Here is a 127,160-nt window from a genome sequence, read left to right as displayed (position 1 = left end):
TGCTTTTGTTTCCCAGACAATCTGCGAGCGGCTCGGCGGTCCTAGTTTTGACACGTCAGCAAATATCGAAAATAAGTATTCCACGTGTAACTTACCATCATCGCCCACGTAATCGACATTTTTGGTTGGAGCTAATTAAAATCAAAATCTTTAGAGTTTGTCATGAGATGAGCTACACAATTGGAACTTAAGCAACGTGCAGTACCCAGAGGAGAATGGATAATGAAATTAAAAATAAATAAATAAAATATCAACAATATAAATTTCTGAAGGGAATTAGAATTTATAAAAAATATACCTTTATTTTTTTTAAATAACAAATATGTCATTTTTATTTTTCAAATATAATAAAACAATAAACTTTATTATCACCTAAAATAATAATAACTCCATAAATAATATATACCCAGGTAAATTATATCTGAACGATAATTTTGATGAAAAATGATTTTAAAAATTATGTTGATTTGAAAAACAATTGAGAATTTAGAAGAAAATATAAAACTCATCGTTTTAATATGTTGAACTGAATATTGCTTTCAACTATGTTACCGATATTTATATTTTTAAAAGAATTTTTGTATCATTTAAATATATTAGGTTTTCTTATAGTGTAATTCCAAATTCCAGGTGATGGGAACTTGTAAAATGATATCTACAATGAAATCATAAAATAAAACTTTTATAAACTAAAATGTTATGTGAAAATTTGATATGCAATAATATTTAATATGTCTTGAATGAAATAAAAAATTGCAATTATATATATATATATATATATATATATATATATATATATCCCTTTTAGATACATGATATTTACAAGCATACACAATAACATGTAAAAAAGTTATTGATGGAGACTAAAATTTTTTTTTTTTTTTTAACCTACTGATTAAATGGGCTCACATGACCATATTTTCAATAGAATTCCAATAATTTTTATTCTTATTCTTATTTTATAATTATTATTAATAATAACAAAATTATATTTTGGTATATATGGTCACCTCATGAATTGAGTGATCATATGTCTGTTATTTCACCCCTTTGTCTATGTTATAGTATCCAAGTAGACCGAGAAGAGGAAATTCAGGAATGAATCCTCATATCACATTAAATGCATGGTTGTTGATTTAAGTTTGATCGTTGGGCCCGAAAATCGAAATTTGCTGAAAGGATAAAAAATTTTTACACTTTACGACTCGAGATTTATCGATATAACTCAAACTCGAAATTTTTTATTTATATGAACGAGAAAACTAATCAAATCACAACAGATTGTCGAAATGAATGAATGAACATTATTGGAAAGGAAGCGAGGAATTGTTTAAGAAAACAATAGTTTACATTAATGAATTATTTGTGTTTATAGTACTATTGCACCTTTAACACAAGAACCACTTGTATTTGTCTCCTACTAACAAGGATATATATATATATATATATGCTCCTCTTTTATTTATTTTAAGCATATCTTCAGCACTGGCTAAAGGTATATATATATATATATATATATATATATATATATATATATATATATATATATATATATATATTAATTATGTGTATTATACTATAGTGATATTGGTATTTATGTTGGTAGGTAGCTAGCTTACCTATCTCCACCTAATTTTTTTTTTTTTAAAAATTGACCTAATTTTAAATAGTTTGAATTGTGTTATTTGCAAAGAAAGATTTAGATTTTTTTTTTTTTCATATCCTTGTCTCTTCACTTGGATTGAATGTGACATTGAAGTAAAATCATCATAATAACAGTGACTTTAAGTTTCAAACTCCTGAATTTATATTATAAATAAAGAAAAATCTAATCATGATTTCTTTTATAATGTATACATATTCAATCTCATTTTGCAAAGGAAGAGAAGTAGAAAAATTATCATTAATTTGATCATCTTTGATTATTCTATAATCTAATATCTAAGTATGCTTAATCTTAATGTAAGAGGTTAATGAAAGGACAATTAAAATTTGAACTCAAACCTTTTAATTAAAAACATTAAGTGATCATACAACCTAAATGATAATTTATATATGTTTATCATGTATAAATATGTAATACTAGGGATGGAAGTGGGACGGGTACCCGCAAAATTTAAGTTCCCTGTATCCATATCTATTTAAAATTTTACTATCTGTATCCATTTAAATACCCATATCCAAACCAGTTTAAATTTTTACTATTCGTACATGTCCAAAACCCCCGTTTAAAATACCCTTATACAAAAAGGGTACCCACGAATTTTAACTATCCTGAATCCAAACTTATTTAAAATATAATTTTTATTAATAGTGAATAGGATACTCGTGGGTATCCAATAGCAGGTAACAGATATCCAAAGATCTATATCCGTACTCTACCCGTATTTATTACGGCTAGTAATTTCACTATCCATATCCGTTCCAAACCCCTTTATAACTATCTATATCCTATTTAAACGGATGGAAGCAGGACGGGTACCCGCACCACTTCCATCCCTAACAATGATGTAATGTAGCTTTTGATGACCTAATTTTCAAGCAATATAACCTTAAGCATGTACACATACATACATATATGTTTATCTCTATACCTACAATGAGGATAGTATATATATATATATATAAATCTCTACGCTTTTAGAGACAAAAACCTTCCCTGCCTTCCTCCTTGGTGGGGCAGACATCACTCTTCCAAACGGAGCATAACGTTGAAGATATAAAAAAAACAAATAAATAAAAAATACTTTAATTTATAAATTAATATACCTAATTTATTTGGACTCGAGTGGTGATATAAGATAATATGAATCTTTTTTTTCTCAATTAGAAGATTTGAGTTCAAATTTTGGGTACGAAGTGCTTTTAAACACTTGAGAAGAAGTACTTTACGCCCTTTATGGGTTGTCTGGCGCGAATTTGAATTAATCGGATCAGTGAATTTCAGATACCGACGATTAAAACCAAAAACATATATATATATATATATATATATATTAGTTTATATATACGCACACATGATGAATCTAGTATTAATCCTAAAGTGTTTAGTGACGAATTAGATAATTATTGTGACCACCAAAGCCTAAAATAATTTAAAATCTTGGATTAACCAAGCTATAGAATTTGTCTTGGTGTGAATACAAGAAATTTCATATAGAAGTGGAACCAAAAAATAGTGTCGTGTCCACGTCACCATTATTTTGTTTAGTAATTAACTTTAATGATGTGGATAAGCATTCTTAGCTTAGGTGTTAAAAACCCTTTTGAAGCCCTTTTCAATAGGGAAGATGATGAACGAAGAATAAGGACAAACCAATCACTGTTTATTTATGTGTATTTGCCTGTCTATATGCATAATTATTCAACAAAGGGAGATTTCTTATACATAACTTTATTGCTTGACACCTGTCTTTTATTATGATATTAATTGAAAAAAAAAAAGAATTGCTTTAAGGTAATTAATTACTAATTAGAAGATGTTTAATAGCGACCCTTGCTTCCTTGAAGAGTTTATATTTATATTTATATACTTAGTATTTTGTTGTTAAAAGTAATTTTACAATGGAATGAAAGGTTGCGAAATGAAAGGCATACCTTGATCTTTTTTTTTTTTTAACTTTTAAGAAAAAATATAAAAATTTTATTAAATTGGAAAAAATAATGTATTTTAATAAGAAAATTAAAAATACACAAACATACATAAAAAAAAAAAATGTATTTGAATTTCTGCAAATAAACTCCTCTTGAGAGTCTTGTTGAAAGTCTACAATGTCCAAAAGGGACATGCTGTGGAATTCCCCACCAGCCCCTGAAACAAGGAATTAGAGGATATGCTTTAAATGAGTCTCTTCCAAACAAAGACTTGGTAAAGAAAGGCACCCATTATTATAATGTTTTTTTGTATTTAATACTGTTTTGTACTGTGAATGGTCATTTCTTTTATAATGTATGCCCCATGTGGAGACCAATGTGGTTGGTGTTCCTTGGCTGCCCTTAGCCTGCATATTATGGGGTAGACCCCACAACTTGAAAACCCCTTTGGCCTAGGATTTAGCACTTCTCTTGTGGGGTGGGGTACCCTACAGAAATTGATTAATTAACTTAAGAGGGGATGCAATTAAGGTTTAATTAATTTTAGGTGGATGCATCTCTTTGGAATGTAAAATATTTAAAAATGTGGCATTTTGGGTTGGAATCCATGTGAGAACAATCATATCTTATTCACGGATTATTTATTAATTATGAAAATGACTCTATTAGTGGACTTTGTACACTTCAATTGTTTCCACGTAAGCATATAATTAAGTCTTAAATCTATGTAAATTTGAAGGTAGGCTGAGTGGGATTTTGGTCCCCACCTTTCAACTACATTTTGACTCCCTTTTGAACTTATTTGAGGCTTTTCTAACCGTTGGATCTCATTACAAGGCCTTGATTACCTTTGGATGGTGGACTTCCTACTTCTTAGTCCAAAAAACTTGAAATCCACTGGACCCTTGTCTCATCATATCTTCTTTGCTGAAGATAGAAAAAGACATAAGATCTTGTGTGGCAATTGCTGTTTGATGGAAGGGTTCCTTGTTATGTTTTCCATAATTTATTCCATTTCTTATAAAAATAAGATTCTATTCCTTTTGCACACAAAGACATAGGATCTCATTGATAAAATTAATAATCGTGATTAACTTTTCATAAAATACTAAAAGTTAAATGTTACACATGAATTAACATTTTATTAACCTGTAAAAATTAATTTAAATGCTATGTTACCGAATACTATAAAAAACAGTATATCAAAACACTAAAAATTACTTAGAAAACTATTGCTGAACACAATCATAATCCGAAGATAATTACTTATACTATCTGATAATAGATTCAGATTTGAATCCCTTCTCCCTCGATACTTAAAACAAAGAAGAGTACATTCATCTTAAGATAGAGTTACCTTTATTAAATGTAATTATATAATTAATTTTTATTGAATTATCTTTGCAAGGTCAAAGGTTCGATATATATAAAAAATTTATATAAAAAAAGACAGTTATAAATATCGAAAAAAAATATGAGAATACTCGTGAAAAATCTAGAAAATATTTAGTTTTTACATATACTGGCCTTTATTAATTTTGTATTGAAAATAATAAAATTTAAAATAATAAAATTTAAAAAATAATGCATATATGATTGAGAAACAAAAACATATAAACAATTAGACTAACCAAGTCAAATTCCATCTTACTACAATCTAGTTAGTCAATATATGCCCTATTAGAATTGAATTTAGTGCTTAAAATAGGTCAATGGGACTACCTAAATTAGAGACAATGACTAAATTGCCATTCTATTTTGTGATAAGCTTTGTGCTATAACGGTGATTGGTGTCTATAATTTTTTACTGGTGTTAGCACAATAGGCCTGACCGTAGAAAAATTCTATCCTGGAATGGAAAAATTATCCACTAAATACAGTCAAGCTATTTGTTCTTTTTCCTTTCATTATTCTTTTTTAATACAAAAGTTTTATTTTCTTTTATTTTCTTTCAAATTAGAAAGTATTTTTAACAGTTGACTAAAATTAGGGAAAAAAATATGTAATTATAATAATATAAATAAATTTAATTATTAAATACGTTCATTAATAATAAATTAAGGCCTTAGTACCTACCAGCAATTTGAAGGTAAATATATTAATTATTAGTGGTTGAAACTTATTAATCAGGCTAAATTATGGTCAAATTTTGGTTGATTACAAAATATGACCCAAATGTGGATTAATTAAGTTCCAACCACCTACATTGCACTTGTAATTATGATGCTAATCACCTTAACTGCTTAACCGGCATTGCCGGTTTCCATTTTGCACGCGAGTGTCTAGCCACTACCTAGTGATTTTTATCAAGTGGTTAATTGACCATAGTTTCGATTAATTTTCTAATGTTTATGTGTGTATTTTTATAAAGTTCAATACATTTATGTCTTTGACCTTTTTTTTTTTAAAATTATATATTAATCTAAAAAATATTTTTAAATCCGCTACTGATTGCAGTCAATTTTAATATCGACCTGATAATTGTTATTGACTCCAAAAATTGCTATGAGAAATTAATATCCAATGAAATTTTCTTTGATATTTTATTTATTTATTTTTCTTGCCATTATGTGATCCTTAGTTAATTATAATAATTAAGTTGATATTATTTTGTGATAACATTTAAAATATGCGTATCTTAGCTAATATGATCCATCAACATGAAGATTTGAATCAAAAGAGAATATATTTAGAACAATAAATATTAGACAGTCTGCATCTCAATTGTTCCCAACTTGGAGTAGAAGGGAAGGAAGTAAGAAAAAGAGCTAAGTGAAAAATTTAAAAAAAAAAAAAAAAATTGCAAGTTGAACACATTTTTAAAACATTGCATAAGAATTTGGGTATCATAAAATGTGGTTGAAGATTCCCCAAAGGCATATTCCCATAACTAATCAAAGAATCATGCTTTAATCTCTCTTTAGCTAGGTTTAGTTAATTAATTAATTAATTTAAAAGCTAATGAAGCTTAGGCTTCAAGCATTCTACGAGACTAATTAAAACTATATGGGCTTTTAGGGTAACATAGGCATTCAATTCCAAGAGTACTTTAGATATCATAGCCTAATCTAATTCTTATTACAATAGCATTTTCATATAAAGTGGGGTTCACGAGACGATATACGAAGAAATGTGTTTTTTATGTTCGAAGGGTGAGATGAGATGATGGTTTTTTACTGTGAAAGGTGAGATGAGATGTTAAAGATTTATTATTTATTAACTAAATGTCTTGAGTTCGAGTCATGATTATAGAGTCCCTTTAAATATTCGGAAGAAAGTGTTTTACACCTTTTCATGAGTCTGTCTGATGTGAATTCGAATTAGTCGAGGTAATGGACTTCGGCTACGAGATGGTTAAAAACCAAAAAAAAAAAAAAGAAATGTGTCTTTAGATCAAATACAGAAATGTAAATTATGTTAAATAAGAATATACCTAACTATAGGTATATAAAAAAAAAAGACATAAGTTATTGTACATGTCGACATCAAAGCTACCCCACGTGGTGGTGATTCTTTTAATCCAGTGGCCAAAACAGTAATTAGCAACACACAAGTGGGATCACTAACTTTAAAGTGTCGGTGTCAAAGTTAATGTTATTTTAATTATATCTACAAATAGAGAAGCTAACTGTCCCCAGCCAGAAAATTTTCTTTACACTGATTCTTTGGACAAAATCTCTGTGATGTGCAACTTGCAAAAGCTTGGAATGTCATTACTTGATTATGCCCAGTTCTCCCTTTATCCTTACCATTTTTATTCTGCTTTTTCTTAGTGTTATCTTTTTGTCAATGGAAGAAGAAGAAGAGGAAGAAGTTGAGAGTGACAGATGCAATGACTCGTGATGACTCTTCCTAAATTGTGCACTTTTCCTCTAACATTTCAACTCATGATTAATGTTGCAACTTTTGAACATAAAGCCAACTTCTTTCTCATATCTGTTTCATCAAATTAAGGATCTCTCTTAAGCGTTACTGTTGGATTCACTTAATATCAAAATTAATGTCAAAGGTTCATGCCAGTAGAAGAGAAAAGAACAACAAAAAGGAAACAATGTCGATTCTTTTTATTTGCTTATTTAAGGAACACCAAATCCAATCTTATTACAAAAGAGTTACAAGGTATCAAATGAAAATGATCCGATTGTCTGCATAATCTGAATACTCATTACCGCAAAAATCAAGAATGCTTCTGATTTCCACTCTATTACCATTAAACTTGGTTCGTTTTGACATAATGGAAAGATGAAACAGAATTAATATTTGGGCTGAGTATTATCGAGTTAAGGAGTGAATGGAGCGAAAACAACCACAGAATTATGCCCTCCAAAGCCAAATGAATTTGAGATACCTGCAGCAAAAATTGATGAATTATTGAATTCATTTGTCAATCATTAAAACGTATATAACAGAGGAAAAGAAAGAAAGAAAGAAGAAAGAAAGACTAGATTATTGTCTATGCTCCCATAGTGCAAAAAATACATACCAACATTGACTTGATGCTGCTTCTTCAAATTGGGAACAGTGTCAATAGTGACATCAGGCTCCAAGTTCTACAGAAATCAATAATACATGGGTAGTGAAATTTGTTGGAAGTTACTATTGGAATAAATTAAAATGGAGCTTCAATAAGAGAAGTAAGTATTTTGGTACTTACATCTTGATTGATAGTTGGATGCAACCATCCTGTGGTGATTGCTTTTATGGTTGCTACGGCTTCAAGTCCACCAGCAGCACCAAGTCCATGTCCAATCATTGACTAAGTCGAAAAAAGAATAGAACGATTATGGTGTTTGATAACATCACTCAGTATTCAAAATTAAATATTTTCAATGTAAAAACAGGATAATATATCTTACCTTTGTTCCATTCATCTTAATCTCTGACGTGTCCTTAAAGACTTTCTTGATAGCATTAACCTCAGCCAAATCCCCTGCAAGCGTTGAAGTTGCATGAGCATTAATATAGTTCACCTGTAAATCATAAATTCAGCCAACTTCATGTTAGAATCCAGAATGGTGGGGATTGGGGAAGATCATTTTATTAAAGTTGGTGAAAATTTTCACAAGAAACCGGTAAGAGGTCTTACCTCCTCAGGGGAAACTTTGGCATCCTCTAAGCTCTTGGTTATGCAAGTTGAAACCCCTAGACCATCAGAGCGAGGATCTGTCATGTGATGAGCATCACAAGTTACAGCACCTCCTAAATACTCTGCAATTATATTGGCTCCTCTTTTCAATGCATGATCCAAGCTCTCCATTATCTGTTCTCACCGAACAAATTTTATGCCAATAAAATTATACCTCTTAAACAAGATGCTGATATGAATGAGCTAATTAAGTTAAACTGCCAATAGAATAAGATATCAAATAAAATGAGCTTGTGTTTACCAGCACACCAGCTCCTTCTCCCATGACAAAACCATCTCGATTCTTGTCCCAAGGTCTTGAAGCTCTCTTAGGATCATCGTTTCTTTGAGACAGTGCCCTGCAAGCTATAAAGCCACCAACACCAGTCGGCATAACAGCAGCCTCAGTGCCTCCAGCTACCATTATATCTGCTTCACCTCGTCTAATGTGATTAGCCGCTGCATAGAAGCAATAATTTGCAGTTGCACAAGCAGTTGAAATGGAGTAATTAGGTCCCATTAAGCCAGTATCAATAGCTAACAATGCTGAACCCATATTGGTTATGGAGTAAGGGATGAAAAATGGAGTTATCTTCTTATATCCCTTTTGAATAAGAGCTTCGACTCCATTGCTAAAGGCTGTTAAGCCTCCCATCCCAGTTCCGATCAGCACTCCAGTTCTAGTTCTGTCCATCTGGAGGACATACACACAAAAAATAAAAAAAAGTTATCGACCACTAATTTCTGGTTACATGTGAATCAGACTCAGCAACCAAGAGTTATATGACTTACATTGTCAAGGACTTCAGGGCCAAGGTTGGCATCTTCAAGAGCCCTCTTACCAGCAACTAAACAGTACCTCCAGCAATCATCAAGACGGCGATCATTTTTCCCATCAATGTATCCTTTAGACGAAAAGTCGCGAATCTGACCGGCAAATCTGACAGAGAATGAAGAAGCATCAAACCTATCTATTAGGCTGATCCCACTCTCTCCTTCAAGTAGTTTGTTATAGAATGCATCAACGTCATTACCAAAAACTGAGACTACTCCCATTCCTGTTATCACAACTCGTTTCTTGGGATCCTTTTCTCGTTTGGGAGCTGAAACATTTGGAGAAGCCATGGCTCTGATTGTTCTGGATTTTGGAACTGAATATAGAAAACTAAATTAGAGTTGAATCCCGGGGAAGATGCCAATAACTAACTGAGAATCAATGATTTGGCATTAGGATACCCTATCAATTCTTCTAAAGAATTAAGGAAATTTGGAATCAGCAAAAAACAAATCTAGAATCATACAAAAGATCCCAAGGGAAAACAATCTCAAAAAACAAATTAATAATCAATGTTTGAAAGGTGCAGGTATGGCAAAACTGTAGGTAACCATCAGTCTATCACCTAAAAAGGTTGTTGTTGATCCCAATTGTATGAGATGCAGTTAGATAGCAGATATGCCTGGTTATTATATACAAAATACCAACTACAATATGAAGAAGCTAAACTTCATTTATGAGGAGCACAAAGAATTAGAAAAGGAATCAAACAGACATGGTTTCCAATCATAATCACAAATAGGAAATTGGGATTCTTTTCAATGGATCACCGCATACATGTTAAATATGAAAACTTTTAGCTCTGTCTTCGTTTCTAGCTCTTTTGTTATGAATTGCAATGTAGAGAACCAACAAAATTATTTATAATGTGCAAGGTAAATGAAGGAAATAAAGGGAATAATTGATGAACTGAACTATTGCTTTGAGTTCAGGCAAGAAAAGGGAGATGTCTTTGACGTAAAAGAAATTCTCCACCAAAATGCATTATATAGATCAAAACTGGACAAAGAGAAGATGCAGAAGAAACCATACCTGAAGTAGAAAGGAACCCACTTGACTTAGTCCCAGCTGGAGCCATTTGCACAGTCTCCAGTGGTCTAAGCCCATTATATTGAGCCAGAGAAGCTCCATTGCTCCGGCTTCTAAACAGAACACTAGAAGAACAAGTACCGGCAACGGTTGCCATCTCTATCCGTTGGTTAATCTCTTTCCGAAAATTTCTTCTCTCCTCGTGAAAACGTCGAACGATTTTAAAAATGTTTCCAACTTTGGATTGTCAGTGGAAGAGAAGGAAAAAACAAAGAGAGATTTTTGTTCGCTGGTTTGATATTTGCTTTGGAGAATCCGCCACAGCTTTTTGCTTGGACAATGGACAGACGCTTTTTTTTCGGCGACAATTGCCAAAAAAAAAATAGACTCAAGTCTCGTCATTTGTTTTAGCCGTATCATATAACTACCCAAGATCCCAAGCTACCTCCAACACCAAGTTTCAATCTTTGAGTTGTCTTATAAATGCCCATCTGTTCTCGCGGCAATTAAAGGCGTGTAAAATTAGTTTGCAGACGACGGAAAAATTTCCCTCTCACTCACTGATGACGGGGGAATAATTTCTTGTATGCCCTCTTATTCATGGACGACAAGTCGTTCATAAGTAATGAAAAGGTGAGATTGGAAAAAGTTATTTCTCCCGCGTAAATAGAACAAATTCGGTATTCCATTCATCAATAAGTTTTTTCTTCACTTATTTTGTTTTAGTGTCTTAAATGCTAAAAAATTATGAAAAATATTTTTCAAAAAGTTATTCTTGAGAAATAATGAAATTTTAAATTAATTTGAAATTTTACTTTAACTCAATTTAAAGTTTCAACTTAATTTTGAATTTTATTTTAATTTGAATAGTAATTTTATTAAATTATAAATACATAAAAAGAATACAATAACATGCATCACACATGAAAATATATATATATATATATATATATATATATATATATATATATATATATATATATATATAGAAAAATATAAATTTTATAATATTCATTATAACACAAATATATTTTTTTTAATTTATCGAGAGACATAACCGGATATAATTTTTTTTTTTTTTTTTGAAAGAGAAGAATTATCATTAATTATCTCAAGGAAAAGTAATCCATCAAACATTCGGGCACTGAATCCCAAATATGAACACAATTAAAACGATAGGACTCTCTAGCTAAGCAATGAGCACCTATATTATCGTGTCTTCTAATCCAACGAACCTTGACTAATGGAATGGAGGCTAATAACAAAATGCAATCAGAAATAACAATACCCAACTCACTCATATCTCTAGTCTTTGATGAAAGAGCAGTAAAAATACTTTGAGAATCTATTAGAATAGTACCCGCACCATGAATATGCCGAGCTATAAATTGTAAAGTGAAGCGCAGAGCCAAACCTTCCGCCATAAGTGGAGATGGCTGACCTGCATAGAAGCTAGAAACAGCGCGCAAAAAATAACCTTCATTGTCTTCAAAAACAACCCCTATACCCGCCGATCGTATATTAGAAAAGATAGCAGCATCCACATGGCAAGTCTACTCTCCCAGATCGGTAATAGCAGGTGTTACTTGCGAAATTTGTACCTGAGGCATATGCATCTTTACCAAGGCATTTTTGAAGTCTTGAAAAAGAATAGAAGCTGTAGCACTAACATTGAAAGGAGTCCAAGCCATTTGTTGCCAAAGAAATTTGTTCCTAGCATCCCACACACTCCATGCGACATAAGATATAAAAGCTAACTTATCGGTATTATTTTGCTTCATAACCGGATATAATAATGTGCTATACAATAGCAAATATACATAATTATATATATAATATTATATATATATTATTTGATGGTATCTTCTTCTGTATCTTTTGTCGATTCAAAGCTGGGAAATGCAGTTATGATGTCCCTGCAACAGTAAAAATTTCAACACCTAATTGTTAATTCCTTCATATTTCATATTTGAAAAATAAAAATTATTATATATATAAATAAAGATTAGAAAGGACAAGAAGGGAATTACCTCAAATATGGAATGGTCATATACTTGATCAAGGATGGATTACGAGTCACGAATTGCTCCCACTCTTCTAAATCAATTTTGCCATCTCTTTTTGTATCAGCATCCTCAAATGTCTATATATGTAAAATTAAATGCTATTCATAATTAATTTTAATTAATAACTCAATTAAAATTATAATTATTTAGGGCCTCTTGATTATTATAATTATAATTATATATATATAAGAAAAAAAAAAGAAAACTAAAAACAAAAAGTATGAAATTCTCCTCCTTAATTATCTTTGAAGATATTATTAAATACCTTATCGATGATGCCTTCAATAATGTCGTCCGACAGAATCAAATCTGATTCTTCCAGAAGTGCCATGATCAGCTTCTTCACCTTTTTTTTTTTTTACCAAATTAATTTGTAAAATAAATTTTAATATACAAATGAAATTATTTTAATTATGAAATAATATAAAGAATTCATAATTCAATTGAAGATTTTTAATCTGCATATTATCGCCCAAAACCTATTTTAATTACCTCTTGGTGTTCAATGAAGCCTGTTTGCCTTATATCGTATAGTTGAAATGCAACTGCGATATTATACAGCAAACCTTTTTTAATATAACCTGCATGGAAACAACAATAGAAGAAAGGAGAAGAATTTCAGTTCATACAAGAAACTTTCTCTGCTTGAGGTGCTTCTGGGTGGAAGATAGACAGAGATCGAATGAACTCCTCGAATTCTATTACTCCATCTTGCTTGGAGTCAAACAACTGGAATATCTTCTTGTTTTAACAGAATTAAAGAGATAAAGAAGATCAGAAATGGGAAGCTTATAATATCAAATATTTAATGAAAAAAGCTTAATTACCCTATCTGAAAAGAGACTTTGCTTCTTGCTGTTCCTGAACAAGCCAAGCTGAAATTCTTCCTGAATATATATACTCAGAACTTTCAGAAACGTAGCTGTTAATTAAGAAACAAAAAGAATAATTTGAGTTATTAATTATAATTATGGTATGAGCTTTAGAAATTATTTGAAACTTACTTTGCTAATGAACTCATCATCTTCTAAAGAACTGCTTAGTTTCTTGAATAGCTTATATAAAGCTTCAACTTGAGATTCAGTGACTGCAAGATTATAATATATATACATGCACATGCAAATATTCATAATATATGTCTGAGAAGTATTAAATTATAAAAGAATTAATTAGATAATAAAACTTACAATACGTCGGAGAAGCAAGAACAGTTGGGTCTTTATGTTTAATTCGCTGCTTCGTGCAAAGGCATCCCATACGGTTCTTTTTTTTTCTTTTTTGAAATGTTTCAATTTGTACTATATATATATATATATATGAACAGAGATGAAAGTATATATGCAATTACTTTAATTCTTTACAATCTATGGCCTAGAATCAAATAAGGACCTTTGGAATTTCATTTTTGATTTTTCCTTTTTAAGGATGTACTTTCCAAGTTACGTTTTTCATTAATGTGGGAAGCATAGTCCTTCACGTTTGATTTAATTAATAATTTCATCCCTCTTGTCTGAAAAACAAATTAAATAGTTCTTCATATATTTATTAAAGTAGTACGTATGTTCAAAATATATGCTAATCAAAATAATTTTAGGTCAAAGAAAAAATATTTTCGTGAAAAAATTCAAAAGATTTATTAAGGGTTAATTCTTATATTTTTATTCAAAACATAAATAAATAAAAAGAAGAGATATAATGAGTTACATTGGCATTTAAATGATTTATAATAACCTTATTTTCTTAATAAATTTTCATATTCAATACTCAAACTTAAGAATTTTGGTTAAGAGAGAAGAGTATGAAACCACACCGGCTACAAATATTTTTTCTTTTCACCTCTGATAACTTTTTTTTTTTTCTATTATTATTTCTCTTCTTCTATACTTCCTATAGAAGGTCAGGCATGAGTCCGAACACCACTAGAAGAAACCTTAGCCATCCCGACGCCACCATACAAATTTTCTTTTATACGACACCAAATGGCCACTAACTCTTATGAGCTTTCATTCACTTAGGAGTTCCCTCAAACTTTTTCTCTCGTTAATTACCATTTACTAATTACAAAAATTAAATTATAAAAGAATTAAACAATATTTCAAAATTATTTTTTATGAATAATGGAAAATGCAATACCCACTAATTCACATTATTATCTGATTTATTTTTTATAATTTTAATTAATTTAATTTTTGGTTTGAATTGAATAATTTTATTTAATTTGGTAATGCATAAAAATGCATTTGATACACTAATAAATAGAAAGCGTCTAAGGCATAGTGGTGTTTATTGGGAAATGTATTTTGTTGGTGATAATTGATTAATTAAATCACGATAAGGATACCATTAAAAGCTAAATCATTTCAATCAAAATTATAATCCCACACGTAAATTAAATTAAATCACTGGAAATGAAACACTATTATTAATTTCTATTTGTAGATAGCTTTGGCAATCAGATTGATCAGTCCAACCTAAAAGTTAGAAGTTGAAGATTAAAAAAAAAAATAATAAAATAAAAAAAAAATATATATATATATATTAAAGAAGTCATTTCAATGTGATTATTGCTAATATGGATCATGGATTCAAAGTTTCTTTCTTTATTTCTTTCTTTTTTTTTCTTTTTTTTTTTGAAAAAAACAAACTAATTGGCTTTTTTTTTTTTTTTTTTTGAGAATTAAATATTAAAATTTCAGTTATGTGATTTCTTTTTTCTCTGCTCTATGTTCTTTGTACTCTCTTGATGTAACCAAACATATCACTTATGTTTGGTATAGAATTGATTTTCAGACAATTGGAAAAGCATATATCTTTGGAACAGATTCAATCGAGAGGGTTGTAATTATCTCATTAAATTGTTCCATTCTCACAAAAAGTTATTTCAGTGGTGATTATTGGTAATTGGAGCTAGTGGATAAGCAGCATTAAGGCAATCAAGAAATGCTCACAAACGTAGTCTAGTCACATGATGGCTATACGGAAGTTACAGTTCGAGCCCAAGAAACAGCCTCTTTGCAAAAAGCAAAAGGAAGGTTGCGTACAACCCTCCCCACAGTAGGGGGCGGGAGATTCTGTAACCGCAGGTCGCCCAGACCCAACTTAATGATGGCCGCGCATGAGATTGCACGAGACCACTTCGATTTTGAGTCGGGGAATGACTGCGTATATCAACACTCCCCGAAGTCCACTAATATAGAATACTTCGATGCAATGGGTCATAATATATTCTTTTTTGGTTCTATTTGATACAGTTTTTACCAAAATGTGCCTCAAATAGTAAAAGAATAATAACAAAATTATCAAAATACACAAATGATCAAAATTTAAAAACTTTGAATTGCAAGCTATAAAGTGATGTTGAAAGCATATAGACAATATTTACTTTGTCTTAATTCCTTGCACACTTTACTGTTAAGGCATCTGAGGAAATTCTTGGTTCTTCTTATTGATGTTTATGCTGCCTTTGGCTCAAAGTTTTCTCATTGAACACGAAAAGATACCATTATCTGCTATCTTATCTCTTTGACGCAAATTATTTCTATTCAACTTCAGTGTTCAGCACAAAGCTAGGAAATGCTAAAGTTACTTCCCTGTACAATTGGAATCAAACAGAAAATCAAAAAAACAAGGAAAAAGAGAAGTATAATAACTACAAAAAACACATATTTAGCTCAGTTGATAATGATAATTTCAGTTTCAGGATATGCTTAACGACTAATTCCACTAAAAAGAGTCGAGTTAGAGATCCTGAACCCACTTGAGATATGGCAGAGTCATGTTCTTTAAAATAGATGGATTCTTTGCTACAAATTCCCTCCATTCTTCTTGATCAATCTTTCCATCCCCGTTTAAATCTGCTTGAGTCATTGTCTGTAAAATCATAGTAATAATAAGAATGAATGTGTAGAAGGTTGAGTGAAGTTTAAAAATTATGCATTTTAGAAAACTTGACACCTTATCTACAATGGTTTCGATATCATCACTTGAAAGTATTGTATCTGATTCGGCCAAAACAGCCAATACCATCTCCTTCAACTTCCAGCATCACAGACATTTACAAAACGATTGAAAATTAGATTTGTGAATTAATCAAAAAATAAAAACGTCAAATAGTTATCATATAATAATGCAAGTTAAAACAACAAATAGACATTACTATCGCTAAGAAGCAGAACTGAACAGGGCAGAGTATAAGAGGGAGATGAACAAATGAGATGAAGTCCTTAGGCTATTTCTTAATTGGCAACTGCAAAGCTGGAGCTTTTTCTTCTTTTCTCCTCCTCAATAATTTAGGGAAGAACAATCTTTTAAAGCATTGAACAAGTTCTGTGATAATGATTCACAGCTAACATTTTTCTTTCCTACCTTCAATCCATTGATAGCTGAATTAACTGACCTAGCAATCACACTAGGGATCATTGCAGCAGGGGGGCCATAGGATATCAATGTTGTAAGCTGAACAGTCCTTTACATGATTAGAATGCTGGTAGTGGACACTCGATAATTAAAATCTGGAAAAAAAGTTCTTTTACCAAATGCTTTAGCCAAGTTGAAAGCCAACTGCAGACCACTAAGCTTTCGACTGCTGAACCAAGCTTGTTTGTCATATCTTTCACAATCGCCTCAACATTTTCTACTTAATCACATTGATTGAAGATAAACAATCTTGAAGTTCCAAGCAAAAATGGTCTATGAGCATCCAGTGTATGCCAAAGAATGATTCATATTGTGTTGTTAAGTGCATTTGTGATAACCTTGAAAATGTAAGGTCAGAGATTTGTTTTGTGGTTTTTACCTCTTCACGCTCAATATAGCCAGTGTCACGTAGGTCAAACAATCTAAATGCAACTGAAAGAAGATTTTAGACAGTTTAGCAGTCATAGACATGTTGCGTGCATAAAATTTCATATTATTATCCAAAGAACATATGGAAAAGAAGAAACCTATGCATAGGGTAACATACATGTAATTTTTTCTGCTTCAGAAGCATTCGGGTGGAAGATGCTTAATGAGCGAACAAACTCACCAAATTCAATTACCCCATTGCGCTTGACATCAAAAAGGTCAAATACCTGTAGTAGGTTGGTGTGACATGATATATTATCGTCTTGATGAAATTTGGCATAGCTAAGTAAGCAAATAAAAAGATGACGTTCAACAGAGAAGATCAGTTGCAAAATAATTCTCTACCATGTCTTAGATCGGACAAACATCTAATGACCAACATGTATTTATCCATTCCTTCATAAAATGCTATTTTACAATAATTTCAGAAAACTACAGTCGAGTATGTTCTGATATAATGATGGAGCCCTTTAATAATCTAAATATTGTATGATCTGTAATGATAGTGAAAACACGAGGCATGTCAATTATATTGTTAAAGTTTATGCGAACGTCTTATGCCTGTAGAAAATTAGTCAAAACTACAAATACGAAACCATAAATAAAGTAATAAGTTAGAGGAAGAGTGCATACCTTTTCTGCAAAAATATTATGCTTACTGCTGTTACTAAAAAGTGCAAGTCGGAATTCTTCCTGTTCGTAAAAGAAAGAAATCAGCACTTACTATAGTTAAATAAGAAAAACTAAAACCCCTATCCCACTGGCCTTCAGCTAGCTTAACCATAGCTTTCAGGATGCTCTCACAAGGAATAAATAGCATACTTGACAAGACCGAATGTAGGTACCTTGTGAATGAGGTTATCTTTAATTATGCTACTGCTCAGCTTCTTGAATAGATCATACAAAGCCTCTACCTCGTTGACACTGACTGAAATAATTAAAAGTATCAAACGTTAAACATGTAAGTTATAGAAATATGATGAACCATGAAGTACCGATGGATGGCAATAAATGTAAATCCCTGCATAACACATCCAACTTGTCAAGTAAGTTGCTCATTGGTTTGATAGGGGCACCATAAAGTGGCATTCCCTTCTATCTAAATAAGCACACCATATACATGAAGCAGAGAGGCAATATATTATCAACGTATCTAGGAAAGCAGAAAAACCTTGGCGCTCTAAAATTGGTGCCAAGTCCATAGCACAAAAGTGCACCAGGCATTAAAGCATGATGTGAAAGGCATGTCAAAATAATGTAACAGAAAGGTAGGAGAAGATATCTAATTGATGCTGGGCATAATTTCATGGAAATTCACAAGGCCATGGCAGGAATCACAAGCAGATTTGTGGAAAGATCATTTGAGTGCAAAGATACACCATAGCATTGGACTAGATAAGCACATGGCAAGACATGAGATGAATCCATCAAACATAAAAAGATGTAAGAATTGTGAAGCATCAAGAGATGATGATGCAACAAATTTTGCAGTGTATTTATAACACACCCTAAGAAACTACTAGCAAGCTTACACTGGGAGCTGGAGTACCAGGACTATATTCCTTCGGAATGTAGAATGCAATAAGCATTGAACTTCCTGCAGGCAGTTATCCATTCTGTTTCTGTTTCATTGGTCCGCTCATTCATTTATCTAAGATGTAAAAGGAGAATAATAAGAATAACTCTTTGAATTTCTACTCACATGGTGTCTCAGAAGCGAGTTTGATAGGATCCTCACGTCCAGATTTTCTGGATTGGCTCAAGCTAAAGCAGCCTTTAAAAGCACGCATTTTGACACAGTTGTCTGCAAAAGGAAGCGGAAGGTGTTTATGCAAACCTGGATTTCAAATAGATATCTGTCACATACAAGGCAGCAATAAATTGATGCAAGATATGCTTTTAAGTTAAGTAATTATTTCTTACGCTGCTGGCCAGAATGAAAAACAGAGTGTTAACTGAACATCCTGAAAAATCACTGAGATACTTCTTTCAAGATATTGTATGAATTAAGTACATTTGATTTTAGAACGCCTGGGAAAGATAGATCCCAACTTCTATTCCTAGGAAGTATTTCAGAATGGTAAGTGTTTTGTTTTCTAGGGAGCATGTAACAGACTCATTCTTCCTATGAGACTATGAGAGTAAAAGGTCCAAGCACTCTTGAAAATTTTGTACTTTGAATCGCTGCCTAAAGTATAAAAAAGAATTATAAGACACAGACAAATAGTGGCTATCTCTAGTAACGGTAACTGCTACTGCTACTGGTACTACAACCATTCTTATGGTTGATATTTAGTCCAAGTAACCATATCCCATATGCTACAGGCCATTGTATCCTTTGAACATCAGAGAAATCAAGAAACCTAGTAATTTCTGCCTCATCTTTAAACCGAAAAAAAAAAAAAAAAAAAGCTTTGGAATATGACGTTATCATATAAATTTCAATAATTGAGTCGGAAACTTTTGGAGTTCGTTGCCTTAACAAGAAACTTCTCAAATCCAAGAACATGCAGCCTTAACTATTTAGTCATCCTAATTGAAGGCGAAGTAGCCATCTGACGGACTGAGTGACTGTTGTTTTGAACAATTATTATGAATTAGCCTTTGGCCACCCTTGACATCAATAATCAACAATCCAAACAAATAATAAAGCACGAATCTTGATTTTTCAACAGTGAAGTGACCAATTACTGGCAAGAAGTTTTCTAAGATAACATCTCAAAACTTCCACTCAACGCGATCTAAGAATCAACTTGCAATTTTGGCTAATGTCAAAATAAAACGTCTCCAAAGAAAAACAAACTAGGTGAAGTTAACCCAAGACTAACAGTGCCCAACCAAAAAATTACTCTCATACTCAAAATAGCCAACACCCAGTAACCCAAGATGGACATTAATTACTTTTGACTTGTTAAGCTTATAAAGAAGAACTCAATTCAGCTAATAAGAATCTTTCTGCAACTGTAGTACGTAGGACCCATATACAAAAGATAAGCAAATTGCTAAAGAGGGCAGAAAAGTGTTAAAATCTCGTTCCCCACCAACTCCAGCCAAAAAGAAGCAACAGTAAAAGACATGAAAAAATGTCTCTCTTTGCCTGAAAAAGCATGATACAGAATCAGGTTGGCTAAAAGATACTTAGGCTTTACCTGGATAGTGTTCTTGTTCTTCCAGCTACGAAGAGCTCCTAATTTTCACTTTTCGTTCTCTTCTTTAGATCAGTAGCTGTATTTGCCTCATCCTGACATGTTAACTATATTTGTTTAAGCAGAAAAAGAGATTGATAATCTATCTGTTAATCACCAATCAAAAAGCATTTATCTTTAGTATAAATAAAAGAATTATTGGACGGTGTCGTGCATTCTAACCTCATCACCGATTGACTTGCTTCTTTCTCATTTGTTTATTGTTGGTGAACGGAGACAAGTCAGCCAACTTGTTTCAACTCTGACATATTGCAGCTTTTCCATTTACATTTTGGGCAATGAGGTTTGAATGGAGACAAATCCAAAGTTGGTTTTCTATGATTTACAATTGTTTTTTCATTTCTATATCTTTTTATTTTTGAATATATAAATAAGAATATACAAAAATAAAAAATAAAATATGAAGAACTATGATTATCTTGAATTTTTAATTTATGAATTGAATTAAATATATAGAACTATGATGAATTTTAAATATTTAAAAATAATTTTATGCTTTATATATATTAGTCTTATAACTTTTTTTTTAAAATTTCAATTTCCATCTTTTGAAAATGTAAATAATAAACTTTTATTTAGTTTAAAACAAAATATATAACTTAATTGTGCCAAAAATAAAAGAATTGTTACAATTTAACCCCAAGCTAAAAATTGAATTTAATTATGTTTTTAATTGAGAGCTCTCGAATCTGAAATTTTTCTATTTTTTAAGTTTTTCTACTGTAAAAAACCAATTGGACCAGTTAGGAAATGGAACAGTGTTTTTATTTTGAATAGTTCGGTATATTTGTTTTTGTCGTGGTCTTCGAACGACAACTTTAGAATGAAACTCGCGGTTTATTTTTATTGATAAGCCCTTGTTTGTGTGTCGTATTCAAGCTTTCTCTCTGTCGTCGAAAGACAGCTCTTTCTTTTGCAAGAAAATTTGTAATTCAATGTTAATGGAGGGGCTAAGATTAAACGCGAAATAAAATATCAAATTTCATTCTGTTATTAAATTAAATAAACAGAAACGAAGCAGACACGGTTTTTTCTTTTTTCATGAACAAAACCTGTTTTTCTCATAGAAACGCAACCAAACATCCAAAATTACGCACCTGCCATTTTCTTCTTCTCTTCAATGCTCAATCTGCGACACTTCCAGAGGTTGATACACCCACCGAAAAATGCTGATTTTCATCAACCGTGGCATAAGCTTCAGTTATAGGTATTCATTTCTCTGTTTGACCTAATTGCCTCTCTATATTCCTCTAATTTCTCCATCTTTCCCTTCAAAAAATCCTAGTTTATTTGCTCCAATCAGACTTACTCATTTCCAAATTAATCGAAGATGAAACTTTTTGTAACAGAGCTGAAGTTGCATAATCAAAGTTTCGTTAGCTTATTGTTTAAGTGTGCTTCGATTTTTTAATTTTTGGCTTTTGTTTCCCGTTTCGGTGGTGTAGATTTTAATCGAACAGTTTGGTTCAGTGTAAGATATGATAATGGAGGTGGATTTTGTTACGGGTGGCTTATTGGAAGAAGAGAGTATTGAAGTTGAGGAGAACAATGTAAGTTTCAAGTAATTGCATTCTCTCGTTTGATTTTAATTTTAATTTTTTTTTGGGTCTATTTCGCTGATGGCAAGCTGATCATTATTTTCGGTGAATTATATTTCTACTTAATGGAAACACGCATATTAAAAATTGAAACTTGTGTTTATTAGCTCTAGTGAACTGTATCTGTCAGTAGGCTAAAAAATGAGTTGGAGTATCAGGGGTTGCATGAGTGTTAAAAATTATGTCCATATTACGATATGGCTGCATGATCGATCCTCAAGAAACATCTATCACTGAGCATTAGCATTTTGGCAAATAAGTTAAAAGTTGCTGCTAACAGTTTATGATATGTTTTTAACTAAAAATTTTATTAAATATTATAATACGCAGGATAATTCTAATTTTGAGGGCGAAAGATGTGGGATATGTATGGACATTATCATTGACAGGGGGGTTCTTGATTGCTGCCAACACTGGTATATATCTTTCAGTTCTTTCTAGCTTTGTCTTTTTTCCTTACTTGAAGTGTATTTCACTGTGGGTCTACAAAATTAGAAGGGGATTACTGATTTAATTTAAAATGGCAAGTTTGATTGAGTTTATCCAAAGCAGGACATTGTCTATATTTCCATCAACTTATATTGTTCCTTGGATCAAATGCATACTAAAAGTGGTCAGTTGTACCATCCAATGTACCAGAAATAAGTAGTGACTTGGTTATTTTGTGAATTTCAGGTTCTGTTTTGGTTGCATTGACAATTGGGCAACAATTACAAACCTTTGCCCTCTTTGCCAGAATGAGTTTCAATTGATCACATGTGTTCCAGTGAGTGATTAAAAATTATTGAGCATCACCTTCTATCCTCATTTTACTGTAAACTTCTTTTTTCACCTCTTTGTCATTATTATTTGAGAACTTCTGTGGACTTACCATATCCTAGAGTACCACTCAAAAAATTATGTGGAAGCTAAAAGGTCATTTGGATTGATGGAATTTACATTCCATGGATTTGTCAGATTCTTTTATTTGGTTGAGAACAAAACAATCTGAGAAATCTTTTCAATGAAATTGATAAAATTCCACTGTGGTTTTTGGAAGCGAGAGAAATCCACCTCTCAATTCCATTGTTTTTTTCTTTAAAATGATGGAATCTAACCCACTTAATTTTATTCCCCAAAAATCCTTCAAAACCATGGATTTTTTCCCAACCAGATGATAGAATGTGAAATTCCATAGATTTTCAAATTCCATGGATTTCATGTTCCAAGATTTTGTGGAATCTATAGATTTAACATTCCATCAGTCCAAACGACCAATAAATTCATAAGATTGTGCAAAGTGACGGCTAAAATGTTTCCCTTTAATTATGAAGGTGTATGATATCATTGGAAACAATAAGGTTGATGATGATTCATTTTCCAGGTATTCTTTTCTTAACTTTGCAATTTCCATGTTACTGATAATTTCTTTTAGGAACTTGGAACCTTTCACATTTGTTTGCTTGGTTTATTAGTACCAATGGATTGGTTAACTTTTAAACACTAATAAACAAACTGTGATCATCCAGTTAGCAAATCCATAAAAGCTCTTTCAATCAAAGACTGAGTTAGAATATGGACTCATAGCTTAGATTGAAAGATGATTTTATTTAGAAGATATCAGTCTCTCAGATATATTATATTTTGTATTGTTTTTATATACATTTACGTTGCATCTTTTATTTTTGAACCATGATTGCGCTATTTGTGGTTTTATGTTTATTCTGTAGTGATCAAGGTCCTGAGTATTTTCCTCTATTTGGGGTTTTGATCAATGATTGATTTTCTTTTCCTTTATCTGTGCTGTAGGGATGATGAGTGGTGTATTGAAGGGAAGAATAACACTCTCTCTTTTCCATCATACTACATTGATGAAAATGTAAGTATAATCCATATATATCATTTGATGTCTTATGGCCAATTTACCAAATGTCTTTGAGGATTAAAGTTTCCAGCTTTTGTAACTACTCTGACCTCAGCCAAATACATTGACTAAGTAAACTTCACATATATCAGAAATCATGAAGTGTATTTCACTAGACAACTTTAATGACCTATGAGAGTTTTGAATGCTCCAACCTCGGAGTCGTTACCTAACGTTTCTAGCATTAAACTCTGGCAGTAATAGGCTTATGTGGGAATAGTTCATGCACTGGTACAAATGCAGCTCTACTCTTGTGGTTGAAAGTCCATCTTTTGCTCCTTGCTTCACATGCTATGGCATTTGGCCATTTGTATGTGTATCTGAGATTGTGTACAATATTCATTAAGAATTATTTAATTAATATTTTTAGCACATGGAAAGATCTCTTTCATGGCAGCTTGGATACTCGAATGTACAGAATTGAAACTTGAATGCCTTTTATCAAAATGAACTCCTCAGGGAAGTTAATGTATCTCAGAAACTAAGATAAAGCCTTTTATAGTTCAATGTTGTATTCTACTATATACTTCAAAAATATAGTAACCATGTGCTAATTCTTGCTTGCTTTTGTCATTTTGTAGGCAGTTATCTGCTTGGATGGAGATGGGTGCAAAATTCGAAGTGGATCAACAACAATTGAGGATGATTCTAATTTGGATACCTCAATTGCATGTGATTCTTGTGACATTTGGTAAATTTTTTGATCCCTTAAATTGGATTATAGAAGAATTTTACATGTAGATTAATGCAGGTTAAGCAAAGCTACTTCACTGTATAGTTTTTGGTGGAATTGTACTAAAATTAACTAAATCAACCAAACTGATTTAGTTCAACCAAACTGAAGCGAATAGAACTATGGTTTTGTCGCATCTACTATTGATTTCAGTTTGAAACCAAATTAAACTGAATTGATTTATTTGATTTTCAACTGACATATGAAAATGCAGCAAAACCAAACTAAATCAAAATTATAAGACAATATGTTATAAGTTTCTGCTTTTGGGTAGGGGAGTTGTCTAATTATTTTGGCATTTCTTATCTGGAATTGACACGCAAGATCGTGTTATGATGATATGTTAAGCTAGATTCTGTTTTATATTCTGTGCAGTTACTAAAACATATATTATTTGTCTTCTTGTCATATTTGGGAGTAGGTACCATGCCTTTTGTGTAGGCTTTGATCCTGAAAGTACATCCGAGGATACATGGCTATGCCCAAGGTAAATTACAAGAAATGATAATTTTGTCCTCCATGTTGGTTAAGCTAGGATGATTTCTATCCTCCATGTTGCAATCTTCTTTCTCATAGTTAAATATATTTGCTAGAAAAAGAAAAGGTGATTTTTTGGATAATGTCACGTTTATGGTTTCTTTCCTTTTTTCTTTGTGGTCCTGTGAATGTAGTCAGAGAATGCTTCTTCAATCTGCAGGACTTCTTTGTTTATATAAGTTAACATGGGAAGTTTGCCACTTATGGGTCTTCCCATCTTTTTTTTTTCCCTTTAGTTGGCTGCCTTGTACTTGCTTGTGGACAGCAAGCCGATAGGTTTAGATATCCCTTTTTAGTGTTCATTTGTTTAATTGGATGAAAACCAAATAAAGCAATATTCTTCTTAAAATAACTTTTAGAAATAAGAAATAACCATATAGATTTTTTTTTTAATGTCATGGTCTTGGTCTTTCTATGCCTGGACAATGTTATGTGGATTCCACATTCCTGCTTTTCCTCTTTCAGGCCTGAAAACCTAGCGTATACAACACCTTCTGGAAGCAAGTTCTTGCTTTTTGTCTTCAAGAAAAAAATAAATGAACCCAGGAAAAGTTTCTTCCTATATTTCTGAAATATTATTGGTTTTTGGTTTGCTGTAGATGTGTGGTTGGTGAAGTACCACATAAAACTGATGCAACTCCTATACAGAGGCCAAATAACCTATCTGGTCAAAGTTCTCATACTGACTGTTTGGCCAATGCTTCTTTTTCTGGGAAGCTGTCTGTGTCTGTTGCTGATGCCGGGGAGACTGCTGTTGTTGTCTCAATGGTGGAAGGAAATAAAAGGACAGAAGAGGAAGGTGAGAACTTTCACCCAGCCCCAGAAGTTGACAAGGATCTGAAAGTTGATGCAGCTGATTGCCATAGTATTAAGGCAGAAACACCTTCTGGTGAAAAGACTGATGGTCAACCAATCTTGGAGGGAAAGGGACTTGAACTGTCCTTATCATGTGATACTTCCTTCAGACTGCCTTCTACTTCCTTCGAGCTTTGTACAAGTGCTGATAGTATCAAGAATCAACCAAATAACTCTGATAGTGTTAAAGATTGTTTGAGCAAGTTGCTCAATGACCGCGATGCTGGAAATGATCTGTCCCAAAATGAAGGCAGTATAGGTCTTCATCTTGGTTTATCTGTCAGCTCTTTTCTGTCTGGTAATTCTGCCAATGTAATTGTTGTGTGTTTGGTTTTCATGGATAAATAGCACAGGAGTTATTTATATCTTTTGTATGTTTGGAAATGTGTAATTTTAATAGTATTTAATGTACTAACAGCTGATCATGCAAAGAGTGATGGAACTGAAGATCAAGGGACTGAGGATGTACATCAGCAAAGCCTTTCAGAAGATACTTCATTAAAAGGTACTGAAGGGACTAATGTAACCTATTCATCCATATGTAAAATAATCCAGGCCTTTATTAAGGCTCTGGAGATTAAATAAGTCTCTTATAGTCTTTTTTTATTTTGTCTAAGGCATTTGCATATACATTTCATCATGCAGCCTCATTGCTAATGTTTGCAGATGAGAAGATTCTACTTGATGCTAATGAGGAGGCTGTCAAAATGATTGGATTAAAAAGAAAGCCTACAAATTGCAGGTTACTTGCAATACTTTTATCAAATTTCCTCTTATAATTTGCGGAGGTTACTAGTCCGACATCAGAATATTACAGTGCCATCTAATTATAGATTGATGTCCAGAGGTTCAAGAAAAAGTATGGATATTTAATTATTGATTATAAGATGATATTATCATTTAGAATTTAATGGCATTAATTTAAAAACTAAAATATAATATAAATGTAGTTGATGTGTATATAGAGTGCCTATGTATGTTTAGTGTGTCAAAGATTTTGAGAAATGTGCCAATATAGCTCTTGCTAACCTTTCTCCCAAGCAGAAGGGATTGGCTTTAAGAACAAAATGCGAGCACATAAAATGCAACAATAAGCGACATTGTAGCCTATATCACTTATAACGGTCTTTTGCCTGTCAACAGGCATAGGCCTTTCAATAACTAGTTGTCCATTACTATTTCCAGGTGGAAAATCTCTGACTCAATTTTGCTTATCTTCCAGTGATGGTGCTCTTAAGACTGCTGTTGACGAGGAAGATGATGCTAAGAAGGAAATTTCAACTTTTGGAAAGAAATTTAGGACCAAGGGCAAGTTTCAAATGACTCCTCAGGATCAAACTGATGAATTTGTTCCCGATGATTCGGCTAGATGTCCTGTCCAGAGAGCAGTTTCCAAAGATGTCAAATCAAAGAAACCTTCAGATAAGGAAGATGTGCCTTCTGATATAATGAACATAGTTCAGGGGATTAGTCGTAGAACTTCTAAAGGGCTTGCAAACCAGAGCCAGGCTGATAAGTCTTCAAGAGAAAAAGAAAATGCAGCCGGCTTGAGAGTCAAAAAGATCATGAGGAGAGCTACAGAAGACAATGAATCATCTGTTGTTGTTCAAAAACTTAGAACAGAAATAAGAGAAGCTGTGCGTAATAATGCAGATATTGGGGAACACCTTTTTGATCCAAAGCTTCTTACTGCATTCCGTACTGCCGTAGCAGAACGTACAACTGAAGTTGTTGAGAAATTACCCCCTTCTGCTCTGAAGGCAAAGAAGTCTATACTGCAGAAAGGTAAAATTCGTGAGAATCTGACCAAGAAAATATATGGAAATTCTAATGGTAGGCGAAGACGTGCATGGGATCGGGACTGTGAAGTTGAATTTTGGAAGCATCGCTGCACAAAGCCCGAAAAGATTGCAACTTTGAAGTCAGTTCTTAACCTCCTGAGAAAGAACCCAGAAGGCTCAGAAATGGAGCATGTGTCCGAGAGTCGGGCAACAAATCCCATTCTCTCCAGATTGTATTTAGCAGATACATCTGTTTTTCCAAGAAAGGACAATATAAAACCTCTCTCAGCTCTTACAGTTACAAATAATTCTGAACAGAATAAAGGACAGCTCAATTCAATGGAAAAAGGTCAGAATCCATCTCTTGATGATTGTTCACATAAAAGAAAAGAAGCAAATAAAGTTTCTTCAAAGTTTGCTGTTCCTTCAGTTCATGATAATGGGTCTAAGGATAAAGTTCCAAATTCAAAGGGTAAAGCTGCTTCTAGCAAACCACATCCAAACAAAGCCCCACAGGGAAGCTTGCGGGCTTGTTTAGGTGGTTCTAAAGTCAATTCACATAAGGGAACAGATGTTCAATCTGATGATAAAAAAATTGACAAAAGAAAATGGGCTATGGAGGTACTTGCAAGAAAAAAGGCTGCTTCACTTACGAATACAATGCAAGGAGAACAAGAAGACAATGCTATACTTAAAGGAAATTACCCCTTACTAGTATGCATTTTACTTTCTCCTTAATAGATGTAGATGTTTGATTTAGTAAATACATTCTGCAAATTGATGTTAATACATGCTTTTTACCTTTTCCTGGCTTATGTGAGCAGGCTCAACTCCCAATAAACATGAGACCAGTATTGGCACCCAGTCGCCATAATAAAATTCCCATATCAGTTAGGCAGGTAAGTAATGCTTGTGCATGACCAGGCGTCGCCGATGATATGCATCCTTAAGTCATGCTTTACTGCTTTAGGTTGCTTTTTATGGAAAAAGGAAAAGTAGAGGGCCCAGAATAGCTGACCTTCTGCTTTAACTTAAAATAACAATTAGAAAGAGAGACCACATGTTAGTAGGCCACCTTATTCATTCACGAGTCTACTGTTGCTTAAACACCACCTACATCATCAGCAATGCCATGCTTATCCACAATTCTAGCTTTTCTATCACTAAGACTTGTGTTGCCACTGGTTGCTGACCGTTCCTCTCCCAATCTCTTTAATATTATCGAATTCAGATCAGGGATAGAATTGGCAAATTCTGAATAATTTGGTCATTACTTAAATTACTGGAGAATCAGGCTAACTCCTGCATATAACTTTTAAGCTCAATGGAAATAGTTTCCATACCCTTCCAGACTAAGTATGAACTTTTCATTGCTAACTAATTCTCGTTGTTGTGCAGACACAGCTTTATCGTCTGGCGGAGCACTTCTTGAGGAAAGTAAATCTGCCAGAGATTTGCAGAACAGCAGAAACGGAGTTGGCTGTTGCAGATGCAATTAATATTGAGAAAGAGGTTGCTGATAAGTCAAACAGCAAATTAGTATATTTGAACCTTTGTTCCCAGGAAATATTGCATCGATCAGATACCACAGAATCTAGTAGAGCCAAGGAGTCAAATTGTTCACCCATGTTAGTACAGCCTATTGATCAATCAGAACAAACTGGTGACAAACTTCCGACTGATCCTGAAGTTAGGGATGCATTGAAAAATGCTGGGCTTTTGTCTGATTCTCCTCCAAGTAGTCCATGCCATAACAAGGAGGCATTTACTGAAGTTGCTGATTCCCCAATGCAAAATGAAGAAGAAGGGCCAGATAACATATTTGAAATAGATTCTCACCCAGAGGTGGATATTTACGGCGATTTTGAATATGATTTGGAAGATGAAGACTATATTGGTGCTGCTGCTATGAAAGCCCCAAAGCTACCTCCAGAAGAAGGTGAATCAAGGGTGAAAGTTGTCTTCTCCACTCTTAAATCTGAAAGGTTGAACGAGGATCAAAATATGGTAAATCATAAAGAGTTGGCAGAAACCAAAGAATCCAAGCATTCTCCCTCCTTACTGAAGGGTCATAATGAAATGGGCACCATTAGTTCCCTGACAGAGGATGGAACTGATAAATCTTGTGCTCCTCCAGAGCTTGTGCCCAATGAAGAAGGTGAAGAACTTTCTCTCGCAGAGTGTGAAGAACTATATGGCCCAGACAAGGAACCACTAATACAAAAATTTTCAGAAGAGACCTCGGGAGAACTATATGGGTTGGTTGATCCTGAAGGTCAAGCTGAGACAAAAGTTCCAAGCCAAGTTAAGCATACAATTGTTACCTCCATTAGTCAAAACTCCTGTGATGGAGAAAATTCATCCAACCAATCCAGAACAAGTGAAAATATTCCAAAGAATGATAAATCTAAAATTGACAATAACCAACAGAGTAATGCTGTCAATTCTGTTTCAAAGAAGGTACTTTGTGACCTATCCACGATTCACTTCTCTGCTGCTATCATTATCTTTGCAGACTTCTAATTGACTAGCAATTCTCATTATGTGCAGGTTGAAACCTACATCAAAGAGCACATCAGGCCATTGTGTAAAAGTGGCATAATCACTGTTGAACAATACAGGTGGGCTGTTGCAAAAACTACTGATAAAGTTATGAAATACCATCTAAATGCAAAGAATGCAAATTTCCTAATCAAGGAAGGTGAGAAAGTGAAGAAACTTGCTGAACAGTACATAGAATCTGCACAGCAAAAGGAAAAAAGTGATCTGCTATGACTAGTAAATCAATCAGTCTCTAATTTGTTGTTTCCTTTGTCCTTCAAAGCTGCTGCTATGCTAAAATGATCACAGCATACAACCCGACTCATAAATTCTGCCACTGTACACATCCGAAATATGAAGTCTTGATCAAAACTTGATACCTGAGTCTTACCTCCATGTATATCATGTGATACGTCATTAGAAGCGATGGCCTTGCAACACGATGTATGCTGAGCTGCTTGTGTCTAGCCAGCAGAAGGAAAGGAAGTGTAATTTGTTTTAGTTGAACCCAGTAGAATCAACAGAATGAGATCTACTGGGTGTTATGAAACTGAGCGTGCATGAATGGATGTTTCCTTTGTATTTCTGATGGCTCCCATTGCAAGAACCTCGAAACCAAAGGAAGCCAATCTTGCATGTTACTAGCAGCAGAATGAAACAACAGTTACCATTAAAAACAAGCTGCAGAATTTAGACTCGAGAACAAATATGTACAGAAGAAAGGGCGAGTCATGTACCAATTTGAATCCAAATGAAGAGTAATTCGGATAGATGAGGATCCAGTAAAATAAAAATAGACCTCAGTTGCCTCTTGTTTTTCCCCTCCAAACTTAACGCTATTAGCAAATTCGTTTTCAAGTTAAATCACTATCATTCTCTTAATCATCAATTCATGACTAATCCAAGGCTTATAGGCGTTTGCATGAAACCAAGACAAAATGTAGAAAATGTCGGTAACATCTTTTCAGGTAATGTTTAGGGTATTATTTATATTGTTTGGTTTTCACAGGAGGAAGGTTGGGGATTATAGAATCGTTACGCCATTTAATCCATTGTGCCAATGCGGAAGAGACCTTAAAGAGGATTTACGTCATCTTAGAAGCAGGGTCGGGTACTAGTTGTTCTTGAACCGGGCAAGCGTAATTCAATTCCAACAAGAAAATCCAGTAACAAACGGCCTCTTGAACCCGACCCATGTTGTCACGAATCCGCTTAAAACCTAATCAGATTTTGGATAAACCCGGAAACAGTTTACTTGCAGTCTTACACAGTACACGCTCACTCGCTTCGACTTTCAATTCAATTCCTCAAAAACTCGAATTTGGGAAAATCTTGATGTGCAATTCTGCTAAAAGATGAGCTCAATTTACTGCAATTGTATCAATTTACATCGCAACGCCAGATTTGTTAGATGCTAGAAGTACAAATTTTAGCTAAGTAATGACCATCATTGGCAGTCTTTTGTCTGCTAGGGTTTATCTTCCCAAACCCTACCAGAAATCCTTGAAATGCACTCGGAAAATTCGGTCAAAGACGCTATTTCTTCACCAATCATTCACAGTTCTATGCGAGTTGAATTCAGGCTCCGCTCCACGGCCCAGTGACACTAAAAAAGATGATTTTGTCACGAGAATTTTGAAGGAAAACCCTAGCCAAATTGAGCCTACTTACCTAGTTGGCGACAAGTTCTACTCTTTGAAAGAGAGACAAAATTTGAGCAAGAGTCAGAACATGGATTTTTTTGAATTTTTAGCGAAGAGATTGAATATCAAAGCAAAATCTAAGAAAGAAAGAAATGAGAGTCAAAAAGAGGATGAGACTGTGTATTTGAAGGATATTTTGAGGGAATATAAAGGTAAGCTATATGTTCCTGAGCAGGTTTTCGGCGCAGATTTATCTGAGGAAGAGGAGTTTGATAGGAATTTGGAGGAGCTGCCCAAGATGAGCTTTGCGGAATTTAGGAAATCAATGAAGAGTGATAAGGTTAAGTTGTTGACTTCTAAGGAAGTTGCAGGCAGTACTTTAGGAAATGGTCACAGAGACTTCATTGTAGATCTGAAGGAAATTCCTGGCGAGAAGAGCTTACACAGAACCAAATGGTGAAATGTTAGGCACTGATAGTTTGATTTTAAGTTTGTATTTGCTAGGGATGTTTGTGATATACTTATGTTTGTAAATGTTTTATGCAGGGCAATGAGACTAAATGAGAATGAAGCTCAATTACTTCTGGAGGAGTACAAGGGTCCACGGTATGAAATAGAGAAGCACATGAAGGTGGCCAATTTTTCGACTCCTCTTCAATTGATTTTGTTAATATTTCTTTCTTTCAATTTAGTGCATTTAGTAGACTTTGTTGTGTGGGGAAGTCCATTTATCATTTTTAATCACGAAGGTATAAGGTCTCTTAAATATATACTTGATATCGTACTAACCAAGTCATCTAAGAACAAAATGTTCATGAAACATTGTGAATATGGCATGGACTTGGATGCATACTGTTCACAGATGTATGCCTTACTTACTGCTTTATCTTTTACTGCAGTCTTTAGTGGGAATATTGCCAGATTACCCTCATCCAATTGCATCTTCCATATCTAGCAGAATGGTGGTAGAGCTTGGAATGTTGTCAGCTGTGATAGCTGCTGCTGCAATTGTAGTTGGAGGGTTCCTGGCTTCTGCAGTATTTGCTGTTACCAGTTTCATCTTTGTGATGACTGTATATGTTGCGTGGCCTATAGCGAAGCCATTTTTTAAGCTTTTTCTTGGTATCATCTCTGGTATTTTTGAGGGAATTGCAGATTGTCTTGTTGATATTTTCAGTGATGGAGGAGTCTTCTCTAAATTGTATAAATTTTACACTTTTGGCGGTGTATCTGCCAGCATTGAGATGCTAAAGCCTATCATGCTTGTGCTTTTGACTATGGTTCTTCTAGTCCGTTTCACCCTTTCAAGGAGACCTAAAAACTTCAGGAAGTGGGTATGTGTTAATACTATCTACACTACTCTGCTATATATTGATATTGCTTGATTCTCTTTTGTTTGATCCCTGACCTGATTGTTGTAGTCATATAGTTTCTATATTTTGCAGGATTTATGGCAAGGAATTGACTTTTCACGTTCTAAAGCAGAAGCTCGAGTTGATGTCAGTTTCTAAGCATTTCATTGTTGACCTTTTCTTTAAACTTGACAAGTTATGCATGAATTTCTTTTTCCTTTTGGAATGTTGTTCCAGGGTTCAACAGGAGTTAAATTTAAGGATGTTGCAGGGATTGATGAAGCAGTAGAAGAACTCCAAGAGGTGTCTTGTTACCTATCTTGACATATTTCATTTATTGTCTTTCACATGCAACTGATGAATATCATGATTATGGAAGCTTTGTACCCATAAATATATACTGAACTAGCTCTATGAAGCCTTGAATACAAATCAGTTGGCGTCATTTCTTTGACTCTGCTCTGTCTAGAGCCTTTTCTTATACATGCGGGATATGGAAAAACATAAAGGTTTGAAGGTTTTGTCAAAATGCCGGGAAATTATCAATAATGCATTTTGTTTTTAATTGGTATTCAAATGCTTGAAGATTGAAGAATCATCCATAAACCACTATGAATGGTGAAATTTGTTCTTAACCGCTGCTTTCTTTTCCCAAAACGTTGAGCGCCTTTTTATTTTTATCAGTTTATAGTACATATTTTTTATCCATCATCTCTGCGTGCAAAATTCTTAAATTACATTGTCTTCCCCAGAAACTCTTATTATTTTTCTCGTTTTAGTTAATTGCTTTGGTAGTTGTTACATATTTTCTGCTTTTAAATTCCATGCTAACCAAGTAGTTCTGTTCAAAATATATGGAAGCTTACTTATTCGTTTCAATCCTTTGCTGATTAGTTGGTTAGGTACTTGAAGAATCCAGAACTGTTTGATAAAATGGGGATAAAGCCTCCGCATGGAGTACTTTTGGAGGGTCCTCCTGGATGTGGCAAGGTTTGTTATGCTTGTTGACCTTTTCTGTGAATTTTGTGATGAAATTTTCAGTCAAAATGTTTAATTCGTAAGTACTCTTCCAGACCTTGGTTGCCAAGGCCATAGCTGGTGAAGCTGGCGTTCCATTTTACCAAATGGCTGGGTCTGAATTTGTTGAAGTCTTAGTTGGTGTTGGTTCTGCTCGTATCAGGGATCTATTCAAGAGAGCCAAGGTAATTTGACTGCACATTTTGGAAATTTGTTGTATCCCAACTTCCTGTGTTTTCTGTTGTATTAGTCTAGATCAGTCTAGAACTTACTGTGCTAAAATATTGCTTCGGCACAAAATCACTACTTTAAGACATGTAGTCAGTTATGATGGAATCTTTAACTAAAGTTGTCTTTGTGAAGAGTATGCATTCTGTACAAGCACTATATATCATTGGTCTTCACATTGTGAGTGCATCTTTTCAGTGCTTGCTTTGAGGTAATTGTTTACAATGGAATGGTGTCTGCAGGTCAACAAACCATCAGTCATTTTCATTGATGAAATTGATGCATTGGCAACTAGGTATGAACATCATCATTGGTTCGTTGAAGTGAATATTCTTTTAATCTTGTGGAAATTCGATAGTCTTAAATGGCACCTATACCAACTTTCAAGCACAATACCATCTTGGGATCACTTGAATTGTCAATCTCATAACCTATTATCAGGGAATTCCCTTGATAGCATTAGAGCCTTTGGGATTTCTCTGTAGATATTTGAGATGAATCAGTTGGATTAGATGGATCCAGCCTTTGACATATGTTGTTTTTTGACCAATTTTTAGTCAGCATATTGAAGGGAAACATTAAATATTGGGTACATAATTAGCTATATTTTATTAGGAAAATTTCTAAATTTTAAACTGTGCAATACATATTTGAAAGATCTCAATTTTTTTCTTAACAGGCGTCAAGGGATTTTCAAGGAATCTACTGACCACCTTTATAATGCTGCCACTCAAGAAAGGGAAACTACACTGAACCAGCTCTTGATAGAGCTCGATGGGTTTGACACAGGCAAAGGTGTCATATTTTTAGCTGCTACGAATCGTAGAGACTTGTTAGATCCTGCTCTTCTTCGACCTGGTCGTTTTGATCGCAAGGTTTGTTTATGCCACTAGAAGAAGGGGTTTGGGAAAAGAAAACAAAAGAAAATCTTCACTTGATTTATTGCTGATTTTTTAAGCTTGGAACCATGCCTCGAATAGAATTATTGATGTTCATGATTGATGATAATCGTCATTGGAACTTACTGACTTGTTGTTTCAAGTTTGTATTCAACTTGTTTGCAATCTTCATTTTCCTGAAGTTCTAATTGTCTAATGGTTGTTCCTGCTCATTGTAATCCTGGCTTTTCTCTTGCAGATAAGAATTCGTCCTCCTAATGCTAAAGGGAGATTGGAAATTTTGAAAATCCATGCGAGCAAAGTGAAAATGTCAGAATCCGTTGATTTATCTACTTATGCAAAAAACTTACCAGGTATTTGTTGTATTTGGTGGGGTTCTGTTGAGTTTCTTGTTCAATTTTTATTTATATGTCCAATTATCAGGATGGACTGGAGCAAAGTTAGCTCAACTGGTACAAGAGGCTGCTCTTGTTGCTGTTCGGCAAGGGCATGGATCAATTATTCAGTCAGACATGGATGATGCTGTTGACCGGCTTACAGTAGGACCGAAGCGTGTTGGAATAGAGTTGGATTATCAGGGACAATGTCGTAGAGCGATTACTGAAGTTGGAATTGCTATGGTTTCTCATTTGCTTAGGCGATATGAAAATGCAGAAGTTGAATGCTGTGATCGCATTTCAATTATCCCTCGCGGTCAGGTTCTCCTTCTGTCCTTATTTACCTCTCTTTTCTTTTGATCCAAACACTTCTATTTCTTGCTCTTTAATCTTATGCGTTAAGGATATTACTGAACCTCTTCCCAAGCCGACTTTAAAAGCATATTTTAGTAGAGGAGCCTGAATATGAGTTAAACTACTGCAAACTGTGTATCATCAGAAGAAGAGCCTATTACTCTACAGTTCCACTGTTGGAGCATCAGATTTCTATATTTCTGATACAAAATGACATAAGGGAAATCTTTTCTAAAATTATTTTTAATTTATATTTTGTACCCGCCTGCTGACACCTTTACCTGACGTGTGCAATGACTTAATGTTGCCTCTTAGATTTGGCGTTTTGATATTTCATGTCACTTAATAACCATAGTAACATGTTCCAAATGATGTCTGTAGACATTATCACAAGTTGTCTTTCATCGGCTGGATGATGAATCATACATGTTTGAGCGTCGGCCTCAACTGCTGCATCGTCTTCAGGTGTGGACTTAAAGGTTGTCTAGTGTAATCCAACTAATTCTTTTTTAGATGGTGTCAGGTTGTTTTACTGTGTTTATTTCCATGTAAAGGTACTTCTTGGGGGGAGGGCAGCTGAAGAAGTAATTTATGGGCAGGATACATCAAGGGCATCAGTTGGCTACCTTGCAGATGCATCTTGGCTTGCTCGTAAAATTATAACCATGTTGGTCCTTGGTTCACTGATGCACTTGGTTTTTGTTTTGTTGTATCGGTCTTTAATAGCATGTCTTTCTTATTCTTCCAACAGATGGAACTTGGAGAATCCAATGGTTATACATGGAGAACCACCTCCTTGGAGAAAGAAAGAAAGATTCGTGGGCCCACGCTTGGACTTTGAAGGATCACTTTATGATGACTACGGCCTAATTGAACCTCCTGTAAACTTCAATTTGGATGATCAAGTTGCACAGAGAACTGAGGAGTTAATACAGGATATGTATGAAAAAACAGTTTCTTTACTAAGACAGCATCATGCAGCTTTGCTCAAAGCTGCTAAGGTAATACAACTGTTTGCACTATTTATTTATTGACTTCAGAGAAAAAATTATAATGCTTACCAAAACTGTTAATGTTACATTTTTTTTATTAAAAAAAAAGGAAAGGAAGAAAAAACAAGAGCAAAAGAGAAAAAGATATATAGACGTATTAGAATTACATCACTAATCTTTTTCTCTTTTGCTTTTCTTTTACTTCTCTGGAGTAAAAGATTGCATTGATGGACATTTATCCTTTACTTGCATCAGCATTTTTTAGATTTGAATTTGAATAGTTGCTCAAACATGTTTTGAAAATGAAACTTCTCTTATTTTGCATGGCAGGGTAATGCTAAAAGTGAGATAACTACTGATGATGGTTTTATGAACTAACTTGCAGGTTCTTCTTAATAAGAAGGAAGTTAGTGGAGAAGAAATTGATTATATTTTAGACAGTTACCCTCCTCAAACACACATAAGTCTTCTTTTACAGGAGGAAAATCCTGGAAGCCTACCATTCAGCAGAAAAGAACTAGAGGATGAACTTGATTATGCTCTGTTATCTCCATCAGAAGGGCAAACCCTATGAAACATATACAGCCACAGAAGGCAACGAATCAATTTTGTATCGAGACGGCCACAGATGCAGAACTCACTCAGTACACAAAAACATCAGCAGTAGAACCTTACATGCTCTTTGAGAGGATAAATGAGATTACACATGAAAATTATTGTCAATCAAAAAATGCTGATTGTAAATTATTCTGTAATCTATATACTTCTCTTTGCCCTTGTTGGCTGAATAAACTGAAGCTAACAAGAGAGAAAAGAAAAGGAAAACGAAAATAATTCTGCTAGTTGGTGCATTAATTTATAGAACTCTTTTTTGGTGCATTTTAATATCAAAATAGGCTAATTTTACAGTTTCAGAATTATTTGTATGTGTTAATGCTTTGTGCCAAAGTTCGATGGATTGCCAACAGGTCATTTAAGAGTGAAATTAATCATAATTATCTATGGTTTTCGAATGATTTTTTTTTTTTTTTTTTTGGTTATTTTTGACATAATTTGGAATTATGACACTTAAAAAAGGACAGGAGATAATATTATTTAAATTACAAAACTGCCCCTGAATGAGAACCTTAATATCAGTTAAATGATATTTTTGGTACATAGAAAGATCCGAATTAAGCGGCCTTCAAAAGGTAGAAATAGTTTTCTTCCGGAAGAGCAGGAGGGTAAATGAGCCACACAAGAAATCAGACCATCGGACACTAAAAAGTGAAAAAAGACAGGTGGGCTTTCTGATCTCTCACATGACGAAGGAACAAGACAACCATTGTTTTGCTCCCACCGTTCAGGAAACAGCAAGAACCACCCAAACATACATAGAGAGATACTTCTTTTCCTGTAAGGACGAGACATGAAGAAACCACCTCGAAATGGCTCCTTAATACTAAACGCTATTCGATGCCAAAGCATTCAAAACAGAAACAATGAAAATAGCTGCAAGAACAGCGCCAGTAACAATAACAAGAATAACAGGAGAAGCTTCTATGAGCTCTCTTTGTCCTTGATTCTCTTACTCTGGTCCCTTGTCTTGTTGTTTTACACTAGGCTTGGCCTCAGCCACGAAAATGAAGGTTAATCCTTTTTATCTTATTCTCTTTTCTTCAAGTCCCCTGTGCTCTTTTTGTTTTTTTTGTTTTTTTTTTTTTTTGGTACCCTCTGGCTTTATCTTTATACTGTCTTTTCTGTTACCCATTTTTTTAATTTTGGATCTTCTAGCAAACCCATTTCTTCTTCTTCTATATCGATACATATAATGTCCTGATTCTTGTTGGGATTGCCCATAACATTTGAGGGTTTTTTTTTTTTTAAGAAAGAAAGCAAGTGTGAATGGGAGAAGATGAAGCCATTAATTTCTCTGCAGTTTATAAGATAAAAGTTCTAAACTACTGGGCTAATCAATTGTTATATGACTAGGTGAATTAATCAAATAGTTATTGGAATCAATGATTGTTAAGAAATCATGAAGAATACGACATTCTGTGATCACCAATTATATGATCAATTTTCTTCTTTTCTTTTTTTCAACATTATTTTAGGTTAGCTTTTAAGGAGCTGAAAGGAACATTTTCAAAAAAAAAAAAAAAGGAGCTGAAAGGAACAAGCATCAACCTTTTGTGAAGGGTGTATGAAAATTGTTCATTTATTTTATGCTTGATATTGGGATTAAAATCATTGTACACTCTTTTTTTTTTTTTTCAGGGAATTTGGCTCTAAATAACAGAAGCATACCTTGCCCTGATGTTTTCAGAGATAAGCTTTGTAATGATACACACTCAAACATTGGAAACTCAAGCTCTGCCAATGCAAATGGATTGCTGCTACAGCTTAATTTGTCTTCTAGCTGTCACAATTCTACAGTTCATATTAACCTGGGGAATCAGAAGTTCTCAATTTCAGAGACTGACAGGCTAGAAGAAGTAATATGGAGTTTTTTAGGTTATAGATCTTTAGTTTGTAAAGCACAAAATCCAGAAGAATGGAATATTGGTAAACCAAAAGAGCTACCTGGTGGGAAAGGTAATCATCATTCCACCTATCTCAATTTGGATGAGTTTCGCAACATAACAAGGCAGGAGAAAGACCAAGAAATGCCCAGTCAGCTTGTGAACATAACCCATAAGCTTGAACCTGATGGTAAAGAGTACAATTTTGCATCTGCAATGAAGGGTGCTAAGGTGGTGGCACATAATAAAGAAGCAAAAGGGGCCGGTAACATATTGGGGAAAGATCAAGACAAGTATTTAAGAAATCCTTGTTCTGTAGGAGGGAAGTATATTGTGATTGAGCTCTCAGAGGAGATTTTGGTTGATGTTGTCAAAATTGCAAATTTTGAGCATTATTCTTCTAATTTCAAGGATTTTAACTTGTCTGGTAGTTTAAGTTATCCAACTGAAACTTGGAATCATTTGGGAAACTTTGTTGCTGCTAATGTCAAGCAGAGTCAAAGCTTCAAGCTGCCTGAACCCAAATGGGTAAGGTACTTGAAATTAGACCTACTCAGTCATTATGGATCAGAATTTTACTGCACACTGAGTGTTGTTGAGGTATATGGAGTTGATGCAATTGAGCGAATGCTTGAGGATCTCTTTGTGCCTTCTGATGAAGCTAGTTCCAATAAATTGCCAAAGCCTAATTCAACTGCAGCACCGCCTTTGAAGCCAGAATCAGATGCCATTGAGGATAAAAAGAATAGCAAAGTCCAAAATGAGGCTGATAATGCTGATATCAAGACAGAAAAAAATGATAATGAGCATTCTCGCTATGCAACTACGACAAAGAATCCTACGACTGTAAACAAGACTCCTGATCCAGCAACAGATGAAGTTAGACAACAGCCGGTTAGCAGAATACCTGGTGATGCTGTTCTAAAGATTTTGCTGCAGAAGGTGAGATCACTTGAGCTGAACTTATCTGTGCTGGAGGAGTATATTAAAGAAATGAATAGGAGACAAGGAGATATTTTGCCAGACCTTGAGAAAGAGCTATCTAGAATTTCAGTGCTTTTGGAGAAGAGCAAAACAGAAATTAATGACATAACGGAATGGAAGGAAAATACGGTACTTCCAAATTATAAATTTAATTTTCCAAGTGCAGAAATGTTATACAAAATGATTTCCTTACCCTCTAACCTATTGATTGGTCTCCTTTTTCATTTGCAGGATAAAGGACTCATGGACCTTGAGTCATGGAAAGCTATTGTCTCCTCCCATATGGATGCATTGACCAGAGAAAATATCATGTTGAGGTTTGAATACCCCATCTGTTTGTACAAGCATTTATACATGATATTTATTTAGTGAAACTCTCCTCATTATATTTGATGACAAGCTTCCCTCTTCTGTCTTCTGTCTTCTTTCTCGTTTCTTACTGCAGATTAGATATTGAAAAGGTTGTAAACGATCAAGCAAATCTAGAAAGCAAGGAGCTGGCTGTATTAGCAGTGAGTCTTTTTTTCGTGTGCTTTGCAACTATAAAGCTAGTTTCTGCAAGAGTTTTGAAATTCTTAGGAGCTTCTCAGTCAGATAAGATACGCCGGACGAGTAAAGGTTGGGTTATGATACTTGTTAGCAGCACCATGACAATATTCGTCACCCTTCTCTCTGGCTAGTCCTCTCTCTCTGTGTAACTTGAGAATTGTTAATAAGATTTTTTTTTCTTTTACACAGTGTTTTGGGATATCTAATTTAAGTCAGATATGTCAAAAGAATAGAATTTTAGCTAGCCCCCAACTTTTGTAGCCCTAGAAAATCAGAACTTTGTTCATTTCTGGCCATGGCCTTCCTTTACTTGCAGCTTTCATATTACTGTAGAAAAAAAATGTGGATATGGACTTACTTATAAACCAAGTCTCCTTTTTAAAATAAAAAAAGAAGAGCAGATAAGAGTAGTTTGTACTCTGAATATAAAATTTTTTAATAGAAAAGGAGGAAAAACAAAAAACACATGGGCTTATCTCCAAAATCATACCAATAAAAAATAAAAATAAATATATTTTTTAGTTTGTTGGAGGCCCAACGGTTTGAAATAACACTACCGGCTACACAACATATAGGTAGATTTTCCATAGATGCACTAAATTGGTGAAAAATGTTGATTTTAAAATTTATAACTAAAAGTTAGGTATAATAATTATATAATTCCTGTTTGAAAATTGTCAATTTTTGTACTTTATACTATGCTTCTTATAATCATAAATGAATACAAAATCTAGAATTATTTATAAATAAATTTCAAATAGAATTTATTTGTAAATGAATATTACATGTTTGAAATAAATTTAAAATTCAAAATTCATTTGTCCTGATTTTCTAAAATATCATTGACATAATAATTTTTTTGAAGGTTACGAGGACATATAATTTTGTCTTTAAATTTATGAAATTTGTGTGGAAATTCCACCTTTTTTTCTTATAGAATTTAATTTAGTTATATTTAAATCCATAGAATTGAATTCCTCCGATTGAATTCTTCATTTTTTTCGTACCAAATACAAATTTAGATCTATACATAAATTTTCCTTCATTAATTCCAAGAAAGGGTTAATGTGTAAACTTTATCTTTTAGCAATTAAGTATTTGAAGGAACAAATTTTTTTTCCAATGAAACGCTTTTGTAATTTGCTGAAAAAGTAAAATCGACAATTTCACTTAAGAAATGATATTAAAGGTGAAACACCTATTCAATTTATTCATCTTCTTTTATTTTTTAAATCTTTTTTTTTTATTTGAAAGAAACTTCAAAATTTTCTTTTAATTTCTAAAAGAAAATAAAAAATAAGAAAAAAAAAAGGAAACTAACATCTATAAAAAAATATAATAAAAGATGAGGTAAATTAATTTGTTTTGAGTATTCCGTGATGAATTATAGCTAAATATATTTAATTATAAAAATTTATTAGTTTAAACACTTGATTTATTTGAAAAAATAAATTTAAAGTTAAAACTCTAAAATAGTAGAAAAATAATATTCCTTATAAAAAGAATATACTATTGAAATAAATATTCAAATCTTTAGATATAGAAATATCATAAAAGTTCTTATATTTTTTTTTTTCCAAATCAAACACGAAATCACAAATATTTCTTTTTTTAAACTAGATTTAAATGCAATACATAAATAGGTTATTGCTCTTAAAAAATTAGGAGGAAAATATATAAAAAAAGAAAGTAAAACGACATCATCTTGTTAATTTATGGAGTTTCTGAACAATTTTAGGTAGAGCCAGAGGCGCACGGGCACACGTTCGGATTTCTTCTCCAGTCAGTTACGAGTCACGAGTTACAAGCCCCACCTTCTCTCTCCCTCTGCAACCGTAATTCGACTCGACTCTTCTTCTCCACCATTGTCTATTAGGGTTCCCTTAATCAACAAAACTAATTAACACTTTGAACTTTTCAAAAAAAAAAAAAAAAAAGGGAGATTCTAATTAGGGTTTCATGTTCTTCTGCGTAGCTTTAATGTCTTATGAATGGAGATTACTACCTCTACTCTCACTCTTGCTTTCTCTTCACAGCCTTTCCTTTTAGCCTCCTCTCTCACTCTTCTCTCTCTCCTACTCGCCGTCCTCACTATCCGATCAAAATCCCCCAAATCTCACTCTTCTCATGCCACGTCACCCAAGGTGACTAAAACCTGTAATTGTTGCTGTTCGTGTAACGGGACTTTAGAGAATTCGGATTCTTCATCGCCGGCGACTGGTACTGGGCACGTCAACGGTGGTGTCGCGGCGGCGGAGATGGTTGCGGCTGCTGCGTCGTTGACGGAGAAGACGGTGGAGAGGCAGACTGGGGCGTCAATGATGGAGCAATTGGTGCCTGAGATTACGACGCACGCGCTGAGTTATTTGGATTATCCAAGTCTCTGTAGATTGTCCATGACTAATTCGTTGATGCGAAAGGCTGCTAACGATGATAATGCCTGGAAAGCGCTTTATCACAAGGTATATTATATATATTACTTTTCCCTTATAGAATTATTAATCTTTCTTTTTTCTCTTCTTGTGCTTGGTGGGTTAAATTTGGGCTTTCATGGTGCTGCTTGTTGGAATTGGTTTGTTAATATGGAATTGCTGAGGCTATTTGAACAACTAGACATGGAAGGGTTTTAATCTGGAATTTCCTTACATAGGTGGCATTTAGTATCATTATATATGTTTTCCTTGATGTATAAATGTATATTTTTCTTTTTTATTTTGATTTGTGATTTCATTACTGAGGATTTTTTTTAGTTTGACAGAACTTTATGAGAATGGGATTTCTAGGTTGCAAAATTTGGTTTTTTAATTGTTTGCCCTTTCTTTTCTGCGGCTGCATAATTTTCTTTTCTTTTAATATTTCACCTTTCTTTCTTGTCTGTTAGGATTTTACATTGGAACAAGATACTGTCACACCTGTTAATGGTTGGAAGGCTTACTATGCGGCTACAAGAGCTATCGTAAATGCCAATGCAGAATTTTATAATATCATCAAAGAAAGGTCTCTTCCAGCAATGAGCCGTATTTGGCTTAATGCAGATTATGTGAAGTGCATTCATGCATCTGGTGAACTTTTCTCAGGGTATGCCATTATATTCTTTCCTAAACTGCAAAAACAATTCCATAATGTGTTGTCCTGCTGCCATAAATAAAAATTTCTGGCTTTGTTGGTTTCCTTTTAGGTTTGTAGTGTTTGAACTCTGTTTTTAAGATGAACTGTTAAATGGTTAGAGTATTAGTGGCATGGTCGTGTGCGATGCTTTTCTGTGTGTCATAACTTTAATGGGGAACTATATGGACTTCTTGTAGATAATTTAATCTATACTGCATTTGCATTTATAGGAGTTAGGACTTCAGTGTATAGTTTTAAATATTTTTTACTAGTTAGTTCATCTGGGTGCTAAGGTGAAGGATGTTTATAATGGATAGTTATGATGTAAGCAATCTCTTGAGTTGAGGAGAGTATGCATCTTTAAGATGCACACATAAGGTTGGTTTTGCTCTGAATTTCACATACTTATAATTGGCCTTGTTTGTGTAGAACTCTATTATAACATAATTTCTGGTTGCTTGCCCTGACACTTCTCTAGTTTTCTGTTCCATTGCATATTTTTTTTTTTATTTTATTTTATTTTATTTTATTTTATCTTTTTCCTGGTGGGGGAATGGGGGTTTGTATGTGGATGGGGGATGGAGGTAAGGAAGGAGAGTAGTGCCTTGGCTTTTGGAAAAATAGATGGGAGTTTGAGGTATGCTGGTCTCGTTGTTAAAATAAGCATGGGGTATTTGGTATTTTGGTATACAAAATTACATTAAGCTTTGGATACCTTAATTTGTCCTATACTGGTATATTATTTTTGATTCCTAAAAAACTCAATTTCATCTGTATGTTTCACTGATGAAGCATATCTGATGTTGCCCCTTAGGTCTTAGGTGGGCCTTTTTTCGTGCCTGAGTTTTTAATGCCCTAGCAATGGATTAATATGAACTATATATCATGTGATGGTCAGATGTTGCATGCAGATGAAATTGAAAAAAAAAAAATTGAAGTTTTAATAGGCAGGTCAAGTTTCTGAAAAAGGAATGCGTCAGATTTTCTTGGATAATCAAAAAAAAAATATTAGATGCTTGGTTCTAAGTTTTGGAAAATATCAAATCTTGGAATTTACCTTCGAGAAATATCAAATCTAAAATTGAGAATCATTCTAACATGGATTTGTCATTTTCTGCCTTTTTTTTTTATCCTGGGTCAAACATTAATCTTGTTTAGACAAGAAAGTGTTGATTATCAAAAAGGTTTGGTCTTCTCTTGAGAACTGTTAAATGCGGACTTTTTTGCTTGTGCCAATTTTATTGGGTGGTGCAGTCATTTTCTGCTGTATCAAGCTTCAGTTAATATGTTTCCTTTGAGGGATTTTGATTGAAGTCGAACTCTGAATGAGTCATATGTTGCCTATGCAGGTATAATGCTATAATGCAAAGTTGGCAGCTTGCATTTAATTGGGAGCAAGTGTTAGACATTCAGGTTCGAGATGTAAGAGCACGGGTGCTGACTGATATGGCTTGGGTTACCATGAAAACCTATTTTCATGTGGATTCCGGGCCGTTTAATGTAACTAATGTCTTTGAATTCCATAACAGTCGGTGGTACATGGTGCATCATCACAGCTCAGTGATGCTCATTGATGGAGATGTGGACCAACAAATTATGCATGGATAAAGGAAGAGAGAGAAGAAAATGATACCAATGATAACTTTAATACTAGTTGCAAAATAGTGGGTATTAATTAGTGGGAGGAAGTTTCTTGAATTTTCTCTATGAATTCTTCAGTGGAAATCCTTTCCAGTTTTTCCAACCTCAGTTTTGGTTGTTTTTGGGTAAAGAGGTCTCTCTTTCTCTCACTCTCTCACACATTCATCTTCTCTTTTTGAATTCCTCCCATCTCCTTTCTGTTGTAATTTTCTCTCTGTTTTTTCTTGCTCGATTCATTTTCATACTACCAGATATATGCAAATAGACAAAATGTGCGAAGTACTCCACTATTTTTAAGAAGCAAATTCAGGAGAAGTTGAGAAATTAAATGGGAAGTCGACATGGTTTTGATATGGAAAGATGGAGTAGATGGTCTGCTAATTGTGGAAGATTGTATTAAAACCAGCAAGATTAATGAATGAAAAACAATTTATTGATTGTGGTAGATCTTTATTTCTGCCCTATTTCTTTTTTTCCCTATAGTTTTAATGTATTCGCCAATTGCATTGCGCTACTCTCGTCACTCCTCACCTCTGTATTCAGAATTTAGCAATTTGACATGACAAGCCAAGCCAAGCCAAGCCAAAGATTTGTCTGCTGTTCCAGCAGTTTGGGCCCCCTCCCGAATCCCGATGCTAATTCATCCATTTCTTTGACCGGTACAGTGTTGATTAGATTACTACTTTCACGAGGTCCACGTCCAGTAAATTAATATATCAAACTAATTCAAGCGCGGTGGATGGCGTCATGGCTTTCTTCCAGAAAATCATTCACTAATACCATATGGTGTATCACTTTGACCAAAGGGTTCCATGGTCTAGTGGTCAGGACATTGGACTCTGAATCCAGTAACCCGAGTTCAAATCTCGGTGGAACCTTTACCTTTTTTTCCCCCTTCCTCCGGAAAAATATAATCCATCACTTGCTGTTGTGGTGTGGGACCAGGGATATGGTTGCAGTAGAAGCTACTGCTGCTATCCATTCATTCCTCTCCTTGCACTGCACAGATACACACGCAGAGAGAGAATGGCAATTACCGTTATCTCAGTTCCAACACCTCGTCAAACCATTTTCTCTCAGCGCCCTTATAGTAACACCAACACGTGCTTAAATGGCTCACCAACTATTATTAGATACCCATCTAAGTTCATTATTCCTCGTTCTTCTTCTTCTTCCTCCTCAACTCCCGTTGTAGATGATGGTCCTACGCCACCTTCACCAGATCCTCTTCCTGTCCAGTCAGAATCTGCTGCTGTAGATGCTGAGGAGTTTGCTATTGGGTACCTTCATATTTTGCCCTAAGATTAGATTTGATTCATCTAGATTTTACCTTTCTGTATTTTTCCTTTGTTTGGTTACTCAGAAAAGTAAATTTAAGGTAAGATATAATAATGAAATGCTCTTTCTTTCTTTCTAGTCCACACTATTCTAGCTCAATTCAGTAGGTGGTGAGATTTAGAAGTTCACCAGTTGATAAATTGTTGATTATTACCCTCTTTCACATGTTATCGACAAATATATTGTTGTCGATTAAATGTTTGATTACCAAGTTAAAATCCGGCAATGACTAAATTTTCCTGTAGTTAATGGGTGTCTGGAAAGCACAGGCATTATATAATATGTGAAATTCACCTTGAGATCTCTAAGTCAACATTTTCAACGAATTACTTCTCTCAACTGCAATTCCAAGTGTGATTTAGAAAGCTAAGTTGCTGCTTAGCAGGAGCTTGCCGAAAGTTTTGAATTTCTTGCTGTGGAAAGAAAGTTTGCAATCTTATTAGAACTTTGAAACTTAGATTTTGATTCTTAGCTTGCTGTTCTTCTATTGTTGTCCGTTATTAAATGAGGACCTATTTTTGGGCCAGTGCGTATAATATATATGCTACTTGTTGAGTTTTAAGCCTCAATGCTCAAACTATTTACTGAGAAATCATCAATATCTTCTCCTGGGGGAAAAGAGAATTAGGAAATGGTTCTTTGTGGTAGATTCCTAATTATGATCTATTGAACTTGCAAGACTTGACAAGAAGATGAATTATGTGAGTGACATTGGCTGCTATAGCCTAGACTATAGTGACCCATATCAAACTCCCTTTCCAAATGCCTTTTTTAGAAAAAAAAATGGCATTGTAGGGGATATGTTTAGTGATTATGTATGAATGGGAACAATGTTGAATGACCAATTTTTCTACAGGGGTTGTAAGGCCTGTGGAAGACCAGAACTTGAGAGGGGCTGCAATGGTGAGGGTAGGATTCAAGGTGGCATCGCAACAGTTCCAGGATTTGGTTGGTGGCCGATAAAGGCTTATAGGCCTTGTCCTGGATTTGTGGCAGCAGGTGGTAGGTATAGGCGACGAGGGCAAAGCATGGATGAAGTTGCCTTTGGGAGGGGGGAGAAAGGAGGGAGCAGCACTGAGGTTGAGTCCAGGTAAACTTATTTCTTGATTGTATCCAAGACTTAAAGACTGCTACTAAGCTTATGAAAATTATCAAGCAAATATTTATGCCTGTTTCTAGTTACTACTTCATGCTTCCTTCAGTCACGTAGTGTTTTGGCAATTTGCTTCAGCCACTGGACCTTTCTCGAGCTATCATCGAGTTTCTTGGAACTTTGAGTCTAATTACTTATAAATTTCATATATTTATGGTGGTAATCATGCAGCAAGAAGAGGCGAGATCCGACAACTTTTAAGAGGTAATGGAAGGAGCTGTTCTTCCCTCTAGCTCAATTGATACAAGCAAAGTTGAAGTTTCTTGTTAATGTAAGGATTCACTTATGTTGGTCCTTTTTTTGTTTTTTTTTTTTTTTTTCTTGACTTCATTATACATCATAGACTCATAGTTGAATGTTTTTTTCCTTTTCAAAATTTTGCTATCCAATGCTACTTCAATTATTTTTCACCTATTATACATAGAAAAAAGTGTCCAAATCAATTAAAACAATTACAAGCGGATTTACTAAATTCTCAGAGTTGTTCCAAATGATGAAAACGACCAGTTATTAATGGAATTCCTTGTGGGTTCTCTGTAAAAATATTCATTTGAACGATGGAATAAAATTCTAACAAGCTGAAACATAAATTCAATAATAAAATCAACGAAAACTCTTATGGATACAAGTTGAAAGGTGAAAATCTTTCATATTTACAGAGAAACAAATTCAAATCCAAACTGATTGCCTATCAAATTAAACCATTAAGACGCAAATAATGAAACCTTTATCACGTTGGGGGTTTATTGCCCAAGTGTGGGAGATAAGAACTCAAATATCTAACGGCTTATCGTTGAACTTCAAAAAGGAAAAGAACGACTCAGACTCCCTAACGGGGGGCTATTTATTTTTCATCCAGGTTCGTTGAACGACAACTCCTCTTGTCTGTGTGTGAACAATTTAAAAATTGTATGTCCACAAACGTCGTCGTTGGATGTCAAGACTACTAAAAACCCTTCTGTCCCTCAACTCCTGTGCTATGCAGCCGCTTCCCCTCTGTCTCCATTCGAAGCACAGAAGAAACAGTAGATAGCAAGAGAGATCAGATACGCTGTGGTCTCGACAAATCAGAGCTTTAGCTGATAGTAAAATGGAGCCAGAATTTGAAGAACGGAAAACGGAACCAGAACTGTCAAGAGAATTAGAGAAGAAAATATCGAAAACGGTCCGCAAGATATTGGAGGGGGAAAACTTGTACGAGATGACAGAGAACAAAGTACGAAAAATGGCATCGGACGAACTCGGGTTGAATCTCTCCGATGACCCCTACAAATCAGTCGTTAGCCGCGCCGTCCAAGATTTCCTTGAAAAAATAAAAAATCGAACTCAAAAGACTAGAGCTTGAGTTCAACAAGATTTTGTGGTCAGTTTTTGGCTATTATTTGCGCTTCAATTTTGAATTTCGGTTTCTGGGATCGTTTAATTTCGTTGTTTTTTTTTTTTTTTTAAACTTTTGATGGCGGTCTTTCTGAATAATGGTTAGGGTGTTGGGTAGAGCTTCAATCCTAATATGTTCAATTTGGTTATGAACAATAGTTTTATGCACAGCATACAGATTTGAGAAGCTTGACAGAATTTTCGGCCAGTGCCTTTGACTTGGTTGAGTCACTCTCAAAGGCAAGAACTTGACATTGATGCCAATATGTAACTTGCATGACCTACTACTATCTCCTTAACCTTGTTAATTCTCCATCTCAGAAAAGCTTTCTATGAGTTTGTATGGAGCAGCAATTTCAATCAGTTAAAATGCTTATTTGAATTAATTGAGCATGGTGTGCATTTTTCCCCCTTTAATGGACAGTTAACCATCATATTCAATACATGAATTCATTACATATGCTATTGGCCCAATTGTGTTTGATTCTTCTGTTTTCTGCATCTAAAGAATTCTGTTCAATTGAATTCTACAATATGTAATTTTGGAGGCTTAAATAGTGATATAGGAAGAGACCTTAATTTTCCTGCTATTTGTTTGTCAAGTGATTAGTGATTCCATAACAGCCCTACTGCCTTGCTTTCAGCTAAGTGATATTTAGAAGCTTGCAATGTGTGCATTCCGCATGACATATACTTGCTCAATTTTCTTACCATCTCATTTTGTGCTGAACTTGCTGCAGGAAAAGAAAACATACAACTAAATTCCAGTTGATTTGAGATGTATTTTTGTTGGAAAAACGATTTACTTTACTATAATGGTCAAAATAGCAAGCGCTGAGCTTTCCCTCCATTGGTGATGTTCTGCTGCAACCAAATGCCGTGGGCAACCAGCTGCTTTCCAGTGATACACTTCGAATGTGATCGCGGATTTATTTTTGGTAGGTTAGTCTTTCTGTATCTTAAGTACTAACTATTTTGGGAATGGCTAATTGTCTTGTATGTTGTTCATGGATTTATCTTAAAGTGTCCTCTTCCATATTAGTATTAGGTTATGAAGTAGAATTCACTGAGCTTTATACTATACTAGCCATGAATTGGACAATTGAGTCTGTAACCACTTGTATTTATGACTCTCATTTATTTTAAACAAGAACACTAAACCATCATTTTTGATTAACATCTTAATTTCAAATGAGGCACTTTTGTTGCGTCACTTTTATCACATCCCAATTTTAACAAGTTCGGAACCAGTTTCGCGTCATCACTACTTCCGGAACTTGTTGGACACAAGTACTTGTACATATTACTTTCCACTTCGTCCCCAAAGAATGGATGCACCGTGAATAAGCCAGTGATCTTTAAATCTTCTAATCCATTGACACCAGCTTTGACAGCAACGTACTGAGCTATATTTGCTCCGGCACTCTCACCCGCTAAGAAATCCCGTCCAAAATCAACATGCTTGTCAAGCCATGGTTCGGGTCCAAAGCCATTGGAACCCTACCCAACAATCGTCATACTCAATTGGTAAAGGATGGCTCTGTGGCTAATCTATAGTCGATTGAAATGGCATTGAAATTTGCCTGAGTAACCAAACCAGTAAGAAAGTTTTTAGTCAGACTATCAAATCGTGATCCGGTACAGAAACCTCCGCCATGGTAGTGGACAAGAAGAGGCAATTTTTCGATCTGGGTCATGGAGTTTTGGGATAAAGATACGAGCTTTGACACCGGTGTACATTAAGACAAACATCCCTGAATTGAGACAAAATGGCTTCATGCATGTAAAAATTCTTTGAAACCTTAACTTCCATTGGAAATGTTTTACTTCTTTAAAGAGAACTTTCACTGCATTGTGGATTTACAACACAAATGTATGAAATATTTCTACTTATATTTAGTTCCATTTAATTCAAAATGATGTATTGTTCAAGAAGTGAACTTTATAAATTACAATCAAATGTAAAACTAAATTGAAATCAAAAATCAAACAATTGAATTAAAAAAAACCAAAATAATTTGATTATTTTTTATTTTTTCCAAAATTTACTCGCTATGCATAAAGCTAAATCAAACACTATTCTATTTATGTTTCTAGTTAAAATTTGAGTAACTTATAAACGAAATGGAAACACCTTCCTTAACTTCCCAACAATTTTGAGTCTACTTTTGATTGTCCCTTAGTAAATTTTTTCTTTTTATCGTAAATTAAAGTAAAATCAAGATTATTACAAATAAAGTAAAAGATGACCGGGCCGCCAAAAAGGTTAAAATGTTATAGTGTGTTTGCGGGTACACGATAAACCTTCATTCGCCCTCCCAAAGAACTAACGTCACAATTTCCCCAAATTGGGCAGGCAAACACCGAATTTACCAGCGTCTCTCTCTAACCCTTCGCTTTAGGTTCTATTGCCAGCATCAGAGAATCAGAAACTGAAAATGGAACCCAGTTTGAAAATAAAAATCGAGCAAACGGTGAGGGAAATTCTACAAGAATCGGACATGGACTCCACGACTGAGTATCAGATTCGAAAGATAGCTTCCAAGAAACTCGGCTTGGACCTCAATGAATCCAAATACAAGGCCTTCGTGCGCCACGTCGTCAATAACTTCCTAGAAGAGCAGAGGCTCAAAGAGGAACAAGGAGACCAGAGCAAAGAGCCCGAGTATGATGACGACGGTGACCTTATCGTTTGCAGGGTCAGTTGCTTCTTTTTATTGTGATTTGTTTTGATTTTCTTTTAAAATTTATTTGTGTTTGGTGGATTTTTCAGCTGTCAGATAAGAGAAAGGTGACGATTCAGAACTTTAGAGGGACAACCTTGGTATCTATAAGGGAGTTCTACAAGAGAGATGGCAAAGAGCTTCCTACTTCTAAAGGTACCCTTCTCTCTCTCTCTCTCTCTCTTTTCTTGTATTTGTGTGTCTCTGAATTAACTACGGAAGAAAATTTGATAATGGTGTCCCATTGGGTTTTATGGGTTAGTTAGCATGGCTGAGAGGAGTGCTAAAAACTGCTGCTTGAGGACTTCCTTTGATTGCCCTGTCATTGTCATGGAGAAAAGCTTTGTGATATTTTGAATGCTTACTGATTATTGCTGATTGAGTGTTATATTGATGTTAGATTGACCCCATTCCCTTTTTTGTATCTGACCTAAACATCTGGTGTATCAGGTGTGACTTCCAATTTTCATAGCTTAAACTCAATGTGTTTGTCGTCCTTTATATGATGACTATGCTATTTCAATGGTTTAATTGAAAATTTTTTGGACCTAGCTAAGATTCTAATTTCTGTGAATGTGGATTTTTATTGCCATTGCTGCAAAACCAGTTTTATATTTTTGTGTATTTCGCTGCTTAAATCCTAGATATTTTGACTTTCTGACAATTTAGCTCTTTAAACTTCATTTACTTCAAATATTATGCATCAATATCCAACCTAAGAAGGTTCTCATATTGATCAGAATGAGCTTTGATAGTGTAAGTGAATTGCATATGCCCATTGATCAGAAGGAACTTTCATAATATAAGGTTTTGCATATGTAACGAATAGATTAATATAGATCAAGTAGTATTAGCAACATAACCATTAATCTAAACTAAATTACGTGTAAGGCTTGTGCTTTTATCTTGATATATGGAACCGTCTAAATGGTTTCAAAGAAGATGGACTTATAGTTTCAATGAGAAATGCAGGATGCCTATAAAATGTTATAAGATTGTCATACAAAGTTAAGCCTTTTGATTTGTAGTGTTCCTGGATTAAGGTTTACTCCTTTCAACAATGTTTGATGATACTCCTGGATTATTATATAAAACTGGATTCTGGAGGCTTCAAGTAGGAGAATTAAATTTTCTCATTTTGCGTTGTAGATACAACTCTGTTTTACTGTGTCGAAACATGCAGTTTGCATGTTTCAGTGTTGTGAACATGTTAGAATATGGGCCGGTTGATTAATCATTTTTGCATTTGTAAAATGGCGAGTTGAACATATTTTCCTTCATTACACAGACTGGTGGTGGCATTTGATGCTGTTTATGTAAAATGCCTATGACACTGAATTTCTGCTTTATGTTCAGGAATAAGTTTGAAAGAGGAGCAATGGTCAGCCTTGAAGAAAAACATACCTGCCATAGAAAGAGCTATAAGGGAGATGGAAGATCGGGTTTAATGACAGATGAGCAGTGCAGGTTATATGAGGAGCTTATTTTGGAGATTCAAATGTTGAACCCTTTTAGGGATGATACCATCTTTTGAGCCTTGATTTTGCTGGTACTTGTAAAGTGACGAGATGTGGTCAAGTGACATTTTACTGCTACCTTATCTGCTCTGTAATATTGCCTGGAAAACTTTATGCTGACATAAAATGCTACTTTATGTTAATGCAGTAAGTTATTAACTGGTGGTATATTCCTGATCAAATGGTCTCTAACAAACTAATCCTTTGATTTCATTTTTCTGTTCTCTTTTTCTTTTAATTACAAAAATTATCCAGGAATATATACAGTGTTATTCAGCATTTATTGCTTTAGTATCTGCTGTAACATAATAATATTGGACTAGAAAACCTAGCATTAGCATCAAAAGATTTTTCTTCTTTCTGATAGACGATGAACGAGATAAATCAAAACATAAAATAGAAGTACAAAAATGCTTGTTAGAAAAAAGAAAATTTTATAAAAGGCTTATAAGCATAAGCATATGGTTATTTGTTACAACTACCAGGTCGTTAATTTTCCATATTTACATGATAATATTACACTAGAAGATAACTCTATCTAGTTGGTATACTAGTATTAATTAGCTAATAGCTAGCTTTTATTTGGCTCCATCAATGGGAGAAACCTTGAACACATTAGAGAGACAAGGCTTCCAAGTGCTCTTGCTCCGCCTAGGTGCCAAACTTGCTGAATTTGCAGCAGCAGCCATTCTCATCTTTTCGATCAAAGCTTCAGTATTCTCTTCCTCTGATAAAATTTCCTCCAGTTGCTTTGGATTGATCACCAACTTCACTTTCCAAACTCCATTCCGTTGCGACGGTAACACTTGAAGAGCCGGACCTGGCATCGGCCCGTTCACCTTTTCCTTTCCAAGATCCAATCTTTTCCAGGACGACATCTCCGGTGACTCGGTCAAACCCACATTTTCTTTCTTTGCGAAGTCCATCTCACAAACTTGATCATTAGCAACGCCAGTATCACGTAACATTATCGGCATTCCTTCAAGAGGAAGAAGATAGTAAAATTGCCCACCAATTAAGTACTCGTACGTAGGCAAAGGAGACGACGTCGTCGCATTTCCCTGTCTAAAAATGCCAAAACCCGGAAACTCACTGAGGACATCTTTGGCTAGTTTAGGACCTTTGAGCTCTATGATGTCACCGGAACGTGTGAATAACCGGATTTTATTAGGAAAGTCTCCGGCCACCCCTTTTAGAGAGCAATTCCCCATTATCTAGCTAGCTTACACAAACTCTAATTTGCAGCTTATCAAGTTCAGGAATTATATAAACATGTAAATTTGGAATCTAATTAATAGAGGCAGAAACAAGAGGAGAGACAATGGAAGTGATGTCAGAAGAGACAATCCAGTCTGTGGCGTTTTTCAAAATCTTAATCGGCGCCATGTGATGTATACCGTTGTGGGAAATATTTAAATGTTTGAGGTGATCCAAGGCAAATGAATAGACTAGCGTGAGTTAAAAATAAAGTCAAATAAAGACTTTTTTGAGCCGCTAATTTTTGTTCACTTCGTTAACCTATAAAATGGACTGAAATAACATGGATCAAAATAACACAAACTATATATACTACATGGATAACTCTTTCACTGATTTATTAAATTGATGAAAGTTTTTATAGCTGAGCATAAATGATATAAATGAGTCGAGCCAGTTCGCAAATTATTCGAGCTTGACTCAAAAAGAGTTTGAAAAATCTCAATTCGAATTGAGCTCGAACTCGAGTCTAATGATATTCAATTCGACTTATCGAGCCTTATTAAACTTTATATTATATATGTATATAATATTATTTTATGTTACTTGAATTTAGAGTTTAAAATTTTTCAAGTTAAACTCTAGCCTCAAATCGAACTTGAATCTAAAATTTTCTAAGTTCGTTAATTTTCGAAGTGAGTTAAATTCAATCTAATTGAATTTTGAGCCTGGCAAATTGGAGTTCAGTTTGGCTTATTTACACTATTAATTATACTTAAATTCGAGACTTTCTACTTTTTGTACAAGTGAGAAGATTAACTAGAAAATATATAATTGTTTTTTTTTCTTTTTTTAGCTTCTAATTTCAAAATTGAGTGCAAGGGGCTTTGCATTTGGTGCTTTGATTCCTTTGTCTAGAATCTGCGACAAGAAATTATGGTTTGTCTATTCAGTAATTGCGGTAAAGTTAAGAAAGGACAAAAGCTACTTGTATCCCGTGACAAGGATTGACTGTTAGTTTAGTTTGTTCAATGTATTGGAATCTCTTTGGTAGTTAGTACTTTAATTTAGATTAGATTGGATTCTTCTAGTTCTAGGCTTCAAGTTATGCAAAGCTTGCTTTCTCTTATTCTCTAAGCCCAATTGGTTGGTTTAGCCCAAAGCCCAATAATATAGATGGACCCATAAAATGAGAGGATCAGAAAAATATATGTAAATTGTATCTTCTCATTTCTCTAATTTTTTCATTTCATTTCAACTAAACTTAAATATAAAAAGTTATTAAAATGAAAGGTATCTATCTCATAATATATATATATATATATATATATATACACACACCAAAGAAAATGACTTGTTTACCCTCTATCTATGACTCATGACTCGACCGATCGATTAAATCTATAAAAAATTTTTTTTGAGATAGAAAGTATTTTATACTATAAGCTGAGAGTAAAAGGAACAAAACAGTAATATTTAAAAAAAAAAAAAAAAAAAAAAAAAAAACTTTCTTCTATGGATGTGAGCAGCTAACACCGCGAAATTTGCTTTGTTTTGCATTATATATATACCCTACACGTACTGCAGGAGCAATGGACCTGTCAATGCAAGATAACCTCGCACAAGAAATCTTTCTAATTTGAACTGGACACCAAGTACTCTACATGTCGACCTGGCCAATTTAGCCACCACACACCAATCCTAAGGCTCAGACACAACATTTCCAACACAAATACACATTTGATTAGATTTAGAGTAGGGTATCGATAAAGAAAGCCACCACAAAAACATTCCTATTTCTCTCCCGCCTAAAACTCAACAATTTTACATGTGGCATTCTTCTTGTTCAGCTTCTTAACTTCAACACTCGAACAGAATTTCATTCATAATAAAAATGGGTTGCGGTTCCTCAAAAAGAATTGAGGCCACCATAGATGTCTACCGTCCACCACCTTCAAGCTTTGCCGTTTTCGATATCAACTCCATCCAAGAGCCATGGCTTTCTGTCGATAATACTGATCAAGAAAAACCAGAAAAGCCAACCCATGTCCCTGCTCCCTTACTCGAGAAGCTCAACAAGTTGGAAACTGATACTCCTCATCCTTGGGAGGAGGTTAGCAAAGCCCTAGAAGACCTCAAGCCCACCCTCACTAACAAAAATTCTATTTCTCCACCACCGGCGAAAGTCAGCAGTACCATCACCACCACGACTTCTGCCTTGGCCGCAGAAAAGAAACAACCTCCAGCACCAAGAAAGAGCTCCTCTTTTCATACCCTTGAAGAGCTGGACGCTAAACTCTCTTCAAAACCCAAGAAAGAAATAAGGAAAATTGAGTCCATGACCGAGTTGAGGAAAACAGAGGCCAGAATGACCGATTCGTCACAAGTTGTGATTAAGCCAGCAACCGAGTCCGGAAACATTATCAGGCCAGTTAAAGAGAATATATTCATACTCAGAGACAGGCAAGAGAAAGAAAAAGAAGGGAAAATGGCAAATTACGACAAAATTATAAGGAACCCACTAAGTGACTACCCAGAGAAGTGTCCCCCCAGTGGAGATGACTCGGTGGTCATTTACACAACATCGTTGCGTGGAGTACGTAAAACATACGAGGATTGCAACCGTGTACGCGTCTTAATGGAATTACACAGAGTAGTGTTCGACGAAAGAGACGTGTCGTTGCATGGAGAGTTCCTGAAGGAGCTAAGGGAGCTGTTAGGAGAAGAAACGAGTGTGCCTAGAGTTTTTGTGAAAGGAAGGTACATAGGAGGAGTAGATGAGGTAGTGGAACTCAACGAGTCGAGTCGACTCGGGAGGATACTGAATTGGGCACGTGTGGAGAGAGGATTAGGAAGACAAGCGTGCGAAGGGTGTGGGGGAGCCAGGTTTGTGCCGTGTTTGGATTGTGGTGGGAGTTGTAAGGTATTGGTGGATGGAATTAAAGAGAGGTGCGGTCAGTGTAATGAGAATGGTTTGGTTCTTTGTCCAGCTTGCCTTTAAGTGGATGAGATACGAGTGGCTACAAGTGGATCTTCTACATTAAGTTTGTGTTTATGGTTAATATATTTTCATGTTATGATTTTGAATTTGACATATTGACAAACTATTATGAAATAAATGTAAATTGTGAAATTATTTATGTTTCTATGATGTTATTTATCTTTATTTACTCAAAAATTTTAAGCTCTACATTTTAATTTTAATTTTTATTGATATTGATGGTATATTTTTAATTAGAGATCTCAAGTTCTAAATTTGGATATGGAATTCCTTTTTAGATAATGATTTAATCTTCGAAAATAATTTGCTAACTGTGAATTAAAATTCATCAAGCTAATAAATATTAAATATAAGATAATTTAAAAATAGTTATTTATACATAATTATTGAGATGTTATCATTGAACTTCATTTAATCATGTTGAAAAAAGAATTGAAATATGATCATTACGTAGACATTATCTCCTTTCCATCTACGTACACATCATATCACCAAGTTAAACGGAAATTGTTTTTTTCTCTTCTTTCTACTTATATTACGGTTAAAATTGCACGGGAAAGTATATGCCTGACCTATGACCTAATGATTAAATCAACCTAGAAAAATTTGCTTCAATTATTTCTGTATATTGACACAATCAAATATGAATCCTCATGTTCAAATTTAAGATCACGACCATTTCACTGTCCTGATTGATTTATAGTTAGAAAAATATGCATAGCAGGATGAGAGTCTCTTAATAAAAATTAGGGTTTATGGTTGAGAGAGTTCAGAATTTATGATTTAAGAGTTCAGGAGACTAATTTGCCCCAAAACCAATCAAAAGAATTGCCTTGCCACGTCTTAGTCAGCCACCAACTATAGCTGTGTTGTACTGATCTTTGGCAGTCAGCATCCGTGAATAGGTCATCAACTGCTCCGCTTATTAAACAATCACCTCACCGCCCCTTGAAGAAGAAGTCCATTCCCTATTCCTTTTTCATTTCTTTTTTATTCTTTTAGCAGGGAAGAACCAGTCCACATAATGCTAGCTAAGCTAGCTAGCACATTTACAATTTGGTGTTAGGTGTACAAGGCTGACAAAAATATGCAAAACCCATTCTTGGACTTTAAGTTTAATGGGTGACCTAACCATCCACTGAAACGATATTTTCTTTTCTTTAGAGTGTGGGATTAAAATTACCCAACAAACTACACATCCTTTTCCATTTCTGGATACGCTTCCATTTGTTTCTAGGTCTTAAAACTGGATTTGTATCTCTGTCTTCTGCAAAAGTCTAGCAGAAGTTTCATTCCCTCCCATTAGAAGAACCAGGAATTGCATTAGGAGGGTGTACCAATGTCTCCACTCTAAACAACCTGAAATCCTCAGAGATGCAAATGAATATTCTGTATAGCAAGTGCTAAGACACATTATTATAAATAAAGATTTCATTTTGTAATATTTTTAATTATTTATAGGACAAACAAGAGAGCAAAAGTCTAGCAGAAGTTTCATTCCCTCCCATTAGAAGAACCAGGAATTGCATTAGGAGGGTGTACCAATGTCTCCACTCTAAACAACCTGAAATCCTCAGAGATGCAAATGAATATTCTGTATAGCAAGTGCTAAGACACATTATTATAAATAAAGATTTCATTTTGTAATATTTTTAATTATTTATAGGACAAACAAGAGAGAATAAAAGGGACCATAAACAGCCTCCAAACAAAAATTATACATCAAACTAGGCTGTATATTTTCAGCCTCTTTCCCATTCCCATAGTATTCTTCCCCAAACTAACTTTATATATATGTTATATATTAAAGCTAAACAACTCTTTAATTTTATCTTCTGTTTCTTTGATCAACTCTTCTCTTCGCCTCGTGTGTGTGTATCTTTATGCCTGTATATGATAAAACTGTTCAAAGGTTTTGTTCATCAAATATGTCCAAAAGAGACAGAGCCTGAAAATCCAAAACAAAAAAAAGATCAGATCAGGGCATGTCAAATAATAAACATCAACAAATTAATACAATATATAAGAGATTGATCATGTTTACAGTTAAAAGGTAAATGAATTTACCTCAGGAATGTTGAGTTCAAGCCGGAACTTAGGGCCATCATAGTGGTGGAGAACTGGCCTGAAGGAATCCTCTTCAAGCGGCTCACAGATTTTCCTTGTAATAACTCTCACCTAAACACAAAATCAGAACCATTTAATCCCAAAAATCATTCAATACTTTAACAAACCATATAGTTCATATCCAAATCCTTAATATATGGATGTATATATACCTGAGCAGGAAAGCGCGACTCTCCAGGGCATTTCTTGTCCTCCCAGGCAGTCGGATCAATGTTTGTTCCACCAAAACTTGCAGCCTACAGAGAACATTAAGCAGATACCATAAGTTGATTTACCAGAAGTATTATAAAAATTAATTGGATCGTCCATCAAAATGGCCTAAAAACAAAGAAAAAACTACAAACCTCGAAAATTCCATGGAGTTGGTGGGTGGAGTAGTTATACAGGAAAAGGGGCAGGCCTGGAGTAATTGCCCTCACTGAGTCTCGGTAACGAGGAGGCAAACCTACAAAGTAGTAATTCAACAAGCTATTTAGAAAATTTGTATAGAATTCATCTAAAACAAAATATATCTGAAAAATAATTTCTTTCTAGAAAATAAAATTCACACCCTAATACAAAGCTAAGAACTTTTATGCATAGTGAGAGAGAAAAAAGAAAAAGAACATAGAATATTTGGCCGATTTACCAAAGAGCTGCCTCTTGAGATTCTCTTGCATAGTATCATTATTGCAGACGAAGATATAACCACCTACAGTTTCATTTCTAGGCAGAGACTCTGATGGTGGCAGTGTCTTAAATCTCTTATCAGCAGCACTTTTGTTGTCTTTACCGTCATTATTATTGTTATTATCACCACTGTTCTTCTTGTTAGTGTTTTTCTTGCCAGTTTTGATGACTCCATGATCATCGTCTCCCTTGTTCTTATTCCCTTTCACATTAACATTAAGATTGCTGTTGAGATTATAATTATTCTTTGAATATATCCCCTTGCTAAACCCGCCGTTGATCCCAACATTCTTTTGAGACCCACCGCCAATAACCTGACCAATTGGGCCAATAGGACCAAGACTGTAACTTTTAGCACCATATCCCAGTCCCATCTTCCAACTATCATTAAATCCATTCAAATCAGTAGAAGCAGAAGAAGGATTAGATCCTATCTTCCATCCATCATTAAAACCATTTAAATCAGACTCTTTTGGCTTAGAATTTACAACAGAATTCACTTCACCACCAACTCTTAAATCAAAATTCCTCCTTTCATCGGGCCTCTTTGACACATACGAATTGCTCCATATTGAGTCGTTGAGCGACAGATTAGCTAAGTTTGAAGCCTGCAACCTCAGCTGATCACTGAATTGATAGAAAGATTGGTTATTCTCCATCTCCAACACCAATTCCCTTCAAAGTATCAAAGATTCTAAAGATTTTATTATCTGAAATGAAAAAACAGAGGAAGCGTAGATGAGAGAGAGAGAAGAGTGGGTGAGAAATGAAGCTTTAAATAAGAGAAAATCGGAACAGGAGAAGGAAATTTCCAGGAAAGTGAAGGAATTTGAAGAGCTTAACGATTGCGTGTGGATTTGTCAAAGTGGAAAGATCCAAAGGATTGTGAATTTTAAAAATTACAAATGCTCTTTTTTCTTTTCTTGTTTTTGTTTTAGGAAACAATTAAATAATTAAATATACATTTACTCATTTTTGGTTGAGCGAATACGAATAAGTGATGATTGATGATGGCGGCAAAAACGCGGTGTTTAGCGGGGTATGGGTGGTGACGTGGCAAAAGGAGAGAAAGGCAGAGTGGAGGTTGTGGAGTTCATTATCATGTAACTTTCTAGAAGGTCTTCTAAGACTAGGGAGTTTGATTTAGAGAACGGATTCACACTTCGGATTTTCTTGAAAATTTCCTCTTTGCTTAATTGTTAAGTCTTGAGAGGGTAAGGATTAATTTTTCTTTTCATTCTTAGAGAGTGCAGTAATCAAAATAATATGATATTTAATTTTGAGAGATCGGTCTTGATCACTTTTTATATTGATAAAAACACAATTAAATTTTAAAATTTATTACTTTTTATATTAATGAAAAGCTTAATCAAATCAAATTTGATTAACAAGATAAAGAGTAATTTATTAAAGGATAAAGAATAATTATTTAATTTTTAAATTTTAATTAAAGTTATATTTATTAGTTAAATAAGAAAATGTACACAGTTTAATAATACAACACTTTAGGGATGAATTAGTAATTTTCTTAAATGGAAGAGCAACGTGATGAATTGAAGAATTAAATAATTAAATAATAGGGCGTTAAAGCAAAGACTGTAGAGCATGTGATTTGAGGGAGGCAGACACGTGAAGTGAGGCGATTTTACACGGGTGTCGGCAGGAAGGGTCACACGTAGTACTGTAGAAGGAGAAACGAGCCACAAAGGAAAGTGAACTCTTACCAAGTCTTAACTGTCCAAAAGATAAGATCCTATGTAAGCATCCTATGATCCATGAACCCGATAACCCATCCAGCCAATGTTCCATTCAAACCCAAAACCCAATAATTACAATGTTTATTTGTTTCAAGAATAAAGACTATTTTTATTTTTAATTTTTAAAAAATAAAAAAATTTAAATTTAAATTTAAATTTAAAATTAAGCCCAAGGAATAGGTTATTGTCTTGGTATACCAATCTAGAGAGGCCCACAATTAAGTCATGATTCAAGCAGAAAGCCCAAATACATTAGCAGTGGAAGCAAGCCCATAATGGAAACTTTTCCAACATGTATTATGTTCAAACACAATGATAAAGGAATCGCAATACTTCAATATTGAAAATGCATCAATTTACAATCTGGGTCTTTTATAGAAACACTGTTTAACACTCTAATCTTACAAAAATGGTCATAAAACTGTTGGTTCAAATCATTTAGCCTGAGTCTGGAGCAACAATGTCCTTGAGGTTCATTGGATAACACATTTTAGTGTGCAGGCCATTCCACACATTGTCTGCCAAAATAGCATTCACAGCATCAGTTGGATGGTATTGATCCCACCAGATATGATTTGAAGCATTATTACAAGCCATTTCTGGTGCAAGGCACATTATCCACCCTTTATACTTCCCTAACCCACAGCAAGCATCAGTAGTCACATTAAAACCTGTTCAAAAAACCACAGTTATATCTCAATTTCTGCACACACTTGATTATCAATGGCAAACAGAGTCTAATTTCTTTCTTACCATAACGTTCGTGATTCTTGATTATGTCCATTGAACCTTCATACATGTCACAGAAGATGAGTTTAGCATCAGGAAGTTCCTGACCAAGCTCCTCAATCATGAATCTCATAAAAAAGTTAAACTCCATAATCATGTCATTTATTTCTCTGATACACTCTCCATTCTTGCTATTGAACCTCCACAGGTAGTGAGGAGCACAACCTATAGGTGCTAGTCCCATTACCACCACTTTCCTTACACTCATATTGTACAAGTTCTGCAATACCACCACCATTAATCAATTAGGAAGTTCTTTTATCAGTAAAATGGGACTAATTAAGGATGTGATGCAGATTGCTCACCATGATTTCTTGCCTTAATTCTGATGCTAAGAACTGGCTGAAACTCCATGGAAGGTACAAATTTTGTACATTAGACACATTACGAAGATAGTAATGGATATAGTCATTGATTCCTATTGAGAGATAAAAGATGGAGTTGGAGATGAGATCATTTGCAGCATCCTCACCCATACTTAAAATAAATGACTGTAAGGTGTCTGTGAATTGCTGAATTTGTTGGGTGAGGGAGATTCGTTGACCCTGTATCAGGATAATACTATTATTACTAATGTAATGCTTATAATTTACTAAATTGAAATCCATATATGTAACTGAAATTGGGATATACCATTTCTGATCCACTTGAGAATATAATTCCAGCACCAGCAGATGCATAATTCACTCCGTGAATCATATCTTCAGTAGTTCCCATCTGTCCTAGATAACTTGGTATGAACGGAAGCCCAAGGCGCAATGCTGATTCAAGTATTACAGATTAATTAACTTAATTATAGATAATTCTTCTGTAACCAAGAACCCAGTTATCAAGAACAAAAACATAAACGAAGGTACAAGCTGCAAATTTTCAAATTTTACAGGCTTCATTAAAAGGGAATGGAAACAAGATGTATTTCAGTTATATCAAGAAATACCAATTTTATGTTTAGTTGGCAAGAAAGTAGGAAAATTCAGAAATAGAAATGATTTTTAATCAGAAAATTAAAAGAAACTCTCCACTACTCGGCCTTAAAAAACCAAATTTCTCAGAGGCCGAGTTTAGTTGATACCTTCATCCCATGAAAGACTGGTTTCTAGACAAAAAAAGATATATCGTTTTTCTGGCCAACTTCCCTACTTTCTAAGCAACCAAACAGAGGGAGTTCCCAGAAAGAAAATAAACATAAAATCATTCCCCCCCCCCCCCTTTTTGCTACCCAAAAAAGATTGAATCTTTTTTATTTAATCAAAGAAAACCTAATTTCATTTTCCTCTGTTTTCAAACCATCTTTCTCTGTAACCGAACAATTAAAATAGGGAAAAGAAGCATAAAAGAATCAAGAAAAGAAAAATTACCCAGATAATCAACAGGGATTCTTCCATTGGAGAACCTTCCAGTGGGCTTGTGGGTGTCGAAATCCCTACCGTAAGGAGGACGGTCAGCGCGAGCAAAGGTACCTAGATAATTGTTGGTGCCGCAATCAACAGAGGAGTCACCAATGATGAAGAAAGCGGGCACCAAAGTACCATTTGATGGATGATCGAACGGTGGCGATGGAGATATAGAAGTAGAAGGAGGCGATGCGGTGGGGTTGTTGAAAGGAATGAGATTTTGAGAGAAATCTCGGAGTTCTTGAGGAATTGCAAGACTTCTTGATTGTGTAATGATGGTGGAGATGAGAAAACAGAGAAAGAGAAGATGAAAACTTGTAGACATTGTTGCTTCTTTCGCAGAGAGAGAGAGAGAGAGAGAGAGAGAGAGAGAGAGGATCTTTCACAGAGAGAGTGTGAAGCGAGAGGGAGAGAGAATTGGCGGGTAAGAACTAAGAAGAGGAGATTTGAGTAGAAGAAAAGTCTAAAATAACCTCAGATATCAGTCTTTACACTAGTCGCCGCTTACTAGTGAGCTTGGGCTAACCCAAGGGCCGGATCCACTGGGCCCAGATATATCACCGGAAGCTTTGTTGGACCTCGACAGACAGTAAAAAAAAAAAGATGCAAGACAAGTACACGTGCGCAAGTGCAACTGCTTTGCCCACCATAACGGTAACAGAATCACTCATTATCTGCTGCGCCACTAACGGCTAAAAGAGCGGAGAGCGTCCTCTCCTCTTAGGATAACTGACACGTATGCAAGAAATTGAATAATACTACTTTCCAACTGTGCTATTTCTGATTGGGCGGTGATTTTTTTTCTTAATTTTTTTACTAATCTTATATTTGGGCCAACTTTTGCCATTAATGAACAATTATACCCATGGTTTAATCACAGTAACTTGAAGCTCAATCCTCAATCTGTTTACTATTTACTATGTTTTAATACTTGAACCCGAGATGTCCTACGCTTCACATTAATATAAAAATGTAATTTCTTAACCAAATCACACTTGATTAATTCATAATACAATTTACTTATTTCTTTGAAATCTTATAAATTAAAAAAAAAAAATGGAAACGTAAAAATGATGGGAAGATGTAATGTAAGTAATGATTTGTTCCCTGAAGGGAAAATTGCGGTAAGGAGTACGTTAGGTGTGGACACCAAAACCTAGGCTTTGAATATTATATGATTTGATGTATGGGTGCTTGCTCGTTTTGACAATGGCCATGTGAATCATAGAAGCTGCTCTAACTACATACACTAGGTCCCATAATTTAACAACTACTTATAATATTGTATTATATCCATCAATAATCTCAACTGATGCAACCACTAAATGTAAAAGCCACGTGTCCTTGTCTTTTTGTAAAAAAAAAAAAAAAAAAAAGGCAATCTCAAAGATTAAACATTTATTTATTTTTAATGTATATGAAATCAAAAAGTTTATAATAGTAATTGAAGATATTAACTTAAAATTTCAATATCAGTTGATTAAAATTCATTATAAAAGCTGGTGAAAAGACCACTTAGCCACTGTTTTTTTTTTTTTTTTTTTTTTTGAAATTTTCTCAAGTGCAAGGAATTTTCTTTTTACTAAATCCACTCACAAGTGTACCAAACCTGGAAATTCGTCGCTATGAATCAGCTGATAAACGGCCATTAGTTGGGGATTCCGTTAACGTCAGTAAGTACGTTAGTCGTCGCTGAAAATATCCAAATGCGCACTAATAATAATTCGTCCGTACCATGTGGGATGTTCCGCTTATGTTCAACGGATATATTTTGCTTTCTAAATGACTAAAATAGCCTTTACGAATGTTAAATTAATTATTTAATTTTTTTTTTTTGAGAGGATTATATAGCAATTAAAAAATCTAAATATTAACTACTCAAAATAGGATATGACTTTCAAATAATTATAAGTTTTTTAAACTAATACTTTGATATCAAATATTTTATTTTTTAAAAAGAAGTCAAAAATAATCTATTATAATATATATATATATATATATATATATTTTTTTTTTTTAATTTTACAAAATGTAAAAAATAAAAATAAATAAATAAGATAGTATCTCATATGGCAAGTAACTAGAATTTAGAAATAATGTCAAAAAAAAAAAAACTAGAATTTAGAAATAAAATTTTTATTCTCATTTTTTTTAAATGAAAGCTAAATTTTTTTCAAAAATAAAAATTTCTCTTAAAAAAATCAATTTACTTCAAAACTTCATGTTATGGTATAGTCTCAAATATTTATAGTTCTTTTTAATTTTTTCAAAATTGAAGGATATTCTTCACAATTCGCAAAATTTATTATTTTAATAATATGAAATTTAGTAAAAAAAAAAAGAAATATGTTGAGTTAATTATGTGAGTGAGTCTTCTTTTCTAATTTTAGATAAAAGAGATTTTTTTTTTTTGGCATAAATTTGAAAAACTAGAACGAGAGAAATTATGTGAACATTTTAGTAAAAGCAAACTATTAACAGTAACGAACTCCTGAACCATCATCCTAGGATTTAGCTAACAAAAACGGAGACATAACAGAGAAAATGAAAAGTTCAATCAATTTCGTAGTTAAAACAACATGGCTCCGTCATAGACGTTGGGTCAAAGTTCAAACTTTCTATAAAGCCAACGGCTACAATTTAGTTTATCTTCCCTCCCTCTCCATCTTTTTTACTCACTTTTCCTCTCTACTCAGTCATCGGAGACAAATTTATCATTTTCCGTTAGAAAAAATGGGCGAAAAAATTGCTTTCTATTGAGATCGATAATTCCAATCTAGGCAAACCGGAAAAAGATCGGCTCCTGCAACTAATCACCTATCTTCGGTTTCCTTTTGTTTTTTTAAGCTTCTGTTTTTGCCCGTTCAATTTGGTTCTTTCCTTTCGGTAAGAATCCACTCTCCTCTCTGCATTTCTTTATTTTATTTTATTTTTTTCCAATTCTAGACCCAGACTTTGAAAGCTTTTTTTTTAAATGACACAATCTGATAAACCCAGAAGCTGAAAAGAAATTTAGTTTTCTTTTCCGAGATTCAGCTTCTGGGTTTTTTTTTTTTCGGTTTTCCTCAAATTGATGAGAATTTCATTCTCTTCTACCTGCTTTTTTTTTAGATTCTAATTTTTGAGGCTGAAAGGAAAATTTGTTTCCTTTTGAGTTTCAATTTCTGAGTACAATTCCCTTTTGCTCAATTCGTTGTGAAATAGCTATTTCCTTCTCTTCTAGCTGAACTTTAGATCCAATTTTGAATAGATAGAAAAAGAGAGAAATAAAACAAAAAAAATGTCCGTCGTTGACGTTGCATTGAGTCCGATTCTCGCCGAATCGGCATATTTCCATGGTTACTGCAACAATAACCAACAGGGAACTACCCCTGAAGGTTCATCGATCCTAATTTATCTTAGTGTCGCTGGTTCCCTTATTCCCATGCGGGTTTTAGAGTCGGATTCTATAGCATCAGTAAAGTTAAGGATCCAGTCGTCGGAGGGGTATGTAGTGAAAAAACAGAAACTAGTTTTTGGGGGCAGAGAGTTGGCGAGAAATGATTCTCTTGTTAAAGACTATAGTGTCTCTAGTGGCAAAGTCTTGCACTTGGTTCTGAAGCTCTCTGATCTCTTGCTTATTACTGTGAGAACCACTTGTGGACGGGAATTTGAGTTACGCGTGGATCGATTTAGAAATGTTGCTTATTTAAAGCAGCGGATATTCAAAGAAGGTCAAGGCTTTGTTGATGTTGAGGAGCAGGAAATCTTTTATAATGGTGCGAAGCTTGATGACCAAAAGCTTATTGGTGACATAAGCAGGGATAGTGATGCTGCCATTCATTTGTTGGTCCAAAAATCTGTGCAAGTGAGGACTAAACCGTCGGAGAAAGATTTTGAGATTTCTGTTGTGGCGGAGAATTCCAATGAGAGAAGAGACAGTGTAGTAGAAGGAGGACATAATCACTCTGAAATTGTTCAGGTTCTAGCTAGGGAGCAACCCGGTAGATATTTTTGGTTGGAACCTGTTATCGTTAATCCTAAGATCAGATTGAGTTCAACCATGTGGAATATGATCAACTCTACATTTGATGGGCTGGAGAGAGGTAAGCCACCCATTCGATCAAGTGAAGGAACAGGAGGAACTTATTTTATGCAAGATCCATTTGGTCAGAAGTTTGTTTCCGTTTTTAAGCCTGTGGATGAGGAGCCAATGGCTGTTAATAACCCCCGCCAGCTACCTGTCTCATTGAATGGTGAAGGGCTGAAAAGAGGGACAAGGGTAGGAAGAGGAGCAGTAAGGGAAGTAGCAGCTTACATATTGGATCATCCAAAGAGTGGTCCAAGGGCATTAACTGGCGAGGTTATGGGTTTTGCTGGTGTGCCTCCTACTGTAGTTGTTCAGTGCTTGCATGAAGCATTTAACTATCCTGAAGGGTATGAATATTCATTGAAAAATGCCAAGGTTGGATCTTTACAGATGTTTATGAAGAATGAAGGTGGTTGTGATGAAGTGGGTCCAGGGATTTTCCCGGTGGAGGAGGTGCATAAGATCACTGTGTTAGATATAAGATTGGCCAATGCAGATAGACATGATGGAAATATATTGATGAGCAAAGGGAAGGATGGTCAGATGGTGCTGATTCCAATTGATCATGGATATTGCTTGCCTGAGAAAGTAAGTATTTCATTTATCACGCTAACTGCTGAATTGTGTTCTTTATCTCTAAGATCTTCTGGTAATATATGTGAGATTATGATTCAATATTCCACTTGCTGTTTTCTCCATCTTGGGAATACTGAGGCATAGTGGTGATGCACCCAATGATAAATTCCATTAATGAATTGGCTTATTCGAAAAAAAGCCTTGTTCTTTGGAAGATTGAGTGTAGTCTTTGAAGATTTTAACCTATAAACATTTCCTTTGCAGTTTGAAGATTGCACATTTGATTGGCTCTACTGGCCACAAGCCTGCCAGCCTTACTCACCTGAGACTATTGAGTACATAAATTCACTGGATGCTGAAAAGGATATTGCACTTCTGAAATATTTTGGGTGGAATATCCCTCGTTTGGCTGCCCGCACACTCCGTATCTCCACCATGCTTCTGAAGAAAGGGGTTGAGAGAGGTCTGACTCCTTTTGCCATTGGAAGTATCATGTGCAGAGAAACTCTGAATAAGGAATCCATGATTGAGGAAATTGTTCGTGAAGCTGAGGATTCCCTGCTCCCTGGCATGAGTGAAGCTGTGTTTCTTGAAACTGTCTCCCAAATCATGGATTCCCGGCTCAATCAACTCACAAATCAATCTTAATTTAGCTCAGGTCATGGATTCCTTGGCTTGATGAGCTCAGAAAGAAGTTTTCATATGGTATAATAATTATATGTATATATTTTGTATGTATCAATAGAGTCCATTTTTAGATGGACTGTTTGATGTATGAGAGTATGGATGGCTTATCTTGTTATGCATAAGCCTGAAACCTTCAATTTTCTTTCTGCTGTCTCCCAGCGCTTATGTCAGCCAGTTCTCGGGGTTGTACTGGGATGCTGACCAGATGAATAATATATGTTTCCCTAGATTATATATATATATATATATATATATATATATATATATATATATATATATATATCAGGAATCTCTGGTCTTTGTGTATATATATATCTGTGTATCCCAAATTCAAAAGACATGGCTGGGGAATTGAGATGGCATTTGCTGTCACTTTTGTCTGAGAGAAGTGTTCATGGTCAACTGAGAATAGGATATAGAGTTCAATGCTACCTAAAATTGTATTCTCCAATCCTTCTTTTTAAATAAAGTAAAAAAGGAAAACAAGGAGAGTGAAAGCAATGGTAAATTTCTTTTTATGACTTTCTCATTCATTGCAGAGCTCGAATTATGCATGATCTTTGTAAATTTGTTGGATTTTCTTGAATTAATATCAAATAAATTAAGATTTCCATAGTAGCTTTAACCCAGGGTCCACTTCACCTCAAAGGAACACAAAAGGAAACCTGGGATCAGAAACAACTTTATCCCTTTTCAGTTTTTCAAATTTAAGTTTGATAATAGAAAGAAAAGCAAGGTGACAGACTGACAGTGACATGGGAAGCTCAAAATGCCTTGTCCTTTAGACAGGTTTGATAACAAAGAGAAGGCTTCAAACAGTCCAAATCTCTTTCATATGTTAAGCTAAAACATTTATCACTAGGTTTAGTTCATTTCTCTTCAGGGTTATATACTCTCCTTCCTTCACTTTGCTGCTAATTAGAGATGTCATACATGGGGCATCACTTCCACCACTAGAAAGACCAGAACTAGTGCTACTTTAAGGGTTGCAGGCTGTAACCACTCGCTCAGCCTCCATTGTAGCCGTGATTGCAACAACAGCGTCAAATGACCAATTACTCCCTGCCCAATATGTCAGTTCCTTTCTGACTATATGCAAAATTATTCACTTCACTGTTATGTTGATGGTGACTTTGGTTGCCTTCTTGCTTGAGTTTCCCGCCATCTTCCATACATAGAGACAGAAGAAAGAAGTGAAAATAATTCCTATTGCAATATTGACAATAACAACACCAAATTAGACATTAGAGAAGGAATCTAAGCTTATCTTTCATTCTTTCCCTTGACTGAGGGAGTAAAAATTGAGGATTATGATTATGTTTAACTTGTACTGTTTTTGATGTATTAAAAAGCTAATCCAGATGAACTTTACCTACAAAATTAAGAATTCGAAACTTGAAATTATTATTATTAGAGAATTTTACCTAAATATATGAGAAAAAAAGAAAAAAAGCTAATATAGTTCTTTTTCTGGTTTCTTATTGTCTGTAAGTACAAAAGATGCTGCCCAACATAATACTAATTGTAGCCAAAAAAGTGGCAGTTTTATTATTTATAAATCAAGAGATCTCATCAAAGTTATATATTCTCAACCATTGATGTCTTCCAAAGTTTGTTCATTTCTTCCTCCTATCACAATTCACCAATTAAATGTTTTCTTTGAAGACCTAATTCTCTTAAAGTATTCTCAAGTGGACCAATCTATCTTCATCTTTCGGCTGTTAACAGGAAACCCTTTTGCACTTAAAGATCCATGTTTTATGTACGAATTTTACTTTCAAAATCACAAGTTTGAAACGCTGTTAAGAGAGTTTTACCATTCTTGAAAATATTACTCACTCCGAGCTTAGAAACACACGAACAAAAAAAAAATTTCAAAAGTAGGTATAGATCCTAGAAAATGAGAAAAGGAATTGAAAGAAAAAAGTGTTAGACCTCTGCAACAGTATAAATATCCGCAGAGGATAAAAACTTCAAAGGACATAAACAAGAAAAAAGAAAATTCTAAATTAACAAGGAAACAAAAACTGCTACAAGAAGACAGAAGACTTCATTTCACACTTCTCTTCAACTTTCACTTTCCCTTCTGTTTTCTCTTGCCTTATATTTTCTTATCTTACCACCAAACACACTCTCCATTTCTTCTGTGTTCTCTCTCCATCTCCATTTAGATTCTTAATTATCTTTCCTTTGGTTTCTCTCTTTAGAATTTTCAGATCAGAGCAAAAATGGCAAAGCCGCAAAGACCACCATCTGGCCGTACAAATCTCGCTTCTTGTATAGTTGCTACAATTTTCTTAATCTTTGTCATTATCATTATTCTTATAGTCTTCTTCACCGTTTTCAAGCCTAAAGATCCCAAAATCTCCGTCAACGCCGTTCAGCTACCTTCTTTCTCCGTTTCAAACAACACTGTCAACTTTACCTTCTCCCAGTACGTCTCCGTCAAGAACCCTAACAAAGCTTCCTTCTCTCACTATGACAGTACCCTTCAGCTCCTCTACTCTGGTTCCCAAGTTGGTTTCATGTTCATTCCCGCTGGCAAGATCGATGCCGGTCGGACCCAATACATGGCCGCAACTTTTGCTGTTCAATCCTTCCCGTTGTCCTCATCACCGGATGCGGCGGTGAATGTGGGTCCGACATTCGCGGGCGGTGTGTTACCTGGCGGTTATCCCAGTGTTAATGGTGGATACAGAGTAGGACCCACGATGGAGATTGAATCCAGGATTCATATGGCGGGTCGGGTTCGGGTGCTGCACATTTTCACGCATCATGTGGAAGCTAAGGCTGGGTGCAGAGTCGCCATTGCTGTGAGTGACGGATCTGTATTAGGGTTTCATTGCTAGTAATTCATTTTTTGTTTTTGTGTTTTAGATCTTATCAGAGTAGCCATTTTAGGTTTTTGGATGTTGAAGTAGCAAGCATATCCAATTTGTGGAAGTAAGTGTAAAAATTGAATTTTCTCGGTAGACTTTTGATCTGCATTTTCAAATATTTGAGCTTTTGTAATTAACCTAGTTCAGTTCGTTCCCAAGCTTGAATTTTTTTATCATTTTGGGCTGGTGGGGATTGAATTTTAAGTATCATTAATGATGAGGCTTATATTTTATTTACCTAAATTCTTATTTTTTATATCAAATTTAAATTAAATAATTATTCTGAAATTATAATTATTGGGATTAATTACACTGCAAGTAAAGGTTTGATACTATAATAATTATCATCATCATCATCATAATAAAGTTAGAGCGAGTGAGTCATGTGCTGTAAAGAAGCTTAAAATATGCTGCTTGTTTAACGTTTATGAAAAAGAAAACAAAAGAGGTTAAAAATTCTGTTTGTGGCTGGTAATAGATATTGATGGCAGTTGACGATGTCGTTTTATGGGGGTGTTGGGCTGTTGGCGACTGAGATAGCTTAGGTAAGTGAAACAGTGAATTTGGAGGGAAGTGGGGAAATTTACAGGAATTCATAGGTTTACAGGGCGCCAAGTGGGGCCCATCCAGTGGAGACTGCAGAGTGCAAACACAAGGATGATGATGGATGTTCCACTCTCTTGGGAATCGAGCTGTTGCTTTTTTGACTTAAAATATGAAAAAACAAACCGAAGCTGGTAAAAATCAACATCCACATTTATGGTGATTTAGGACCCTATAAATCCTCCTCCCTAAGATTAAAAATATTACTAATTTATTCCAAAGTAAATAGCCCACATTTGAAAAAACAAGGCGGTATCTGCAAGATCACTGAAGAACTATTGGCACTTGGAACAAATATGCATTAGACATTATGCTGAGAAGAAATCAGAGTACAAAATCACATAAGGAAACTATTTTCCACATCCAATCAAACATATACTAGATAAATAACTTGGTATAAGTTACATCAATTGCACCAAAGCTATTGATACCTGTATAGTTTGGACTGCACATCCAAATCAGGTCTCCACCACTGGTGAATTCCGTGGGCTTCCTTGAAATCTCTGGATGGAGTTAGATTGGTAGTCAGAATTGCTGAAGGAATGAGGTGCAGAGGCTCTGATTCCTTACCTATTGCACCCATAATAAGCCCACCGATCGAATTCTGGGTTGCCAGTCTCTCAATAGCTCCAATTCCAATGTCATCCATCTTCTTCCTGTGTTCAAAATAACCTATATATTCTGAGCAAATGTGATCGCCTGGATTCACAAAAATGGAGGGTATCCAGGCAGATAAAGCGGAAAATGGATCAACAGATCGACTGTTTTGATTGTTCTTCTTTACAGTTGCAGCAAAGGCGAGACCTGCTGTTATCACACTGCCTGCGATCCGTAACCCATGTTTCACCCGCTTATCTTTGATTCTCTCAATGGGGGCGGATAAGAATGGTGAATTAAAGAGAAAGGCTTGAATTAAGACGCCTGTCTTGGCCATTGTCTTTCCAGCTAGCATTGCCATTGCTGCCCCCAGGGAATGGCCTGCTAACCAGACATTAGATTCACCTACAGTAGCAACCACATTTCTAATTGCTTGGATACCAATTTCAAAGCGAGATGTTTCATGGAGTCCATTTCGGATTATATGAATGTCCAATTCAAGGTCCCGTGAGAAGGAATCTGGCTTGGTTACAGTGCCTCGGAATGCAATTACATAACGTGGACTTTTATCTAATGAATGGTTAGAGCAAGAGATTGGAGGTTTAAATTCATAAATGGCACCAAAAATGGAGGAATCAACATCATCCACAAGCTTACGTAGCAACCGGAAATGAAAGAACTCCCACCAAGGATTAGCAAGTGCTTCTGGACCCTGACGTTTTAGCTGGCGGTCACGCTCCAGAATGTAGACACCCTGAACCAAACTGGCAGCAACAGACCTGCGATGATGTGCATCTGTCCTGCATGAGATAGCACAAAGCACTGTAAAATCAGATGTTCAAATTCAAAAGGCAAAAAAAAAAAAAAAAATGAAAAATTTGCATCATTATGTTGCCAGAAATTTGCACAATAGCAGGACTTTTTTGTTCATTTTCTTTCAGTATTGGAAAATAATTAAAACAAAAAGGACCATTTTATATTGATTTTCTTTCGCCAAGGTCTAGCTAGCTACAAATAAATGATTGAACTACAGAGTTGAGTGAGAAAATGACATGTACAAGAACTTCAGACATCCTACAATATTTGGACCTTGAATTGAATATTTCTCTTATTTTTCTTTGCTCGCAGAAATAGGAGGGTGTCTTGAAGTGTAAGAACCTACCAATCAACCACAGTTAGGTGTAAAGGTCCTGAGAGGCTAAAATCTTCCCTCTCAGAGGCCATTACACAATATGTTCCTCCTGCTCTTACTTGATATCCTTGAAATCTCACTGCATTTCACAGACAAAAAAAAAGGTGAATGGTCAGTAGTTGACAACTTCACAGAGTTTCACAGAATACAACAGCATATGCAAAGAAGTTTAATCCATCTGATTGTTTTTACTAGGACAAACTCTGCATTGATTGCAAGGACCAAATGTCTCAAATTTGATGAACTACTTGATAAACCATCTACAGAAGGAAAATGCTAGCATATGTCCAACAATGTGGAATCTGTTGTCCTGGTTTATGTTGGGATGAGCTGCTCGTAAAGTTAGAATGCAAAATGAAGAAAGTTGATTTTGCGATGGATCTAATCAATTTATCCAACCAAAGGATATTTTCATGAAATATAATATTAATACAAAGACAGAAATATTCTTTTGGCATGTTAATGGAGCTATACTGAATTGCTAATGAGAATCGCCATACAAATAAAGTTCACAAGTACAACTACTCACATCAGGGGAATTCCATTGAAATTTTGAATGGCCAACACATTGACATAAATTACATGTATAAACCTGTCATTTTATTTCAAACTGCATCTTTCTACAAGTTCTACATAACCCTAAAAGTTCCACTTTTTAAGGTATATTCAAATTTACAAGACACAAAAACAAACATTTAAACCAAGGACACATTTCAAATTTCTAATTTTCCCATAAAAAAGAAATATAATATTGCATATCAGCCTGAATAGAAGACAGATCCGTGAATACTTTCACATTTAAAAAAAAAAAAAAAATCCAGGAGCCAATTTTACAATTCAACATTGTCTTGTTGCACTTTGTAATAATATAGTGCAGATAGATAACAAGATTGATCAAACAAAATAAGTATTATAAATAAATAACCATAGAATAAACAGGAAGTTTGAAATGTCTATTTTATAACCATAAATAAATAAATAACCATAAAATAAACTGCAATGAGGACTTCCGTGCACGGCTCACTATAGTCTCCAATATCCTTCATGTCATAAATCAAATGTCCCTTTCCTGTTATAATTCAATAAACAAGCTTTATGTTTCACCTGGTGATGGAGATTTCTTCAATTTAAAAACCAATGGTGCGAGAAACAATGATAGACGATAGTATCAGATTCAGAGAAGAGACGAGACATTCAAAAAGGAGAAGTAAGGCTCCCAGAAAAAGTAAAAAAAATGTAATGTGAGATTGATTGAGATCAATTGCAGGAGAAAATTACCTTGATAATTGAGGTGGAAGAACAGATCCGATGACGATCCTCGCTTCTTTTTTAATTTTTTTTCACCTTCCTTCTTTTTCTCTCGTCCCTTCTCTGTTTGTCTGCACTGTCGGTAACGGAAGATTGTTAATAACTTTATTAATAGGGTGCGTTAAACCGTAACATCAGGAGGAAGAGAAGCTCTTATACGGTGAAATTTTTCCATCTGGGAAGGCCCGCGGTTCAGTTTCCTTTCATAAAAGCAACCGAAACCTTGGCTTTGAAAAGAATGACGTTGACGCGCCGTCTAAGTAAGAATGTTCTGTATTTGAACGTCGTCGTTACGTATTGGATTGGGCTTCTGAGCTTAAAAACGGTTCAAGAGATTCCATGGTAGATTCTACTTTAACGTCGCATACTTTTAGTAAGTTCTGTTGCACTAAAAATAATCAATTTGTAGAGATTTTACTTCACGGAGAGAGGGGTTTAAAACTTTTTTTTTTTTTTTGAGAAATGAAAGGGGTTTAAATTTTAAAATAGGCTGGAAGTCCGGTTTTGTGGATGCCATCAATTTCCATAAACATCCCATAAAAGAAAATTAATAGAGAACATGATAATAAATGCTTAAAAACCACGACAAGTAGCAAATATAGGCAATGGTTTTAGAATTTTGTGGGTGAAAGAAAAAAAAAAGACGACAATAACAAGTAAAGGTTTTTGAATGACGGAAGAGTTTCCCTCTTATATAACAAGGAAAAAATTTTCTTTTTGTTCATAACCTCCTCCAAAACCGCCAATGTGCACAGGCTTTGTATACAAGTCTCGAATATTACATCAACCACCATGCACATAGCAAAGCATGGGAAATTGGAAATTTATATCCATTACATATATATGTGTATGTGGAACTGCAAAGGAAACAAATGAGACAGCCTAATGACATGTATATCTAATAACCCCTCAGTTAATTCATAGCATAGAAAATGCAACAAGATACTGCTTCCCTTCTTTCCAAATACACCAATTAAATGAAAGAATTGACACAGCCACCAAAGCCAAATTCCACATAAGAGATAGGGTTTAACTGCTGAGTATCTACTTGGACCAAGCAACAGTATCGATCTCTGCTTGAGCACTCCTATATAACTCCAGTCTCTTTGCAAGGGCTGCGCGGCGCTCCATGACTGCTGGATCTTCATTCAACAATGAAGATAAGTATTTTTGCTGCAAAAGTTATCTTACAGGTGAGTTGCATCCAGCATTAATGTTGCATACCTGATATTTCACCAGTAATTTATAAACAGAAGTAAAAAGAAGAATCCACTTCTCACCTCCATTTTACCCAACTCTGTAAAGAAATGATCAAGCAGGCTTCGCTTGGCCTCACGCACTTGACAATAAACAATGGACTTAGGGATGGAGTTACGAAGGGTTGCACAAACCATGTTGACATAAGACAAAACAGTTGTTCCTGTTCATACATTGTAAGAACTCATAATGTCAGCATGTGTGCAGTATCATTCAAAAATTTCTGCTATCAGAAAGATATATATGCGAAGTTCAGTGAAGACAATCTATGTAAAATCCCAACTTCAAACTTACCAATTCGTCTAAGATACGAATCATTGTATCTATCAAATATCGAATGTGTGGGATTGCCACCCTTGTCAACATCTTGGGGAAGCTTCCTGAAGAAATCAACTGTCAGGTAACTACACTCCATATCAACAAGCTTAAGTGTCGCTTTCCTGCTTTCCTCTTTCATTTTGTCAAGTGACTCAATAGCAGCATTTCCAACCTCTACCCTGAGAGCAGGATATTGCTTCAACTCCTGAGAATCAAGAAAACCAATGTTTATCCAGCAGTTTGAAAACAATAAAAAGAAATTCCAAGCTTGTTCAATCTTTATTCAAGTAGGCATGATTTCAGCCATATTAATTCACATGTGCCAGCACAAATCTGATGAGAGCAAGTGTAGTACGTGTTGCAAATAATGCTAAAACTAGGATCCAGACCTTGCTCTGACTTTCAAATGGAGTTTTACCAAACAGATTGTTTGATATTTTATTTATCAATGGCTATGTATTGAAGTTTTAAAGTTTTGAGACAGTTGAGAAGTCAAATTGCCTCTGCCTTTGTCTTTTCCTTCTGTTTTTTTTTAGGACCTTTTCAGCACTGTTATGATAGAGTGATATCAAACTATTCGCTACTGTTTCTTAAAAGCCAATGCCAAATCTCAACATCCCCGATGTTAGATGCTAATTAAAGACAATCCAACTTCCTACACATCAGAGTCTATTTGCTGCTGCCACAAAGAAGAAAAGCTTTTTATAAGATTAAGTTGTTATTAAACCATGCTGCACAACTGTACAATTGTCTGCAAATGCCACCAACATATTCAATACTAAATAACTAGTGAAACAGAAATTTCTGAACAGAGAACTTAGTGCAAGGACATAACAAAGAGCCATTAGTGTTGACAGGAACATACCGGAGTCTCACTGATAGCCTTGTGAACTAACTCTTTTAATAAAGCATGAACCTGGATTTGACACCAAACAAACAAGTATAAGCCCTGTGGTGCTGTAGAATTCAGAAATTGCAAATTGCATGTACAGAAAATCAGTTAATATAGTTTTACAAGGTCATACTTGAGTTTTCTACCTCAAATAAAAGTTGTTAAGCAGGCAGTTAAACTTTTCCCAAAAAATACATATGTATACCATCTTCACTGTGAAAAATTCAGAAGGCCAAAATAAAGTCCTAGAGTGCAGTCTGACACTTATCTAGTAGCAAGTGCAAATATTTGAGACCAACTCAAATAGAGGCAAAGATGTAGCAGAAAGAATAATATTAGTGCTCATGATAGATCACTAAACGGTTATCAAGTGCATAATCATGGATGTTGAGTAGAGAATTCAATTGTTTATAATATTCATGCATACCGCATCAACAGCTGCCTCAGCAGGACCTCTAATGGTAATTAAAGAAGATTCAATGAGACGACGGTATCCTTGTTCAGGAGCTATCAAATGAGGTTGATATCCATCAGCTTCAGCAATCAGTTTCCGAATATTTTCCATTGAAAGTTGCTTGTCAAACTGCAACCTTTTTAGAGCAGCAGGAAGTTGGTTATCAAAAACATTGTAGATTTTTTCACCACCAGGTCGCCTGTCAATAACAACGGGAGTACTTATATGAAATTGTTTCAAAAGGATAAACTTAAAAAAAAAAAAAAAAAAAAAAGAAGAACAGCAATACAAAATTAAGCCTATCACTTGTGATTGAGGAAGAAAAATGAAAACACAATACATACACTCCATCAAGATGCTCTTTGTATATTTGATCAAAAAGACGACATATCTCCATGATTGTGTACAACTTTCCCTGCAAGTCGTATGGCATGATCTTTAGAAATTCTTTCAGAAATGGAGAGAGAGAGAGAGAGAGCTTTGGCTGGTTAACCTCAAAAATAGCTACTAATTGAGAAATATGCCAAAACTGAGCAGAAAGAGTATACTTACCCCAGCATCAGCAGCAATAGGCTTTCCTAGACGACTCAATTCAGATTCCAGTTCAATAATTGTTTTGTTGATAAGGGACTGGATGCCTGGAATTCTGGATTTGATTACAGTTTCCAGATGCTGAGATATCAACCATTTAATTAGTTCTCATAATGAGGAACACACAAGAAAGACAAATTCCAGTCACAACTAAAAAAAGTACTCATCAGCCCACCTTTGATAGCATCTTTGCTAGATGCTCAGAACCCATTCTATGAGCAAGGTGCTTATACTCTGGGGAATTTGCAAAATACTCGCGCTCTCTACGCCTGGCAGCAATCATGTCAACATTCTTGTTAATATCAGCTTGTGAGCGATTCACAACACCAACCCAAGGAAACTTTAGCCGATAAGCTTTTCCTTCCAGTATCTAAGCAAGACAAAATGTGACTTAGAACATGATAATACAAAAGGAACAACGCTTTGAGAAGTAAAACAATTAAACCTCTAAAGCATGCACAACACAGCAATCAGTAAACATGTAAGTAAATGATGCATGCATCGGAAAAAGATTTTAATGGCAATCTGCAAGTGTTTTTCAGTTAGCAAACCATAGCGCATTTGCTGTATGGAGCTCGTCTGATCACAAACGAGCTCACGATGCTTAAAAAATTTAATAGAACTGAATCATGTCGTTTTTGGTCAAAGTTAATTTGAATCTGAGATTTTATTTGGTTAAGTTGCATCACCAATTATTTTACATCTTTTTGAGTCTCTCCAATTTACATGTTATTCAAATAGCACATAAAGACCATGTAATCACAGTGGTTTAAGCATATGCATATAGTAGTTAAAAATGTCAAGTTGCATATACTTATATGGTTATGTATCCCTTCTTCACCATTATCAAGCAAGAACACACTCCATTACCTTTTCTAACATGATTGAAGAAAGACACTCTATAAACCAACAATGAAGCATTAGCAACTTAATAGATATTATACTAGCAATAGAAACTAAGTAAACTTACATCAACTGCATCAGTACCCTTATCCATAAGATCAATCTTTGTCAAGACACCAAGAGTTCTCTCTCCTGAAAAATATAACATCACAGGCATCATATATGCTCATTGCCCAAAATTGAAAAACTAAATGAAGAAAATTTTTATCAATATACTTGCAAATTCGAGAAAACATAAATCTTAGGTATAAACAGGAAGACAAGCCTTTAGCATCTTGATGTACTAAATTTTCACAAGGTTACCTGTAGGGTCCACCTCACGAGAGATTTTAATTGCATCAGATGTTGCAAGATCTTGATTGGCGGGTGAAATTGCAAGAATTATACAGTTGGGCTGCACAAAAAATTTGATCAATAGAGCAAGATGGTATTGTAAAAATTCCGTCCTTGATAAACTATTTTAGAGCCTTGATTAGAATGCAAAAGAATATAGCTATTGACTTGAACAATAATAAAACATAAATAATAAATCACGATTATTCAATTTTTAAAGAACAACTTACCTCTCCAAAGAAAACAAGAAAAAAGGATTCAAACACATTTATTTCCATTGGAAATTTTTTCTTCCTTTCTAAATTACACAACTCGAGATGTATATTACCTTCTCGATGTAGGAGCGAACCATATTTTCAATATCCTGCACGATACTGTCCGGTTGACCCTCTGCATCGCACAATACACACAGATTCAGAAATAACAGAGAACCGGCTCATCTAAGTGATGCTATAAAACCATGAAAAAGAGAAGATGATAATTTTGAGGTATACATCTTAAGCAATTGATTCATAGAACAGTATATCAACAAAAATAACATAAATGAATTAACGGATCACTTAGGTTGAACTGATTAAGAGTAGTCTTGAGTGCTTCATTCTTCTTATAAGCTTTTCAGCAACCACTAATACAGTAAGTCAAGACCAAAAAGAAATACGTGACTTACCAACAGCGACTTTAGTGAGACCAGGAAGATCAATCAACGTCAAGTTGACAACTGTCAAAACATGTCATAAAATGAAAAAGGAAACAAAATATTTTATTATATTCAAACACCAGTAAGCATAAAAGAATTAATTTCTAAAATGTCCTTTTAGATGTCCAAGCTTACCATTGGGAGAGTATATACTCAAATGAATTGGAACACTAGAGATTTGTTTTGTGCGCCCAGTCTCTCGATCAGTCTCATCCTGAATCTCTTTCCGCACAGCAGCTAAACATACAAAATTAACATTAATAAATAGAACAAATAACAACATCTGCAGCTATAGTAGAGCACCAGTTAATAAATGCAAAACGTATACGATGTAACAAGCAGAAAATATTGTCAGATGAGAACAAGTCCACTTGCAAAATCTTTCTGATGAAATGATGAATTATAATATAAAGTGGTGCATATTATCATTACATAGCAATAATTAGGCAGTGAAAAAAAAAGTAGTAGTAGTAAAAGGAATGTACCAAAATCGGTGAACCTTTTCCTTGGGAGGTGAAGGAACTCTGCATATTCTCTGCTACCTTCATCACTCTTGTGAAGCTGCAACACAAGAGGCCGTCGTGTAACAATTCCTGCGAACATATTTTAAAAACAAGATATCTTAATCACAGGAAAAAAAAAATTACACAAACCAATATTGCCAAGAGTATCCATTGTTAATACCAGATCCACGAGGTAAAAAGTCCTTCCCAACAACGCTCTCCAACACTGAAGACTTTCCTGAACTCTGTAAGGAAATTAAAAAACATGAACATACACAACAATTTACTAGGCACGGTCCTTGGCAAGCTTATTTTTGCCTAATAGGTAGCTAAATGAATCTATATATAATATTAGAACTCTGGATTGAAGTGCTAAACCTCCAAACTCATCAAAACATTAAGCTTACAATCAAATCAGTACAAGCTTGTTAAACCTTATTTAAACTATTAGTTATCTAATAATCAGCTTTAGTCAAAGCTGATTCATGCTCGCTTGACTTGGAGGTCATCGAAACTGCATTAAGTTCAGACTAATTTCTGAATGAGAAGTAAACGGAAATCAAAGACTAGAACATATAAGTCAATCATAAATGGAGCAACAGGATTGGATCCCATAGCGACACTTATAGCTTGAACAACAAGCTTAAGCTCATAACAATGCTTTAAAATAAAATCAACAAAAAACAATCTGAAATGGAAAGAGATCTGAGGTTGACCTGGCCACCGACGACCGCAATAGCAGGCAAGGAGTCCCAGAGAGTAGGCAATGCGCTTGCTTCACCATGATCACCGAGAGCCGTACAAGCTCTCTGTATTTTATTAACCAGAGAAATCAAATTCTCCATATCTCAAAAAGACAGAAAATAATAAACAAAGACGGAGATCGGTGTCGGTAACCGCAGATGTCAGATACAGATAAACTGGATCTAACAACTTGGCCGGGCAACGGCACCGTTGAGAACAGAAATGGATCTGCGAGAAGGAATTGCCGACTATAGAGATAACGAAGAAGAAAATGAGCTTCGAAGAAGAGATGGCAAATGATTTAGAATTAGTAAGAGAAGCGCGTTTTTAACAGGGTTTAGAATTTAGTAGCGTTTTGATTTTTGGAAGGACGGAGAAGCTTAATAAATGGGACGAGGGGAAAAGGCCGGCTCGGGAATTTAGAAGCAGATACCGTCGCGAGAGTCAGGAGAAAGAGGAGAATCTTAACTCGCGAGATTTTCGTTGTCAGGTCATTTCTCATTTTGCTGTTTTTATATTACATGCCGAATTACCAATTACATCCTCCTTCTGGTACAATTTCTATTTTGCGCCTTTCTTTTACATTTACATAATGAAATTTATTTAAAATGGATTCTATTTATAAGTATAAAATTCATTTTATCATTTTTTTTGGAATATAAATTCATTTTACATTGCTATATAGTGACAAACTCATTTATTAACATATTGAGAATAAATAAGAACAAATGAGAAAAAATTTTACATTCTTTTTTTTAAATCTTTGTGCAAAACCACAGCAAAATGTACAAATTATTATCGTCATAATAAAAGTGATTTTAGAGATTAAATCTATTTTTTACTCCTGTGAAAATTAAGATTATTTACCACTTACTTACGTTGTAGAAGCCACAAAAATTAAAAAGTACTGGATTGAAATGCACGAGAAAATGATTTGAGACAGTCAAACGGGTGGTGTCTAAAAAATTTGAATCATCCCTTATTTTATTAGTATAAAATGGGGTCCACTATCATTTCAAATTAGAGATTTCCAAACGTTTACCTAACGGCACAAATTGCACAACCTGATGTTAGGCGAATTCCCAAAGGAGAATGCCTTATGAACTTTATTGGACTGTAGTTCTACGGTGCTGATGATTACATTAAAAAATCTAGTGGTTTGCTGAGGTGGATGGGTCATTCGAGTCAACATTCCATTCAAAATCCCCTCTCGCCCCTTACTAAGTTCTGTGATTAGCATTCAAATGTGATATTGATTACATTTTAAAATTACTATTAGATTTTTAATTAAAAAAAAAAAAAGAAAAACTTATTAGACATTTGCACTTCAAGCATGTTTGGTTGAACTGATAGCTGAGACTGGGAGTCGGGCAAATTAGTTAATAGCGTTAATAGCTGTTAGCTGTCTGTTAATAAACATTCAATACCACCGAACATTATAAATAAAGTCAAAACACTAAAAGCCACGTAAAATGATAGTTGCTCCAGTGACATAGGGCTAGCTTTGTCCTGCCGTTTAGATTAACAATGAAAGAGAAAAAGACTAAATATATCATATAAATCCCACAATATTAAAAAGACAAAGGAACACAGTCAAATGGCTTTGCACAAATGAGAAATTAAAGATATTTACTCAATTGAAAAAAAAGACTATATTAACGTTAAAGAATTTAGCCCTCCACAGACACCAAAACAGTGGTCGGTACGAGGGACACCTAATCGGACATTTACGAGTAGGCAACTTATTTGTGGATGACAACACCACAATGTTTATATCTATCATCAAACTTTAGGAATACCTAATCCCTTTACACCTAAGAGCATGAGAATATGAGTGCCAAAAAATATAACTAAGGTTTAAATATTTCACTTGGAATTCTCAGGAGATCCATATCCATAAGGATTCTTACTAGCCCAGTTCCATTGATCCCTGCACATTTCATCAATCCCATATTTTGCCCTGCACCGAAACTACATCTGTTAGAAGAAAGTAGAGTGCACATGATGAAATCAGAGCCCAACCAACATTTTACAATCTATAAAATAATTAGCTAATCACTCGTCGATTCAGTATTGTTTACCCATGTTCCACTTTATCCCCACTGGTACTTATTAGATTATAAGCAAAGAAATGCATGCATCTTCACACTTACTTCCAATTCAATTCACGTTCTGCCTTGTCCGTTGATGCATAGACAATTTCAGCATCACCAGGACGTCTTCCAGCCATTACAAGGGGAATTTTCTGTCAGAGTCGAAGTAAAAGTGTTAATAGAAGAAGTACCACGACAAAAGCATTAACACGGAAGGAAAAAAGGAAAAATGAATACAGGCAAAATTTTCTTTTAATAAGGCCCAAATTCATCATCATATAAATATCTTAAATTTTGAAAAATGTGTAATCAGAAATCTGGCCAAGTGAGTGGAAAAAGACGTGATACAAGCTACTGATGCCGCTTCTCTGTCCATCATGTATCTGATGGAAATTGCAAATCAGATCACTTATACCCATGATTACAAGCTCTGAAAGCCAAAATCTAGTTCTCCAACTCAATGAGAGTGCTAATTAAAAATTGTGCTTTAGAAATGAGATTTTAGCATTGACAGAAAAAACACCAACTTACCAAGCATCAAGCTAATTTGTTTCAAAACAAGTTCCCCTTCCGCAAAACATCTTAATGTACTAAAGTAGTTGAAGCAAATAAATATATTACGAGAGAACACATTCTCAACAGCATCGCTCAAACTATGCAAAATTTAAAAAGTACCTTTCCAGATGCTTTTTCGAATGCTGTAACCATCTCCAAAACAGATGTGCCTTTTCCTGTTCCCAAGTTGTACACCTCACAACCTGTGAAACACATTCATGTACTGGTACTGAGCATCAAAATACTTGTATAACAGAAATGTCAAGACAAAAGATTGATACCTACTGCAAAAAAATTTCCAAATCTGATCCTGCAAGCTAATTTAATCAAGAAACTCATGTTTTTGCAAAGGAAGTAGGTAGGTTATTAGGATCTGACTCATGAATCATGATCCCAAATTTTATCCAGGAACACTGAAAACTTGGGAATTGCAGTTGCAATCCATGGAATTACAACTACAAACTGGTAGCACAGGCAGACGACCTTCATAAACATTCTCACAGGTAATTTCAGTCATTAGACTACCAGTCATCAAATAAAATCTATCTAAGCAGGCTCGCGATTTACCAATATGAAAATAGTGTTGAGTTAATCAAAATTATCTAATTAAATATCATGCCTGGCCCCTTAGGATTCTCAAACACCTCATAATAGCTGACCCTTCTATAGCATCTAAGCAGTATTTTTAATAACAGAACAGGTTATCAAAAATCAACATAATGCAACCATCAACAAAACAACCATCCATTCAATATGATAATTAAGAAGCAAATTAAGAAAAACCATGAAAAAATAGAATAACAATTGTGATTAAAGTGCATACCTATTTTAGCATCAGAGAGCTTACGCAATGCAGCAATGTGACCATCCGCCAAGTCAATAACATGGATGTAGTCACGTACCTGAAAGAACAAAATCATCAAGATGAATAGATATTAAAAAACATGTACAAGCATTGCTGCCACCCCCACATATAACTCCAGATCCATGGACTTCATATATAAATTCACAAGGCAATCATACTAGCAGTGAAAGCATACCCCAGTACCATCCTTGGTAGAGTAATCATTTCCAAAGACTGTCAAATGAGGACGCCTGCCAACAGCAACCTGCTGCACATAGGGCATGAGATTGTTTGGGATTCCACGGGGATCCTCACCAATATGGCCACTAGGATGTGCACCAACTGGATTGAAGTACCTTAGCAGTATGATCTTCCACTCAGAATCTGACTTGTAGATATCACGACAGATCTCTTCAATGAAAAGCTGAAAGATCATAATCATCAGTTCTCTTTATTTTCCATACAAATGCAGCTACTAATCCTCTACAGTGAGCACTAGCATGCACCTATTGGTTGTAAAACAGATACCTTGGTTCTTCCATATGGGTTCATAGCACACAAGGGGAACTCTTCTGTACATGGAACCTCCTTTGGCCAGCCATAAACAGTAGCTGACGATGAAAATACAAGCTGAAAGTAAATCAAAACTGCCAGATTAGTTACCATCTGTTCTTCCCAGCTAAAGAAAGCTGTCTTGCGTAAAACAATCTAGAGAAAGTACCTTCTTGCATCCATGGGCTGCCATTACTTCCAGCAATGTAATTGTTCCAATAAGATTGTTGTCAAAATAGAGCAATGGTTTCTCCACACTCTCACCAACTGCTTTTAGCCCAGCAAAGTGTATGACAGCATCAAATCTACAGGGTAAAAAGGGAAGAAAAAGATAAAGCAGCCAAAATTATAAAGTGAGGAAGAGAAGCACATATATATATTATATTCATAATCTTCATATATATATATATATATATATATATATATATATATATATATATATATATATATATATATAAGCGCGAGAGACAGAGAGAGTAATTGGTGTTTGTATAACAGATTAACCAAACACAATTGTCCATCAGTTCTTTAAAAAAATTTCCCCTTCACATTCATATCATTGGCAAGTATAAAAATATGTAATAAGTGAACTTTGAAAAAAAAAAAAAAAAAAGATATATACAGATAGGCTCCGTTCATAAGCCGCGTGCCATAAATAATTTTAAAACAGTGAATCAAATAAAAAAGACAGATAGATCCCAGAGTGCAACCAGCGTCATGGGAAATGTTAATTTAATCGAATATAAATCGGAAACATCATCATACTTTGTGTGAGAGAAAATTTTTTCGAGAGCTGGCTTGTCCCGGAGGTCAACCTGGCAAGTAAAAGCAGAAATTTAGAATATTAAAGCTCACATGCAACCAATCATACAGAAACATGCTTTCATTCTCATTATAAGCTGCCGACAGAAAATTGACGGTGAAACAGAAACTAATGTGATACAATTAGCAAGCCTATATCAAGATATAAACTCATATCTCTATCAGTAATTTAGAAGGTCGTGATCTTAAAAAGCGCGTAATTATTTAATTAACTGATTAAAGTTTTCCAATCACAACAGCAACCTCGATATAACCAAAACGGTAAAATAAAATATAATTAAACGAAACCGAACTGAATTTTATAAAGAGAAAGAGAAATTCGAAACCTGGTGAAACGAAAGGTTCTTGCCGTGTTCGCCGGCGAGTTCCTTGACTCTATTGAGAGCAATCTCGGAGGAATTATCGAGATTATCAACGACGACGGCTGAGTAGCCGCCTAACAAAAGTTGAAGGACCGTGTGACTCCCAATGTAACCGGCACCACCGGTGACCAGAATATTCATAGCCATGATTAACAGCACGAAAACAATCAGATAGATAGAGAGAGACAGAGAGAGAGAGAGCTAATAGAGAGGAATAGAAGTTTGGTTTGTTCTGGAGAAATAGAAAATCACGGACTATATAAGCCTGCAACGCGGTGAGTTATTTATGGTAAGAGGGGAGAATTTAAGAAAAGGAAGGAAACGAAAAGTGGAAATAAACTTTTTTAAAAAAAATGAAAATAAAAAAAGAAAAAGAAAATAAAGGGAGAGAGAGAAGAGGAGCCGCCACGTGGTATGAGAGTTTGTCTGTTTCATTTTCCATATCTTCGAGTTCGAGAACCGGCTCTGCACAGAGAGAAAGTCCCGAGCTCATGGCTCAAGTTTTTGATTCTCTCCGTTGTGATGGGATGCTTTTTCTTTTTCCTTTTTTATTTTTTCTGATTTGACTAAGTTAGCCTTTCGCTGATTGTCTGTTTTGTTTTATTTTATTTTATTTTATTTTTATTTTTATATTCTATTTTTGGTTCGAGTTATATGCACTTGGAATGCTGTCATCGTTGAATCCAGAAATTTCGATGAAGATCCTGACCATTTATGGAGATTTAAAAATGTTATGTAATCCATATTTGACAATATGAGATTGCTTTCCGAGTTTAGCTAATTTTAAACTTCTAATCTTATAAATGTAATTTATTGTCATGTATTTAATTATTTATTATTAATAAATTACAAAACTTTTTTAAATATTACAACAAATATTTTCATTTATTTACCATTTATATTTTTTTTTACAATTCAATTTCTAACCTCTAATTACAAAATCCTGATTTATAATTACAAAATTATTAAAATTTTTTTTTACTCAGTTAAAAATTCAACGGATAAAAATAACCAAATTAGTAAAAACTATCGATGAAAAAGAAGTTTCGGATAAAAATAACCAAAGGCAACTGATCCAATGGCTTTTGTTGAAGCCAACTTTTTTATACCACTAGTCTTTTTTTTCGAGCAGTTGGGTTTGGGTAGTAGTTGTAACAATTCAAGTCCTACAAATATATATTAAAATTTTTTTTTTCTTATCCAAAATTTGACTTTAAAAAAAAAACACCAATCCAATGAGTTCATGTTTATCCCTTTATGAATATAAAAAAATGATTGCTGTATCAAAAATAAAAATGATTGATCTATCATTTTATAAAATCTTGAAGCAGTGATATAATTGTCTCCTTTTTGATAAACCGAAAAGGCAAAATAAAATTGAAATAATATTCCAACTCCAAAGTATCTTTTATCAATCAGAAGAAATGTGAAAATAATATATGTAGAAAATTATTTAATTTAATAATGTATTTTGAATAAAAAGCAAAGCATGGATTCTATTCTATAATCCACTTTATCTTTAAGAATAATTTCACTATTTTTTTCCATACGTGTCTATGATCAAAACGACCTTATCTGTGACATCTTTTATGTGGAACTGCTGTGCACGTAACTACCAAACCGCCAAAGCAATTTCCAAATTCCACATCAGCCTAGATAATGCCTCTGGTAACCTTGATTATGACACCCTACAGTGATTTCTCTTGGCTAATCAAAATAATTAAAAAGGTTAACAATATAATTTGTTTTACCAACTCCATATTAATCGGATTTAGGCTAATGGTGATCACAAAATCAGATCAAAGAAGAGAAGTTGATTATCAGATTAAACTTCCGAAATTTTCTTTTTTCGGTACAGGTCTTTAAGCTCGAGTCGGAATCCTCCCTGCAGCAATAATGTTATATTTCGAAACCCTTACGTTACAGGTAAAATTTGCCTAAAATGGAGTCAATTAGAAAGGACATTAAGACCCAAATCTTTGAATCTTCCTAGTCCACTCAATTTAGAGAGACTATTTAATGCACCTCATGGATGTGAAAGAAAAAAGAAATTACATAATAATCGAAGACTCTAGATTGCATGTTGCTACACTAAGCTTTCCCACTACCATCCAGCCTTTTCAATTCTAAAATAATCACTATACTTTTCATGCAAAAGAAGCTAAGGCTGATAAAGCTGAACCAAACTAATAAAAGATGAAGCTGAAGCCTTTTACCATATACAAAGAGATGTGAAGGAAAGAAGTCAGAACAAACGAAGACAAGCAAAGCTAATATATTAATGTTACTTGGACCAACAGCAAAGCTAATTAGGTGTGCTGCTTAAGTAGTTGATTGACTAAGAATGCAAATGGTTGAGTCACCGTGAATGAAGCCAGAGTGCCATCTATTTTTAAATTCCTATTACCAAATGGTCGGTAATGACTTAATAAGGGCAATCCAATTACAAGTCTATTAGGATATGAGTATTGAGAAGACCAAAATATGTGTGTGCTACCAAAAGAGAAAAGAGTGGCTGAAGCCAAGGACGAGAGAGATGGGCACAGTTTTTGAGTTTATTCTTTGTTTAATCTTGGTTAAGTTGTCCAGAATTGCTCTTAGGCAAATGTGGATTGGTTCCTGCTTCTTTCTGCAGAAATAATCAGAATTTCTCATGTACAATATACCAGAAATAGGAAAGTAGTGGAGCGATCCTCTATTTGTACAAACATTTTTCCTGCTCACACTATACGAACAGGCAAAGGTTATCAATTATCATGATTTTCAAAAAGAGAGAGAATGAGTAATATTAACCTATTAAACATAAAATCACCTAATACCTCGAGCCACTCGAATGACTTGCTGGAGTAGTTTCAAGCTGTAGCACATCTAAACACCTACCTTCTGATAGTCCATTTCCAGATGTGCATAGATTTCATTCCACATAACAGGAACTGTTGCCAGCTTTCAAAGATATTCAGCTGATGAAAGGTTTTCTGGAGCAGAAACATGAGATCCATAACACTGCAAAACTTGCAGACTTGAAACTGGTTAATGCAAGCTGATATCCAGTAAAAATGTCTAGACACTCTCTGAAGATATTGGCTGGTAACTGAGAAGTCTCTCAGCCTCATCATTTGCTTCAGCTTGTAGCCTCCATCTCTGCGTTAAATAAAAATGAAAAGGTAACGAGTCACTGTATGTCCCTTGTGAAATGCAGGATGCAAAGAAAGTAGAAAGAAACTCCAAGTGAAAAGAATTTTGCAGAGGAAAACAACTCAAAACAATGTAGAGAAAATTCAAATATACTAATTTACATAATTACACAAACTGTGTCAGAAGATTCAGAAGAAGAAAAGATTAAATGTACCTCTTCAAGGTTTTCTAGTTCCATTATTTGTTCTATCTGCTCCGCAATGCTTTCCTGCAAAAACAGAACTGCTACATCAAGTAACCTTATATAATTAAGAGACCAGGGATAAGGAAAGGGTACATAAACAAGTATCACCTACCGCATTGCTCACTGATTCAGCAGCAAGAACATCTGAGTCCATTTCCACCTCAATTTCAATCATTGAAGAAATCTGAAAATTGAATTTTTAGCATGAATTAGCAATCCAATTTGAGAAAAGCACAAAAAAGAAGGGGGTGAGGGTGGAGGTCTAGGTAGCAGATGAATGGTTTTTTACTCGTGCAGATCACATACTCTTGCATAGCTATCAATTAGTTCTATCCGTCCCTTGAGGGAATTTTCTAAGCTTTCTCGTACCCTTTTTACCCTCGTTCTCCGAGTCCTGAAAAGAAAGATACAGATCTTTCACATTAGTCAAGTTGAAGAGGAAACTAAACACATTTACACTGTAAGCAAAATAGTATGCACTTAGAAATTACTAGTAACATCAAGAGGGTTCTACCGATAGGAAGGTTCTCCAACAGCAAAGATTTTGTTCTCCAGCTGACACATCCGAGCCAACATCCAAACCTATATGTTCAACAAATTTATTTTACAAAGAATTTTAAGTATCATTTTTTAGTGTACTAAATAATGGCTTAAAAAAAAGGTGAACTTGCTTCCTTGTTTGTTAGAATTGGTCAACCTTAGACTATTTGTAGAACTTCAAATTAGATTCGAAGGGGCCCTGTTACAGGTAAGTGTGTCCAACAATTTTTTTCCGAGCTTGGGTTTCAAACAGAACAATGGGGTACTTCAGTTATCGAAATACAAAATTATCTTCCACATCTCACATGGCACAGCTCAAAAGAGCTAACAATAGAACTATGAAAATACTGAAATCACAACATGTGGGAGCGTACCTCTTTTTCGGCAGCTTCTTTTAGGTCCTTGATGCGAGACTGAAGTACATCATATTGAGATAATAGCTGCTGCTTGATAGCAAATGCATCCACTGATCTCTGAGGAAGCTGAAACAATCAAAGAATGACCATTCATGTTGTGTCCTCTTGGGAAGAATCCTGAACCATCTCTATATATGTAGTTAAACAAACAGATCATAGAAGTAAATAAAACCACCCATATTGCACAATGTGAAATTATTTTGACCAACTAATATTAGCAGTGAGCCGGAAGGTCCATAAATGCAGCAACCTAAATAAGTTGACTAGATAGAGTGTTCTACCAATTCTGTAAAACTGAGAATTTGGAGCTGATTTAGGGACCAGATGTATCAACAAACTAGTTTGAGGAGCATAGGTTTTGGGAGAAGTCACAGATTGCCCCCAAGTTTAAACTGAATCTGAAGAAAAAGGAGGGATAGAATCGTTCGTTCTTGTTGATCAACAATATATTAGATCAATATCCAATCTTCTCTTCCAGATACAGAGAATTGAAGACATGGAGAATGAAACAAATTCTGCCAATAGATGGCAGTCTTAAACAAGGAGATTGGGAGCTAGATGGAAAATCTTAAACAAGTGCTTGTAATCCTAAAGTGAGAATTTAACATAAAACGAAATGCCAAAGAAAAATTGTTTGAAGAAAACAGAAGAATCTAGCCCACCTGATTCAACTGAGGGAAAACCAGCGTATTCAATGTAGCTCCAACACCAAGAGATGCAATGGTAGCCACAGAAAGGAATTGAGGTAGGCTGGGATCAATAATTCCAGATGCAGCATCTCCAGTAGCAAGAACAGCAAGCAGTGGAATGAGGACTGTGGGGTTAAGTAAAGAAAGCTTTCCATCTTTTACGGGGGCTCTCAGTAAAATTGATTCCCTACCATTTTCATGGTTTGTCAGGCACATAGGTTCCCCAGGGTATGTCTTGGGGGGCTTTGGCCTAAATTTAAAGGGGCCCACATTTCTATAAACATTTGATGGAGCAGAAGCAATAGTTACTCTTTCTCCTTCTTGTGCTGGGAGATCAACTGTTTTGGTAGCAAACCTGTGTGTACGTGCTATTCCAGAAGGGGTCTGCACCTGAAAAGTGAAATGTGTACAAAAGGAAAAAGTTCACAAGTGAAAGAGGGCAGTAAGGTAAGGGCAGACTGATGGATCTAATTTGAAGACTGATCTCTTCATCAATACAAGGTTAGTTATTTATAGTTAAACTCTTGCAATTGACCAATAAAAGAATAAGGTAGACAACAGAAATTAGTAGGTATCAAATGCCTTATAAATCTTATAGTTCAAAGTTTTCTGAGTAAACGGAAATTCCTAATCAGAACTATAAGAAACATGAAATGTGCATTTAAGGTTAAAACCAAAACAAAAAATAACAATAACAATAAAAATAAAAATAAAAAACTGTACCACAATGGAATGAACAGCTGCAGGAATGGTTCGCTTCATTATCTGCAGAAACCTTAGCCCCTTTTCCCATACTGGAAGGTCCTTGCTGCGTTCGGCAGGAGGAGTTCCTTAGAAAAGTGAATATCCCAGGATCAACATCATACACAAATATATCATTTGATCACAAAAACACTGAAATATTGTAAGAGAATATATCAATTTTTGAATAATACATGTCCTTGTTGAACAGTAGATGCTTTAGATATGATATTGGCCATGGATTTCAAATAATTACAAGCAGAACGGAAAAGATACCACACTAATTCAACAGTATATCAGTTTACTTATTGAAACAATAAATACGGAAGTAAACCAACCTGATTTCCTCCGAGTTTATAGTAGTTATGTCTCCAGAAACAAGCTCATACTGATAACGGCACTTTGAACAAGATGCAATCTGCACCAAATAAAAAAATTATGTGAATAGTGAGAAGCAAGACCCTAGAAGCAGGATTATGTCTTGAATTGAGACCAAAGCCAAGCCATTAGGAAAGCTCGTGTCGATACCTGAATACCATGCTGAGGTTGTGCAACGGCAACAGCTATCATACAAGTTGGACATCTCACAACCTTCCCGAAAGGAACCTGAAAAATATCCAAAAAAAGATGTATTATCAAACAAAATGACCATAGAAATGAAAAGAAGGCCCGTCATTAGTTCTTACCTCTTCACCAGGAGATACTCCCACTCGACAAATATAATCAATCACCTTAAGTGCGTCTGAGACCTTCAATGATGAAGCAAGACACTGAACTAAAACTGTGTAAACACTCACATCTGGCCTCGACCACTTCCATCTTTCCAGCAGAGGGCCACTTTCACTAACACCTGAAACCACGCATCGCCCACATAAAAATTCTCCTCAATTTCAAAACCGTATTGAAATATCATAGAAGAAAAAGGAAATGTTAGAAACAGATGAACGGACCTTGATCAAAACTCGAACGCATGGCATAGAAGATAGATAAGGCCAGTTCAACATTGTTCCTATCAAGCGCGGCGGCTATAATGCGGCAACAATCGGAGACGCTAACTACGCCACTACTTATGTTAGAAATGTCGGCGATTATCTGGATCGCTTCATTAGCGTCTTTAGCAGCAGAGACTCGGCCAAGCAACTCCTCGTCATTCGATAACAGTACGTCCAGGGCAGAGTTTCCTTCGCTGAGTGAAGCTCTTGCTTTGAGAACTCTCGAAGAGGAAAAGATTGAATGGTTGAAGCCAGTAGCAGCTAGTAAGAGAGATAAGAGAGAGTAATTGGACTTTGGATAAGATTCAGAGAATTTAGGGAGAGGGAGGTGAGGAGGGTGAGAAAGGCGAGAGAGCCAAGGAGAGCCTAAGTTCAAAGTCATATTTTATGGGGAAGGCAGAGAATTTCTTTTTTTGGTTAACGGGAAAGGTCTCTGGTTACTATAAGTCTTTGCTCGTTGGTTTTGGGAAGAAGAAACAGATGAAGAGATTAGAAACGAGAGGCTGTTAGGACAGGCGGGGAGTGATGTGAAGTGTACGATTAGGAGTCGTAGATTATTTTCAGCCGTTCAGATTAAATTACATGCGGGAACGATTCTAATAGACTGATGAGAGTTTAAAAAACAAAAAATTGTTTGGAGCTGCGGAGAATCGAACTCCGTACCTCTCGCATGCGAAGCGAGCGCTCTACCATATGAGCTACAACCCCATGTTGATATCCTCTTAATTAAGTTAATTGATTTCACCTGCTTTATTAATTTGAACCACCGTCGTTAGTTGTCAAGTATAACTTTATTAATGGGAATTCGAATTCATAGGGTAAGGTCACTGCGAACAGCATGTCTGTTATATAGGTGTTTTCATTGAGTTTTGACCATCCTAAAATGTTGAAAGCAAAAATTTAAAAACAGTTCTTTCTACCTCCCATTCAAAAGTGTAAGATAATCGAGCCCAAATTAATCAATCACTGCATTAGTAACAATATTTTCTGCCAATTGAAACACCAACATAGACTTGGTACATGTTATCGGTCAAGATATCAAAAGAAGCTGCAGAAAGAGACAAAAGAACTTGCCCTTTCTCCCGTCATAACATCAGCAAATCCTCGTAATCACTAGCTAATCGACCAGGCTAAAAGAGTAACCATCTTCAACAAAGCCCAAATCAATTATGGACACGTTCTTAAACAGGACTTCTACTCTCCACTGTCAACACTCGAAGTGGCGTATGAGAACAACCATACGCAAAGCTATCAAAAAAAGCACGAACATTTAATATAAATGATCCTGTAATGATATACAATGCCGCCAAAGAAGCACCAAGGTGAAAGTTGTTCTTGAATATAACCATGCAAAACTGAATTTTAACAACTGAACAACCAACGGTTTTACATAGCCAACTCAGCTGGCCTAACCACCAACAAATAGCAATGCAGGAAGACGTGAGCACCTTTTGCTTTAGCACCAAGACTAAGACGTGCTTGAACAAGCACCAAAACATCCCGCTTCAATTGACACCTAGTAATCTAAGCATCAGTTGCCAAATCGACCTCTTGCCCATGGCACCCTTGGTCGACCACCAATGCCATTGCACTGTACACCATTGTTCCGCCTTGACAAGACTCTCATCCTTTCTTCCTTCATGTTGGCAAACCTTGAATCTAGCGTTTGAGGCCTTGGTTTAACACCTCCATCTCCTTGCTGCTGAAGCTGCTGTGGCGACTGCAAAGAAAAACAAACAAGGTCAACATCATCTTGCCACTCTCAGTGGCATTTTGCCATTGCTATTGCATACTAGTAGATCACAAAGAGTAAGACAAAAGTGCAATAGGATCCAATGTCCAGTCGAATTGTCTTTTATTGAGAAACCAATCAAATCAATCTAAAAGGCAGAGTAATGTAACTTCAGCAGAAATCCAAAAAATTTAACATAGATACATTACAACGGAACATCTCGGACAAAGTCCAAGAGAGTTATGAGATGGAAGAATACCTTTGCAGCAAAGCCCCCATTTCCAGCCTTCCTCTGAACCATAAAAGCTCCAGTCCTGCATGCAGAAATTAACAAAAATGACTCTAAAACAAATAATACTCAAGCACCCAGATTCCAAGATGAGAATAAAGTCCTTCCACACTTGACAATTTGCAGCGTAGTTAGTGTCATAAAACTCGTGCGGATACAATTTGATTTGGTTGAGACAAGAGTCTTACCATAATTATTAAAATTACATCCAACTAAGACAAACTAAGACAAACCATTTTAGGAAACAAATGTCAGTTGAATAAAAGTGAAGACAAAGCCAGTTCTCTGCACTTTTCATTTCTTGTAATCCCACGAAAATATTTGAAATTACAGATGATAATCTGGACTTCAAGTCTTGACTTGAATGCTTTGCTACCAAAATAGAGGACCACCACCATATAGCAACATGACTGAATGGGAACTACGCATTTGCAAGACTTCAAAACAGATCAATAAGCAGAAGAGTGCAACTTCCAGTACTAAGGTTGCAAATAGTACCACCACACAGAAGCCACAAAGCTTGTGCAGGAAAAAAAAAGATTTATGATCCCCATCCAATGCGTTAAATGAATGCTTGGAGCTTATCTCCACAAAGTTATTCCAAGTTAATCAACTGAAGCACATAAAATCCAAAACACAATGCTCCTTTTCTTTTAAGCCCAAAAGCAGCCATTTTCATAACCAATATCATTGTGTCAACTCCTTCACAGCACACCCCATCAAAAGATGACCCAGTCATGCAACAGGCAGGTGATAAAAAAAGGAAGACCGAGATGATTGAAGCATTAACTAAATAACTGAGGAAGTTCCATACTGCAGAAGTCTACTTATCACTAACTCCAGGCCATAAAGAACAAAGATCCCCAAAAGTAATCTTCCCCATTCATGAAAATAATGAAATTTTAGGGCGTCAAAAGGGAGAAACACAGGATAGGTGAACCACCAGAAAATCAACCTAAATGCTCAATGAAAAAGTGGGCATTCTAACCACAGAAAAGCAAAACACTAAGAAAAATCACCATCAGTGATGGCAACATGATTCATACCCTTCACAATAACAGAGAATAAAAAATAACACCAGGATCTAGAGATGAAGAATGGGTCCGAAAAGGTATCCACCAATTACCCACTTGTGCACAGTCCACCCAATGCATAAGACATATATCTCTTCACACGACATTTGTGCAAACATCACCTCAGCATATCAATTTTTGATGCATTTTCATAACCGCCACACCTTTACTCTGTTTAATGCAGCATTCATTTAAAGCATTTCATAAGCCAACGCCTTCAAATTAAATTTACTTCAATCATATAAAATCCATTACTTTCAAAGCCTACCAAAATGCTTAAGCATCAACTTCCAACATACCAAAATGACACAACATCCACTTCTAAACAACCATATCCATCAAACGAGAGATGCATTCACCATTCATCCTAATTGATAAACATCACACTGCAGGAATTCTACTTTGTATAATTTGCACAGATGCCATCAATAACTAGGACTCCAAAATAGGTCACTCGTCAAGTGTCAATAAACCAATAGCATATTTGAATTCCACAAAACTATGTGACCCAACAACAAATATTAACCAGAAGACCACATGGCAGATGTCATCATAGTTACCTGCAAGAAGCCCATGATAGACCATCACAATTAGATTAGCAACTCTGGTTGCCATGCTTCACCCAATTGTTCTAAAATCAAAGTTGAAATATATAATAATAACATGAAACTGAAAAGGCATAATACCTTGCTTTGTCTGAATTAGCCGCCACATTACGGTCAAAAGGCTTATTGCGAAAAGGAGCAACTGCAGCCTTCCTTGCAACCTCAGTTGTTAAATGAAATCGATTTCCCTGGAAATTCGACCTTCTTTGAGCTAAAGCCCCCTGATCAGCAAAATATGAATAAAATGGATAGAAAGCAATTATTGACTCATCAACCAGTCAAAATATGTGCAAAATTAGCATATATTAGCAGGAGTAGCTATATACCTGCCGAACGAAGGGTCTTGAGTCCATATAACGCCGCACCTTCAAAGCTTTCTCTCGTACAGGATTATTAAAAACTTTCTGACTTTTATTCTGCCAAAAAAGAGACTTCCAAGATCAATCACATGCAGAATATCTAGAACAAGGTATGAAGAGCGTGTTTCTATGGACAAGTTCCATACCGGAGCACTTCGCTGCTTCTTAGCTTTAATTGTTGTGTTTTTAGACATTTTGATGATGTCATCTAAACAACATAAACACAATATGTATAAGCAATAAGAAAACAACAATGAATAGGGAAAAAACTAGTCTAAGTCAATACTTTCAAACAAGCATACCTAATGGCATGTCCAATTTCTTCTCCGTGTTAGCAATTTCCTCACGTGTAAGTGGTTTGGTGGCCATCTGACACAGTAAAATTAAGTCGTGGCTGTAAACAAGCACGAAAAATACGACCATTAAAAATGGAGAGCGATATTTGATACCAAAGCAAGACATAGCAAACATGAAGAACAAGTTCTTCAAAGGGAGGAAGCAGGGGCAGTACAGCAAGCAAAACAAAAAAATTGCAGCACTATTAGAAACGAAAATATTCATAACCGATGAAGAGAAACCAGAAATCAAACTTACAAAAAAATTTCTGGAAATCAGCCGCAACTAATCGTAAAAAGAGAATTTAGAAATCAAAGCACTATCACAAACCCAATCTGGAATAAAAACACATCATAATCAAAATCTATAACCGATATCGTATATCGATTTACGATTTCTATTGCTTTGCTTAAAAACCAAAAGCAAGCTCAAGTATAATCTAAAAAGCGAATCGACTCATTAGAGCTGTCATTCTCAAAGGGAATCCACTTTATGTTGCTTACTATCAATCAAACAAAAGCATAGCACTTAATATTGATAATTAACACAAAACTTGTAGGAAAAACAAACAGAGAATAACCTTAGGGTTTCCAATTCAATGGCCCAAAAACAATTAAACAATCCAATCAACAAAATTACATCTATAAAAATAAAGAGAAGATACACGCATCGTCACATAGAGAAACTTACAGATTTTTAACGAGACTGTCGAAGTTGAAGGAGAAATTGAAAACGTTTTAGGGTTCGGGCTACCAAAAACTGTTTCGAAGTTTCGGGACAACGAAGAAGATGCTTCCCCGAGGGATGCCACAGGAGTAAATGAGTTTTGACGTAAGGCTAGACAATCGATTAATCGATTAATATATATTTATATGAAAAAACAATAGAGAAGAAATTGTTATGCAGGCAACGCTCGGCGGAATTCAATCGGGAATTGTTCAAGTAATGGTTAAAAGAGTCACAATTAGATTTCAAGTCCGCCCTGAAATACCGGAATTATTGCGTAACCTCATCTTTTTTTGACGCAATAATTGCCTTTGCATAATAATCTGGTGAGGATGCGTCCTGGAAAAACATTATTTTAGAGGTTATAACGTGTGTCATTATTGGTTTTAATTTGATAAATTAGGTTTTTTTTTTATTTGAGAGAACAAGTTAAATTATTAGTTTAAGACGGTGGTTGAATTAATTTAAGAAATAAATTTTTGATCCTTTTTCCTTTGTATTGGTCATAAAATGACTCGATCATATTTGGTCAATTTCAAGTTGCTTAAATTTTATTAGATTTCTATAAATTATCAAATTCGAACTACAATTAAAAGGAGAAAAAATTATGAATCTGTCACGCAATATAATTTATTTAAACCGTAAATAAATAAATAAATAAACTGTCATTTCACTTGAGCATAATGTATTCCAAAATAAACAATATGGAGACAAAAATTAGAATAGGTATTATCATTAAATCATTGATTGGAGTTCATGACAAAACAAAGGTGGAATAAATTATTGCTAAATTTCAATCTTCGCTTGTTGATCGTAGCGAAGGAATATTGTCACTCACCTTGGCAGAACCAATCTTATTCTACCAATTATGATTCTCCCCCACCCTATCGGTGGGACCTAAATTCCTGAATTAAATGTCAAAACAAATATCTCCATCAGTTTCCATAGATCCACTTCTCAGCATTGCTTGTGTACTTGACCAATTCCTCTGGTTTGAACCACAAGGCAATCTCATCCTTGGCTGTTTCTGGTCCGTCGCTTCCATGGATGATATTTCTATATGGCAAAACAATAATAATCTTAAAATGGTAATGTAAATGCACAACATTAAGCACATCAGGGAAGCAATAACACAATTGTCACTGAATGCCGATTGCTAGATGTAGTTTACACAAGACGCAAGCAGTGGCAAGTGCAATTTCTTATGAAAATCAAGAAATAGTGATGTTTTTTGACTAAATTCAAAATGATACCTGCCAACAATTACGGCTAGGTCACCTCTGATGGTTCCGGGTTCTGATTTCTGGGGATCAGTGGCTCCAATGAGTTTCCGCCCGTATCTGATCACCCCTTCTCCTTCCCAAACCTGCATAAGTTGAATCAGTTTGCAGGACTCAAAAATAGAGGTTGAAAAATATTAAGCGGAGGATTCAGGGTATTCATACCATGGCAACAACGGGGCCTGAGCTAAGGAAGTCACAGAGACCATTAAAGAATGGTCTTTCCTTCAGATCATGATAATGCTTCTGAGCAAAGTCCTTCGAGGGAACTACTATCTTAATTGCTACAAGCTTGAACCCTTTACGTTCAAATCGAGATATGACCTCTGCAATCTGCAAAAAAAGTTTAAATAACATGCCAAGCAGCAATAATCTACAAGAAACAAATACTAAAAGACATCTAAACAAGTAGCAAATACAATATAACATTATTAAAGTTTAGAGCTAAGGAAGGTAAAGGCCCGCTTGGTAGTAAACAAAAGTGAAATGCATGTCTTACCAGCCCTCTCTGCACTCCATCCGGCTTAATTGCAATGAAAGTGCGCTCCAGCTAAATATAGAATCAGAGATTGTATTATTTATCTTCTAACAAAATGAAGGAAAAAAAAAAGAAAGAACTAAGGGGATGTATATGGATAAAGAATGAAAAACTGATTAGAGTACCTCAGCAGCATGTGCCTCCTGTTCTTGGAGCATGTAAACTACAAAAAGAAAAGTTAAAAATCATAGATTAAGTAAACAGGGGGGAAAGAATGCAGTAACAGTATCATGCAACCAAAAGAATACACAGAACAGTGCTATTACAACGTCACTGCCCTCCACATTTTTTTTCTATCATTCTACTCAAAAGATTTAGAAAAGGTACTTTTAAATTTATGATTTTAATTATAAAATGATAAAAATTTAATTAAATATCACAGGAGAGCAAGTATGTGATGCAAATCCCACATCGCTTGAAATGAGGAGGTGCTCATGAGCTTATAAAAAGCTAAAGCCCTTCCCGTTCGTGTCATTATATTGTGGCTTTTATACCACGTTGTGGGCCTCACAGTTTATCGTTTCTTTTTCGCCACACAGTTTATCGTTTCTTTTTCTAAATAGTGGCTTGTTAGTATAAAATATTATAAGATGCATTATAAAAGTTCTACAATTGAGCTTGCGCTTGTCTGAAAATGTAATCAGCTCGTTCAGCCCAGCTTGAGTTAGCCTATTACAAGCTGACCTTAAAGCTTTGAGCTTTTATTGAGACAAGCGTGTGCTTAATTAAGCTCCTTAAATAGGTGAATAGACGAGTCTGAACTTCTCAAAACTTGGCTTGACTTAGACTCGTTTGCACCCCTATCTAGAACCAATTTCACAATGGATCCAGAAATTTTTACATTGGTGATAAAGAATTGAAAAAGAGGCAACTTATTAGATATGGATCTGAATGCATGCAGTATGTGTGAAGAATAAACAGAAAAGAGGGGATCTGCATAAATTTTGATCAGCTGAGAATTACAATGGTCGCCGACACACTTAGGGATTCAGGTGCAATGTATGGCAGAAATTTTGGAGAAACAGTCAAGTCTAAAATCCATCCCATGCCTAAAGTTTCACTCAATTCTTATATTATCTCTTTCTCCACCCAGATTCTTTACATTTAAGCCAGCATCTCCCTAGCTACCTCTCTTCACTCTCGCACACACAAAGTAGGAGAAATATGCACGTCAGTTTTATAAATTTCCAAATCAAATGTCTAGATAATGCTGAAAGAGACTGTAATTATAAAAAAAGTCCACATGTAAGTGGAGAAAGAAAACTTTTTCAATCCAAAACCTGCAGCAGGAATTGCAAGGACTCCAGAAATCCATTGTGCAGAAGCATTTGAGGAACCAGTCCTTCCAAAAGCGGAAGCTAAGAACGGCGCCTTTCCACTGAATGAAACCGCCGCAGCTGCAGCCACAGCTCGTCCTTCTACAAATAAAATAGATCAAGAAAAACAATAATATTAAAGAGATTTCATCAACACCAAAATAAACTCATATTTGATTTTTTAATTGCAGAATATCAAACTCTCATATAGGATATCAAAAACGGAAAAAAAATATTCAAAAATATAGGAATCTCAAAAAAATTGATATCAAAGATTAACCAGAAACAAATCAAGCACGAAAAGATTTATCATATGAGATTCCACATTACAATCATGTGAAAACAGATTTAAAAAATAAAAAACTCGATAAAACTAAAAATTAATAGATTGAAAAAAATGTAAAAGAGAGTGGATGTACCAGAGTAGAAGCGAGAGCCCTTAGAAGCTGAAACAAGAGACCTGGTGGCTCTAGAAGCAGATCTCAAAATCTGAGAACTCATGTTTTTTAGAATAAGAGACGTGAAGTAGAGGCACGAAGAGCAAACGAAATGAAGAACAGCTGATAGCCTGATAAGAGTGAGAGAGTGAAAGCTATGTGTGGATACAACATATAAGGTTTGATTTGGTTTGGTTTGGTTTTTGATATCGTCAGGTCAAACCCTACCCGAAATGTGAGATAATCCGTCAAATCTAACTAACGGCTTTAGATTTTGTTTGAGGGATTACTTAAGGTTTTTGAAAACCAAATTAAATAATTTGGAACATGATTGCAATTTGTACTTGGTAAGGTACTAAAAAAAGAAAATCAATTTAATTGCAACAAATAGTGGGAAAAAAAACATTGAGGAAATTCTCAAATTCACATATGAATAATCATTAGAGAATAATGTAATTTATTATATTAATATTACGATTTATTTTTAAAAAATACTTTACCTCTAAAAAAAATTTATCTTTAATTAGATAAATATTTTTATCGAGTAATTTTTTCTAGCACCTTTAAAAATTAGAAAAATCTAAAAACACTAGATATATTATTTTTCAAAAAAAAAAAAAAAAGATTTTAAAGCTCAACACATCCATATTATGTGGCATCGTTAAACGATAATTTAAAAGAGTTCATAATAAGAAAGGTAATGATTATACTTCCTCAAACATTGGAAACCACAAAGTAGCAAAGAATATCATCTTATTTGCAAAATAAATTTCATTAAAACAAATTATACGTGAATTTTAGTATTTGATAATTAATATATAAGATATTTTAACATAGATGTATTGTAACATTTAATTTTTTTTTTTTCTAAAATAAACCATGAAAAAGAAAAAAGAATTCCATTCAATAATCTACTTTTTCTTTTAAAAAAAAATAAAAAAAGGTCATGTTAAAAATTAAAAATTGAAGGGATGCTTCAACCTTTTAGGTCCTTTTATGAAAGGAAAGTGAGAAAGAAACATCTCTCACTGGCCAATACTCGAATGGAAGGCGACCGGTTGTACTTATTCCTTCGCCCTAACTATAATTCTATTCGCTGTAGCCAGATGCACAGAAAGCCTACTTTATTCTCTTTCTGGTTCGTTACTTTTACTTTCCTTCTCCCCTCCTTGATGAGAATAATGAAAAGTACCTGAGACTTAAATTTTTCTTTTTAAAGAACGTGAATTAATCCTGTCTGGGCTGAATGACAGTTCTTGAATAAAATGATTGGCACAATATAATTTATTGTTCGTGTATTGTCATTCTATGTACAAAACAGAATGAATAAGTTAGTGACATCAAATTCCAATCTACAATGTAACTGATCTAAGGTTAACAAATTGGCCTATGTACAGCTTACAGGTTTAAAAATCTGCATATATTTCACACTTGGCTTAAACCATTTGGAGCTTTTGTATTGGACCCAGACTTGCACTCACTTTGTAATGCTGCCAACCATGCATCCACCTGAGGAAAGGAGGAAATATTTTTGAAGTGTATGGTTGATTACTTGATTATAGCAGAAGAGCAACCTCTTACCAATATGACTATATATGATAATACAGTAAGATTCTCACTCGAGAATGGTAAAAAATTTTTCACTACAAACCATTTTCTTAGATTTATATCATCAAAAAATCCTGTGGACAGTGACTCTGTACTAAATGCAGTATCTCTATCAATCTGGAGCAACATGAATAAACATGTCGCGGAACTGTAGGGTTGTAAACTTTAAACCATTCAAAGGTTATGTTGCCTCCATAATAGTTTCTATTAAATAGAACATGAAAGCTTGTTATGAAGGTAAAGACTTGAGCTCCCCAAGCTGGACCGCCTTCTTTCACCCTCAGAGGGAAAAAAGTGCATCATGATATAGTTGTAAGAAAGGGACAAAACAGACTCATGTAAGAGGAGTAGCAAGAATAAGATCTGTTTGTGTGTGAGTAAATGACTACAACATCGAGAAATAATTATATTTCTTAATACTGTTAAGTACCTGTATTTTAGAAATACTTGAGCACTCATATCGCAGGCCATGGTGAGTTAAGATATAAAAAGAATATCGTGTCTCATCATCTTCTCGTGTAAAGCTTGGCAAAGAACCCACTTCAACAATGTCGGATAGTAAAGTTGAATCCTGAGGGCTCAAATCTGGTAAAAAAAAAAAATCTTTCCCATCAGCCTGCAATTAAAGTGCAGTTTGGGGAAAAATAGTGTGTATGCAACAGTTGATCATTCCTTCTGATTTTCTTAAACCAAAACTATAATTTCTTATCTTTTGGTTCACGGATGGAGAACTTAAATGTAGAGAAAAGGGAAGTAAGTCAATTAGCTGTGTAAGGCTAACTTGGGTGTCAGGCTGCAGCCTTGGAGTTAGTGGATAAGAGGTCTTTAGGGTATCAAATGTAGCAGACTCAGCTTATACTGAAAAGCAAACTAATTGGAAATTAGCAATCGCTTTGCTGAAGTAACTGGTTCACAGAACACTCATTATTCTCAGAGTATTTTCCTTTTCCTTTTTTTTTTTTTTTCAAAAAAAAAAAAAAAAAGATGTTTTGGATATAAGGAAGTCTCCTATCCCATGCGGATGCATCCTTTGTTTGGTTACAGGGTTACAGCAAAAGGAGGAAAAAACTAATGAGAAGCTAGGATGGTCAACTAAGTAACTGATAATTCTCTGAGGACAGCAGCAAGCAGAGAAAGAAAAAACGATATAGGGGGCATTCTAATGGGGAAGTCCATCTATCAAAAGGATCTCCCAAAACTGCTGCAAAGCAAGTGAACAAATTCATGAAAAAATTACTGCATAGACCATGGCTGTTGCTACTCATTTCTCTTATATTAGTGGGTCGCTTGGTACCATAAGTGAGCCACACATGCATGTGAGTCAGGAAGGATTACTGGAAAACCAGTTACCTGTGCACAACAAATAAAAGAAGATGCAAGGCCCATGTAGGACAACAAAGCGAGGAAGCCAGTCATCAACCTCAGTATCATCAATTGGGGGAGGCTCCCCAGGTAAAGCTGTCCATCTCTGTAAAAGGGGGTAAGAATAAAATAGAGAAAAAGACATATTTTTAAGGGCAATTTGCACAAGATATTGCAGCATGAACTGATAGAAAATAAGACAAGTGAGAAGGAGAAATTAAGTACAGTTCGAATGTACAAGTAGCCAGAGAAGCGAGCAGACCGCAGAATTTCATCAACTTGTTCCAACCTATATAACAGAGGATTTAATTGTTCATATGCAAAAGACAAATATTTTCTGAACAACGCAGCATGTGCTTATCAAAAACCAGAAGCAAATACTGAATTATAGAATACAGCATGGTTTATCATTTTTGACAGTATATAGAATGGTATTATGGTCACAGACCCTAACTTTTTCATTTTTTTTGGCGATTTATTGTTCATGATACAATCAAAATACAGATAAAGGTAACCATTTCCAATTAAATAATTAACAGATTCAATATTGCTAAGAAAAAGCATATATTGGAGTTTCCATATGCAGGATCAAGTTGTCCTTACTGGGCTTTCAAGTGAGCTTCCCTCTCTTCTAATTCAGCAAGTTCTGATCGAAGGGATTCTAACTCTGCCACAGTCAACTCAACCTGCAAAAAGAAAATATTTGTTCAGATAAAGAATAAATACAATCTAAAATCAGCTACAAGAATATTAAAGAAATGTTCAATCAACCTTTTGCTGACCATCATTGCTAGAACCCCATGGCAGCCCCCGCAGACTAAACAAATTCAACATGAATGCAGCAGTCCTTAGTTTTCTTCCAGTTTTACTTCCTGTCCAGAGACGGCCACAAGAGCTGCTCTAAATCAGAAGAAAAAACTGAATTGAAATCAGTTCAAATGTCTTAAGCACTCTATTCTACTTTTACTTTTCTTAAACGGAAAAAAAATAAGTACCTGTTTGAGTGATCAATTCTTGGCTGCAGATTAGATGAAATACTGGTTTGTGAAGAGTTCTCACTAGAAGTTAAGACTTGAAAGTGATCTGGGACTATCTTTATCTTCCCTCTCCCAGGACCATCATCCATTAAGCTATATATTCACTTCAAAATGGTGCAAACCTTTGAACACGGAACACAAAGTTATAATAAGAAAATAGGCACTAGTTAAAATAGTTTGAGAAAATAAGAAACTTTAAATCAGCAAATAAAATACGACCCTTAATTACTGCAAAATTTCCTAGACTTTAGTAATCTAGAACGATATACTGGTCTAGGGTATGTATTTTTCTCAATGATTTAAGAAGTCCTCCATAGCTATGAACTCAGTCCAGGACACCATTTGTGAGAGATAGCAATCCTAATTGTTAAATGAAAGTAGAGCACAAAAATGGCGATTCACTAGCAGCACATTAGCAGTTCCTATCTACTGTTGTGTTAAAAAAAGTTAATACATTAGAAGAACAGCCTTTACAAGAGGGTATGGCGGAGAAAGAAAGGCAGGCAAAAGCAGTTTGAATGTGAAAACAAAAGACTTCAACATAAAAGCTCAAAGACGACAAATTTTAGGGCAGCAGCTAAAAATTTCATCAAATTATAAAAATCAAATGGATCAATGGTTTAAAATGCAGCAATACATTGCTTCCAATGATTAGAAATACATGAAACAGAACTTACCCCAAAAAATATCTACATCAAGCATAAATTGCAACAAGCCTTCAAGAACTTGTATTTCAATACAAAGTAAAGAATAGAAAGCTTAATTAAGCACAAGTCAAAAAATTTCAGATCACATAATTGAAATTTCTTAGTAAATTCCTCGTAGAACAAAAAGACAGCAAGGACAAGGCAAACTTGAGCAAAACATCAATTCAAAACTACTGCGCACCATCAAGATCACAAAGAGCTACAAAAACACATCAATTCAATTAAATCGAACTCATAATATCTAAACTCTTTAACAACAGAATAAAACTTACGTAAGTAGCAAAACACATAAAAAACATGTGGGATCTCGGGAAGAAACAGATAGGATACACTCAAATCATTTAAAAAGGAAAAAGCAAAGACGATATAGATTACTTACCGTAAAGAGACTTCTTTTAGACGGTGAAAAAAAAAAATTAAAAGAGACAGAAGAGAAGAGAATGTAATGGAGGTCTCTGCTTCAGCTCACGGAAAGTTGTTTGACCCCTCGAAGGTATATATATACGATGTGACTGGTAGGTGATTAGACGAACTTTGTAGTTTTTTATGGTTTATGCAAAAAGACTCTTTTACCCTATAGCTTTTACTTTTGTCCTCTGCTGTATTTATTAGTCATCATGGATTAGCCAATCCTTTTTTGTTTTTTAGGAGAAATATATTTATTTATTATAAAGTATTTGATTTGTAAATTTGATACGGTTCTAGGTAAATATAAATTATTTAAAATTATTGTGATTAGAAAAATAATTATTTGAAAAACTGTAAAAATAATTATTTTGTTTAATACAAATGAGTAAAATTAAAAAATTTTATTAATCACTTCTAAATATTTTTAAAACGGCTTATAGTTATAGATTATTCTAAAATTATTTATATTTATAGACATATTACAAATATAATGAAAAAAAAGAAAATTATATATAAGTTATTAGTATATATTATTTAAAACACAAATTCAAATATGAAACTATTAAAAAAAACACTGAGTTAAGTCTGAAATTATTAAAATTATTATTCCACAAAATAACTACTCTGCAATTAAGAAGAAAATTCTCATGACAAGCGGCGTCGTTTTATCCTTCCCACGAGTTACCTACCAGTTAACAACTTACACAGAATTACAGTTCACGAACACGCGGCTACTATCAATTGGTGCTTCGGCAAAATCATCGTCACAGATTGGTCCAAAATAGTTTCTAGGCAATATGGATTACAATTTCACAACTAATTGACAAAAATGATCCTGTTTGTAGATTGTAGCAGCCAATAAGTGAAAGATAGAACAGCACCATCCAACAAAATCCAATTTGTGGCCAGAATTACAAGAGGAAGCCTTCCCCTCCTTTCCAAAGCTTGTCTTCTGATTAGCTATGGCTTCTTCTGTTTCTCTTCAAGGTACTCTATTTAGATCCCAGTTTCTTGGCCAAAATAACCTCTTTAATCGTCCTCACAAGTCACAATCTTTGGTTCCTAAAGAATCATCCAGGTCTAAGCTAAAGCCATGCGCGAAATTCGATCTATTTGAAATCCTGGGAGGCAGAGGACTCTGTAATGGAGAAAAAGGTATCCAACAAGAACTAAAGAAAGACATCGAATCATCATTATCGCCGTCAGTTTCTGCTAATGAGGAAAATTCCAGCACCACGGAAGCATCAGTGACTGGTGATGTCACAGAGAATGCTTTTGAAAAAGAGCTTATGGGTTTAACTGGAGGATTTCCTGGTGGGGAAAAGGGACTAAAAAAATTTTTAGAGGAAAACCCACCTCCGAAAAAACAGTCATCTACAGGTTCAGCAAGTATAGCGGGGGTTACTTCTTCGAAAAAGCCAAAACCACCTGAATTGCCATTGCTCATGCCTGGTATGATTGCTATTGTTGATAATCCAAACAGCCCATATTATAAGTACTGCGGCATTGTTCAGCGAATCACTGATGGAAAGGCAGCTGTTCTATTCGAAGGAGGAAACTGGGATCGGTTAATTACTTTCCGGCTTGAAGAGCTTCAACGCAGGGAAAAAGGCCCTCCAGGGAAAAACCCCAGGTCTGTTATAATTGAAGAGCTAATGCAAAAGGAACAGCAATGAACTTCCTGTTTATATTTTGTTGTTTTATTCATGTCTTTGTTCATATGCATTGTCTATGTTTTTTGAGGGTTCCAACTAAGAAGGAAATAAATTATGTTTGTAAAGATCATACAACATCAAACAGCAACCAAGGACAACATGGACAAAAGGAAGTTAATTTCTTTTCTCAGTATCTTTTGTTTTGTTTAACATTGAGAATTTAGTTGATGAATAAACCTGAAAAGGTTGCATATAAAGCAAAAACATTAGAAAAATTTCCGGTGTTTCAAGAAAATGAAAAAAAAAAAAGAAAAAAAAGGAGACCAATCCCCTTACTGAAGCTCCATGAGAAGATTAGATGCAGCCACCCAACTGCAAAAGAACAACCAACCAAATAAATTAGCAGCCAGCAATATATCTAAACAGAGTAATAGAAGCAAGAGAATCCTTAAAGAACAAGAAATGCATACTGATTCAAATTAAAGACCAATAACAGAGTCAACACACAATGCTAAACTGCTTATGGATCATCTGGAATTTTTCTATACACTAAGCTATAACAGCAACAATAAGCTAATCTAAGGCAATTTTGATAATCAGAACATTCTCCCAAAAAAAAAAAAAGAAAAAGAAAAAGAAAATACAAAACAAAACATGGAGGTTTACTGAACGCGAGAATGACTTCCAAAATCTCAGACAATCAGTCTTCTGCCTTATATTAACGAAGTAGTGCCTTATATTAACAAAGGAGGCGGGAAATGATGCAGAACCAGTGAATTTACTTCAACTTCAAGTCTCATTTTAAACGGAAAGTAGTACACATTCTTAGTTAGTATGCAACTAGGATGCAACAATGTATTCCCAACAGTTGTGGATAAATATTTGACTTACTAAAACTATGCTCTACAAACTATGCTCTACAACTAGACAGCATTGTATTTCACTGCCCGGAAAAAACAGAATTAACAGCCACTACTCAGCTTCCTGATGCTCACTTAGTGAATAAATAACCATAATCACATGATTCAGTAATAAAATTACTGCATTACGTGATGACAGCACTGCAAATGCAATTCTAACAGTAATCAAGGAAGAAAAGCAAGCTTTCTACACACCAAGATTGCATCAATCTCCTCATTGGAGAGAGGAGTCCGTTTAGGTTGAAGAGAAGCTTTCCCTCCAACAGTCATTGAGGAAGCCTTTATTCTCGAGAAGAAAGTTTCATCAGCATTTGCAGTGGTAGATGCCTCTTGAGACCCTGCAATTTGCGTCCCTTAGATTAAATTTTATGCATATATCTCAATATTTCTACATTGTAAGACCCAGAATTCTCAAATAGCATCTCTAATTCCAAGAAACAACTAAAGCAGAGATTGCATTTTACCAATTTACAAATGAAAAAAAAAAAAAAGAAGAAGAAGAAGAAAGCTTGCACAATTGAAGACACGCCGTTTAGGAAAGGCTAGGTGCTTAACGACGAAACAACTTGTCGTTTTATACAAGCCAAACCGCATATCTACAAGCAAAACGAGGTGAGGGAAAAGCAATCGAGAATTCTCATTCAGAGACCTTAACAAAACAAGTCTCAAATCAGAGAGATTGGGATTGAGATTGAGCTCAGATCAAAACCATGCATGTTAAAGATAAAGACATATGAATACAGATAAATAGAAGAAGTTTTGAAGACATACCAGAGGATTTGGGGTGTCTCTTTGGAAACTTGATGCGTGGGATTCTTTTCAAAGCCTGAGCTCCTCCCATATCTCTCTGTTTCTTTCGGCTTGAAGGCGAAGCGAAAACAAAGCTTCCGTGCTTTGACGACGCGATGTTCGAGAGCCATTTAGAAGGTGGCTGAGTTTAGGTGTTTCTAGATGTATCATAAGTTTATCATCCACACCGTTGATCTTCACGCACGTCAGAATTGTTGCGGTGTGGTCAACTTATTCAATCCAATAAGAATATAAACCAAGCCCAAACTAGCAAAACCTACAATTTTAAAATTCAAAGACCATTCATTAATAACGGGCCTCAGCCCATTTTCATTTTTCTGGGCTCATTATCAGTCTTGTTTAGGGATGAAAGTAGGACTACGTATTTTAAGATATCGTGAAATTATTATCATGATGAGTAAGGATACAAATATACAGTAATTCGCTATATTAAACAAGTTTGGTCATGTGTACTGATAATTATTCTGTCTATTATTAGTTAATAAGATATCTTAAGTAATAAATTTATACGTTTGAAATTTGCATACATCATACCCATTTAAAAAGTACTTTAAACAGGTTTTTACGATAGGTGCGGTGTACAAAACTACTTACCAAACCAAATCAAAAATCTAACTGATCCATTTTTGGTTTGGTTCGGTCAGATATTCAAGCGGGATTCAATTTGAATCGAATTTATTGTTTGATTTGAGCTTAAAAATCAAACTGATATGGTAAATACTATTTAAAACTGGTTAAACTAACTGATTTCAATTTAGATATTAATTTCAGTTTGGTTCGATCTATAGTCCAAAAACTTCAGTTTGCATTTTCTAGCTTTCTTACGATTTGGTTTAAATCGAATCGACCGTTTCCTCATTCCTAAATGCAATTACTAAAATTCTAAATAGATTCGGATACATACAGTAAAACTCTAAACTGACTCGGGCATAGGAAATTCCAAATTATCCCTAAATGATCTAAAGACTCTAAACATCATCTTTCAGAAACAAAGTTCTTGAACTATGCTTTCAGAAACAAAAACTAGACTGAAACAGAAAAACTGTCAAATCGCTGATTGGTAAACTTGAACGTAGAAATAACTCATAAGCACATCGACCCACAAGTTAAAGACTTTTAGTAAGCTATTTGGACTAAACAATTCCGTTCTTAAACAAAACCGCGTAGAAAAAGAACCAGTCAAGACTTAGAAGAGTCTCTCAAGAATTTCCATGATACGGCCAATTGGCAACACAGGCTTGTGATACTTAAATTGAAAGATCATCAAGTTTTCTTTTTCAAGATGAAGGTCGCGATCTTACCACTTGTCGTGTTATTTCTTCTTCTTTAAGTTGCTAGTTTGAGTCTTTGAACCAACTTTAAGGCAAAGAATTAGTATTCGAATGTGCTAATTTAACGATTAGTGGATGTTTTTTTGCTTACAAGAAGATTGACTGAAAACTTTTATAATGTTAGTCGAAAAATAATACTTCATTCGTTCCATTTTGTTTGCTTGTTATTTCTTTTTTGGATGTCTCAAAATATTTGTAAAGTTTCTAAATTTAAACATGTAAATAATTATTTTTTCTATAATAACCTTTATAATTGTGCATTGAATGAAGGACTTTAAGTATCTTAACGAGTTATTAAGGATAAAGAATGATAAAATAACTTTTATTAACTAAATTCTTAATATGCGTATTTTGTCAAACTATGCAAATAAAATGGGACAGATGGAGTAATATACATGCATGTATAGGATGATATTTTAGAACTAAAGTTTTTTATTTTGTTCTCCTAATAATCCAATAGTTAAATCCTTAGAAAAGATTTGTAATTTTAAGCTTGTGATCGCAATGTTACTGAAATTTTATTTTTTTATATTCATTTGAACTCATATGAATACGAGAGATAATTGTATTTAACAAAATGAAAGGTTTTGCTAATAAGATTTTTTTTTTTAATTTCAAGATAATTCAATCAATATTATGATATGATATATATTTTTTTAAAATTCCTTAATTTATTAACAAGCTTATTTTGACAATTTCAAAGACGGTAATCGTCTCTTAAGGGATGTACTTAGTTTGATGGTCCAGTCCATTACTTGGTGATAGCTCTGTATTGACTGAAAGAAACATTTCAAATGAAGACTTTATTATTATTATTAATTTTTAATCTGTATCGTGTAGTTAACGGCTAATGCCTATATGGTTATTGGTTCATTAGTTGTCCACTAACAGGTGAAACACATCTCATCTCCATATCACATGTCCCATGTGTCTGCCCATCTCAGTCTTTTTTTTTTTTTTTCTAAAGATTATTATGAATCAATTTTTGCATCTCAATATTAAATAAATTAAGTAATTCAATAGAATAATCTTTTATGCTCTAAAAATCTTAACAATGGTAATTTTGGGATCTTGCTTGAAAATTGCTATATATAGCCACCCTATCTGATCTCAACATAAACAATTAAACATTAGCCCTACACAAAAGTTAAAGCAATTGCCATTCCGCCCACCACCACGAGCTAAACCCTAGCTAGTCTCTCTCACTGCTCTTTATCTCTTAAAATGTGGAGCTCGTTGAATGCTTCTTTGAAAGAAGTACTGTTTGACGCCATAGTAGGCCTGAAGGGATCGAACAAAAGCACAAGTTTCATACATGTAGATGATCTGAGCAAGAACCCATCAAGAAAGAAAGTAAAGAAAGGTGATCTCTTGGCAAGTAATTATAAAGAGCCACTGCTTTGCAAAGAAGAAGATAATGTTTATAAGAAGAAGAATCTGGAGAAGAGAAGCTATGGGGGAGAAGAATTATTGGAAAACGGTGTGATTAGAGTGAAAGTGAAGATGACAAAACAAGAAGCAGCTCGTCTAATGTCAAAGTGTAAAGATGGTGGAATTCTTTCGTTCAGAGATGTAGCTCATGAACTGTTAGAAATTCCTGTAAATCGTGTTAGAGTTGTGCCTTCTTGCTCTGCTGGTCCTGCCCGTGGTGGTGTGCTTAAGACAATTCCTGAAGAGATCTAGATGATAAATTATAATTAAGATCATGAATTTCCTTATTAATTTGTTAGTTTTTCAGATACTAGCTACTATATGCAGCTAATTACAAGCTGAACTGTCAGCAGTTATCATGTACATCTTGCAATGTTGTAATATAAATATTCAGTTTTTTGCAGTTATTTCTGTTTCTAAATAATTTTATCATGTATGCAGAAGGGGAAAGGAACCATTTTTTAGCTATGCTATGTAGAACCCAATTGGCTTCTCTTTTTTTCTTTTCCAAATGTTTAAAAAGACCACTTATTCAGATCTCGCAAATTCGATATCTATTGAAGAAAAATTTTTACCATCCATGTCACTCCGAAACTCCAATTTGCCTCTCTTTTTAACAAAACCAAAAGGAAATTTCTCAGCATCATTTTCATTTTCTAATTTAAAAAGCAATAAGGACTATTTTTTTTTTTCTTTTTTTTTAATTCTGAAAGGATGGTGGAACATGAATGTGCTGACATCTGTCGATAAAGAGAAATGGAAAAGGATATTTTTTTCTCCCACCAATACATAATAAATGTGTGGAAAATTATAAAAGGAAATTAAATACGGCTCTATCTTCTATAGTAGCAATTTGCAATCTGTCTTCATTTATGTGAAATTACAATAAATGTACTGATGTATATGTGCTACTTACTGTGATTATTGAGCAAACTATCTGAAAATTCAAACTTAGTTAGCTATTTGAAAATTCTAGACAATTCCAAGTTAATAAATTAAGTTGGCCTTTCGTTTAATAACGTAATTTTCAGTCATGAAAAAATCCAAAATTCATAAGAATTTCAAAAATTATATATAAAAAAAAAATTTCTCCTATTGATAATATATTAAATGTGTATTGGAGTGTAGTGATGAGAAGTTGCAGATACAATATGATCAAATGTGTCAAAACTCGTTAAAAGTCATCAAGTAGAATAGTCTAGGAGAAAAAAAAAAAATTCTGAAGCTTGCTTTCAAAGCCATCAGACCTTATTCATAAATTTAGTCTAACAGTCTATGTTTATTTTTCTGTTTGATTCAGTCTTCAATCTTTGTATCAATTACAATTCAATTTCTTAACTTAATTTGTTTTCAGCGCAATAGTTATTGTATATATATTTTTCAAATTAATAAATATTTAAGTTATTGAAATATATAATTAGAACCAAACATTCTAATTAATTACATATATTTGGGTTAAATCAAAACCCAAATAAAAAATCTCATTTAAAGAGGAATTAAAATAAATAAAAAGCCATAACAGCAGAATTAGCAGTGTTCAATTATCTTTCCATGTCAAGACCTTCAGGGCTTTCTATGATACTTTCTAAAGAAGGTTTCCAACAAGTTCTAACTTTTCCTTTAACTCTTTCTCTTTCAATCTCTTGCAAAACATCTGCAAGCTTCTTTCCTCCATTGCTAACCGTTAACTGAAACATCAACCATTCTAGTTCTTCCTTTGTAAGCACTATCTTAACCTTAACACCATTCTTACTGTTATTCTCTGAATCAAAACTACCATTTTCTTTCTCAAATTCTTGTTCTTCATCACCATAATCTCGGTATTTCTCCATTTCAAAATCCTCTTCTTGTTGCTTTTTCATGCTACTTGGTTTTATGCAGTTTCCCATGTTCTTAATATTGATTCTTGAAGTCAAACGGAAAAGAAAACTAAACTCTTCGATTCTTGAAGTGAAACAGAAGAGAAAAACTAAACCCTTCGATTCTCGAAGTGAAACAGAAAAGAAAACTAAACTCTTCGATTCTTGAAGTGAAACAGAAGAGAAAAACTAAACGCTTCGATTCTCGAAGTGAAACAGAAAAGAAAACTAAACTCTTCGATTCTTGAAGTGAAACAGAAGAGAAAAACTAAACCCTTCGATTCTTGAAGTGAAACAGAAAAGAAAACTAAACCCTTCTTTGAAGAGGAAAAAGAAAGACCACTCTTTCGATGGAATAACAGTCCCTAAATGGAATTAGGGACTACAAAAAAAAGAAAAATAAAAAGAAGGGAAGTGCTTTGATGAAGAAGAAATGGTTCGCTTAATTCTTGAGCTGCAATTTGTACATGTTAAGTAGGGGAAATGGAGAGGTATATATAGCCATAGCCATAGGACTTAGATGCTCATATAATTTCTTTCTTTCCTTCACGAGGTTTGATTTTTCTTGCTTGCTAAGTGACAAGACTTATTTTTCAACGAATAAATGCCAGTTTATTAAAGAATTATTAAGGGTTTTTTTAAAAAATATATATATATATATATATATATATATATATATATATATATATTATTAATTCAACCTGTTGAACCCGAACCGTCTAACCAAGATTATACAGAATACATTAAAATTATCCTGTATTCCTCATTAATTTATTATTGATCAATGTTCTCGAGTTCGAACCCAAAATACGAAACAGTTTCAAAATTTAAAAGTGAGTATTCTAACTCTTTGTAGGTCTACCAGCATGAATCCGGATTAATTCAAATACCGGATTGTTTGATCAAAGATTATACAGAGTTCAATTATACAAAAAGTATACACGCACCGCCATGGATGAGCAGCAAGGCTGGCTCACACTCACATATATTATAGCTCAGAAATGAGATGTTATTTATCATTTTCTAATCACTAATCTGTCCAAAAACTGAAAACAGATACGTCGGACTGTCGGTAGGCAATTTTAAAGTCTATATATATAATTATACTTTTCAGATACATCGGATTATTACCATATACATCAATAGATGAAACTATAAATAAGATTTTAAAAATAATTAAATCTTTGTTATACAGAAAGGTTGATTTAGCAGTTCACATTTGACATATGAAAGGAGAGACAGGAAAAGACATATCCATTAATTTCTTGGCCAAACAGATACCATATGGCTATGAGCTCTTGCTAGGAAGATGAGTTATTGTTGCTAGTTAGGCTTTTGTTCAAACTTTAAAGGCGTATTTATTTCTAACATGTTATTTTTCTATAATCACCGGTAACTGAAAGTCCGCTGAATTCCGACTACCTCCGTCTCACAGTGTAACAATTAATAACCACAATATGATGATAAGGGTGATGTCATTGCTTAGTGAAAATTTAATTAAAAGAAGCAGCAAAGCTGACAAAATTGAAAGTTCTTAGGAAATGGAGGGATTAGGTGAGTGTCTGTCACACTTTTATAAAACAAAATTTGCCCGACAGATTTATGCTTCACTTTAGTTCCTCGTATCTTCCTATCAGAATTTAATAAACGTTATACATGAAAAATAACAGATACCTTCCTAAAGAAAACAATTGTGACTTAATTTTTCTTTTTTTATTTTCCTTTAAAAAAAAAAAAAAACATGTTAGGTTGTATTATTTGTTCTCGTATATGTTAATCGGTATAATAACTTTCAATACTATTTTACTAGATGTTAATTAAATATTATGAGAGTAACGTTTTATTATCCAATCTCGACATTTAACATTAGTATTAGTAATATTAAAGGTTCATGCATGGAGCTATTGGAAATCATATACCTGTATTTATTAAAATCTCTCACTTTAACACATTTCTTTTTTAATAATATTACTGCATGATTGCTCTACAATAATATCATATGTTTGTCTTTACACTTGCTTAATTAGTCGTAAAGTTGCATAATTAGCATTTTACGTACTTAGACTATCTTTACCTACTCTGCATCATTACTCATTAAATATAATTTAAATAGTGGAAAGATAGTTAAATAAATTGTTCTGGTAATAACAATAGTAACACCCATGTTGACCTTTCTTTTTCACTCCAATCTTTCATTTATTTTTATATATTTTAGGGAGAAATAGTGAAAGGTGACTAAGAGATTGAACAGCAAGTTTGAAACTTTCAAACCCTAATATATATAGGGTTGTGGAAAAACATTGTTGTCAAATTAAATGACTTAAAAAAGTATATATTTTTTTAAATCAATTCTAACCAAGGGTAGAAGGTAGAGGATGAGTAGCTTTTGTTCATAGTAAATTTATTTTATTTATTTTCATTTGGAATTAAAATACAAAATAACTTTGAATTTATATTTGTTTCCTAATTAAGACACAATGGTATATTTTCTATGATCACATTGAAAAAAAAAAAAAAATCAAACTGAGACCTCCTTTTTCACCCAGGTTTCAAAAATTAAATCATTTTTTTCCTTGTTGTATGGTTGAATTAATCCTGGTGGTCAAAATCATGTGTGAACAATAAAACATTAAGGAATATTAGATTAAGCATAATCAAGGTTTGATATGGTAAACAAAAAGACTATTATTTTGGTGAAATGTCTCCCCTGATGTTGATCATTAGGTTAGGTGGTGTCTCTTTCTAAATTTTCTACTGAGAACAATAAAAGTTCCAATCTTTCTGTTGAATTCTGGACTTACGAGTCACAATTAGGTCTCTGCTTATCTTGGTATCGGTCAAAAATATTAGTTTGTTTGAAAAATTCAGAATCAATTTTGATGTAACATGTCTAACACTAATTTTTCAATTTTTGTTTAGTGACCCTAATACTGAGGGAATTGCAAAAAGCTACCATTGAAAGCCATGAAAATGAGTTAATGATGATGCTAAATGACGTTTCAGACCAAGAAAAAGAGAAGGAAAGTAGAGAAGACAGTAATGGAGTGAGAATGGTCAAGCTCAAGCCATCATTTTCTTTCAACACCCATTTCTCTGTTTTATAAAAAAGAACAGAACTTCACAACAGCAGAAATGAAGACATGTTCGCTTTCACAAATCGGCGGCAGAGAAATAATGATGTCAGTCACTGGACACTCTCCCAAGTTTAGGTAATCCAGCAATTTAGTTTATATTTTAATAACGCATCCACAACTGTAGAGGCACACGATCCAAACCTTTAATTTCCTTTCTTCAAGAACTAATCACCTACTCTGGACCCACTTTTTTGACAAAATTAATCTTTCGGCTAAAATAATTTACTTTAGACAAATAAAATATCAAAATTTAGAGTTTAGCGATCATTATTACCATAAATAAATTCCAAAATGGATCACAGGGCTTCCTCCATTGTCTTAAAGCATAACAGTGCATATGGATGGTCATATAGAAGAGAGAACTCAGAAATTTTATATTATAAAAGAGAAAAGAGCACAAGCCACATTTGAACAATCTAATTAGTACCAGTAGCATGTCTCAATCATAAAAACATTATAGAACTAGTTGGTTAGGCAGGTAAGAAGGATTTAGTTCTTGAACTTCCTGGGTAAAAGACACGTCCAATCGTTCATCAACAGTTAGGAAATATTTGAACTTCCTTACATCAATATCCAAAGTTATGTTAAGGAGAATAAACACATACTTCTACAAGGCAAGATTGTTCGTACAAGTGAAGCACTCTAATTAGAAAAGGCCAAAGACTTCGCATGTTTTCTGCACATCGTAGAATCTAGATTTAGGTTCAACTCCAATACCAACTACAGATAAGAGGGTTACATTTATAACATGAGAAACCAGCAGCCAAATCACTATACACGCCGACGCTTCTTGGCAAGATTTTCAAATATCTGGTGAACGTCAGAAGATGTGACTGTCTTTGATGAGTCAAAGGATTCCTGCAGAAGATAGTTACATATATCAGTGATGTATATTTCAATATTTGAATCTGGAAAAACAGACATAAATATGAAATGGCAGGACAAGTTGCTAGTTTTATAAGTTCCTTCACAAAATGGCAAACTACCACAGGAATGAATGTTATCAGGGACATACCAGAAAAGTTCGAAATTCCTCCTTAACATCCGCAATGCCATTCAATATCTCCATCTTCTCTACATGACCCAGTTTATTGAAAAAGTTCTGCTCAGCACCCTCCTGCTGCTGCAACTTTTCTTCCCTCTTCTGCTTTGCCACTTTCTCATATTCAGCAATTGAGTCCTCTTTATCGAGCAGATAACTTATGCACTTCTGGTTGTACATATCTAAGCAATTTTCACATCTGCACAGGATATCCCTCCAATTCTTGGAAAGAAACAGTGGTTTGCTTTCTGAAATAGGCATAGTAGTCACTGCATCTAATCCAAGAACACAAGTAGTCTGAAGGTTGGCCTCATTTATGCTTTGATTTGATACAATATTCTTCTCAGAACTCTCTCCAACAACAGATGTCTCAGCAACAGATGCAGAATCACCATTATCATTATTCTCTTCAAAAGAACCATGAGAATAACCATCATTCTCCTCCTTTCCAGATCCAGAGCCTGAATTTATATCTTCTAACACATTTTTATCCTTACTGGTATTAACAGTAACATCACCACTCTGTCCCCCAGTTGCCCAAATAGTCTGAGGATATAGTGTCAAAAAAGAACAAATTGCTGAGCATTTCTTGCATATGAAATCCTCATAGAGAGGCTCCCCTTCATCATCTCTTGGAATCTGTAATGCAAAGACAACATCAGCAGCTCAATATCAAACCCAGTCAGCATTGCAAGAAACAAAAGAATGCTTCAATCATGAATAAAACAATAACATATCAGAAAACTAGCGTCGTAGGAACTCTGAAGATGGTCCTACTCTTCAATATTTCATGCATCAAGTACAACTCCTGCTTTTAGGGTTTTTTTTTTGCGTTTTATGATTTATGGTATGAATTGAAAAAATTCATGAAAACATTGAACCAATAAGTAAATAGTCCAAGCAACTAACCTCCTTGGAAGGCTCAAGAACGAGATGCTCCTCATGAAACCAGTCCTCACATATAATGCACTGTATCATCTCTTCTTGTTCTTCAACATTTGGATCAGGATAGGGCTGACCACAAGTGCAGTATAAACCTTTGAAGTTATGATTATATGAATTTTCTGCATTTTCAACATCTTTCTTTGGGAAAAGCTTGCAGAAGAATTCCCCAAATTTTGAATTTCCACAGTCACAGCGAAAATTTCTCTTGGTCCACAACTCCACAACCTTTTGCACGTAGCAACCATGAAAATCAGCACTAAATATGAACAAACAAACTAAATCTAACAAGACTATATAATCATGAGACGGTATAATGAACAAGACATTGACCAAAATGAACCATTTGCTTAATTAAGCATCACTAAGATTGACACGTCAATTACCAGCAAATCAGACATCACTGCTCTCCAAAATTCAGACAGGGTATGCAACATGAATCATATACGTCCATAATTTACTTTATTAGTTATTAGAATGTACCAAAACAAATTGAGAAAATAAAAATAACTATCCAAAGCAATTAAGTTTTGCAAGCACAAACGGTAATAAAGTAAAAACCACAAACAGAACCTGTGATCCATCCAATCCCAAATATACAGGTGGAAATTACCGATGACAGTGGAAACTAGGAACCGGAATAATGAATAAGCGTTTTTTTTTTCTTCTTAACATTGGATATACAATCCCAATTCTGTTATTGAGTTTTTGGCCTCATACTGAAATCATATGAACCACAGTGAACAGAAAGTCCAGAAAGAGTACCTCATGGCCATCATGACAGGACAAACTGCAAGCAGTGCAAACTCCAGCATTCCCATCTGGAGTACACGTCAGACATGAGAAAATAGCCTGCCTCTTCATATAGCCCATAGTATAAGTGCACTCTTTGCCCTCATCTCCACCCAGAACCAAATCCGCTTCCTTTGAAGTAATACCCAAAGAAAATCAGAAGCACTAGTTAAAAGAAGTTCACAGATCTAATTAAAAGCTGAATTCTATTATCAATAATCTACATCACCTATCATATTGCCAATAAACTCAAAATGAGTCTCATTCAATTTTGACATGTCCACATAGAAAGGCAAGAAAGGAATTCTTGTTGAAGAAAATCAAATGCTGAGGCATAATTTATTCAGTAATGGTATACAACCAACAGGAAGGAATAAAATACGACACTTTTTAGCTGCTAAATAAACTTAGCCAATAACTTGTAGGCCTCTATTTTCAATATCCCACGTTTGACACAAGAAAAACTGCATACGCATCCGTGCTTACTACAAACATTAGTTGTGTACATAATCACAAAATAACCCAAATCCTAACATTATCTCTTCTGTCCTCAGACAACAAGCAAAATCAGTAATTATATCTAAAAAGAAAAAGGAAACCCTAAATTGTACATGAGAAAGATAAAGTGGAGAATTACCAACTCCTCAGCTTCGACCTTGTTAAGATACTCATCGATGGTTATAGTCTGCTCATTCTCGTCATCAAAAGCAGTATCCATTTGTCAATAGCAACTTAAGGTTTTTCAATAAAGCAGCAGAGAACCCAAAAAATCCAAAATTTGAGGCCCTTACCTGAAATTCAATAAAGCAAAACAAGATAGTAGTGAAATTTTTGCTCAAAAGGCGGAAATCTTCATTTGGGGAAATTAAAGTGCGTTCCAACAATAAAGAAACCCTAAAATATGCCCAAAAACAGAAAATAAAATAAGAGGAGATGTTCAAATGACCACCATACCCGAAACAGTTTAGTAGACCATTTTCCAGATAAATTAATAGCGTTTAAAGTGTAAGATCGACTTGAATACACCAAGATAGAGGTTTGAAATGAGAGAGAAGAGGAGGATATGAAACGTTAGGGTGATGAAAATGAAATTAGGGTTTTATACGAGAGTGAAAGGACTGCACGGACATTTTCCCGCCAGGATTGTTTTAGTGGGTGCGTCAAGTAATTAGATTCATGGTCCGTTCCCTCCAAATCTGAGTTGTTTTTTATTTGCCTTTTTATTATCCATTTCGTTCTAGTTCTTTTCGTATTCCTCTTACTAACAAAAAAAAAAAAAAAAAAAAAATATATATATATATATATATATATATATATATATATATATATATATATATAACATAAATAAATTATATCCTCAGGTGAAATTTATACGTAGAAACCTAAAATCGAATACAACTCCATCCTAAGTGTAGAAATGTGTTAGTATGATTAATCACTTGTTTTTCATTCAATTTATATTTAAAAGTTAAAAATGGATGTTTTTCGGGCCTCCAATTACAGGAAATCCATACTGACAAAAAGGCCCAACAACTATTTCTTCCAACTTAGGCCCGTTCTCATTAGTTTAGCCCATTGATAACTCCGTGGGCTTCAATCTAAGTACGAAAGGCCCGCCAACTATTTTCCTTTTTATTTATTTATTTATTTATTTTGTAGGTTCTCTTATTTTCCAACTTGACTCGTTCTATGATTCCAGAAAGTATCTTTCTTTGCAATTATTATTATTTAATTTAATAGCAACATAATGTTATTCTGAACAAAATTTTGACATTTTCCTCTTCCCTGACCAGCAATGAGAAAGAGACCCATGAGTTGTACGGTTTGAATCTTTCTTTATATTATTTATTTACAAATAAATAAAACTAAAATAATTTACATTTTTAAGAAATCGACCAATAAATCAGATAATTTACCAACCAAAACGAACCATGTTAATCAATATATTTTTTAATTAAATTAAATTATATATGTTTCATTTAATTATTCAAATCTTTTTTATTGATGGATATTAAAAAAATGGTTTATAATAATTATCATGTTTAGTAGACACATTAATACTTTTCAATCTTCTTAAATTGATATACAGAATTATTTATCTCAAACAATCCATAAAAGTAAACAGAAGGAATATTAAAATAATAAACTTTTAGTCAAGCTAAAATACATTAATTATATATTTCAATCACAGTCATATAGTTAATATAAGCGTGGAATATTTTATAAATAAAATTATTACTGCATATATAAATAATTACAAATTTACAATAATTATAAGTAATCCGGTGGAATTAATCTGAGTGAGAAAGAATCTTTTTAAAATTAGATTAAAATGTAAATGTTAGATTAGTGTTTGAACCTAACACTATCAGGTTAACCAAATTGAATTAGTTAATACGGTAATTGAATTAAATATTGAAAATTAAACAATTCTTGATAATAATATTTCTAGCATATTATTCGAATTTGGCTGATATGAATCGGTTTGATTCAATTTTTGATTAGAAACCGAATCGCTGTCATTTTTATTTTCACCATAGTAAATGATTTTCTTTTTCAATTTTCATTAATGGTTTTGTAAACCTTTGACTCCATTTTCAGACAGAAGGAGTCAATCAACGGATAGAGACGGACAGTAGAAAGATTGTCACAATGCCCATATTCAAACGCCATTCCAATTGCTAAACACTAGACAGACAAACAAATGCAAATCAATTCTTTTTAAGTAACGTTTCTGCCCAAAGCAAAGCAAAAATGGCAGTTTTAATTCTCTTCTTTCTTTTCTTCGCCGGAAAATCAGATAGTCTTGAAATCTGTGAAGGATCCTGCGGCGTTTCCGGTCCAACAGTTCGATTCCCTTTCGGACTTAAAAACAACGATCGATGCAGCTTTCCAGGTTTCAATCTCTCCTGCAACAAAAATGCTGACACAATCCTCACTCTCCCTCGCTCCGGCGACTTCATCGTCAAATTCATCCGTTATGAAACTCAAGAGATATATATCAGAGACCCTGAACATTGCCTCCCTAAGCGTTTCCTCTCCAATTTCAGTCTCTCTGGATCACCTTTTATGGCTGAAAATTATCCGGCCTTCTCGTTTCTTAATTGCTCTTCGTATTTTCCTTTCTCCTCATTGCCTCCTTTGTCACGGCTGGTTCCTTGCCTTAGCAAAAGTAATTTCACCGTTTTCGCTATACCTGTCACCAATTACGACGGATTTGTGCCGTCGATTCCGTCTTGTAAGGTGATTAAGCCAATCGTCGATGTTCCGGTCATATGGCATCCTTGGACTGATGAGGATACTATGTTGGTGTGGAGCACACCGGACTGTAGAGCATGCGAAGAGCGCGGCGGGACTTGTGGATACAAAGATGATGCCAGGCCTGACGTTGGGTGCTACGATCTACCAAGCAACAAACGTCGTGGTATGTTCTCTTATCCCCATCTGATCAAATTTTTCGCATTTCGAAATTTTCAATCCAAATTCATGCTTAACAGTTAACAATCAT

At 34.5% G+C, this 127,160-nt stretch overlaps 28 protein-coding genes, 2 non-coding genes and 1 pseudogene across 56 annotated transcripts in view; 13 read left to right on the top strand and 18 right to left on the bottom strand.

Moving 5' to 3' along the window:
• Nucleotides 1-7,639: 7,639 nt before the first annotated feature.
• LOC105645646 (3-oxoacyl-[acyl-carrier-protein] synthase I, chloroplastic) lies at nucleotides 7,640-11,078 on the bottom strand. Its single transcript, XM_012231297.4, has 8 exons — nucleotides 10,587-11,078; nucleotides 9,512-9,870; nucleotides 8,982-9,413; nucleotides 8,681-8,854; nucleotides 8,451-8,564; nucleotides 8,249-8,350; nucleotides 8,078-8,144; nucleotides 7,640-7,942 (listed from the first exon to the last, which is right to left on the bottom strand). The coding sequence occupies exons 1-8, from the start codon at nucleotides 10,738-10,740 to the stop codon at nucleotides 7,875-7,877; spliced, it is 1,470 nt and encodes a 489-aa protein (XP_012086687.1). The 5' UTR covers nucleotides 10,741-11,078; the 3' UTR covers nucleotides 7,640-7,874.
• Nucleotides 11,079-12,330: 1,252 nt separating this feature from the next.
• LOC105646026 (calcineurin B-like protein 4) lies at nucleotides 12,331-13,992 on the bottom strand. 4 transcript variants are annotated; one of them, XM_089720206.1, is made up of 8 exons: nucleotides 13,837-13,992; nucleotides 13,654-13,736; nucleotides 13,477-13,536; nucleotides 13,279-13,390; nucleotides 13,142-13,194; nucleotides 12,915-12,995; nucleotides 12,614-12,726; nucleotides 12,331-12,499 (listed from the first exon to the last, which is right to left on the bottom strand). In XM_089720206.1, exons 1-8 carry the CDS (start codon nucleotides 13,904-13,906, stop codon nucleotides 12,433-12,435), a joined length of 639 nt encoding a protein of 212 aa, XP_089576332.1. In that variant the 5' UTR covers nucleotides 13,907-13,992; the 3' UTR covers nucleotides 12,331-12,432. The 4 variants fall into 4 exon arrangements, with proteins under 4 accessions (XP_089576332.1, XP_012087187.1, XP_089576333.1 ...); XM_012231797.3 differs by having other exon boundaries at nucleotides 13,279-13,387; nucleotides 13,837-13,991; XM_089720207.1 differs by lacking the exon at nucleotides 13,654-13,736 and having other exon boundaries at nucleotides 13,477-13,571; nucleotides 13,837-13,942.
• Nucleotides 13,993-15,850: 1,858 nt separating this feature from the next.
• LOC105645647 (calcineurin B-like protein 7) lies at nucleotides 15,851-21,012 on the bottom strand. 13 transcript variants are annotated; one of them, XM_037637988.2, is made up of 11 exons: nucleotides 20,863-21,012; nucleotides 20,644-20,735; nucleotides 19,197-19,331; nucleotides 19,044-19,116; nucleotides 18,340-18,422; nucleotides 18,128-18,187; nucleotides 17,613-17,721; nucleotides 17,445-17,497; nucleotides 16,604-16,684; nucleotides 16,407-16,519; nucleotides 15,851-16,239 (listed from the first exon to the last, which is right to left on the bottom strand). In XM_037637988.2, exons 4-11 carry the CDS (start codon nucleotides 19,081-19,083, stop codon nucleotides 16,188-16,190), a joined length of 591 nt encoding a protein of 196 aa, XP_037493916.1. In that variant the 5' UTR covers nucleotides 19,084-19,116; nucleotides 19,197-19,331; nucleotides 20,644-20,735; nucleotides 20,863-21,012; the 3' UTR covers nucleotides 15,851-16,187. The 13 variants fall into 13 exon arrangements, 11 of the variants coding, with proteins under 11 accessions (XP_037493916.1, XP_037493917.1, XP_037493919.1 ...); XM_037637989.2 differs by having other exon boundaries at nucleotides 19,044-19,110; XM_037637991.2 differs by having other exon boundaries at nucleotides 19,044-19,091.
• Nucleotides 21,013-21,709: 697 nt separating this feature from the next.
• LOC105645648 (RING/U-box protein) lies at nucleotides 21,710-31,234 on the top strand. 3 transcript variants are annotated; one of them, XM_012231302.4, is made up of 15 exons: nucleotides 21,710-21,907; nucleotides 22,171-22,250; nucleotides 22,629-22,714; nucleotides 22,974-23,064; nucleotides 23,612-23,661; nucleotides 24,087-24,156; nucleotides 24,783-24,892; nucleotides 25,356-25,421; nucleotides 26,071-26,624; nucleotides 26,745-26,831; nucleotides 26,993-27,068; nucleotides 27,549-28,821; nucleotides 28,932-29,006; nucleotides 29,506-30,567; nucleotides 30,658-31,234. In XM_012231302.4, the coding sequence occupies exons 2-15, from the start codon at nucleotides 22,179-22,181 to the stop codon at nucleotides 30,880-30,882; spliced, it is 3,897 nt and encodes a 1,298-aa protein (XP_012086692.1). In that variant the 5' UTR covers nucleotides 21,710-21,907; nucleotides 22,171-22,178; the 3' UTR covers nucleotides 30,883-31,234. The 3 variants fall into 3 exon arrangements, with proteins under 3 accessions (XP_012086692.1, XP_012086691.1, XP_089576823.1); XM_012231301.4 differs by having other exon boundaries at nucleotides 21,711-21,907; nucleotides 22,146-22,250; XM_089720697.1 differs by lacking the exons at nucleotides 21,710-21,907; nucleotides 22,629-22,714 and having other exon boundaries at nucleotides 22,146-22,250.
• Nucleotides 31,235-31,575: 341 nt separating this feature from the next.
• Nucleotides 31,576-38,389, top strand: FTSHI1 (FtsH extracellular protease family). Its single transcript, XM_012231303.4, has 15 exons — nucleotides 31,576-32,747; nucleotides 32,838-32,922; nucleotides 33,191-33,625; nucleotides 33,737-33,790; nucleotides 33,881-33,946; nucleotides 34,538-34,633; nucleotides 34,717-34,845; nucleotides 35,131-35,183; nucleotides 35,568-35,763; nucleotides 36,026-36,140; nucleotides 36,211-36,485; nucleotides 36,900-36,983; nucleotides 37,073-37,185; nucleotides 37,270-37,519; nucleotides 37,896-38,389. Exons 1-15 carry the CDS (start codon nucleotides 32,089-32,091, stop codon nucleotides 38,082-38,084), a joined length of 2,799 nt encoding a protein of 932 aa, XP_012086693.1. The 5' UTR covers nucleotides 31,576-32,088; the 3' UTR covers nucleotides 38,085-38,389.
• A 333-nt stretch (nucleotides 38,390-38,722) lies between these two features.
• LOC105645650 (Galactose-binding protein) lies at nucleotides 38,723-41,840 on the top strand. Its single transcript, XM_012231304.4, has 4 exons — nucleotides 38,723-39,138; nucleotides 39,767-41,124; nucleotides 41,227-41,312; nucleotides 41,441-41,840. The coding sequence occupies exons 1-4, from the start codon at nucleotides 38,919-38,921 to the stop codon at nucleotides 41,673-41,675; spliced, it is 1,899 nt and encodes a 632-aa protein (XP_012086694.1). The 5' UTR covers nucleotides 38,723-38,918; the 3' UTR covers nucleotides 41,676-41,840.
• A 1,426-nt stretch (nucleotides 41,841-43,266) lies between these two features.
• LOC105645651 (F-box protein SKIP8) lies at nucleotides 43,267-46,738 on the top strand. The gene is made up of 3 exons (XM_089720314.1): nucleotides 43,267-44,006; nucleotides 44,426-44,622; nucleotides 46,002-46,738. The coding sequence occupies exons 1-3, from the start codon at nucleotides 43,536-43,538 to the stop codon at nucleotides 46,258-46,260; spliced, it is 927 nt and encodes a 308-aa protein (XP_089576440.1). The 5' UTR covers nucleotides 43,267-43,535; the 3' UTR covers nucleotides 46,261-46,738.
• Nucleotides 46,739-47,099: 361 nt separating this feature from the next.
• TRNAQ-CUG (transfer RNA glutamine (anticodon CUG)) lies at nucleotides 47,100-47,171 on the top strand. Its single transcript has one exon. It is a non-coding gene; the product is annotated as a tRNA-Gln (tRNA).
• A 21-nt stretch (nucleotides 47,172-47,192) lies between these two features.
• Nucleotides 47,193-51,338, top strand: LOC105645652 (uncharacterized). 4 transcript variants are annotated; one of them, XR_016320484.1, is made up of 4 exons: nucleotides 47,193-47,573; nucleotides 48,488-48,721; nucleotides 48,863-49,055; nucleotides 50,902-51,338. XR_016320484.1 is itself a non-coding variant. In XM_037637917.2 (3 exons), the coding sequence occupies exons 1-3, from the start codon at nucleotides 47,320-47,322 to the stop codon at nucleotides 48,906-48,908; spliced, it is 534 nt and encodes a 177-aa protein (XP_037493845.1). In that variant the 5' UTR covers nucleotides 47,193-47,319; the 3' UTR covers nucleotides 48,909-49,194. The 4 variants fall into 4 exon arrangements, 2 of the variants coding, with proteins under 2 accessions (XP_037493845.1, XP_012086696.1); XR_005177791.2 differs by having other exon boundaries at nucleotides 47,201-47,573; nucleotides 48,956-49,055; XM_037637917.2 differs by lacking the exon at nucleotides 50,902-51,338 and having other exon boundaries at nucleotides 48,863-49,194.
• Nucleotides 49,663-50,413, top strand: LOC105645653 (DEK, chromatin associated protein). The gene is given in 2 exon segments (XM_012231307.4): nucleotides 49,663-50,147; nucleotides 50,333-50,413. Coding segments are annotated over 2 exon segments (354 nt in total). The 5' UTR covers nucleotides 49,663-49,874.
• Nucleotides 51,335-52,020, bottom strand: LOC110010723 (2-hydroxyisoflavanone dehydratase-like; annotated as a pseudogene).
• Nucleotides 52,021-52,466: 446 nt separating this feature from the next.
• On the top strand, nucleotides 52,467-54,569 carry KELP (transcriptional coactivator p15 (PC4) family protein (KELP)). Its single transcript, XM_012231308.4, has 3 exons — nucleotides 52,467-52,860; nucleotides 52,935-53,040; nucleotides 54,241-54,569. Exons 1-3 carry the CDS (start codon nucleotides 52,600-52,602, stop codon nucleotides 54,330-54,332), a joined length of 459 nt encoding a protein of 152 aa, XP_012086698.1. The 5' UTR covers nucleotides 52,467-52,599; the 3' UTR covers nucleotides 54,333-54,569.
• Nucleotides 54,570-54,815: 246 nt separating this feature from the next.
• On the bottom strand, nucleotides 54,816-55,748 carry LOC105646027 (uncharacterized). The gene has a single exon (XM_012231798.4). The coding sequence runs from the start codon at nucleotides 55,610-55,612 to the stop codon at nucleotides 54,980-54,982; it is 633 nt and encodes a 210-aa protein (XP_012087188.1). The 5' UTR covers nucleotides 55,613-55,748; the 3' UTR covers nucleotides 54,816-54,979.
• Nucleotides 55,749-57,347: 1,599 nt separating this feature from the next.
• On the top strand, nucleotides 57,348-58,788 carry LOC105645656 (Glutaredoxin family protein). The gene has a single exon (XM_012231309.4). The coding sequence runs from the start codon at nucleotides 57,493-57,495 to the stop codon at nucleotides 58,597-58,599; it is 1,107 nt and encodes a 368-aa protein (XP_012086699.1). The 5' UTR covers nucleotides 57,348-57,492; the 3' UTR covers nucleotides 58,600-58,788.
• Nucleotides 58,789-60,217: 1,429 nt separating this feature from the next.
• On the bottom strand, nucleotides 60,218-62,174 carry LOC105645657 (DCD (Development and Cell Death) domain protein). The gene is made up of 5 exons (XM_012231310.4): nucleotides 61,355-62,174; nucleotides 61,071-61,171; nucleotides 60,879-60,962; nucleotides 60,667-60,777; nucleotides 60,218-60,547 (listed from the first exon to the last, which is right to left on the bottom strand). The coding sequence occupies exons 1-5, from the start codon at nucleotides 62,052-62,054 to the stop codon at nucleotides 60,506-60,508; spliced, it is 1,038 nt and encodes a 345-aa protein (XP_012086700.1). The 5' UTR covers nucleotides 62,055-62,174; the 3' UTR covers nucleotides 60,218-60,505.
• Nucleotides 62,175-63,507: 1,333 nt separating this feature from the next.
• LOC105646028 (SGNH hydrolase-type esterase superfamily protein) lies at nucleotides 63,508-65,751 on the bottom strand. Its single transcript, XM_012231799.3, has 5 exons — nucleotides 65,300-65,751; nucleotides 64,575-64,702; nucleotides 64,247-64,486; nucleotides 63,906-64,161; nucleotides 63,508-63,823 (listed from the first exon to the last, which is right to left on the bottom strand). The coding sequence occupies exons 1-5, from the start codon at nucleotides 65,658-65,660 to the stop codon at nucleotides 63,591-63,593; spliced, it is 1,218 nt and encodes a 405-aa protein (XP_012087189.1). The 5' UTR covers nucleotides 65,661-65,751; the 3' UTR covers nucleotides 63,508-63,590.
• Nucleotides 65,752-67,934: 2,183 nt separating this feature from the next.
• On the top strand, nucleotides 67,935-71,168 carry LOC105645658 (phosphatidylinositol 4-kinase gamma-like protein). Its single transcript, XM_012231311.4, has 2 exons — nucleotides 67,935-69,992; nucleotides 70,245-71,168. The coding sequence occupies exons 1-2, from the start codon at nucleotides 68,616-68,618 to the stop codon at nucleotides 70,626-70,628; spliced, it is 1,761 nt and encodes a 586-aa protein (XP_012086701.1). The 5' UTR covers nucleotides 67,935-68,615; the 3' UTR covers nucleotides 70,629-71,168.
• A 1,499-nt stretch (nucleotides 71,169-72,667) lies between these two features.
• On the top strand, nucleotides 72,668-73,704 carry LOC105645659 (uncharacterized). Its single transcript, XM_012231313.4, has one exon. It carries the CDS (start codon nucleotides 72,896-72,898, stop codon nucleotides 73,514-73,516), a length of 621 nt encoding a protein of 206 aa, XP_012086703.1. The 5' UTR covers nucleotides 72,668-72,895; the 3' UTR covers nucleotides 73,517-73,704.
• Nucleotides 73,705-74,427: 723 nt separating this feature from the next.
• LOC105645660 (alpha/beta-Hydrolases superfamily protein) lies at nucleotides 74,428-77,458 on the bottom strand. 2 transcript variants are annotated; one of them, XM_012231314.4, is made up of 4 exons: nucleotides 77,217-77,458; nucleotides 76,922-77,007; nucleotides 75,909-76,017; nucleotides 74,428-75,546 (listed from the first exon to the last, which is right to left on the bottom strand). In XM_012231314.4, the coding sequence occupies exons 3-4, from the start codon at nucleotides 75,968-75,970 to the stop codon at nucleotides 74,571-74,573; spliced, it is 1,038 nt and encodes a 345-aa protein (XP_012086704.1). In that variant the 5' UTR covers nucleotides 75,971-76,017; nucleotides 76,922-77,007; nucleotides 77,217-77,458; the 3' UTR covers nucleotides 74,428-74,570. The 2 variants fall into 2 exon arrangements, with proteins under 2 accessions (XP_012086704.1, XP_012086706.1); XM_012231316.4 differs by lacking the exon at nucleotides 76,922-77,007 and having other exon boundaries at nucleotides 77,217-77,456.
• Nucleotides 77,459-77,909: 451 nt separating this feature from the next.
• Nucleotides 77,910-84,410, bottom strand: DL1 (dynamin-like protein). Its single transcript, XM_012231318.3, has 16 exons — nucleotides 83,911-84,410; nucleotides 83,376-83,439; nucleotides 83,177-83,284; nucleotides 82,827-82,928; nucleotides 82,662-82,712; nucleotides 82,323-82,384; nucleotides 81,965-82,055; nucleotides 81,729-81,793; nucleotides 80,934-81,128; nucleotides 80,720-80,839; nucleotides 80,512-80,582; nucleotides 80,141-80,366; nucleotides 79,687-79,737; nucleotides 78,798-79,026; nucleotides 78,527-78,666; nucleotides 77,910-78,419 (listed from the first exon to the last, which is right to left on the bottom strand). The coding sequence occupies exons 1-16, from the start codon at nucleotides 84,037-84,039 to the stop codon at nucleotides 78,291-78,293; spliced, it is 1,833 nt and encodes a 610-aa protein (XP_012086708.1). The 5' UTR covers nucleotides 84,040-84,410; the 3' UTR covers nucleotides 77,910-78,290.
• Nucleotides 84,411-85,550: 1,140 nt separating this feature from the next.
• LOC105645662 (UDP-glucose 4-epimerase GEPI48) lies at nucleotides 85,551-89,648 on the bottom strand. Its single transcript, XM_012231319.4, has 9 exons — nucleotides 89,131-89,648; nucleotides 88,748-88,797; nucleotides 88,152-88,287; nucleotides 87,959-88,060; nucleotides 87,627-87,854; nucleotides 87,410-87,488; nucleotides 86,707-86,789; nucleotides 86,092-86,183; nucleotides 85,551-85,898 (listed from the first exon to the last, which is right to left on the bottom strand). Exons 1-9 carry the CDS (start codon nucleotides 89,311-89,313, stop codon nucleotides 85,805-85,807), a joined length of 1,047 nt encoding a protein of 348 aa, XP_012086709.1. The 5' UTR covers nucleotides 89,314-89,648; the 3' UTR covers nucleotides 85,551-85,804.
• Nucleotides 89,649-91,703: 2,055 nt separating this feature from the next.
• LOC105645663 (Pentatricopeptide repeat (PPR) superfamily protein) lies at nucleotides 91,704-96,414 on the bottom strand. Of its 2 annotated transcripts, XM_012231320.4 has the most exons (12): nucleotides 95,882-96,408; nucleotides 95,618-95,781; nucleotides 95,460-95,537; nucleotides 95,270-95,349; nucleotides 94,914-94,998; nucleotides 94,164-94,580; nucleotides 93,460-93,567; nucleotides 93,060-93,127; nucleotides 92,852-92,939; nucleotides 92,658-92,729; nucleotides 92,516-92,569; nucleotides 91,704-92,307 (listed from the first exon to the last, which is right to left on the bottom strand). In XM_012231320.4, the coding sequence occupies exons 1-12, from the start codon at nucleotides 96,303-96,305 to the stop codon at nucleotides 92,227-92,229; spliced, it is 1,719 nt and encodes a 572-aa protein (XP_012086710.1). In that variant the 5' UTR covers nucleotides 96,306-96,408; the 3' UTR covers nucleotides 91,704-92,226. The 2 variants fall into 2 exon arrangements, 1 of the variants encoding a protein (XP_012086710.1); XR_016320654.1 differs by lacking the exons at nucleotides 91,704-92,307; nucleotides 92,516-92,569 and having other exon boundaries at nucleotides 92,703-92,729; nucleotides 93,037-93,127; nucleotides 95,882-96,414.
• A 144-nt stretch (nucleotides 96,415-96,558) lies between these two features.
• Nucleotides 96,559-96,631, bottom strand: TRNAA-CGC (transfer RNA alanine (anticodon CGC)). The gene has a single exon. It is a non-coding gene; the product is annotated as a tRNA-Ala (tRNA).
• Nucleotides 96,632-97,172: 541 nt separating this feature from the next.
• On the bottom strand, nucleotides 97,173-101,281 carry LOC105645665 (uncharacterized). The gene is made up of 7 exons (XM_012231321.4): nucleotides 101,008-101,281; nucleotides 100,284-100,375; nucleotides 100,128-100,189; nucleotides 99,949-100,038; nucleotides 99,704-99,843; nucleotides 97,915-97,969; nucleotides 97,173-97,643 (listed from the first exon to the last, which is right to left on the bottom strand). Exons 2-7 carry the CDS (start codon nucleotides 100,348-100,350, stop codon nucleotides 97,455-97,457), a joined length of 603 nt encoding a protein of 200 aa, XP_012086711.1. The 5' UTR covers nucleotides 100,351-100,375; nucleotides 101,008-101,281; the 3' UTR covers nucleotides 97,173-97,454.
• Nucleotides 101,282-101,748: 467 nt separating this feature from the next.
• Nucleotides 101,749-104,787, bottom strand: LOC149497244 (nucleoside diphosphate kinase III, chloroplastic/mitochondrial-like). The gene is made up of 7 exons (XM_089720828.1): nucleotides 104,597-104,787; nucleotides 104,142-104,279; nucleotides 102,987-103,024; nucleotides 102,823-102,873; nucleotides 102,489-102,656; nucleotides 102,297-102,409; nucleotides 101,749-102,099 (listed from the first exon to the last, which is right to left on the bottom strand). The coding sequence occupies exons 1-7, from the start codon at nucleotides 104,676-104,678 to the stop codon at nucleotides 101,979-101,981; spliced, it is 711 nt and encodes a 236-aa protein (XP_089576954.1). The 5' UTR covers nucleotides 104,679-104,787; the 3' UTR covers nucleotides 101,749-101,978.
• Nucleotides 104,788-105,867: 1,080 nt separating this feature from the next.
• On the bottom strand, nucleotides 105,868-109,852 carry LOC105645666 (Pleckstrin homology (PH) domain-containing protein). 3 transcript variants are annotated; one of them, XM_089720827.1, is made up of 8 exons: nucleotides 109,708-109,852; nucleotides 108,580-108,743; nucleotides 108,356-108,479; nucleotides 108,188-108,270; nucleotides 107,810-107,873; nucleotides 107,573-107,690; nucleotides 106,653-106,807; nucleotides 105,868-106,123 (listed from the first exon to the last, which is right to left on the bottom strand). In XM_089720827.1, exons 2-8 carry the CDS (start codon nucleotides 108,708-108,710, stop codon nucleotides 106,040-106,042), a joined length of 759 nt encoding a protein of 252 aa, XP_089576953.1. In that variant the 5' UTR covers nucleotides 108,711-108,743; nucleotides 109,708-109,852; the 3' UTR covers nucleotides 105,868-106,039. The 3 variants fall into 3 exon arrangements, with proteins under 3 accessions (XP_089576953.1, XP_012086712.1, XP_037493838.1); XM_012231322.3 differs by lacking the exon at nucleotides 109,708-109,852 and adding an exon at nucleotides 109,601-109,691; XM_037637910.2 differs by lacking the exon at nucleotides 109,708-109,852 and adding an exon at nucleotides 109,299-109,529.
• Nucleotides 109,853-110,488: 636 nt separating this feature from the next.
• Nucleotides 110,489-111,584, top strand: NDHS (NAD(P)H-quinone oxidoreductase subunit S). The gene has a single exon (XM_012231327.4). The coding sequence runs from the start codon at nucleotides 110,699-110,701 to the stop codon at nucleotides 111,410-111,412; it is 714 nt and encodes a 237-aa protein (XP_012086717.1). The 5' UTR covers nucleotides 110,489-110,698; the 3' UTR covers nucleotides 111,413-111,584.
• LOC105645667 (uncharacterized) lies at nucleotides 111,552-113,242 on the bottom strand. The gene is made up of 3 exons (XM_012231325.4): nucleotides 113,083-113,242; nucleotides 112,507-112,649; nucleotides 111,552-111,763 (listed from the first exon to the last, which is right to left on the bottom strand). The coding sequence occupies exons 1-3, from the start codon at nucleotides 113,150-113,152 to the stop codon at nucleotides 111,746-111,748; spliced, it is 231 nt and encodes a 76-aa protein (XP_012086715.1). The 5' UTR covers nucleotides 113,153-113,242; the 3' UTR covers nucleotides 111,552-111,745.
• Nucleotides 113,243-117,300: 4,058 nt separating this feature from the next.
• Nucleotides 117,301-118,219, bottom strand: LOC105645670 (uncharacterized). Its single transcript, XM_012231329.4, has one exon. The coding sequence runs from the start codon at nucleotides 117,770-117,772 to the stop codon at nucleotides 117,425-117,427; it is 348 nt and encodes a 115-aa protein (XP_012086719.1). The 5' UTR covers nucleotides 117,773-118,219; the 3' UTR covers nucleotides 117,301-117,424.
• A 3,127-nt stretch (nucleotides 118,220-121,346) lies between these two features.
• On the bottom strand, nucleotides 121,347-124,848 carry LOC105645671 (PHD finger protein-like protein). Of its 3 annotated transcripts, none has more exons than XM_012231330.4 (6): nucleotides 124,607-124,848; nucleotides 124,290-124,443; nucleotides 123,626-123,784; nucleotides 122,828-123,088; nucleotides 121,892-122,557; nucleotides 121,347-121,734 (listed from the first exon to the last, which is right to left on the bottom strand). In XM_012231330.4, the coding sequence occupies exons 2-6, from the start codon at nucleotides 124,368-124,370 to the stop codon at nucleotides 121,648-121,650; spliced, it is 1,254 nt and encodes a 417-aa protein (XP_012086720.1). In that variant the 5' UTR covers nucleotides 124,371-124,443; nucleotides 124,607-124,848; the 3' UTR covers nucleotides 121,347-121,647. The 3 variants fall into 3 exon arrangements, with proteins under 3 accessions (XP_012086720.1, XP_037493886.1, XP_037493885.1); XM_037637958.2 differs by having other exon boundaries at nucleotides 124,290-124,337; XM_037637957.2 differs by lacking the exon at nucleotides 124,607-124,848 and adding an exon at nucleotides 124,444-124,536 and having other exon boundaries at nucleotides 124,290-124,337.
• Nucleotides 124,849-126,255: 1,407 nt separating this feature from the next.
• Nucleotides 126,256-127,160, top strand: part of LOC105645672 (putative RING-H2 finger protein ATL21B) — a 4,372-nt gene continuing 3,467 nt past the window's right edge. Inside the window, exon 1 of the mRNA XM_012231331.4 lies at nucleotides 126,256-127,076. Coding sequence (XP_012086721.1) covers nucleotides 126,407-127,076 — 670 coding nt within the window. The 5' untranslated portion in view covers nucleotides 126,256-126,406. The remainder of the gene's footprint in view (nucleotides 127,077-127,160) is intronic.

This window comes from Jatropha curcas, chromosome 4 (genome assembly GCF_041381405.1).
Source record: "Jatropha curcas cultivar XTBG-Jc1 chromosome 4, XTBG_Jcur_1.0, whole genome shotgun sequence".
Lineage (NCBI taxonomy): Eukaryota > Viridiplantae > Streptophyta > Magnoliopsida > Malpighiales > Euphorbiaceae > Jatropha > Jatropha curcas.
This window is presented reverse-complemented; position numbering and strand designations above follow the sequence as displayed.

Bases quoted from the DNA above. Each gene is read 5' to 3' on its own strand.
- LOC105645646 (XM_012231297.4), bottom strand. From the start codon at position 10,740: ATGGCAACCGTTGCCGGTACTTGTTCTTCTAGTGTTCTGTTTAGAAGC. The intron at 8,565-8,680 runs GTAAGACCTCTT...TATGATTTACAG, and splicing joins CCAAAGTTTCCCCTGAGGAG to GTGAACTATATTAATGCTCA. The intron at 7,943-8,077 runs GTATGTATTTTT...TTTTTGCTGCAG, and splicing joins GCAGCATCAAGTCAATGTTG to GTATCTCAAATTCATTTGGC.
- LOC105646026 (XM_089720206.1), bottom strand. From the start codon at position 13,906: ATGGGATGCCTTTGCACGAAGCAGCGAATTAAACATAAAGACCCAACT. The intron at 13,737-13,836 runs GTAAGTTTTATT...ATAATCTTGCAG, and splicing joins TCTTGCTTCTCCGACGTATT to TCACTGAATCTCAAGTTGAA. The intron at 13,537-13,653 runs GTAAGTTTCAAA...ATATATATTCAG, and splicing joins ATGATGAGTTCATTAGCAAA to GAAGAATTTCAGCTTGGCTT.
- LOC105645647 (XM_020684080.3), bottom strand. From the start codon at position 19,284: ATGCGTGCTTTTAAAGGCTGCTTTAGCTTGAGCCAATCCAGAAAATCT. The intron at 18,188-18,339 runs GTACCTACATTC...TTTTACGAACAG, and splicing joins AAGATAACCTCATTCACAAG to GAAGAATTCCGACTTGCACT. The intron at 17,498-17,612 runs GTATGTTACCCT...ATCTTCTTTCAG, and splicing joins TGAAGCAGAAAAAATTACAT to TTGCATTTAGATTGTTTGAC.
- LOC105645648 (XM_012231302.4), top strand. From the start codon at position 22,179: ATGATAATGGAGGTGGATTTTGTTACGGGTGGCTTATTGGAAGAAGAG. The intron at 25,422-26,070 runs GTAAATTACAAG...GGTTTGCTGTAG, and splicing joins GATACATGGCTATGCCCAAG to ATGTGTGGTTGGTGAAGTAC. The intron at 26,832-26,992 runs GTACTGAAGGGA...TAATGTTTGCAG, and splicing joins AGAAGATACTTCATTAAAAG to ATGAGAAGATTCTACTTGAT.
- FTSHI1 (XM_012231303.4), top strand. From the start codon at position 32,089: ATGACCATCATTGGCAGTCTTTTGTCTGCTAGGGTTTATCTTCCCAAA. The intron at 34,846-35,130 runs GTAATTTGACTG...TGGTGTCTGCAG, and splicing joins ATCTATTCAAGAGAGCCAAG to GTCAACAAACCATCAGTCAT. The intron at 35,184-35,567 runs GTATGAACATCA...TTTTCTTAACAG, and splicing joins ATTGATGCATTGGCAACTAG to GCGTCAAGGGATTTTCAAGG.
- LOC105645650 (XM_012231304.4), top strand. From the start codon at position 38,919: ATGAAGAAACCACCTCGAAATGGCTCCTTAATACTAAACGCTATTCGA. The intron at 39,139-39,766 runs GTTAATCCTTTT...TTTTTTTTTCAG, and splicing joins CCTCAGCCACGAAAATGAAG to GGAATTTGGCTCTAAATAAC. The intron at 41,313-41,440 runs GTTTGAATACCC...TTCTTACTGCAG, and splicing joins AGAGAAAATATCATGTTGAG to ATTAGATATTGAAAAGGTTG.
- LOC105645651 (XM_089720314.1), top strand. From the start codon at position 43,536: ATGGAGATTACTACCTCTACTCTCACTCTTGCTTTCTCTTCACAGCCT. The intron at 44,007-44,425 runs GTATATTATATA...CTTGTCTGTTAG, and splicing joins GGAAAGCGCTTTATCACAAG to GATTTTACATTGGAACAAGA. The intron at 44,623-46,001 runs GTATGCCATTAT...TTGCCTATGCAG, and splicing joins TCTGGTGAACTTTTCTCAGG to GTATAATGCTATAATGCAAA.
- LOC105645652 (XM_037637917.2), top strand. From the start codon at position 47,320: ATGGCAATTACCGTTATCTCAGTTCCAACACCTCGTCAAACCATTTTC. The intron at 47,574-48,487 runs GTACCTTCATAT...ATTTTTCTACAG, and splicing joins GCTGAGGAGTTTGCTATTGG to GGGTTGTAAGGCCTGTGGAA. The intron at 48,722-48,862 runs GTAAACTTATTT...AATTTGCTTCAG, and splicing joins AGCACTGAGGTTGAGTCCAG to CCACTGGACCTTTCTCGAGC.
- KELP (XM_012231308.4), top strand. From the start codon at position 52,600: ATGGAACCCAGTTTGAAAATAAAAATCGAGCAAACGGTGAGGGAAATT. The intron at 52,861-52,934 runs GTCAGTTGCTTC...TGGATTTTTCAG, and splicing joins GTGACCTTATCGTTTGCAGG to CTGTCAGATAAGAGAAAGGT. The intron at 53,041-54,240 runs GTACCCTTCTCT...CTTTATGTTCAG, and splicing joins AGAGCTTCCTACTTCTAAAG to GAATAAGTTTGAAAGAGGAG.
- LOC105646027 (XM_012231798.4), bottom strand. From the start codon at position 55,612: ATGGGGAATTGCTCTCTAAAAGGGGTGGCCGGAGACTTTCCTAATAAA.
- LOC105645656 (XM_012231309.4), top strand. From the start codon at position 57,493: ATGGGTTGCGGTTCCTCAAAAAGAATTGAGGCCACCATAGATGTCTAC.
- LOC105645657 (XM_012231310.4), bottom strand. From the start codon at position 62,054: ATGGAGAATAACCAATCTTTCTATCAATTCAGTGATCAGCTGAGGTTG. The intron at 61,172-61,354 runs GTAAATCGGCCA...ACTACTTTGTAG, and splicing joins TCTCAAGAGGCAGCTCTTTG to GTTTGCCTCCTCGTTACCGA. The intron at 60,778-60,878 runs GTATATATACAT...TTTTGTGTTTAG, and splicing joins AGTCGCGCTTTCCTGCTCAG to GTGAGAGTTATTACAAGGAA.
- LOC105646028 (XM_012231799.3), bottom strand. From the start codon at position 65,660: ATGTCTACAAGTTTTCATCTTCTCTTTCTCTGTTTTCTCATCTCCACC. The intron at 64,162-64,246 runs GTGAGCAATCTG...GTGGTATTGCAG, and splicing joins AATTAAGGCAAGAAATCATG to AACTTGTACAATATGAGTGT. The intron at 63,824-63,905 runs GTAAGAAAGAAA...TTTTTTGAACAG, and splicing joins CAAGAATCACGAACGTTATG to GTTTTAATGTGACTACTGAT.
- LOC105645658 (XM_012231311.4), top strand. From the start codon at position 68,616: ATGTCCGTCGTTGACGTTGCATTGAGTCCGATTCTCGCCGAATCGGCA. The intron at 69,993-70,244 runs GTAAGTATTTCA...TTTCCTTTGCAG, and splicing joins GATATTGCTTGCCTGAGAAA to TTTGAAGATTGCACATTTGA.
- LOC105645659 (XM_012231313.4), top strand. From the start codon at position 72,896: ATGGCAAAGCCGCAAAGACCACCATCTGGCCGTACAAATCTCGCTTCT.
- LOC105645660 (XM_012231314.4), bottom strand. From the start codon at position 75,970: ATGGCCTCTGAGAGGGAAGATTTTAGCCTCTCAGGACCTTTACACCTA. The intron at 75,547-75,908 runs GTAGGTTCTTAC...TATCTCATGCAG, and splicing joins CACCTAACTGTGGTTGATTG to GACAGATGCACATCATCGCA.
- DL1 (XM_012231318.3), bottom strand. From the start codon at position 84,039: ATGGAGAATTTGATTTCTCTGGTTAATAAAATACAGAGAGCTTGTACG. The intron at 83,440-83,910 runs GTCAACCTCAGA...ATTTCCTTACAG, and splicing joins TTGCGGTCGTCGGTGGCCAG to AGTTCAGGAAAGTCTTCAGT. The intron at 80,367-80,511 runs GTATGTATTGTG...TGTTATTGACAG, and splicing joins AAAGAGCATCTTGATGGAGT to GCGACCTGGTGGTGAAAAAA.
- LOC105645662 (XM_012231319.4), bottom strand. From the start codon at position 89,313: ATGGCTATGAATATTCTGGTCACCGGTGGTGCCGGTTACATTGGGAGT. The intron at 87,489-87,626 runs GTATGCTTTCAC...TTGTTCTTTCAG, and splicing joins CTACCAAGGATGGTACTGGG to GTACGTGACTACATCCATGT. The intron at 85,899-86,091 runs GTAAGTGTGAAG...GTTTCGGTGCAG, and splicing joins GAACGTGAATTGAATTGGAA to GGCAAAATATGGGATTGATG.
- LOC105645663 (XM_012231320.4), bottom strand. From the start codon at position 96,305: ATGACTTTGAACTTAGGCTCTCCTTGGCTCTCTCGCCTTTCTCACCCT. The intron at 95,538-95,617 runs GTAAGAACTAAT...GATATTTTTCAG, and splicing joins GAGTATCTCCTGGTGAAGAG to GTTCCTTTCGGGAAGGTTGT. The intron at 95,350-95,459 runs GTATCGACACGA...TATTTGGTGCAG, and splicing joins AACCTCAGCATGGTATTCAG to ATTGCATCTTGTTCAAAGTG.
- LOC105645665 (XM_012231321.4), bottom strand. From the start codon at position 100,350: ATGGCCACCAAACCACTTACACGTGAGGAAATTGCTAACACGGAGAAG. The intron at 100,190-100,283 runs GTATGCTTGTTT...TATGTTGTTTAG, and splicing joins GAAATTGGACATGCCATTAG to ATGACATCATCAAAATGTCT. The intron at 97,970-99,703 runs GTATTATGCCTT...TTCTGCATGCAG, and splicing joins GCTAATTCAGACAAAGCAAG to GACTGGAGCTTTTATGGTTC.
- LOC149497244 (XM_089720828.1), bottom strand. From the start codon at position 104,678: ATGAGTTCTCAGATTTTGAGATCTGCTTCTAGAGCCACCAGGTCTCTT. The intron at 104,280-104,596 runs GTACATCCACTC...TTTTATTTGTAG, and splicing joins GGGCTCTCGCTTCTACTCTG to AAGGACGAGCTGTGGCTGCA. The intron at 103,025-104,141 runs GTTTTGGATTGA...TTCTTTTTGTAG, and splicing joins CCTTGCAATTCCTGCTGCAG to TTTACATGCTCCAAGAACAG.
- LOC105645666 (XM_089720827.1), bottom strand. From the start codon at position 108,710: ATGGATGATGGTCCTGGGAGAGGGAAGATAAAGATAGTCCCAGATCAC. The intron at 108,271-108,355 runs GTTGATTGAACA...TTCTTTTTGCAG, and splicing joins GCAATGATGGTCAGCAAAAG to GTTGAGTTGACTGTGGCAGA. The intron at 106,124-106,652 runs GTACTTAACAGT...TCCTTTCCTCAG, and splicing joins CAAGTATTTCTAAAATACAG to GTGGATGCATGGTTGGCAGC.
- NDHS (XM_012231327.4), top strand. From the start codon at position 110,699: ATGGCTTCTTCTGTTTCTCTTCAAGGTACTCTATTTAGATCCCAGTTT.
- LOC105645667 (XM_012231325.4), bottom strand. From the start codon at position 113,152: ATGGGAGGAGCTCAGGCTTTGAAAAGAATCCCACGCATCAAGTTTCCA. The intron at 112,650-113,082 runs GTATGTCTTCAA...CGCAAATTGCAG, and splicing joins GAGACACCCCAAATCCTCTG to GGTCTCAAGAGGCATCTACC.
- LOC105645670 (XM_012231329.4), bottom strand. From the start codon at position 117,772: ATGGGAAACTGCATAAAACCAAGTAGCATGAAAAAGCAACAAGAAGAG.
- LOC105645671 (XM_012231330.4), bottom strand. From the start codon at position 124,370: ATGGATACTGCTTTTGATGACGAGAATGAGCAGACTATAACCATCGAT. The intron at 123,785-124,289 runs GTAATTCTCCAC...ATTACTTCAAAG, and splicing joins AGGTCGAAGCTGAGGAGTTG to GAAGCGGATTTGGTTCTGGG. The intron at 123,089-123,625 runs GTACTCTTTCTG...TACGTGCAAAAG, and splicing joins CCTGTCATGATGGCCATGAG to GTTGTGGAGTTGTGGACCAA.